The sequence below is a fragment of the Caretta caretta genome, chromosome 10 (genome assembly GCF_965140235.1).
Source record: "Caretta caretta isolate rCarCar2 chromosome 10, rCarCar1.hap1, whole genome shotgun sequence".
NCBI classification, from domain to species: domain Eukaryota; kingdom Metazoa; phylum Chordata; order Testudines; family Cheloniidae; genus Caretta; species Caretta caretta.
The window spans coordinates 69,799,984-69,921,879 of record NC_134215.1 but is presented as its reverse complement, the minus strand read 5'-3'; the positions used below and the strand labels follow the sequence as shown (position 1 = coordinate 69,921,879).

At 48.2% G+C, this 121,896-nt stretch overlaps 4 protein-coding genes across 4 annotated transcripts; 2 read left to right on the top strand and 2 right to left on the bottom strand.

Annotated features, from left to right (window-relative positions):
* Nucleotides 1-1,505: 1,505 nt before the first annotated feature.
* LOC125643655 (ras-related and estrogen-regulated growth inhibitor-like protein) lies at nt 1,506-6,354 on the top strand. The gene is made up of 4 exons (XM_048866661.2): nt 1,506-1,800; nt 2,433-2,486; nt 3,055-3,131; nt 4,347-6,354. The coding sequence occupies exons 1-4, from the start codon at nt 1,662-1,664 to the stop codon at nt 4,770-4,772; spliced, it is 696 nt and encodes a 231-aa protein (XP_048722618.1). The 5' UTR covers nt 1,506-1,661; the 3' UTR covers nt 4,773-6,354.
* A 1,655-nt stretch (nt 6,355-8,009) lies between these two features.
* Nucleotides 8,010-26,751, bottom strand: PLIN1 (perilipin 1). The gene is made up of 9 exons (XM_048866400.2): nt 24,277-26,751; nt 23,120-23,178; nt 21,078-21,276; nt 19,511-19,593; nt 18,646-18,898; nt 17,331-17,512; nt 15,057-15,212; nt 13,499-13,744; nt 8,010-10,025 (listed from the first exon to the last, which is right to left on the bottom strand). The coding sequence occupies exons 2-9, from the start codon at nt 23,165-23,167 to the stop codon at nt 9,621-9,623; spliced, it is 1,572 nt and encodes a 523-aa protein (XP_048722357.1). The 5' UTR covers nt 23,168-23,178; nt 24,277-26,751; the 3' UTR covers nt 8,010-9,620.
* A 149-nt stretch (nt 26,752-26,900) lies between these two features.
* On the bottom strand, nt 26,901-32,454 carry PEX11A (peroxisomal biogenesis factor 11 alpha). Its single transcript, XM_048866401.2, has 3 exons — nt 32,371-32,454; nt 30,549-30,664; nt 26,901-29,629 (listed from the first exon to the last, which is right to left on the bottom strand). Exons 1-3 carry the CDS (start codon nt 32,424-32,426, stop codon nt 29,058-29,060), a joined length of 744 nt encoding a protein of 247 aa, XP_048722358.2. The 5' UTR covers nt 32,427-32,454; the 3' UTR covers nt 26,901-29,057.
* Nucleotides 32,455-32,527: 73 nt separating this feature from the next.
* WDR93 (WD repeat domain 93) lies at nt 32,528-54,926 on the top strand. Its single transcript, XM_048866397.2, has 17 exons — nt 32,528-32,652; nt 34,569-34,920; nt 35,689-35,884; nt 37,210-37,274; nt 38,793-38,875; nt 39,735-39,858; nt 40,456-40,494; nt 41,524-41,611; nt 42,506-42,689; nt 42,942-43,012; nt 44,533-44,619; nt 45,466-45,597; nt 46,561-46,756; nt 47,455-47,515; nt 48,064-48,220; nt 49,417-49,600; nt 50,777-54,926. Exons 2-17 carry the CDS (start codon nt 34,654-34,656, stop codon nt 50,874-50,876), a joined length of 2,034 nt encoding a protein of 677 aa, XP_048722354.1. The 5' UTR covers nt 32,528-32,652; nt 34,569-34,653; the 3' UTR covers nt 50,877-54,926.
* The last annotated feature ends 66,970 nt before the right edge of the window (nt 54,927-121,896 follow it).

Here is a 121,896-nt window from a genome sequence, read left to right as displayed (position 1 = left end):
CCCCCCTGGGTCATCAAGGTTGTCACTCCCCCCAGCCCTGCCACCCCCAACCAGCATCATCAGACCCCCCCCCCAGTCCTGCCATCCCTCCAAAACCAGGGTTATCCCCCCCAGTCCTGCCACCCCCTACCACAGTCATCAGCCCCCTATCCCTGCCATGCCCTGCCAACCCCCACCAAGCCCTGCCACCATCCTGTTCCAGCCAGGGTTATCAGCTCCCCCAACCCAGCCACCCCCTTTCCCCAACCACCCCTTATCCCAGCCCGTTAAACACTGCCTGATCTGGTGTAGGCACTCTGGCTCTCAGGAGTGATGGGGAGGGCTTACATGGCGGTGGCTTAGTGCAGGGAGGGCTTTTATTGCATGAACCCCCTTGGGATGGGGTGTGCCAGGCTGAGGGTGGTATGAAGAGAGGTGCTCAGGAGGTGGAATGGCTGGGACAGAGGGGCCAGGGGCTGATGTGATGCCAACTGTGAAGGGCAGAGTTGTGAAGTGCTCTGAAGGGTTGGTGCAAGAAGCTTGAAGTTGGTGTGGTAGAGGACGGGGAGCCAGTGGAGGAAGTCAAGGAGGTGGAGGTGACATGGTGAGAGCGCTGGGCAAAGCAGGTAACCAGCCTTGTGGTCTGAGGAGGGGTGACGTGGGTGAGATTGGCACAAAGACACCTCCTTGATGTCATCCCTGACAGGGGCCTGGGACTCCGCTCAGCCAGTACAAATCCCCTCATTCAAAATACGGTGCAGTCTCGGCCCTGGTGAGAGGTCATGGACAGGAGTTACAGGCTGAGTGACCGCTCTGGACAACTGGGTTAATTGTGCTCATGTCACAAGTGAAATGAGCTTGGTGATCTCAACTAGTGAGTGTTTGTCCACATCACAGAGTCATTGCACATAACGGCACAATTAAAGTCCCTGCTTGTGCGACAGACTAGGTCTGGGAATGTTATAATCAGGAATGAAGTGTGTGTGTGTGGTGAGGGGAGTTGGTGGCAGACTGGAACAGGAGTGGGGAGCTGCATGTCATAACAGATGTATCAGCAGAGCGGCGGGGGGTGGGAAGGGAAACACTGGAATAGCAGGGGGTGCTGCAGGTCAAGAACAAGGTGTCTTCGCAGAGTTATGGGGGGTGTGTGTGTGTGAAATACCCACCTTCCTCACCAGAAGCCCCATAATACATCCAAGTATGTAAGAGCAAAGTGGGAGGAATGCAGCCCTGTGATGCCTGCGGGATGAGGTACCATGGATGGACTGTCCTTCCAAATGACATGCCAAAAGCATGGAAGGAGCTAGCGGCCTGCTCAGCTGAGGATCCACTATTGGACATGGTTTGGAGAACAGCTGCTGAGGTCAGACACTGCTTAGCCCCATCAGGATTCTCCCAGCCCTCTGCTACTGCAGGGTCAGGTTTGGGGTCTTTCTTTTAGGATGATTTGATTGGTATCAAAGTTGGGATTTTTTAATCTTGGGAATCTTACAATGAATGGTTAGGTCTGCTGCTCTTGGTGTGTGACCCCCTGCAAGTTTTGGGAATGGTATGGCCCATGCAGATTACTCCCTCAGTGAGGGCTAGAATAAGAAGAGACGGGAGTCATTCTACCTCAGTGGAGAGGACTGGCAGACAGACAGACAGACTCTGCTGAGAGAGAGTGAGAGATCGATCTACAAATGGTTCTCCGAATCCCTCTGCGCAGAAGTGCCAGCTTCACCCCAGACCACCAGCCCTTGATGGAGGTGTCCAGTCCCACCGCGCTGAAAATGGAAGCGAATATGCTAGTTATGGGAGCAAACAGCGTGGGGAAATCAGGTAAGAACTTTAATCACCAAAGGAAGAGCAGGAAGAACATGGAAAACTTCCTAGCTGGGAGATCCTTGGAGCTGGGGAAAGCTCCCCCAAGGGAAGGGATATGACTGTGAGCTAAATCTTAGGGACTTTTAAAATCGAACTGGACAAAGCTTGGAGAATAAGCTGTAGGGAACAACCCTGCCATAGCCAAAAGACAGTGGAGATGGGACCTATTTGGTCTATTCCATCTCAAAGAGCTGTGATTCAAAGTGGGAAAGCAGAGTGCATCCTCTGAGACAAGAGAATTTCGTGATGGGTATGTTCTGTAAGTGAAAATGCTTCCTAGTCAGTTTCAGTCCATTGAAATGCTGGTTCAGGAGAGTTCCTGATCTATTCATCCTCTCTTAGCAAACTTGCTGGTTCGGCAACGTGTGAAATAAAATACAGAGATTGTTCACACGCAGCTCAGTGAGAGTTTAGTGGATACAGAAATGGAGAGATGGCTTCATTGCAGAGCAGGCTGTCCATACCAGGCTGGTGGCTGGTGCTGAGCTGGGTTCAGGGTAGTAATCGCTCCACTCGGGTTTGCAAGGGAGCTAAAAAATGTCATCTAAAATCCTTAGGGTTTTTTTTTTCTGTTCTCTTCTTTGAAGCCTTGACGGTGCGTTTCCTTACCAGGCGATTCATTGGGGAATATGGAGACATGGGTGAGTGCCATGCTGGGGGCTTGCGTGTTAACTTCCCCTTGTCCTTGTGGGGTGTGAATTGACCAATTTGGAAAAGTCCTGATTTGTGTGACTGGGTCTATCTGTGGGCTTTGGCTGTTTCCTGAGCCATCTCTTTTCCTCTCCAGGGTTCTTGCCTGCTAACTGCAGGCTTAAGGGTTAAATCTACTCATCAGAACCAGTTTGTGCATTTAGAAGCGTTTCTTGTAGAGATGCGAGGAGCTCCTGCGTGACCCGCGTGGAGCAGCTAGTGGGGACGCAGGTGCAAGTGCACTGACTGAAGGACAAGAGGGAGATGGATACTCCGACAGGTTGGGTTATTGGATGGCAGACTCTCTGGCTGAATGCCAACATGCTAGGTGTGGCTGGTGCCTTACATACAGCACAAAGGCCGTGGTCCTTGCCCCCTGGAGTCTGATCTCCCACCTGGAGGAGAGGGGGTGTGTGCAGCAGGGAGGCAGTGAGTGCGTGGCAGGGTTGTCATTGAGAGGACACGGCTCTCTGGTTGTCTGTGATCTATACATGCAGTGATTTCTGTGCCTTTTGGCAGAATCCATCTACAGCCACAGCCTGGCAATGGAGGGCAGAGAGATCCTCGTCCACATATGGGACGTCCCCTGTTCACAGGTGAGGGGCCTCTGCTGCTGCTGTCTCACATTCTTGCCCCCAGGAAAAACTATTCTCCTAGCTAAGAAAACCCAAAGGCAAACCATGGACTTGAAGCATCAGCCAGACTGTAACCCCTACTTCCGACTCTCCCCAACATGACTAACCTTTGGGCCAATCAGGTGGCTAGTAGGCAGCTTGCAGGGATGGCGCCTCTCTCATGCTTCCAGCTGGAGGGTAAAGGCCTTGGGACAGCAAAGACTGTATTCCCAGGCTAGCACCAGTGCAGAACTTGCCACCCTGCTCCACTAGTCCTGGATGGGAAAGAAAGGGGATGAAGCAGCAGCTAGCTCAGTGCTGTACCTGATTGAATTCCCCCCCCCCCCCCATACTGGTTCAGTGGACGTGGCAGGGAGCGCCAAGCGAGGTCCTAAGCTGAGAACGCCAAACTCGTATAACCTGCAGCCAGAGCAAGCATGGCCAAAAGCCCTCTTTGCTCCACACGATGCGAGGTGAGGATAGCAAGCCTGACTCTTGTCTCTTCCCAAGTGTTCTGGCCTAGCCTTGGTGGGCTCTGCCAGGTATCGCTCCTCCCCTTCCTTTTACATTGAGGTTGTTGCTCTTCTCATTTCCCCCTCACCTTCCCTGTTTCTTTCTGCCCACTAGGGTGTTCCTCCCTGGGGAGGATGTGACTGTCACCCCCTTCCCTTGCCTGCCTGTCCAAAGACAGGGTGTGCTGCATCTCTGCCAGCATGGAGTCAGAAGCCTCCAGCTGCTCTTGAGCCTGGATGCTTTGCACAGAAGGGCAGTAAGTTGCTGCTAGTTGCAAGCACAGCCTCCTTGAACCAAACTGGTGGAAGGGCCCCTCCGCTCCCCTCCTGGGAGTCGAAGGTGGCTTGGTTTGGGTATAGGAGGTTAGGTGGTAAAAACTTTACCTTTGGGTTATGGGTACCAGTCTAGTTTATGGTCGGGGCTCAGCCCCTGTGCTGGCCAAGACCAGGATCAAAGTCTCTCTCCTCCTGCAGCTGGTGTTTCCAGATCAGGGTTGACGTGACCGGCAGAGGTCACTACCCAGCTGCAGTTGGCCTGTATGTTGTTCAGAGGGGAGTGTAGGAGCTTCAGTTTCCAGCCCAGCCGGATGATCGTGTGACCTTTGTCAACACTAACATCCTCCCCAGAGACTCACTCATTTATCAAACTCCACCCCATCTTCCTGTCCCATCTCTCCTCCCCCAGGACTGGGTGGATGAGAGCTCTGCCAAGGAAAAGCGAGTCCAGTGGGCAGATGGCTTCGTCCTGGTCTACAGCATCTGCGACCGTGCCAGCTTCAATGTGCTGCGCCCCAAAGTCCAGGTCCTCAAGGCAGCCAAGGAGGCTCTAAGCCAGGAGAAGGTGCCTATCGTCATCGTGGGCAACAAGCGGGACCTACACCACCAGCGGGCGGTCTCCAGTGAGGAGGGCCGTCTCCTGGCACTCTCCATGGACTGTGAATTCTATGAGGTCTCTGCAGCTGAGGCTTATCATGGGGCACTCATGGTCTTCCAGGGGCTGGCGGAGCGCATCTGCGAGGCCAAGCTGGCACTGAAGAAGGGCACTGGGATCCGCAGCATTGTCAAAAGCATGTCGGCTGTGTTTGCCCGGAAGAGGACGGACTCGCTCTGAGCTGGAGCCTGTTTGTTACTTCCCCATGTGCTGCCAGCTGGAAAGATCAGGGTGCCCAGCCTGCTTCACTAGACTAAGCCCTCCTACCCCTGTGAAAAGAGCCATGTACTCTATATGAGGAGTCAAATGGATTCCCCCAGCCTCACACCTGAGAGCCTCAGGAAAATGGCTGAGTCTGTCCTTGCCATCATATATATACCAGTGCAACCTGGGGTCTTTATAATTCAACACCTAGGAGTCCATACTGTCCATCCCCAGGGGGTTGGGACCTGTTATACAGTGACTAGCATGGTGTCCAATTTAGCTATAAATGCGCCACCCCTGAGCTCCCACCCTTTCCCTTGAGGACAGGATTCCTCAGCCAAGTAGTCTGAATATTATGTATATTACAATAGCATCCAGAGACTCCAGTCAGCACTGGTGCCCCGTTGTCAAGCTCACAGGCTCTCTTAGTTTTCACTCTGCTAAATAACTCCCTTCCCCTCCCCTCCCCTCCCTAATATTGGAAAATACCAGAGCATCTTTCTGCTGCTTCTGGGAGGATCTTACCTCCCCCAGTTCCTTTGGTGGGGAGCTGCCACTTCCTCTCAATACAAATGAGTGGGAAGGACCAGCTGTCTCCTAGTCCTCCGTTCCAATCTCAGCTCTCTCAACTGGGAATCTAGGAGCAATGACTTGGGCATGTGGCTGTTTGTATCTGTCTTAGGTACTTATTATGGTCTCTATCACCATAACATCTGAGCACCTCACAAGACTGCTGTGAGGTGGGGCAGTGCTATTAATCCTACTTTACAGAGGGGGAACTGAGACACAGACACATTAAGTCACTTGCCCAAGGTCACACACAGTCTGGTAGATAAGGGAATTGACCCCTGGTTTCCAGAGTCCCAAGCTATTGCCCTGACCCGTAGACCCTCCTTCCTTCCCCTTCACAGGGAGGTGGTACTGGGTAATGCTCCTTGTAAGCATGACTGATGCTGATGTGGTTCTGGAGTGGCTAGTGGGTGCACGCTGCATGTACAGAGGGTGGCATCTGTATCTGCCCATTGGTGTTTCTCAGCATCTCAAATGTCTGTATCTTCAGCCGACACCAAAGCCCCTGGGATTCAGGGAACGTTGTCAGCCTCTGGTTCTGTGCCTCTTCTCTGTGCAATCTCGACTAGTTACTGAGCTGTCACAGTGCCTGGTGTTGTCTGTGCCGACCAGCTCCTTCCCCCAGTTCTTTTGCTGACAGCAGAGGTTTCTGTTGTTTAAACGATGCATTAGACATGCATGTAAGATTGGAGACTTGGCTGGTTTCCAGGGCTCTAGCGTGGGATCCAGTGTATGCTAACCCGGTCCCTGCTGGGAGCCACAGTTTGTCTGTCCCTAGATGGTCACCAGGCAGGGCCTGTGAGTTGAAGGAAGGGCTAGGTTCTCCCCACAGATGGGCTGAAAACCAGTAAAATTTCTCTATGAATGTGGAGCGGGGTCTCTGCTCCTTCTACCCCAGCCCCAGGGCTGTAAAGGTTGAGCGTAAATAAGAGGGTGCGTCTGTAAACACAGTGATTTCTACTGCAATAAACCCCCTTTTTATAGGAAGCTCCTGGCTCATCACAGCTGTGGTTTTTGTGCAGGGGAAGGGGGAACACGCCTATGGAGGAGGTGGGTGAGGATAACTGCCTTTTGGCTTAGCCTGCCCTAGAGTGTGACAGACCAAGGGCAGAAATCTGGGCACCTGCTGCAATTTGGCTAAATCTTCCTCTTGCTGTAGTCCCAGGCCCTTCACTATTAACCCAGCACAAGTCAGCTCAAACTGTCCTGGTGAACTTGTGCCTTTTGCTAGCAGCCCAGCTAATCCGGCCGGTTTGATAGCTGTGAGGAGCTGGACAAACAATTCTTTTCTCCCTTGGCTTCTGTACACAGCCCCTGGTTTGGATCAGAGTGCTATGGAGCAGCGTGTATACAATGAGCTGTGTGTGGTTATTGTTGGACTGGCATTGCAACGCGAGGAGCTCAGCACCTTTGCACCAGGCCCCCCAACCTTGTGCTGCTGCGTGGCACTAACTTGTCGGATTTTAAATAGTTTTGGGTTTCAGATCAAACCTGTGAGAGTGCTGATGGAAGGCAGAGCCTGGCTCAGACTGGTCCTTGCAGCGCTGGAGAATGAGTTGGACTGTCCCTGTGTCCACACTTACAGAGCGGGGCCCATTGCCAGAATCCCCAAATGTCTTGGCCCATTAGCCCTCTGGGGCCTGGCACTGTCTGGAGCACCTGGGAGCCAGGGCTCTGGAAAGCCAAGCTGTAGGAGCAGGTGCTGCCTGAGCCTTTCTCCATACAGAGTAAAGAAAAAACACTACAACAGCTGTGCTGTGTGACTGTGGAGTGCAGGCGAGGGCAGGAAAGGCAGGAATCTCCTGTCCCTGCTGTACAGCAGCTCAGCAGAGAGAGCTACGGTGGGTGCATGTTTCCCTGCCTATGGCTGGAAGGCGGCCTCAGCAGCTCCCAGCAACGAGTATGGGACAGGACAGCTCCGTCTGGCACTGCCCTCTTGTTCCAGGTCTGAGTAGGTTAGTCACATCCATCAGGGCAGCCCCAGCCCTCCTGAAAATAGTCACCCCCTCCGTAAAGACAGAGAGCTGGAGGGGAGGAGCATCTCCAGCTAGGCCTGTTCCCTCCCATCACCTAGTGCGTGGGGTGGGGAGACTGTTGAGGTGTGGGCGAGGGGCATCCCATCTGATAAATGAAAGGGCCCAGGCTCCAGGCCACTGGAGGTTCAGACCCTCTTCTCCCCTCACTGCTACCCTGGCACAAACTCCCCTTTGCCTAAGGCCAGGAAGTATAGGGCACTAGCCAGCCTGACACAAGGCACTGCCCGGTTGGGGGAGCTGGCGCCGAGTCAGGAGGAGGAGCTGGCATGGACTAGTCACAATATTGCACAACACGCAGCCCTTCCCCAGCCGCTGGAGGGAGCGGCTGGCCCCAAAGGCCCAGATGCTGCCTCCTCTGCCAGGACCATACACAGCACCACCCAGCCCTGTTTATAGGCCCGTGGAGAAGCTCTGCCCCAGCTTATGTCACGCTCTTTGGGCTGCAGCCACCCCCGGCCCCTGTCTGTGGCTGTGCCTTTGGGATCAGGTCTTTGGACCTGTGCCACCCAGGGATGCAGGGACCAAGACAGTTGCAGTTTGATCCAGTTCAGTGGGGACGGCCCCAGTGGCACAATCTCACTCACCCGGAGGAAACGAGTATACCAGGCACTAGACAAGTGGGGAATGTTTATTATTGCAGTAAATAGAAGAGCCGGTTGCCCTGAGTGGGGGATGGGGAAACACACAGCTGGGAGGGGGATACAGCTCACCGTCCTGCAGGGAACCTACCCGGATACTGAGCTGCTCCTACAGGATAGGAAGAAAGGGGCTCCAAGAGCTCCCCCATGCCATAGACTGCATAACACATGCCTTGTTACTGACTCCACAAAGCCCTAACACCACATGGAGGGCCAAGGAGATGGCCTGGCTTCTGGGGAGCTCCCACCCATGGATCCTGCCGTCCAGCACGGATTTCTTCCCTTGGGTCTCAAGTGACTTCTGCAGAGGAAGACTAGGCCAGAGGCAGGGTTGTCCTGCGCGGGATGAGGGTGGGAAGGAACGAGGATGGGAAGCCACGTTCCCCCCTCAGGCATTTATAAAACTGCTGTCTGATGGGAGGGGCTGGTCTGCAGCAGAACCCGGCTCCCCCAGCCTACAGTGCAAAGACAAGCCTCCGCCTCAGCTGCTGCCCACACAGGGTACATGCAAGATAAGCACTACTGAGCAAGGCCCAGCCCTAGGCAACATGGCCTCCCAGCTCCTGCCCTTTCCTGCAATCCTTTCCCTCTTCTCTGCTCCCTCTTCCCCCTCCTTCTCCTCTCCTCTGCTCCCTCACGGTAGAGCTGCTTCTTCCTTCATTTTCCTGCTTCCAGTCCTCACCTTCCCACTCAGGAAACTGCCTCTTACTGTGTCACTGCCATTCAACCCATCACACGCAAGAGGGGGCCAGCAATTGCCCCCCTATCCCCCGACCCACACTACTGTCGGCTTATTGCCTCTACCTCACAAGGCAGTTTGGGGGAATAAAAGAAACCCAGAATGACACACATGGCAAGCCATGTAACTACAAGGACCAGTGAACCTGGTGGAGAAAGGACATCTTTGCTAGGGATTCAGCACATTGTCCTTTCAACTGAGGGCTGAGAAGACTCCCAGGATAATGCAAAAGCCCCAGTGGCTTCACTGGTAAAACCAGCACAGACCAGCCCTGACATTCCTGATACAGCACCTGCTGTAAAATACCAGCAGCATTTGGGATTGAGGACCCTCTGACCTCTCTTCAGAAAGAAGCCAACAGGGCACAACCCCATTTCTTTCTCTGTGGGGTCACCTTGGAGGGATGGGCAGTGACACAAACTGCAACCCTGCCCTCGTTTTCCCCCCATGGCCATTGTGATACTGCACAGCAGGCCTCCCCACTAAGCAGGGCCTCAAGTCAGTCTCAGTCTCCAGGCCAGCTCCCTTCTGGGCAGACACACAGAAACAGGCCTGAATGCACCCGGCCTGCTGGGAAAGGGAATGAGCTGGGACTGTCAAACTCATTTCACTCCTGGCCTCAAGCTGCAATTGACCATGGTGCCAGAGGTGAAGGTAAGTCCCCGTCCCTGTCCCCTTATCTGTGCTGGGGCTGTACAGAGGGAACACTGCTTTGAGATTAACTCCTGAGGGTCCTAATACTGAAACCAACAGCATGATGCTCGACAAGGCACTAAGCGCAGCAGGTGCAGGCTGGCATGTGTGAAGCAGGGAGTGAACGAGCTCCAGCCCCCGCCCCGGTTCAGTCCTTCTTGAAGGCCATGGTGTAGAGGTTGCTATAGTTAGCCCTGGTGTACACAGGCTCTGGGCTGTAGCGGTATGAATTTTTGCTCACCCTCCTGGTGCTGAGCCCCTCCCTATAGGGGGAGAAGGCAGATTTGCGGGTCATGGGGTGGTCGGGCTCGAAGGTTGGGCTCCGCTGTAGAGCCTGGCGCTGGAAAGAGCTCGGCTGCAGGAAGAAGGGATCCTCCAGCCCCAGGAAGGAGAGGGGATGGTGAGCTCGGTTGGCTCGCCAGTTTCCTCTCAGCTGGGATTTCTCCGGGGATGGGGAAGCCACAGGCCTGGAGCCCTCCTGACTTCGGTGTTGCTCAGGAGTGGGATCATTCTCATGCGCCGTCTCCTCTTTCTTTGCCAGCAGCCTGGGGAGCTGAACAGCAAGAGAACACGTGTTAACACCCCGTCTGCCTATGGGTGGCCTGAAGCACCGCCCTGCCCCTTGGCCAATGGCTGCCAGAGGGACATCTGAGTACGGAGGAAACTGCATTTAGCTCCTGTCTGCTCTGCACCATAACTAAAGGGGTCCTGACACTTACCAAAAGAGTTGCGGTTTGCCCCCGGGTCTGGCCAGAAACCACTGCCGCACTGTCCCCACCCCAGAGGTGGCTGCATTTTAATGGCTCGGCATGTGCAGAAAGATGCTATGGAAATAACCAGAGGAAGGGCATGTCTGGCCCTCCATCCTCTGCCCTAGGTCCCCATTGGCATTTGGCTGAACCCCCCTGTTCATTCCCAGAGAGGGGGAGGAAACCCACCCTGCTCCAGACCTGCCCTGTGAGGCCCAGCCTCCCCATGCCCTCAGTGGGTGCAGAGTGTGAGGGGGCTGCATGAGCCTCAGCCCAAAGAGGCCTCCATCTGGACCATTCTGCTCAGAGGGAATTAATCCCTTTAGCTAAATCCCCACGCGCTGGGCAGGGATGAGCAGGCTTCACTGCAGCTCTTACACACCGAGTACAACCAAACCTGGCAGGAATAAAAGGGCTAGGAGGGGGCTGGAGAGCTAGCGCAGTGGCCTCGGGGGGTAAGGAATGCCAAGACTGCAAAGCATGGCCCCCGCAGATGCCCTCCCTGGCCTTCAGCATCCTCCCTGCTTCCCCTGCAGGAGACGGGGCAGCAGTACCAGCCGCACCAAACTCATTCTCTGCTCAGTGGGGGACCCTGTGGGGTTAGCTTCCCCCCCACCATCCCACACATTTCTGCTTCAGACTGGAGCCAAGAAGCCTCCCTGCCCCCTCCCCACAAGTGACTGCTCCCAGATCTAGGAGGTCACGCTGTTCATCCTGGGACAGCATACCAAAGGGACAGTGGCGCACTGGCCAAAGGGCCCAGGCTGGCCCTCAGGACCAACTCAGGTCTGGAGATACTGCAGCGCTAGTAGGCCCAGACCTGCTGTCAGGCTCCAGGGGACCTTCAGCTGACCCACCCCTCCCCCTCAGGCTCCAGGGGACTCTTCCCTCCTCGGGCCGGAGGCTCCAGAGGACCAGACCTACTCCCCTCCAGCCCTGCTCAATCACCAGGGGACAGGCTGCTGCAGAGGCTGGGAGATGCAGTGATCAGCTAGAGGAGCAGAGCTAGGTTCTCTAAACAGTTGATTCTGATTTGTCTCTCTAGCCATGTGGGCGCTGGACCCCGGGTTAGGGTCCCTTAGCTCGGGTTGTCTCTCACTGTTCAGATGAAGGATGTATTAGGTCAGGTTGTTCTGGTCTCGGCTGCTTCTGGGATTTTCACTGCAAGGCTTTTCCAAAGGCCTGCTGGCCTCAGGGGGCAGACCCCAGGGGGCTGAGGGTTCCCCACCTAGCTTGTGTGCTCAAAGACAGAGGGCCAACGCTGCCCGGGGATGGGGAGGTACACAAGTAAAGCCTCCCAAAGACAGGACCAGGTTGGCCCCTAGACCCAGCCCTACTCCATCCCCAGTCAGGATCCGCCCTGCATGTAACGTGCAAGGAGGGTGTCTGCTGCCTGGACTCCCAAGTGGAGTCTGGCCCAGGCACCAGACTGAGCCCCAGACAGAGCAGGGTGATTGGTTCAATGCTGGGGCTGGTCCCCTTCGCCATCTTGGCTTCTTTGCTCCAAGCCAGGCTGCCGAGCTGCCCAGAAGGTGACCAGTCCCAGGACAGCGAGTGCTGCAGCCGTGGGAGCAGGGACCCAGAGCCAGGTGCCTCAGTGTGACAGGAAGAGTCAGGGTCAGATGCCCTGGGGAGCAGTGCTCAGGGGGGTGACATCAAGGCACTGAGGCTTTTCCTGACTGCTGAGCCAGCCCAAGGGGTCTGTCGACAGGGAGGCAGTTCTGGCTGGATTCCTAGGAGCTACTGGGACCGACGTAAGGAGGAGCCAGTGATTTTGCTGGGCTGGTGTTTGAAAGAACCCACCTCCCCACCCCACCACTCTGCAAAGATGGCCCCTCCCTGCCAGGCACCTGCTCCCTTCACTCTGCAGAAAGAGCGCTAGGAGGAGACTGCAGAGCGTCCCTGCCACCAGGCAAGGGCCTCTCCCCAATCCTCATCCCTCCCACCCTTTGAGGCAGTGGCATTTTGTGTCGTAAGTATAGTGCACACTGGAGAATGATGGGACCCCAGGCCCACACGGGAATGCACCCCATTCCAGGGGACCCCTGCATGCAGGTGACTGCCTTGTCCATGGACTATTACTGACACAGTCACAAACACCGACCAGCTAAGTAGGTGCCAGACACCAGCCCTCCCAGTGGGGCTCTGCACCAGGAGCGGCTCGGGGGACCTTGAGTCTTTATTCACCACCACACTGATCTGACAATACTGCCTGCTCCTCAATGGGCCCCTCTCCCTGCCCCTCCCAATCTCTATCTTCTATCCCTCACAAAGCCCTGTATCCTCGAGGCTACTCAGACCTTACACCCACCACGGAGCTGGGGCTCCTGGCCATTCCTGCCACACAAAGCGGAAAAGCCTGCAGCTGAAGCCAGCAGCTGAGAACTCAACTCCAGACAGATCCCCAGGGGTTGGGCAGTGGAGCCCAGTGGGCAGTCTGCATCTCCATGGACACATGATTAATGGGCTGAGAGCCCTGGCTCAGGCAGGGGGAGGGAGGGAGAGAGGGAGGCAGGAATCAGCTGGAGGGGAGGTGGGTCACTCCCTGAACTTTCACCTTGCCAGGAATTTCTGGTCACAGACCCAAACTCTCTCAGCTGGGATTTCCTAGGACAGTCCACGTGAGCAGCGCTCCAGGGGCCTGGCTGCATCAGTCTGGTGAATGGAAGGACAGACCCCACATGCAGTATGGGGCTTTTGGGCCAGCCAATCTGAGAGGCCACGTTAGCTAAGGGCTGTGACTGAGCACTTGGCTGTGCATCTCACAGCTGACTGGCAGTAGCCCCTGCTTTGAGGCTCCAGACAACGGTCTCCAGGGACCCTCAATCATGACTTTGGCTTCACAGGAGGAAGGGGGCAAAGGACTGGACTGGCAGGGCGGCTGCAGGTCAGGACTGAAGGGCACTGGCACAGCTGGGTGTGAGGCGGCCAAGACTGGGGTACATCAACAGGGCACCCCTCTGCACCATGGCCCGTGTAAGCAAAGCCAAGAGTCCATTGCTTCCCCAAGCCCAGGAGGTACCCCTTAGCCCCTTCCCCCGGACTGCCCCATTCTGAGCTGAAGGAGGCATCTCTAACATGGCCCAAAGGAACCCCAGACTGGCAGTGAGTCTGGTGCTGTAGGAGCCCTTGATAGGATTCCCAGCAGGGAGGGGCTCCAGCCAGAGGTGGAGGAAGATACAGGCCCCAGGCCAGAAGAGGCTGATCCTGGCCAAGCGTGTCTTGCCTTCACACTGCAGCGCAGGAAGGGAGCTCTCAGAGGAAGGGATAAACTCACCTGCACGTAGTGGGACAGGGTCTCCACCATGCTCCCGGTAACAGTGCGTAGGGCATCCCCCAGAGCGCCCACCTTCTCTCTGGCTATGGAAGCTGCCTTGCGAGGGGTGAGTTGGAGCAGCTCCCCAGCTGTCCCCCAGGCAGCAGAGGGGACCCTCTTCACGTTGGAGATGGCGGAGAGATAGGCAGTTTGTAGGTTCTGGGCCATGCTGCCCAGGAGGCTTGGAGTCTTGGCAACCTCAGCCATCTGCAAAGAGAAATATGCCCAGCCCTTCTGGTAAGTGCCAGGCATGGCCCATGCTGGGGGGCAGCAGGCCCCACCTCTGTCCTGCAGCCCTGTCCTTCCCTTTGAGTGCCCCAGCTCCCAGAAGCCCAAAGACTGAACAGATGATTCAGAGCCAGAGCCATTGGCCTTAGGCTGAGCAGCTTGCACTGGGGCGTCATCCTGTCCTCCCTCGCCCAACCCCCCAGGCCTCCAGAGACAAGACAAGCCTGCGCCCCCCCCAGCTATTTGGTTCAAGGCTGTATTTCCGGCGGAAGTTTGTCCAACTCCCCTAGTTGTACTGAGAGTGGGGAGGGCAAAGGTGCAGGGCCCTCACTTCCCTTCTTCCTTGTCCCAGCAGACCTCCTACTAGAGGAAAGTTTCCACTCAGCCATTTCCAGCGCTTAATCTCTGGGCCAGGTTCTCGGTCCCGGTCCGGCAGCACAAAGCAGCTGTGAAGCCAGTGATTCTAGCCTCCCAAGGATTCCCCTGCAGAGTGACCTCATCCCTAGGTGTCAGAGCTTCACTAGTAGTGGCTCTATGCCACCCTCTGTGCCCAGTGCAAGGCCCTGGGCCCCCTTGGGCAAAGAGCGGCGTAGCAGGGCACCCCTACTCACCAGCTAGCCCTGGCTGCTGGAACTGCCCCCTAGGGCTGTGGGCCGAAAACTGGAAGTTTGTTGCAGTGAGGGGTGTGGAGCAGGGGAAGCTGCTCAAACACGGCTCAGCCAGGCCAGAGACTCCAGGCCTCTGCATCTGACAGGCCTGGAGGCTGCCAACTCCCTTTTCAAGGGTAGTGGCTGTAGGACAGGGGCCTCTTCAGAGTCTCGACCAAGTGAGGGAGGCTAAAGACCATCACTTCCTGCCCCTCCGCCAGGGCTTCCAAACCCTCAGCTTGCAACAGCCGTCTCCACACCTCCACCTGGGAGGGGACCCTCGAGAGCTGCCCAAGCCTGTTTCTTGGGAATAAAGACCAAGTGGCTGAGGGGCACGGGGAGCATGGCCCATTGGATCAGTGGCTTCTAAATAAAACTGTTTCCCTTCATGTGGCAGTGTTGTCTAGCAGTTATTGCAGGGGCCTGGAAGCCAGGACTCTGAGCTCTGCTACTGATTCCCTCTACAGCCTTGGGAGAATCACGCCCTTCCCTCCCTCACCTCCTCCTCTATACCTGATCCCTGACCGTAGTAAGGGCCACAACTGCTGCCTTGGCCACTGGACAGGACCTGCAGGGGGCTTTGTAAAGATTCCCTCGCTGACCCATCAGAGCAGGTGTGCTCGCTGCTCTGCCCCTCTCTGTACCTCACTTCCTTTGGTTTCTTCTTTCTCCAGCTCTTCCTTCTCTTGCTCCTGTTCTGGCTCCTTACTTTGCTCCTTGCTCAGCCAACCAGCTGCTGCATTCTGCACATCACACAGGACCTGCTGGGCCTTGGCCGTGCTCTGCCTGGCCACGGCACCCTGCAGTGAGAGAGAGAGCAGAGAGTCCCTGCTCACAGGTGGGACCTCACCAGGGCCACCATGGAGCAGGGTGGCGGCTGCATTGTGGCTGCACTCGGGATTTCTTGACTGCATCCCTTGTGCTTGTCACTGGCTCCTGAATCCAGGTATTTCTGCAGCCCACCATGGCAATGCATGATGGCCAGCACAAGGCTGATAAGTCAGAGTTCACTGCCCCTTGCCAGGGCTCCAGATTCCCACAGCAAAGCAGAGTGTACACGGGGAGCCTGCAGGCCAGCATAAAGGGAGGGGGAGCTGCACTAACACACAGCACAGCACAGGACCTTTCCATGCGAGGGCCTAACTGTGCTTCATGCTGGGCAAGCCAGCCCCGATCCACACCTGTTCCAACCTGCGCACGGGGGACAGTGCTGCTGACCCAGCGCTGATGGAGCTGCGAGGCTAGGCCCGTTGATGCTTTGCAGGCTCAGGTACTACAGTGAGGAGATGAACGCTAAGGGGAAAGCCAAGCAATAAATCTGTTAAAATGCCAACATTTCCCCTGTCAGCCTCCCGCCCCCTAGAGCTGAGGGACACACAGGGAACCCTCACCCACCACTGACATGCTGCCTCATCTAGGTGCAAAGCAGCAGCTGTTTAACTGATCCATAACAAAGGTGCACACCAGTTTAGGACAGAAAGTAAAGAGAATTCCAGAGCCGTTAAAAACCACAGGGGGGATTTGGCGAGCCGAGATGCAATTACCCTGGATAGAATTTGGCCAGAACACAGGGGTCAAAACCCTAACTCTTTCCAAAAGTGACTTCAGATCTTTAATCACCACAAGTGGCCCAGACCTTGGAGTTAGGTACCCTCCGATTCTCTCCCCTCACACCACTCTGCGCAGCACAGCACCCCTCGTGTCACACTGGAGCACTGTGGTCAAGAGAGTCCTCTAACGAGTCACTCACACCCCATCCCTTGCAGCAGCTCCACGGTCCTTGGTGGTCTCCCAGCCAACCAGGCCAGCTCTGTTTAGCTTGGGAGCTCTAATCGGAATGAGTGGTTCGCAGGATCCATTCTGCGTCAGTGCTGTAATTGTAATGGGATGTCCAAGGGTCAGAAAACAGAGACACACATGGGAAGAAATCCCAAAGGCAGCAGGGGACTGTGGGTTCTGGCGGGGCTGCGGGTGGTTTCCAACCCCAGGGGAGCAGAGTGGCGAGACGGTGGGTTGGAGGCGGGCTTTTTACTCCTGATTTTATCTGTGCCTCCACTGGGGCCTTTTGCTTTGGGAAGGATGTTATGTCAAAATCATTAATTAACCGTCTAAATTTAGAGCCAGTTAAAAATAATCCAGCCTGCTAACTTGGTGGGGGCCTTGTGTGCGCTGATGCCACAGAGATTATAAGGGGCCAGGACCCTGCCTGCCTTGGAGGGAGAGTGAGCAGCTAGCAGCAAAGCATGAGCCAAAGAGCCACTTGGTTCTTCCCATGGAGCAAATGAAGAGAAATATATTCACAACAGCAATACCCAATGTCCTGATCTCCACCAAGCGTGAGGCCCTGAAATGTACTGGCTTAGCTCCTAGACGGGGCAGTGGTGGATGGGCCTAAACAGTTAGAATAGGACGTTGGGTGGCAGGACGCCTGGGTTCTGTTCCTGACATGAACTTGCTGTGACCTTGGTGACTTGGGCAACTGTGTCTCAGTTTCTCCTCAGTGAAATGAGGATAAAACCCCGTTCTACCCTGCTGAGAGGCTTAACTGAGTAGGGTGTGTAAACCACTCGGAGAGCCTTAGAGACAGAAATAGACAGATGCCAAGATGAGAAGAGCATAGGATAATTTAGTATTACTACTTATGTTTACTTCCCTGTCTCTGTGCTAGCATCCTTCAGTACGGTTCAGGAGATGGGGATTGTGCAGTAACTGCTGCTACACCAGCAGGCGGCCCCAAAGCACTGATTCTGTCTAGGTCCTCCATTAAACATTGGCTGTCGTTCGTGTGGCTTGGGATCCAGACTTTCATAGGTCCAAGGGGCTATCAGCCCACGTTTTATGGCAGATCAGTCCCGGCACTAAGCTGCTGCCAGGGTCCCCAGGAGTTCCCCTTAGCTGTGCTGTGCAGGGGCACTCACCAAGCCTGGAATCCATGTGGTCAGCTCCTGCCCTCCGGCTTTAGTGCGCTGGATGGTTCTGGCTGACTGCTGGTAGGCGCGGTGGGAGATGGTGCTGGCCAAAGCACCGATCCTGGTGAAGATGCCAGGCTGTGGCTGGGAGGGCGTCACTTCAGATCCACGCACCCTTGTGGGCTCATGAGCTACAGGCAAAGAGGCAGAGCCAACTGGGAACGGGCATGAAACTAGTATGGGGAGAGGTGGGAACAGGACATGTGGCCTGGGATTCACCTGACTAGCTCTGCACCCTCTTTCCATGGGAGACTTGGCATGGAACTGCTCTCCTGGGATCTCTGGGGGTGGAATTCTAGTGGTGCACAGAAGCAGGTCTCTGCATTGGGACTGCCCCGCTACCCAGCTGTACAGCAAAGCCCCATACAGCCCTGTTCAGCACCTGGCACCCTAGGGCTTTCATTTCAGAAGCCTCTTTTTCAGCCCTCCATGCCTCCCCCTCAGCTCCAACGACCAGCCAAGAGATGCACCTTGCTGAGGAATAATCAGCCCCCTTCTCTCTTCTTTCAGGCTCCATCTGCAGGAGGCATCTGACCAGGGTGACAGCGCCACCTTGTGGAAAGCTCAGCAGCTGGCTCCCTGAGAACTGGTTGGTTGCAGGAGGCAGATCATACCTGTGTTTAAAGGGCCCATCATGTAGGGCCCCTCGCATAGGCAGAATTGCTGGGCCATTTACTGTGTCCGAGGACATAACAAGGAAGAAGGAACAATAACCTGAGAAGAAGGGTATTCACAGGGCCACCCCACCCTCCCTATTGCTACTCAGTACACGGCCAGGGGATCTCCCGAGCAGGCTAGGTGAGAGAGAGGAGGCTCTACCCAACCCCATAAATCCTCACACGTTCCCATGGAGGCATTCACCAGGCGTGCGGGGAAGACAGCACAAAAGAGACATTCTCCCTTGGTCCTGGCCAGAACCAGCCGTAGTGTACACAGAGGCTGGAAACATTGCCGGTGCACCTCAGTCCTGAATGGCAGCAAACTCTGCTAACCTGGTGCTGGAGCCCTCACACTGACCTGCCCAAGCTCCGGACCTCAAACTCCCGCCCCACCCCAGTCCTGCGCGTCTGAGCAGAGGCCTGACAAACTCACTGAACTGGGCAGTCTTCACTGTGCTGTGTCCCAGTCAAAGGCCACCAGAGCCATTTTCGTGTGAATCAGATTTAAGACCAGGTCTCCCCAAAGGAAAGGCTTCTGGATTAGCACCAAGTGCCCCCCTCCCACTCGCGACGCCATTCATTGATGATTGAGGAGGCAGGATTACCTGGCTCATGCTCCTCTTCTGGCAGGAGAAACTCCACCAGCTTCTCTAGCTGTCCCAGGGCTCCATCTACCCTGGCAGCTGCCATCTGGCTAACCTGGCTGCTCCAGATATATTCTGCTGTGCTCCTGGTCAGCTCATAACCCTCAACAGTCAGCCCCAAGACCCTGTCCAAGGTGCCAGCTATGGAGTTGCCAATGGTGCTCCTGGCAGTTTGAATGGGGATGGAGATGGAGTCCTTCAGTTCGGATGCAATCTGCAGGAGAAGAGATAGAGAAGAGACATGCAACATGATTCAGTCACCCAGGTCTCACTGCATGAAGATACAGTGACCAATGGAACGCAAAGCATGGCTGTGTGTGGAGATGGCTCAGAGGCAACCCCACAGGAGAGGAGCATCAGCACCTAGATGGTCTCACTCTGGGTTGAAGGATGCTGAAGGGGATGGAGCACAGGGAGCAGCATGAGCAGGTGTGACATGACCCCACTGGTCTGCATGTGTTTAGGAATGACCCTTGGGGGCCCCCCCAAACCCTCACCCCTAACAGTGGATGACTCTCTGGGGCCCCAGGGGAGACCAGTGGCTCCTAGCATGTTACCCTATTAGCCTCAGAAGAGCCCATCACCACCCAGTTATCACACACACGGAATCTGGGAATGAAGTCAATGCCCCCACTGTCCCATGAAAACAGAGCTCTCCCCCGGGAGATTCATGGGGTGGGCAACATCCAGGAATGGATGGGTCCCACGGGGGGGGGGGAGGGGGAGAAGGGCAGGAATGGATGGGTCCCACATGGGTGTGGGTGGTGCCCAGGAATAGATGGGTCCCATAGGCTGATGGGGGAGAGGGGTTGGGTCCATTACTTACTTTCTCCACTGGGTACTGGAGGGCAGGGATCTTCTCCTCCAGGTGATCCAAGCCCCTACAGGCCAGGATGTTGGCAGCTGTGACTGAACCAGACAAAGCCTGGATATTAGCATGGTGGTAGAGGGCTCTGTGCTGCATGGAGGGGAGGTGGATGACTCAGTAGGGGGTTCCCTCTTCTTTGTCAGTGCAGATCCTGATACCCCACCACAAAGCTAGCAAGCACTGTGCTGCAGGGAGGGGTGTAGGTGGCACCGTAGAGGGCACCTTTGCTCTCTAGGGCGTTGTGTTTAGTACTGACTCAGAGCGGTGCTGAGGCTGGGGGGGGGGGCGGGGGGTGGTGGGAAGGGGGAGGTACAACGCTTCAGAAGACGACTTAAGTGCAATGCCCGGAGCCCTCCTCCCTGACACAGGCTGAATGAGTTCGTACTGTTTGTACAGCACTTGGAGGTGCTTGGATGGCGCAGGCAGGCAATATAGTAGAGCTAGTACTGATGGATTCTACCCTCCCTCTGCCGCATCCCCTGGCGGCTGCATTAGCACCCTTCTGCTCCGCACCTAACCTGATGTGTCCTGGGGAAGTGCAGGAAACACATGGGTCAGAGGGGACAATCAAAGGGGTGTGGCCAGGTCCCCAGACAGACAGACTACAGCTCCTGCCGGCCTGTGTCATGTTCCCCACCTAGCGCCGCGAGGGTGGGCATTGGGAAAGGTGCCTGGCTGTGTAGCTGAGCTCTGGCTGCAGATTGGATGCATCCAGGGATTTGCTGCACCCTGGCCCCGGCTTGGGCAGTTAGCATTGGGAAAGAGCTGGGAAGGAGCCAGCTGGATGGAGGACTCGGGCCTCGTGCTGAGCTGCTGACTTTGCACTTTCTTTTCCTCCCCTCCCCTGCAAGACTCTCCCCCTCCCCACCGTGGGATGGAATCATGGTGATCTGGGAACTGCAGACAGACCTGGGCTTGACCCTTCACTGATTTTCCCACAATTCCTTTCTGGAGATGCTGCAGGGGCTTTTTCTTTGGGGGAGGGAGGCTGGGCTAGAGGGGTGGCCAGGCCCTACTAGCAGGTCTGCCAGGGGGAATCCACAGCTGCCAGGCCCAGACACACTGCTCTGAGGGCCAGGGTGGGTCCTGATGTTCCAGCTGTGTCCTAGAGAGAGGAGGGACTCTGACTCTGTTGCTGTGTTATAGACACAGGTCTCCAACAGCTTAAACCAGCCCAGGCAAAGCTTGAAGCCCAGCCACCTACCTAAGTCTATGTGGGAAATGTTTAGCACATGTACGGGCACTGTTCTCCCTTCATTAACTCAGCACAGGGAGGGCTGACAGAGTCACAATTGCAAACTGAGGCAGGGTAGTTACGAAACTTGCCCCAGGCCATGGAGTGAGTTGGTGGCAGGGCCAGGCCTAGAACAAGGTGTTCTCAACTCCCAGGCCTGTGCTTTGGCTGCTAGTCAGAATCTCTCCGCTGCAGCCTTCTTTTCTGGCCGCTCCCATGTGCTGACAGTCCCTGGTTCCCACATTCTCCCCGTGCCCCACTCCCCCACAGCTGGGAAGAATCCAGACTCACACTGAGGCTCCAGTCTGCGCACCACAGGCTCCATGCTCCACACAGCCAACGAGCTGGCCCCCTTGACTCCTCTCTCATAGGCCTCACACACCGATGCCACGAGTGGGTGCACCTCTTTGGTGCTGGTGTATGTCCTCTGAAGGCTTTCGCAGGTTGCATTCACCACCGGCAGCTGCAAGACCCTCTGCAGCAGATTCTCCTGTGCTCAGCAAGAAGGGGACAAATTGGGGGACTGTGTACAAGAGAGAGAGCCCTGTAGGAAACACTTGCTAATACAGGAGCAGGAATCTCAGTGACACCATTTACGTAACAACGGCCACACAGGTCTCCCCCGTCAACTACAACAGTCAGTCTCTCAGCTCCTGCTGCAGCTGTAAGAGGGGACCTGGGGGCTTGTCTTTTGTTTCTTTGCAGCAATCAGGGGTTGGGGGAGGGGAGGAAGATAGGAGAGACGTGTTTATTTAACCTTCCTCTCCTTGCACCCACTGACACTTAACCTTGGGCTCTAGCACATCCTGTCACCATAGAGGTGGGTGAGGTATAAGACCCCGAATAGAACAGAATGGAGGTGAGTGGGACAATCTGTAAAGACACAGTACAGCCCCCTTTAAGGGGCAGCGCTCTCTGCAGAAGAGCCCTTCCACAGGCAGCATGTTGGAAGGCTGGGCACTGCATGCCTCTGTCCATGACCTTGTTTGCACGGGCTCTGCAGTGTGGGGGGTAATAATGCTAATTCCCAGACAAGAGTCAGTAAGACATTACAGCTGGACAGAGCACTCTGAACTGAAAGCACTGTTAGAACATTGTGTTCATACAAAGCAAGCACTAAAAATCAAGACCTTCCTAGTTAAGTGACAGATTTCAGAGGAACAGCCGTGTTAGTCTGTATTTGCAAAAAGAAAAGGAGTACTTGTGGCACCTTAGAGACTAACCAATTTATCTGAGCATGAGCTTTCGTGAGCTACAGCTCACTTCATCGGATGCATCCGATGAAGTGAGCTGTAGCTCACGAAAGCTCATGCTCAAATAAATTGGTTAGTCTCTAAGGTGCCACAAGTACTCCTTTTCTAGTTAAGTGAAAACACCTTGGCTCTGCCCCTTTATCCCTGGTCCCCATCACCCAGTGCAGTACATGAGTCTGATCAGGACATTAGGAAGTGGAGAGGTTCTCCAATACGACCTCAGTGTGGGAGGAGGAATGGGGTAGAGATTGGGCTAATCAAGGCTTGGCAAATGGTGGCTATGAGGCAAGTGCTGCTTCTGGAATGTATGTTGCAGAGTAAGAGGAGATGTTGGAGTTTCCAGTGATCTCCAGGTGGGTGTGGGGGAGGTGAGGAGAGTTTCTGTATTTGGATTGGTGCCCACATATGTCCTGAGCTGACTATAGGTCTGTTCATATAAGAAATATGGTAGTTGATGGCATTTCCAGGGCTAGCAATCACATAACTCTTACACTAAGGCCATCTGAATGGCTCTGGTTCTTTACATTTGTACTGTATTCTCAGCATGGTAGCAGGTTTGTGGTCCATACTGCAAAAGTGGGTAAGGTCAGTCACTGTGCACAGAGATTATTGATATATAGGCAGTTAAACTGTCAAAATTAAGGTTGCTTCTGGACTCTGAACTACTGAGTTTCTAGACTTTAATTTTTTGGGCTTCTTTGGTTTTTGGGGGGGGATGAGGAAGCTGGGGTTTTTAATAACTACAATTTTCTAACCATGTTTAATTTAAACTGATATTTACAATATTGATTGAATCAAAGATTTTGTCTGAGAATTTCTTAATTTTTTTTTAAGAGAAAGCATTTAAAAACACAGATCTTGCTAAAGATTATCATTGTTTTCTTCCAGCAGACACTGTATATTGCTCTAGTTACAGATCTGTTACACAGACAATGCAGCCTTGCTCAACGGAACACAATACAGCATAATATTTGAATTAAATACTCCGCTGGCAGCATTAGCAACCCCCTACTCCTCAAGCCAGTCTGATGTTGCTCATACACAGCAGTCTTTGCCTCTCTACCTCTTGCCCACACTCACCTTTGTGCTTCCATTCTGCATTTTCTGGCTCCTGTTTGCTGCCATCATGATACATCAGTCTGCAAAGCAAAGTTCAGAGCCTAGTCAAGGAGCTCCCTGGGAAAACAATGCTGGAAATGGTCTGAGCACTGGTCTGTAGTCAACCCAGTGGCTCTGATGGAGTCTCAAGCTATATGGTACATTATGACCTTTTGCATCCTAGACTGGCAAGGGCAGAGAGCTATGCTGAGGCAGCAAGTGCCTTGGGTGGGTGAGACCTGGTATTGCTTAACAGCAAGCCATCTATCCAATTAAGCAGCAGAATTGGGGATCCCAAGAAGAGTCCCAAATGACCTTCCTCAGCTAAAGAAAGCATCTGCAACACAGGGACTCAAAGATGAGGTTGAGACGCATCAGCAAAGCTGCGGAGTCCAAAATTGCAGTTACGGTCCTGTGAGCCAGGGCTCGTGCATTGAAGAGCTTGGGGGGGACGACGACGACGACGACGGACGACTCAGGATATGAATAGCGGGGGTGCTGAGTCATGACTGAGGTGCAGCAGTACAGCTGTGCAGGGTTGAGGTAGAGGACTGGGGTGGGGACTGCAGCAGCATTAGCAGAACTGCGCAAAGAGCCCAGGATAAGAGTAGCAAGAGGTGCAGCAGGTCAGGATTGAGGCACACTGGCAAAGCTGAGGATAATGGTCAGGGCTAGATTAGATGGTGCCATGGTGGGTCAGGATGAAGGAGCATTGGCAGAGCTCAAGAATGAAAGAGCACAATCCACTCACGCTGTGCCAGCTCTGGAGAACACAGAAAGCAGACACACTCCACCTACTCAGCACAGCCCAGTGCTAGTTCAGATACAGATTCCAAGACACCTCAATGCCACGTCCAATGCATTGCAACAGCACAATGCATGCTCCACCCACTGTGGCCAATGCATCCCAAAGCCATCTCAGGAAGGAGCCTATTTCAATCTCCAAAACCCTAATGCCACCTCAGGGGCATCCCTTCGGACACCCCTTATTGCCACTTCCAGCACAGATTCCTTCTTTCCCAGCCCAATTAAATGCAGAACCATTAAGCAGAACTGCTTCACTAGCTGTCCCCTGCCCCTTCCCTCCCCAGCATTAGAGAGACTGTACACTAGGCATATGCCTGCTGTTGGGTACTCACGGAGCAGCAGTCAGATGCTGTCCTCAGCAGGGTGCCAGGAGCTGAGAGCGTCTGGTCGTGCTATCCCCAGAGCAGATCCTCTGACTAAGATGCAGCTTACCCCAGACGGTACCACCTCAAAGCCCCACCTCCTAGCCGCACAGGCCAAGGAGTCTGCAAGTTGCTGTGGTAACATGACAAATGGCTCCCTCGGCCATACCAAATTCAAAACAGATGATTGCATGACCAGTCTGGAAAACGCCCCTGCCCAGTCTCATTGCAGATCCTAGGAACTGAGACACAGGACCTGTATCTAACCCGACTCTATCAAAATAATGTAACAAACGGGGAGAGAAAAATCCCTTGACATTAACACTCAATGGAACCATGAGCAATAGGTAGCCTCGGGGCAGTCAGGAAGAATAAGTCTTGTTTGCCAGCCCAGGTGGCTCTCACTGGCAGAGTGACAATGTTGGTGGATGGATGGAGTGCAATAGGGCTCGCATATTTAGGACTGAGACTGTAGCTCACAAAAATCTTACTTGAAAACTTAGTTCATTGGACAAAGACACTGCTGTGTGGACTGAAAACAGGCTGTAAAGGAGAAAGGTAAAAGGGATGTATTAAGTTGGGAGAGGGGTATAGTGGGGAGTACAGAGATTGCAGTTATGATTGGATTTATTTAACTTCGGTTGGACGTGTCACATCAGCACCATTCAGAGAGACCGAGATGGAAGGAGTGGTGAATGCCAGAGGACAGAGAAATAATGCAAAGGGCCCTAGTGAGGTGAGAAGCCCAGAGGTACTTAACGGGAGGGAGGAATCCAGGGGTCGGTAATGGCTGAAAGACACTGGTTGTTTGCAGACATGATACTAGGGTGTCTTGAAACAGCCAGCAGCAGATGGGCAGGGGAAGCACCTTGCCACCATAGTAGAAAGCCCACTACTTGCTGAGTGGCTGCTTCATGCTTCCGGCTCCCCCAGCCCAGCAGATGGGGAATGACAGTGCAGGTCCTTGAATATCCAGAGCTTCACAGCCTCCCTCAAAATGGATAATGAGGGAGGTTTGAATCAGACACACACAGAAACCCTGCTGACCCACTCACCCTCCCACCTTGCTTTGGTGGTATGGGGAGCAAGTTCCTAGCAAAAATATTCCCAGGCAGACAGGGGCATGGGGGACTCAGAGGTTGAGCCTTGAGGAAGACATATTCCCCATACCAAAGAAGGTAGAGAGCACAGGGAGCAACCTGCCCCCCAGCCCCACACGCACACCTCAAGCTGCATGAGGCTGGCACTTCTACCTTCCTGGTTAAGCTCCTCATGCCATGGAGGTGAAAAGGGAAAGGCAGCATAACCCTGTATAAACTTTCCAGGCCATCCCTGTGATGAGTCACTGCTCTCCAGACAGCAGGGCAAAGGACAGCAGCTGCTCCAGAGCTGCAGAGCATGTATTTGGCAATGGGCTTCCTGCTGGATCTTGCTAGCCTTAAGTAAAAGAATAACTGACCTGAACAGGAAGGGGGAAGCGTGTGGCTGAGTCTCCCTCCCTATTGGCCTTAGCTGGGAATTAAGACACAACACAACCTCTGCCCTGCTAAATGTCTTCATTTCATATCCCTCTCTGTCCTAGTGCAGGGAAAAGGCCACTCCAGCACTGTCCTGGCCCTCTGTCCATCCCAGCCCTGCTGCAGCACAAAGGCCTCATCAAAACTTCCCCACTACTATCTGTTCTCAGACCACTGCCTCTCTCCAGCTAGCCAGGCATGCTCTGTCCATGGCACAGGAAACATCTCTACTTCTGTAGACAATGGCTAAAGCTCACATAACTGACTAGGATCAGCAACCTGGAGCCTTTAGGAGCTTAGCGTCTCCAAGTCTGCTACACACCCACTAATAGTGCAGGGGGAAAGGGTTGAGCCAGATCTCAGGGGACACTGGGATTACGGATATTGTAAAATTTCTCAAGGATCACCTGGCTGCTGGTGATTCAGTAGTGGAGGAAACTCTCTTTCTAAATCAGCGCTGAACTCAATTCCTTGCATTTTGTTCAAGGGCACCATGCTGCTGGAAGTGCCATTTTCAAGCTGTGTGTGACTCCTTGTGTTAGCAGCCAGGGCTCACTTAAGGCCCACTTATTACACTGTGCCCCATCTCCCATTGCAATTGGCAAAGTTATTCTTCATTCCTGGTCCTAAACGGTTGTGTGTTATTAAACAGCTGCTGCAGTTCCCCCTAGAACTCTGGGACCCTTCTGGGTGAAGGGCAGCATATACACAGAAGATACTAAGCACCTACTGATGACAGTAGAGCTGCCTGTGTTGGACAGAAGGCCTCCAGCCCTCAGGACCTGCTCAGTGGCAGTAGGTCAGATCTATTTCAATTTCACATAGACCATCTCACAGAATTTGCCTTGGTGCATTTCGTTATCCAAGATGTCAAGCACCTGGAGCATATTTGCTCCCCCAACTCCTTTCCAAATGAAATCATGCTCATTTCAATCCTGAGGAGTGTGGCTGACCTTCCCCCTTCCCAGTGCTCCGAAGAGGAAAGGTCTGTAATCCAGCTGCACGCATAGGCAGCACATCTCTGCTGATTCAACCTTCAGCCACCTCCTTTGCACATAACCCTGAAACAGACACAGATTCAAACTCGCTTCAGTTTATTAGTTGTGTTTCCCTAGACAATGTACAGCAGCAGCAGCCCTTATTCCAGAAGCCTGGAGGAGGCTGACCTAAAGAATTCTCTCCTTTTGGTTAATTCTCCAGCTTTCGTTATATTAAGCTAAATTAAATACATTAAACCCATAGATTCCTGCTTGCAGGGGGAACCACAAGTATTAGCTTCTAAAATCCACTGACCTGCTTAAGGAAAGGACTAACACAAGCCTGTTGGAATCCCACAGCAGTGAGCCTGGAAGCCCGAGCATCCTTGTCAGAACCAGGTGGTGGTGTTACAGGTCAGCCCCTGGTGGGGAAAGGCTTTGAGGAGGCAAGCCAGCCTGAAAACCTTTCCTCACTTATCCCCCTTCTCTGCGCAGGAGAGTTTTTTCACTCTTAGACTGTCTCACCTGGAGTCAGTGTGACTAGGCTGGCCCTTCGACAGTCCCTCTGTACCAGAAAACTGCTGGGAAAGGTCGTAAACTCGCCACCCTGCCCTCCCAGCTGCAGGGAGGAGTGAAGTCTCTGCATTGGTGGGAAGCAGAGATCACAGAACAGGCTCAGACACAGAGAAGGGATCATTTTAGCTCTTGCATCACAAGTAGATTCTACAGGAGCTGAGCCACAGATGCTAATGAAACGGGGATTTCTGTAAAGTCAGTCCCCCTCACCCAAAAGGATGTCAAACAACGTACATCATACACTTTAGAAAACTAGACAGTATTTTCTCCCGGAACCTGTGTAATAATTCAAAGCAACATTCCACCTAGATGACTGGGAGAATGAAAGGGACATAAGAGTGGTAGAACCCACACAAACAGAGAGGTGACATATGAGAAAAATCACTTGTCCTTATCCAAGCAGGTGGCCATGATGGGGTAGACTCTAGAGAGGGTCAGATAAAAGGATTCTCTTCTTGCAGGTGCTTATCAAAGGATTTTGGCATCAGCAAGCCCATCCCAGTCCAAGAGTGTAAGTTCCCTTTTCTGACAACATCCCCTGGCAGCGTCATTCCAGCTCACTCACCAGCAGCCCTGGGGCAGGTTTCTCTCAATAGCATAAGAATTTAAAATTGATATTTGAAAACTTTCAGCAAAACTAAAGCGATATCAGTTCAAAAGCTGCTTCAGAGAGTACAGAAATCATCACCTTCCTGGGATTACAAGGGTTTGGTGTGTGTATCTGGCGGAAGGCTAGTGCTGGTGAATGGTGCCAGATCAGCACCATGGATTTCATGGAGACTGAAATCCTTTGCTTATCCCAGCATGAGCAGCACTGAAGTAAGCTACCTACATACACTGGAAAAAGAGTGTACCTAACCATGACCTGGAAGAACCCTTCTAGAGAGGAATTCAGATTCCATGGCCCAAGCAATCCTTGGCCTTGTATTCTCAACAAGGAGGGCAGATGGAGTGGTGGTTTCTGGGATATAGACATCTATTCACTAGCAACTGGATCCAGTCCCACCAATACATATTCAATGGTGACCACTATATCACCAAACAGGAGCACTCTTCAGTTACTATAAGCCTGGGCTGGATTTGAACCACTGCCTAGAGATGAAAAGCTCCATATATCCAATTAACAGTCCCCGGGCATCATCCAGTTCCCTCACAGAATTCATGTTTTAATCCAGGCCATTTGAACTACAGTTCCCAAAGCCTTTCTGGTACCAACATGCTTGAATGTATTCAAAAAAGACGAATGATTGTATGAACCCCCGTTGGTGAATTCTGCCTTTCCAGTGTCAGCACCACTCCTTATGGCTTTTTATACAATTGTAGTTGCCTATGCAGCTATTCCACATCTCTATTCAAATACAGGAGATAGCAACATGTCCTTAACTAGCAGCAATTTGTAAAAAGTCTTGATTTCCATGGTTCACAATATTCTTCAGGAATGTTTTGCTCAGTCCTTACACAGCCTCTTCACCATTCTCCTTCATCATGTAGGATGTCACAGCACAGGGCAGCTCCTCACCTGAGAGGATATCAGGAAGTAGGAAGAAGTAAAGCTGACTCCTCCAGAAAAAAACACATATGAAGAGCGATTATCAAATGTGTTCATTTTTAAAATACCATCCTGGAATGAAAATGGTCAGAGAAGCAAATCTGCCAGCTCACCGTATGTGATGCTCTCAGATCAGTGTTTCAACTTCATATGTGGACTTGCCACTGTGAGGATCCCCACCAGGGATGAGAGGAGGCCACAGAGCCCAATAACTCCTGGGTTGGTTTTGTAGATTCCCAGCTGGTTCAAAGGACTAGAGAGATCGCAAAGGTTCTTCACTGTGTCTAGCAACAAGGGAGGGTGTTTCCTCAGTGTGCAGTATAGCAGGAGGAGAAAGGGCTGCAACCCATCTGCATGGAAACTGAACAGGTCCTGATCTTTTTTGTCACATTGAGAAGAGTTCTCCTTCCTTGCCTTCTTCCTTTGAGCCTCCTGTTCCATCTGCCAGGAGATCTCATACAAATCCCTGGACAAATTCATCAGCAGTGAATAGTAATAGCATTTGGTAGCCCAATTCCGCCACTTCTGCTTGTCAATGTCAGGGACGAGTCCAACACTCTTCACCCACAGGACTGTGTCACAGATGAAATACAGGACACGGCTGAAGTTGGAGGCTGTCAGGCAGAGACGGGGCACCAGGTCTGGTAGCTGAGTAGTTCTCCTGGCTGCTACCATGGCATGCACCATGTTCCCCAGTCTGAACACTGCAAGAGAACCCAGAGAAGTTAGCGTGGCTCACTCCCTGTAGGCTGCCATCCAGTTCTGCTTTTCAACAACTAATTGGTCTTCTGGGCCTCGTATATTTAAATATTGTCTTTTCATTTAAGGGTAACTTTGTATTTGCAGAAGCAAGAGGCTGGCAATAGTAGAGCCATGTATAGTAGACAGATACAATACAAGCTTCCCCCATATAGTTTGGTTGATGCACCTCAATACTCACTGGCAGCATCCCCTGCCATTCCAGTCTGGGACATCCACACAGCTCTGCCAATGCCCGCCTGTCTGTCGTGACCTAGAACACCCTCCACTACTCCAGTCCCATTCTGAGGTCTCTTCTGAACGGGTACTACCGATCATGCTAAGTTCTACGGTGTAAGTGAAAGAGCGATACAGACAGACACTCTGCTGTAAGCTGAAGAGGATGTAACCCAGCTTCTTGGAAGGAAGGTGCCAGTGTACCAATCCCATTGCACCCCTGAGCTACACCCTTTCTAAATTAGTCTTGAGGGCTAATGATTCACAGTCTGACCAACTTAGAACAACACCTTTCCTCAGGCGCACATTTTTAGGGGAATAATGCTACAGCTAGTTCCCAGCCCACAGGTATCATATATTTCAGTTCACAGCATGGATTACAACAAGCTGGCTTTCACTTACTCCACAGCATTGGCTCTGCCATGTGTATTTTGAGCAGTGCTAACCATACAACACAGCAGGTAATAAAGTGAGTGCAAATGTGGTGGGGGAAGGGTGTATCTACTATTCCATGAGTATGCAAAATGAGGTCCTATGATCCGAGGCTGCATGGTAAGTTAACTACTTAAGAGCCGGCACAACTGGCATCTGCTTAGCTGGAATAAGCAATACGAAGAGGGACCATCCGTCCGGATATGGGGTACTTACATTTGCGGCCAGAGCGCATGCTAGATTCCAACTCCTTGAGCTTCATTATCACCGTCTCTTTGTCAGCCTTATGCTTTAATAAATAGCTAAGCAACATGCATGTGTGTTGAATGGCTCTGGAATGGAAAAAATGAGGAAAATGGTTCACAGGACACAAGGACCAATCATGGGGCTGGGGGGGGGGGGAAGAAGAGAAAGGAACAATTTCTTCCCAAGTTAGGGACTCCCCATGGACCATACCCATGCGACAGCACCGCGAGGTATAAAAATCACATGATATTACTTGTTAGGGTCAGCACTCTACAGCATGCAATGTGAGAAGCAACGCAAATACAGTGTGAACATGACAACGGGAGACCATGCAGCTGAGCAGCAAGCAGCCAATAAAGGGTTTTGTTGGGCACATTCAGTGGCAAGGTAAACGAATACTGCCTGAAATATCCACAGGCAAATAGTGCAAAAATGCTAGCTTGCAGCAAGGCTCTGGGTCTATGAAGGGGCGAAGCCAGTGTCCCTGATGGAACAAGATGCAGATCAGTAGAATTTTTTTTTCCAGAGTCTGTTATTTGTATTGTGGCCCCAGCAATCATTAAGCAGCAATAGATATCCACTGCAGTAGGTAGAATATGGAGAGATCCCATGGAAGGGGTAAGCTTCATAAATCACCTAACCCACTGCTGAAACCCAGCCAACTCTGGAGTGGAACGCAGGAGCTGTATGAGCACACACTAACATTGCACAATTTGGAATTGGAAGTAAAAATCAATGCCTCCAACTGAATCTGGTAGCTTACAAAGGAGAAAGACACAACTGAGTAAAGGAACTGAATTGAAACTGGGGGAAGTTTACAGAAGAACAATCAAGTAACTGGAGATGGATGGTGGCAGGCCGTTGGGGCAAACACCCCTTCACCTGGGGAAAGTACCCAGAGATCAGTAATAGCCACAGGCAGCAAGGACCTGACTTTTACTTTTCATCCAAAGGCTGGTAGCTCCTTGCAGTACAGCACCCCAGCACCGCACTGGGGTTTTGGGTCAGCACTGACTGGGGGAGCTTGCCTCCTACTGAGCCCCTACACAGCACCCCAGCACCGCGTGGGGTCAGCACTGAGTGGGGAGCAGGCCCCATACTGAGCCCCGCAGCAAGCACCCCCTGGCACTGCGCTGGGGTCAGCACTGAGTGGGGGGGAGTGTGCCCCATACTGAATCTGCACCCCACAGCACCCCCTGGCACTGCGCTGGGGTCAGCACTGAGTGGGGAGCAGGCCCCATACTGAGCCCCGCAGCAAGCACCCCCTGGCACTGCGCTGGGGTCAGCACTGAGTGGGGGGGAGTGTGCCCCATACTGAATCTGCACCCCACAGCACCCCCTGGCACTGCGCTGGGGTCAGCACTGAGTGGGGGGAGCGTGCCCCATAGCGAGCCCCGCACCCCACAGCACCCCCTGGCACCGCACTGGGGTCAGCACTGAGTGGGGGGAGCGTGCCCCATAGCGAGCCCCGCACCCCACAGCACCCCCTGGCACCGCGTGGGGTCAGCACTGAGTGGGGGGGAGCGTGCCCCATAGCGAGCCCCGCACCCCACAGCACCCCCTAGCACCGCGCTGGGGTACTGAGGTCAGGCGCCGGGTCAGGGCTGGCTGCGCGGAGGCCCCGGCAGTGGCTCCCAGCACCGTAGAGCAATCCCCCCTCCCAGCGCTGTCAAGGGAGGCTCGGGTAAACCGCCCGCCCGGCTCGGCGCTGCAGGCGGGACCAGTCAGAGCTGCCGACACACCCCAGCCGCGGCAAGGGCCAAGTTCAGCCCGAGCCCCCGGCCCCGCTCACCGGAAGAGCCGGTCCCGGCCCTGGGTCTGGTTGGTGAAGTTCACAAACGCCTCCATGCTGCCGCGGGGCGGAAGAGAAGCGAAGCCCCCGCAGCCTCCGGCCGTACTCGGGATACCGGGGCCGCTTCTTACCCCGCCCGCCGCCCGGGACACACAGACAGGCTCCACCCCATGGAGCTGGGCCCGGAACCCTCCGCCGTGGGGCCTTGTCTCCACCCGGACCTAGCTCCGACTGGACCTAGCGCAGCAGTTACCACAGCAACCGATCAACGGTCGATTACAGGTGAGTGAGGAGGAGGGGACTAATCACGGGGATGTGTCCTCAGCAAGCCTCCCTCCCTTCCCAGGAATGGGGACCCCCCCTCAGCAGCACCTCCCAGGGAATGGTTATCCCTAACATGGGAATGGGGATCCCCTCAGCAACACCCTCCCCAGAAGTGGGGATCTCCTCAGCAATAGTCCATCCCCATGAACAGGGTGAATAAATTCCAGGAGACCCCCTGAAAATCCAGTGGCTGGGTCTCCCAGCTTTGAAAATTAAACCTTGCAGTAAGACTCAGCACTTACCCCAGAATCACCTGGTCTTCAGGGTCACATCAAAGCCTGCCTCTCATTTATCTGTCTCCCCCACTCTCTATCCCTTGACATGCCCTTCATTGTAGAAGACATCATGGATCCTGATTTGTACCTAAGCAGTTCTAGTTGTTTTGTCTAGGGCCTACTATCTGCTCCCAGGCTTGTTTGTGGGGTGGTAAATGGCAACCCTGCAGTTGCCAGCTCACACACACTGGCCGCTCACCCCACTTTCTCTGTATGAGTGGTTGAGTCAAGAAGGCCTGCAGCCCTGAGCCAAATAAACCTACACAGCACTCGTTTATCTGTGGACATTTTAGAGCTCCTCCAGCATCATCACTGCCTGCGGCAGAGTGGAAAAAGCTTGCATAACTTAGGGCGTGGTCTCTCAGCCTGTAGGTGTTTGGCTAAGGTAGCAGCAAAGCACATGCAAGCTCAACGGGGTCTGTGCTCATTTATTAAAAACAAACAGCTCTTAGGCCTTGTCTTCATTGCTAAAAAGGTGCATTTTTTACCATAAAAATGGGGTACTAACATCCGTGAACTGTCCTGAGGTAAAAACACAGTGAAGATCAGGCACTTCAGTTTTGCTGTGAGGTAGACTCACTGAGGTCAGCACTACATCTCATCTAGTGTGCCTTGTGTTAAAACTAAAGTGCCTTGTCTTCACTGTGTTTTTACCTTGCAATAGATAGATCATGCACATTAATTACCCTGAAGGAAAAACATCTGCTTTAGCAGTGAAGACAAGGCCATAGAAGAAAACACGAGCATGCCCAAGGTGTTTGGGTTTGATTAAAGTCCATGTATCATGATCCCATAGTACTGTGCTAGCAGCCTTCAGTTTACAGGGGAGGAAACTCTTCCATTTGCAACATCTGTGTACAGCTCTCTGTAACTTTGCAGGACAATGACTCTTTTGTGCTGGATTTTTTTACGCTTTTTTTTCAGCCCAAAGGGGAAATTTTGGTACAGTTCCATTTGGCCCTTTCTGGGTTGTGTCAGTAGGAAATGTTTTGTTTTCCAAGTGTCATCTTAGACGATATTTCTGTGCTCTGATCATTGTGGTAAAGTCCCAAAGCCACCCATCAGGGCTGGAGCTTCATTGTACTAGGCACTGTACAAACATCTAGGAAGTCACAGGCCCTGTCGGTTAATTTAAGAGCTTCTAACTTGCCATAAGCTTAGTTCACATTGACACAGGCCTTTGACTAGTGCGAAGAAACATGGTTTAGAAATAAATAAAGTTTTAAGCAGTTTGAAAAGTTTTCCTTTGAAACAAATCATATCTTTGACTTTCTCCAGGCTGGGTCAGCAGGGAGACAGGCAAAAACCAGTCTACCTGTATCCTAACTGATCTGTAACACCACACCTAAAACTTGTATAACTAGCTGTGCATTTTAGATGTCTAATCACCTGTGTACTTAACCTGCATATATCCACGTGGATGGTATTCACATGGCACAGCACTGAGCTGTAGAGGAGACCATGGGAAGACAATGAGGAAAGCAGAAGTGAGTCCTACAAAATAGGTATAGTCATTTCTCCATATAAAGATAGGAAGCTTCTTTCTTTGTTATAGCTAGTTCCTAAGTATTATCATCCGTTTCCTCCCATTATCTCAAGGATCTATTTACTGTAGGATTTCCTGGGTCTCTCCATCTACTGTGACGGGCACCTGTGTTGTCATCACACCAGGGAAGACAGAAAGATGCCAGTATATATCCGGAAACATCCCCTGGAGATCCCTCCACCTTCTGAAAAGGACTGGATTAAGAAGGATGAGGAAGAAAATTTCTTCCTGCAGGATCCCGATCAAATCTTTGATTCATTGCCTCAGCCTTTCCGGATGATCAATAAATTGGTGACCCTAGTATTCGAGCAGGCCTGGGAAATCATTGAGAAAAAGGAGGCACTTCGAGAGGCACAGACACTGAAGGTCCAGCCCAAGTTGTACCTGCCCACAGCTGAATTCCAGGTACTGAGACCCTTCATAGCACAGCTGCCACCTGTCATTGCAACAGTTTGTCGAGGCACTGTCAGTTCAGTTCCTTTTGCTTTCTTCTTCAATTGTCACCCCTCTGCCCATTTAAATTCCTGAGACGCCATTAGCATTTCCCTCGCTTTCAGTTTCATTCCACAAGGCTACAGCTCTAAGCTTGCTCATCTGAGAAGTACAGGACATGGCCCATTTCAAAGCCCATCTCACCCTCCTGAAAGAGGCGAGGTGGTATTAAATCATGTCAGGCTCACCCTCTGCTTTTCTACGCCAGACTGACCCTAGCCCCTGCTTATTCTGGAGAAGTTGATGAGTCTGTTGCTATCATATGGACAAACTCAACTGCGTTTTAAAAATAATACTTTAGAAATGGTGCAGAGCAACACTGAATGCAGCTGCATGGTGCCCAGGGACTGTGTGGGCTTTCTGAGGAGAATGTCTGCACTTGCTCTGCTTTCCCTGTGGGAGTAGTGGGGTGTGGGAAAGCTCTAGTGCTACTGAACAGTGCCTGGGGATTGAAGGCTTCTGTTTATCCCTAGCACTGGCGGTGACAGGGCAAGCTTCCCTTGAAGAAGTTCCTCATCCTTGATATTGGTGGGATCTTTCTGAAATTGGAGCTAGACTTCATGCCCTAGTGAAGGTCATAGGATTTCGCCGGCAAATGGCTGGTGTAGCTGATCAGTCCCCCTGTCATGGGGTGGCGGGGCAGGGTCATGTTCTCTTCTGCTTTGTTTTTCATCTCTGCAGGTGATGGGAAGAGCCAACTGCCTCGCAGCCTCTGGACAGCATGTCTTTGTTGGACTCTCCACAGGGCTTGCAGTTTTCAGCATGCCCAACTGTAAGCGGGTCTGTGCTTGGGAGTCAGCCAGGCTAGAGATTTGTGCCATCCGTACCTCCAACCTTGGCAATGAGACCCACCTTTTCGTTACCGTGGATGAGATGGGTAGGTGCCCCATGAGCTTCCTCAAGTCCCACATGGGGAGAACTTTGAGGACAAGTTTGCACCATGATGGAATGGAGGTGGTGGGGGAAGTGGCATCTACTCAGTAGAAAAGAGCTAAAGCAGGATGGAAGTAAGCATGAGTAACACATTTCTGAGAGGGTCCTGCAAATAATGGGGACTAGTCAACAGACTTCAGAGAGGGGGTGGCGCCATAGCTAGTGCCCTCCCTGTTGCGCAACAGAGGTTGGTTACATGGGGGAAGCAGCACACTCAGCGCCTCTCACATTCTGTAGCAATACCCTGAGCCAGTCAAGGAGTAATGATGCTGGGCTTCAAGGCGGAGGCTTTCATCCAGCCCTTCCACTTCAGGGACAGTCAGTGTACTGCAGTGTGGAGGTTAGGCTGAGGAGAAAAGATGTCAGCTCCATATTGAGTCCAGTGGCCTTACCATGATACTAGTGTATGCAGCAGTCCCAGAAGGGTCCATTGGCTTCTGGTTGAGTCCAACTCTAATGAAGTTGGTTTTAGTTCTCTTTCCATTAGAGAGAAGAAAGTTGGATCTGAGCAAATCCCCTTGGAGCACAGGCCATCTCCATGCTGGACTTGTGGCTAATGTGGCCACCCTAGGGTGTGCGTTGGGGGGAGGACATGTGAAATCCCATGTCCTGGCTGCTGGTGTAACACCCCTAGCAAGACAGATGCATAGATGCTTTCCAAGTTCTGAGCATTGCTGCACTGACTCCAATAGCTGAAAAGTGCATGAAAATGCCTGGGGCTCCCACCCACCTCCCCCTTTCCCATTTGAAGCTCTGTTTTCTTGGGGAGGAGGGCTGGATGCAGGTCTCTCTGCTTATGTCTACACTGCAGCTAGCAGCAAGCCTCCCAGTAAGCAGACAGACCTCACGCTAGTGGGGCTCAAGCTAGCACTGTAAAAATAGCAGTGTGGATGAGGCAGCAAGAGTAGCAGCTCAGACTAGCCACCCGAGCTTAGAGCCAGGGGGTCAGGCAGGCTTGGACTTGGCCAAGTTGCCAATTGCCATCTATGCCACAACGTCCACACTGCTATTTTTAGCATGGTAGCTGAAGTGGAGCTAGCATAAGTCTGTCTGCCCAGGCTGCAGCACTCCCACTGCAGCGTCTGTATTCCCTCTGGCTGGGGCCATCAGCACTGCTCTGTGTGTCACTAGACAGCAAGCTGTGGCTGAGTCTTCTGAGAGCCACAGAAGGCACCTAGTCCTAGTGCCATTACTGCACCCTCCAAAGGAGCTGAGCTGTGCCCCTCACTCTCTTCCCACCCACTTCTTGCCTCTGTTTTTCTCTTCCAGGACTTGCCCGTCTCTTTTATTTTTACAAAGACAGTCTGCTGCTCATTAAAGTCCTAAATGAAGTGGTAAGTCCTCTGTGTGTGTCATGGGCACTGAGGCGAAAGTCTCTGTGTAATAAATAATCGTGGTTACTAACAGCACTCAGGAAACATGTGGCTAAGGGCAGCAGCTGGAATGGAGATCAGAGGTCCTGGTAACTGGGTCAGTGGTGCATAACTCACCTGTAATCCCCTTTGAACCCGCATTATCCCTGGTACAGACCCCAGGTTATGCCCAGAATCTCCTCTGAGATGTCAAAATCCCAGAGGTGCATCAGCATTCAGCAACAAACTAACTCAACACTAAAGAAGCCTGTCTTCAAAAATGTGGAGTCTGACTCTGGCGGACTGGGCCAGAGCGACTCAGGCACGGGGGGGGGGGGGGGGTGGGCTCTGGGCTGAAGGGGCTCAGGCAGAGGGGCTCTGGGCTGGTGGGGCTTGGGCCAAGGGGTGGGGAAGCTGGGGGGCTCGGGCAGAGGGGTGGGGTGGGGGGCCTCTGGGCTGGGGGGGGTGCTGGGCTGGAGGGAGCTCTAGGTTGGGGCACAATTTGTACTTGTTTCCCCTCTTTAGCTTGTTGAAAAGCTTCTCGGCCCTCCCAAGCCACTCACAGGGGGCTGGGCCTCGGGCTATAGCTGCATGTCAAGACTTTGGGGACTCTGGCCACCTGGCAGGTTCCGGCCCCCCTCCCCTTCTGTGCATTGCACAACTCCTTTGTGACAAACCCCACAGGGCGGCAGGGTGTCCCATTGTTGCCATCCCTGGCTTCAGAGAATCCCTCAGGCTGGGCAACAGGCACACGGACCCTGCAGGCATGCTCTCTGCAAACACCCCCACTGCCCAAGGCCAGCCTTACATTGATCACAGACAACCTGGACGCCCCATGGCCAAAGGAACGAACCTTTGCTCAGGCTTTGGGAAGAGCCTCTCAGGGCTGAAGGCTCCCCACTGAGGGCCAAAACCATAGGTGGCTGTAGAGATTCCTGTCCCAGTCTTCAAGGCCCTGCCCCGTCTACCCCCCGCCAGTCTGTGCTCTCAGCTCTCTCTGCCTTTATCACCTTTGCTTTGCCCATGCCACTGCTTCCTTCTTGCCTTTCTCCCACACTCCTCCCCCTGCGGAAGATACATTCTGCACCTGCTGGTGCTCGTGAGTGGCTTTCAAGGGTAGCCCAATGCAGAGCCCGCTGCACTAAGCCAGTGGAGGCCTGACTCTGATGAGGTGTGGAGCTGAAGAAAATGGACACAACAGTTTAGCCCAATGCGCACAGAAAAAGGCACCTCTGGCCTCCAGCCCTACCTGAGAATCCTGGAGCACTGTGAGGTGCAGGAGCAAACCCCCAAGAACAAGGGCATCTTCTCCTCCCCTCCTGCTCCTACACCAACCCTCTGCGCATGGAACGTTCTTCCCAGACCTGTTCCCGGGGCGCCTGCCTCTTTTCAGTCAAATTCCCCGGGTCCATTAGCAATAAGGGCACACCACAGCAAGCATCACTGTCCCTTTTCAGCAGCCCCAGCCTTTTCTGATGCTTGCATGCCTTTCTTTGGCAGGAAGAGATCAGCAAGAGAAACACCTGTGTGGAGGCGGAGCTCTCCCAGAGGGGCGATTATGCAGGCATCCTGCTGCAAGGCAAGTCCTGTTGGGACCCAGGAAGTGTATCAGATGCTGGCTGTCCTGCTTCAATGGGTGGGGCCTGCAGCTCATGGAGCTTTGTAAAACTTACTCACCAGTCTAGGGAGCATCCTCTGGGATTCCCCAGTGCCCTCCTCAGTCACCCCAACGTGTCCCTCCAGCCAAGGAGGGCTGACACTTCTCCCTTTCATCTGCCAAAGGCCCAGCAGGGACCCAGCCCGTGCGGCCAGCTAATCCTGGAAGGCAGCTCGCTCTGGGGCTGGTCAGTGGTGCCTCTGGGTCTGCCAGACAGGCCATTCAAAGCAAAGCAGACTCCCTCCTCCTGCTCTGATCACCAACCCCAGCTCCTCAACCCTGTCCCCAGGCCCCACATTTACACTGGGAGCATATGGGCCTGTATACTGAGAGGCTCTCTGCTCTGACACAGGCTGGAGAACTGCACAGAGAGGCTCTTCCTGAACCTGCTGCAGTAAACAACCCTCGCCAAATCACAGGGGTTTCCTCGTCACAATTCTTGTCTCAGAGCAGTGAGAGCCAAGTGAATGCCCTCTTCTGCCCCAGCAGGGTCTTTGTGCCCACAAAGGGGCTCTGGTGGAACCTTGAGGGCTAGAAAAGCAGATGTGACACCCCACAGGCAGCCAATAGGAGACCACTTTGCAACATGACCCAATGAGTATAGCTCCAGTCCCTAGATCAGCATCCCCGACACAGGGCTTTGTGGGGATATGAGCTCGGGGATCCTACATTTGAAAGGGAACCCTAATCCCATTCATGAGGGTACATAACAGCAGCGTCCTCTTGCCTGAGAGACCTTTTCTCCTCCTTTCCAATTGCTCAATGCAGTTTCCCAATGCAGGCAGCACAGAGGCTTGGCTGGAGATCTACCGATTGCCTAAGGATTCCTGGCTGAAGGAGACAGACCATGCCCAGGCAGCTGCAGTAGTGTCATCTTTCAGAGAGAGGAGGTTCAGCCAGGCGTCGACGGTGCAAAATGTTTTTCTTTCCTACCGAGATATCTTCTGTCTTGCCCTTTCACCTCCATCTCTTTCCATAGCCCTTGTTTTCACAGCTCCACCAGGCTGAGCGGGTTTGTCAGCACACTGATGGGGAAGAAAGTGGGGACATTGTCACCCAACCCACATTTCACAAACCCCTCGTATTGTTGGGCCACTATTGTCACCCACAGGTCAAGTTTTCCAAGGAGGTTCCTCGAGATCAGAGGCCAGAATCCAATGTGCTCCCCTCCCCATAAGTATTGCCCCCAACTGGGGAGGCATCCAGTGCAGGGTGGTTTCTCAGGCAGCCATTTCTACCCCCTGAAATGCCCTTCATACTGGCAGAATGGCCAAAAAGGGCCTTAGTGTAACTGAGAATTGGGTGAGGTATCTCCAAGTATGAGTCAGGGAAGCTGATCCTCCAGTCTGGGCTTCTTTGAATTGGCTTCATTTTTCAGTCCCATGCCAAAGAGAAGACCTGGCTGTGTGTCAGAGCCCCACTTGCTCAGGTGGAGAAGGGGATGCTCTGGATTACCATGGTCAGCTTGTATGAACTAACCACAGCCTCTTTCATTTTCCTTGGCAGAAAAGTCTGGAACTGCCAGGAGAGGGCTCTGCAGAAACGGTAACCAAGGCCTGAGTGAGAACTTACCAAGCTCTCCAGGAAGATTATGGATGTTGAGTTGGTGGCTGCATTTTGAACCCCCTGCATCCCACCTTTTGGGGAGGAGCACCAGGAATCTGGGTCACACTCTTTGTTCTAAGCATCCAGTAGATCCATTCCAGTGTTCACCTGGGCTAGTCCCCACCAGACCCGAGATCAGCAGAGGCTGGCCTTGCCATTTAACAGGAGTTGCTCTTCAGCACTGACAGGCCAGCTCCCCGCCCCCAATGACTCAGACCCAAGGCAAATGAACACCTAACATTCCCTTCTCTACTGCTCCAAGTACTCATGTCAAGAACTCCCCTTCGCCCTTGCATACACCTAGGTCCTCACTCTCACTAATCCCCATTCAGGTACCTAGCCACGTCTCTGTGCAAGGACTAGTGCTGAGGGCAGGAAGCTGATGCTGGCCTCCTGCTTGTGGCAAGTGTCCGATTCCCCATTCCCAACCAAGCAGAGGGGATTCTACCCCATCACAGGTCCCTTGAAGCCTACACTGGTTCTTGTACTCAGCAGCAATCTGAGTATCCCTCACCTCTGATCCACTCTCACTGGAGCCTGAAGACATCACATACTGTTCCCAGGACCATGCTGTATCTGGGGACCTTTGGGGAGGGATCTCTAATGGTAGTTAGGGTACCCTAAAGGGTAGGGTATTTGGAGCACTGGGTGATGGGGCATCTGGGGAAGAGCTGAGGGTGGAGCGCTAATGCAAGCAGGATCCCATGGGGCTGTGCATGTTTCCCTTCAGATGGAAGCTCTGGCTCCCTCAGGCCCATGGCCTACATAGTGGACACAGGGACAGTGGGAGCAGCATGCTGGGAGGGGAACTCTGCAAACCCTTCCTGGGAGGAGGGTTTGATTCCCAGGGGAACAATTCTGCAGGTGTTCAGCTGTGACAACTTCGTTGTTGGTAGCATGAGGCAGCATAGGCCACAGAGCAGCTCCTGGAAGTGCCCGTGCTCAAGGTGACTGTCTCTTCCGTTGCAGGAATCACCTATGTCTGCAAACAGAGTTGAAACTAAGCTGAGTCCCCCAGTGCTGCTGCTGAAGGTTAGGTCGCCCAAACCTCTGACAGGTCAGACCCCTTCTCTCGGGCCCTTTGTTTGTGGTGGGGAAGTGGGAATTTACTCAAGTCTGGTTAAATAATAATGGTTGTGTCTCTCTGCATATTTCTCTCTCTCTTTGGGTGCTTGTATGTGTCTGTCTTTTTGTGTTTCTCTCTATGTGAGTGGCTGGATAGCAACATAAAGATCAAAACTTACAGTACAATGCCCACTGGCTCCACCCTGCCCCTTGCCTGTGGCTCATCTCTGATCCTGGAGTGGGACTCGCTGCTTACTTAGCTGTTAGTATCCCAGCTGCATTAGTGATGCATCACCTCTATTAATGATTATTATGTATATTACAGTGGTGCCCAAAGGCCCCACCCGTGACCAAGGCTCTATGGTAGTGGGGTACGGCGCACACACATGCAGATATGATCCCTACCCCACGGAGCTTTGAATCTCGTCCTCTTGCTTACTGCCTGGTCTTCGTGGCCTTTCCTCTCCTCCACCCTTATTCTTACCAAAAGCAGTGCCAGGCCCAGCCTGGCTGTCTGAGCCCACATGATCCCTATCCAATACCAGCTATACAGGGGTAGAGCAGCTGATCAGAGAGTCGAGCACAGAGGGAGGCAGCCTGGGGTTTAGGCCCTTTCCCCAGGGAGAGGTGAGGCAGAAAGCAGCCACCATTGCTTTTGTAAAAGGAGCTGGCTCCTGGCCATGGACCTGGGCCTTATGCTAGGTCAAAGGCTTGTGAGAGGTGCTTCCACCCAAGGGAGGAGAATGGACTCAAGTCTCCCACCTCCATGATGGTATGACCCTACATGAAAGGGGAAGGGTTACCCCTCCCCCAAGAGCTTTCGTAGATCTCAATGGATTCTGCTTCTTCTGGATCTCTTTCTCCCCCCTTGGTGTTCACGATCCAGGAAGCACTTTTAAAAGTCCTTTGGAGGCTTTGATGAAGATTGATGATGGCAGTGTGATCGGCTTGGGACAGAATCACGTGATCAAAGACTACCAATGGGAACAGCAGGACGCAATCTTTCGCAGCACCTTCCAAAAGCATCTGGAGAGAGAAAGTGAGCCTGACAGCAAGGAGGAGAAACCCAGGTGAGAGGGATGCAGGAGTGCACCTCCAACCCTTGCATGCTGGCATTTCAGCCCAGGGATTCACAGGAGTTGCCATCACACACCGCCATCTCCAGGGCACTTCCCAACTGTTACTCTGAACCGGGGCCCAAGACGTTGGCTCCCTGGTCCCAAGCCATCAGGGTATGGCCACAGCCACTCCTGATCATGTTGAATTGCCCTGTTTATCAAGGTATTTCCATAGCATGTATTTATTATCCCTTCCTTTCTCAGCCATGCTGTGTTTCATTTTCTCCTGCCCGGCCGGATACTGCAGATCGGACCTGAAATCAAAGCACAGCCAGGTAATATAAAGCAGATAGACAGAATGCATCATTAACCTGTGGAACTTACTGCTGCAGGATATTGAGTTTCAAACTAGATCAGGCACTATTATGACAAAGAATAGCATCTGCAAAGACACAAGCCCGGATGAAAATGATAAGGGCTATCAATCCTCATGCACTAGGCACATGTAAAATGCTAGCTGGGTTCATAAGAACTTGCCCCATGGTCTGTTACTGCACAAGAGAAGATTTATATCCTCCTCTGCAGCATCTGACATTGGTCACCCTGGGAGGGAGGATGCGGGACTAGAGCGATGATTGGCTACTTTCTTGTGGCCCTAACCAAAGCAGGGTGAAGTGGGCACTGCCATAGGCCAGGAAGTGCTGTGAGTGGGCCAAAGGCAACAAGTGTCATTGCTTACTGCCTTCCTCTGGTTCATGATTCAGCGGTGAAGCTCTCTGTCCGTGTCCAGCCGTCTCTTTGTTTATAATTTAGCAGCCACAGAAACTGCTGCAACAGATGTTCCCAATCGGTGATGCATGGAGAACTGGCTCTCTTTCTTCTTCCCAGATGAGAGAAACAGGGCGGGAGGGAGGAAGAGAAGAGCAGAAGGTGCCCATGAGGTTAATTATCCCTTGTGAAGAAAAGTTCTTATTGCACTAAAGAAGCCCCAAATCCATAAATGCTTTCCCCCGGTACACTATCAGAGGGATGCTCTGGGTTTACGAATGACAGAGAGTCAGGGCCAGGCGACGGGGAATGGGAGGGGAGATCTCCTGAGACAATCTCCCTGTTAATATGTGGCTCCCACTGTGGACACATTTGAGCACGCCCCGTGCTCCTGACTGGCTGAGTCACTGTGGCAGCTTGGCTGCTGTGGATACAGTAAAAGAAACAGCCTTCCTCTTGCCGAACTAATTGGTGTCTCCAGCATTTTAACCAGCAGTTCCCATCCTCAGGCAGGCCAGCAAGTGGCACCAGTGCATTAGCCTGCCATCTTTGCGCCAACGTCTCATCACTCAAACCAGCTGTGTGGCCCAGACCCCAAGGAAGTTGTCATAGGTCAGGTGCCTGCTGCTCTCAATATATGCTGGCACTGGGGGCATGGCTATTGAAGGTAGAGGGGCATAGTTCTCACACCATTGCACAGCAAATCTCTTTCTCCAAACACGTCTATGTCCCCAGTGGGTTTGGGTTGATTGGGCTTCCTGCTGCCTGGACCACCTCTTGTAATGGGGACTGCCAGGTGTGGGGGAGAAGCTGGTGGGGGAGGGGGTGACATAGGCAGTTAGAACAGATAGGCAGGGAAAGAAATATCACCAGGAATAAGAACTTTTGTTCTGTTTCAGGCTCTGAATGAGCAACTCCAAGGGATGCGGAGCCCAGACAAGTTTCTCCAGTGTGCTGATGCAGCTGGCACAGGAGACTTCTCTGTGTAACTCAGATTCCCTCAACTCCTGGGACTGTTTTTAGGGGAAGCAACCCAGGCTTTCAAGCTGTCCACTCCCCTCTCCTCTCTCTGATCTCCCTCTTCCAGACGTGCCCACTGGAATCACTGTGCATTGGAATGGAAGCCACAATCTCTGCCTGTATTTACTCACCCGGCCATCAAAGGAGAAAATGGGTAAGAAGCGAAAGAATGGGGGGCAGGAGTGCAGGGTTCTTATTTTCAAACTTCTGCTGTAGATTTCAAAAGAAAGTGGTTTGTACAAAAAGGCTTTTCCCTTTAACCCTGCACTGGCAGGAGATCTTCTGACCTTTCCCAATAGGGCCCCCTTGAATCTTCCTGACCTGAAAAGGGCCCCAACGGTCAGGCTGACATTTCCCAGAGGGCACGGCCCCTGACTTTTTCCATACCTTTTGCCCTGGTAGGGCACCGTATGTTTGTCCCCATGGAGCTCAGTCTCCCACAGCCTCAGCATTTCTGATTCAGTCATTCATAGCAACCAGCAGTGAGCTCACAGCAGGGAGGGAAACTGGGTCTAACCTGAGAGTGCTTCCACCCTGCCCAGGTAGGAGGAAGAGGCTTAAGGGCTAAAAGTCTAATGACACTAGGAAGGGGATTGTTCTCCCAGACAAGCTGGGATGGGAACCCTGTAAAGGCAGCATCCTTAGCCCCATGGCTGGGGGGCAGGGAGTACTTCATTTCACTCTCGGTTGGCCAATGTTGAGAGGGGGTTGAGCCAGCTTTCATTAGCTAGAAGAAGTAAGACATAGGAGAGGAGAGGAACTGGCTCCATGGCTCACATTTCTCCATTAGGCCAGGGTGGCAGCTGGATGGTGAGGATTTCCAGATGGACAGTGTCCCAAGTGAGGCCACTGCAGCAGGCAGCTCCTGACCTGCACCCACTGTACTCAGCCCAAGAAGGCTGACACACACCAGGGGCTGATGTGGAGGGACGGGGACAGGGACTCCCCTTCTCCCTGAAGATGAGGCTCAGCTGTTCAGAGGCCATGCTTCTCCCTCCAGATGCTGAGCTAAAACCTGACACTGTCTGGCCATGTGCTGCTCCAATCACCTGCTCAGCTGTCACCTCCTGCTCCTCTTACATGGCTCTGGCATGTGAAGATGGGACGATAACGGTGTGGGACAGAAGTCTAGGTGAGCTCTCCCATTGCTGGAATTGTTGGGGACTTGGGGGTCTGGATGTGCAGGCTCTGGATCACAGAGGGGTTTTCAAGAACATTTTCCAAAAAAACCTGCAGGCTTGCTTGTTCCCTAGCCACAGGTGGCCAAACATCCCAGGTGGCCTTAGCTGAGTAGCAGAGTCTGTCATGTCACATGGCCCGAGTTTTCAGGGGCCAGGTCCAGTTCTGACAGAACTATCCCCTGTCCTGCAAGAGGACAGTGAAACCAAAATGCCTTTGGGGCTGGCCCACAGTTATGTTTGCAGCAGCTAAAGCTCCCAGTGCCCTGCTTGGATGGTTTCGGGACATTCCCCCATCTGGACGACGTAGCCTCACGCTATTTGTGGGGCTGAAGCAGTGTCACTACATCCTGACAGTCTGATTCCCGATGACAGGTTCACAGCATCACCGGGCTGTGATGCAATGACCCTCCCAGAGCAAAGTTCAAGAGCGTGCCCTGTTCTGTACTTGGGCTGGTCCTTTGACTGCACCAGAGCAGGCCACAGTCCCACCCAAATCCATTGGTGATGCAGTGTGAGCAGGCTGTGATACTGCACCGCTACATGGCAACGTAAAGTTTGGGTTCCTTGGGCCGAAGCTGAGAAAGTGGCAACCCTGCCATGCTGCACCATAGCCAGGAGGACTGCAGGCAAAATGAGCCCAAAACAGAACCTGGCCCAGTTCCTAGCTAAGCCAATAAGATTGAGTCATGCTCAACTTCCCTCCCATACAAGTCACTAGCTATCTATGGTACTAACAGAGGTGCCCATTAGTTCAGCATGGGTGGGGTGGAACCATGCTGAGCTTCCCTCACATGGAGGTCACCTCCTTGGAGCCAGGCTGTCTCTCTCTCAGGTGGAGGCCAGATTCAGTGCTGGCGCCTTTATCTCCAAACTGCTGTTTGTTCCTGATTGTTGGGTGCTTGTGCCTTTCCCAGGGTTTCCACTAGCTGTGACTGCCCTTCCAGAGGGATGTCTCAGCCGCACCATCCACTTCCTGCAGACATCTACAGCCCCAACGGACCAGCTGCCTAGGCCCAAAGTGCAGCTTCTGGTGCTGTGTACGGATGGGTCTCTCCACCTGGTTATAATATCAGGGCCCAGAGAGTCCAGGACCGTGCTCCTGGCAGACAGGTGAGGTGGGTTCTGCTAGGCCCCAGGGAGGTTGGTCACAGGCTAGATAAATTGTCTCAGTGGCGTGGTGGGGGTTCCCTTTGCTAGAAGAGAGTTGTAAACACTTTCCCTCCCCTTGGGAGACCTCACCACTGTCTTTGGCGAGGCAGGAAGCAACCCAGCAAACTCTCTCACCCCATTATCAGTACCAAACACTCAACCTTAGCAGCAACAGTCACTTTGTTTAGCAATACACAATCACAGTCCTTCAGGCATGGATCGGGGCATCTCCTTCCCTCTGAGCTCTGGCTGATGCTGATGCGCAGTGAGACATGAGCTCATGAGACCACAGGCTCGGGCTGCCCTTTGGCCTGTCCCTACAGCCCTGCCTGGAGCCATATCTCAGCAGGCATTGTCCCTGCAGGAGCCACCGTGAGGTGTTGCTGGTGCCTGCTTGGCCTTCTTCCAGGAGAGCTTGGAACAGAAGTTGGGGTGGAATTCCCTGACTTGTGCCTGCCTAACTCCCGTTTGCTCATGCTCCTGCCAATCTGACCTTTGATGGTAGGGCCAGCTCCCAGTTTGCTGCTCTCAGAAGGGCAGCATTTGGCCTAAATCCCCTGTGAACCCCTGAGTCATGCACTGCAGCTCTCGCTCTCCTGGCTCCTCAAAGTGCTGCATCTGCACCCAAGCAGCATCCTAAGAGTGGGTTTACTTTACAGGTCCGAGGACCCAGATCAGACCATCAGTGCAGTAGCACCGATTCCAGCCTTACCTGGTGCAGTGAGTGTTGCGAGTCTCCCCCTCTAGGGCCCGGTGTCCTCTGAAGTGCATGACTGTGCAGTAGGGCCTGGGGGCACAGCACTAGCAGCTGGCCTCAGTCACCAAGCACTGAGGTGAGGCCTGAGTGGCAGCACCCCCAGGAAATCCCAGAGGTGTGGAGAGGTCACAAGGCAAGTCCAGCCCAACCCAGTTATAAACTACAGGTGGAATGTGGAGCCCTGTGACCAGCAGAGATGGACAGCCATTTCCAAACAGGCACCAGGACCTTGTGGAAAATAAAGGGTTAAAAGCATCTGGCCGGAGCCAGCCCTAGTGCAGTAAGTGGTGCTCTGCTGTTGCACCTCAATCCTGACCCACAGCATTTTCGCTATTGCAGCCCTGGGTTCTCCACACAGCTCCGGCCCATGCTCCTCATTTCCGGTCTGCAGGGTTCCTGCATCCCGCTAAGGCTTTAAGGCTCTCTCTCCTGCCCCAGCCCCAGCCCAGGGAAACGGGAATGGCCCTGCAAGTGCTCTCCATGCAGCTTCTGTGCCCTGCTGCTATTTCAGGTGCTGGTGTTCTCCTGGGATGGCACAGTGTGCCTCACAGACACTGCCACGCCACGGCCTGTTTGCCACTTCATCACCCCACCCTCTCACACAGTAGCATCGCCCTGGCAACCGGTGTTTACCGTGGATACCACGAACCACGGCCTGCTCCTCCGAGGTAGGGAGTCTGGCACAGAAGGGAACGGGTGGAGGGAACTACCTGCTACCATGCACTCCTGTCACAGGTGGGAGGGGAAAGGGGGCCCTGAGTCTCCAGCTCCTGGAGTGGTTTGAAGCTAGCAAGTCCTAGGAGGCAGAAGGGTCAACTCACAATATGAAATGGGGGTGGGGTCTCCCCATGTGGCTGACAGATCTGCACAAGCTGCCCTGGACGCTAGGCCGATTAGCATTGTTGTGCAGCATCTGTGCACCGGTATCTGTCTGCACGCTGGCCCCCCTGAAAGCTGCTCACAAGTCGTACGCTGGCCTTTCGGTGCCTCCTACTGGTGAGAGGCAGCAGGACTTGCATGGAGCAGCAGGGTCTGAAAGCCTTGAACATCATTGCTGGGGCCATGGGGACTGCAGTGTGCGTCCCATGCTTCAATCGCTGTACAGGCTGAACTGGGCCAAGGTAACAGGCTGAGTAGACTGGCTGCCTCCCCTTTCCCTGAAGCTGGTCTCCTGGAAAAGAGGGTACTGGTGCTGCTAGGATGAAATTTTTGGTTGACTTTTAGTGCTTGTATCATTCCCCGTCAGCTGGTGCAGGAGTCGTCAGCCTTACTCATAGGGTGGGCAAGATGCTAGTTGAGGGAATGTTTTCTAGACATCTTCCGTCCTACTTGCCATCAGTTGGTTGCACCGCTCTTCCTGTTAGCCATCGCCTGGCTCCTCCTCCCTCCCATTTGTGATCTTAGCACATCCCTTCTGATAGTTTCTCAGGTAGCCCACTGCTGCAAGTAACACTGGGAAAGTATTGATGTATTAGTAGCTTCTCCAGGGTGATGTAGCAGCTGGGAACACTGGGGAGGAGGAGTGCATAGCCACGTACATAGCCATCTCTTTGCCAGCCCCATGTGCTGCACAGGCCATGATGCGAGAACATCCATGCTGGTGGATTTCTAGCAGAACCCACTCCAGACCTTGGCCTGTGTGGCCAGCTGGTGGCTCAGGACTATTTGGTCATTCGTGGTGATTGCTGCTCTAAATGAGGCCATTCGGGTCTTCCCCAGCTGAGTAGCTTGACATCAGAGCAGCCTTGAGAACAGTGTACGCAGATTGGTGCAGCCAGCTCCATGGTAGTCTTGGGTCACTCTTGGCCTCCTGTGATGGTTCTGCAGAATGTGCATCCTACATGTCCTCTCCTCTGGCACACAGGGGATGAGCAGCAGCAGCAGGCTGGTCCCCGGACACAGACCAAAGACAAGCAAAGCTCCATCTTCCTTTTTAATTTTGATTCCTACCTGTCCATGGAAGTTTTCCCAGCAGTACCGGAGCCTCCTCCTGAGTCCTTGCAGCACCTGCCATGGGTCGAGAGATGTGACATTTTCTTCCGTGACAGGTAAGCTTTTCCCACCAGGAAGTCTGCAGTGTTGGAAGCTGGGACTTGGCTCACACTCCTGGTAGGGCAGGTCCTGCCCTAGACCACAAAGGGCCCAGTGAGGTTCCAGAATGGCCTGAGGCGGGATTGTGTGGATTGGTATGATTTGTTCTTACGTATCACTGGGGTGAGACTGGAGTAAACTGTGGGCTATACAGGGGGAGCTGGGTCTGTGCCAAAGAGCAGACAGACACTCCACCTCAAGCATCCAGCTCTGCCCCTGGGGACGCTGCTCTGGGCATGCTCTGTGGATCTCTCCAGATGATTCTGTTTCCCCATGCACACAATTGCAGGGCAGACTCCTCCTTTACTGAACATACACAGTAGGTTTCTCTGCTTGAATAGGAGCTATTGCATCTTTGATTCAGGCTACATTAACTCCACCTGCTAGGCAGAGACTTTGCTATCTCATATTGTCACTAGATGGCAGTGTTACATCACTTACTGGATGACCTGTGTCTTGAGCTGTTACTTTTGGAAGACTGTCTGATCCAAGTCAATGGGAATCCTCCATTGACTTCAGTGGGTTTTGGATCAGGCCTTACGTTTGAGAGGCTGAAGCCTAGCGGTGGGGGTTGGGAGAAATGGCCTAGCAGGTTTCCGTTACCTAACACCTTTCTCTCTTCTCCTTCTAGGCCTGAGCCAGGGGAGTGGCAGGCTAGCTCAGGGCACAGAGAACCTTTCATCCCTAGCACCAGCTCAGTAATGCCTCCCCTTTCCATAGATCTGTCCCAAGGAAAAACCTTTCCAGCCTGCAGCTTTCTACTATTTAAATTGGCGACCCCCTTAGCCCATTGCTCTGACAGAGCTCAAATCACCAACCACAGAAGAACAAGTTTGTAGCAGACCTTAGTTTAGTCCATGGCAGGTACACATGCAGCACCCTGATTTGTGCTCACACAGGCTATTGGATGAGACCACAAATGGGGGGGGCAGCTTGGCTGCTGACATTCTAGCAGCCCATCTCAGTGTCCTGAATGGCACATGAAGAGGTGTCTGGCTGTTCTAGATCTCGATCTGCATTGGAGGTGGTGGTGGTCAATTCGCACGGATTTATTTGTAATTGGTTCGGTAGAGCCCAGAGAGCTCAGGGACAGGGAAAAAACAAAGTCTGAGCCCCTGCCTTCTCTTTCTTAGACTGCAGCGCCTGTCAGGACTCAGCCAGCAGGTACCCAAGTGCTGGAGCCAGCTGCGGAAGCATGCAGCCGCCCTGCAGAGGGAGAGCCGGAAGAAGTGATGGGGGCAGGAGGAGCTATAGTTAAGATCAACTTCACAGCCCTGGGTTGGCAGTAGGCCCACAAACCTGGCCTAGCATTGGCATTTTAACAGCAAACTATTTATTTTAACTGACTAATCTCCACCTCAAGGCAGCTCAGCCCACTGACTGACTTTCCCACCTCTTACCCAAGTCCACTGATCAGCCCATGCCAGCAAGGAGCAGAGCCTCCTCCCCTCATTCATCAAGGGTACTTGCACCATGTTGGGGGCATTCTGATAGCAGTGTCTGCTCATCACAGGGAGGGACCCAGCAGCCCAGACAGTTGAGCTAGAGAAGGTGCAGTGCAGCTTTGAGTCCCACATGGACGTGGAAAGTCCAAGCCTAAACAGCAGCTTCATGCATGCAGTTAGATCCGCATCCCTCCCTTTCAGTAAAGGCCTTCACACTGTCCGTCTGCTGTCTGTCTGTGGTGCTTCAGAGGCTTGGCCCTGAAGTGGGATTGCTCTTCTATCCCATCAGCTTTGGGGCTCCCCACATGCTCATCCCCTTGCATTTTAACCAGCCTGGTGCCTGGGGATGGGAGAGAATAGGACAGTGAATGTAGATGGACAAAGGCACCATTGTCCCACATGGTATTGGTGGCCTTTAGCAACAACAGGGAATCCAGATGTTCCCCTGAATCATAAGCTTTATTGACCAAGGATGGGCCAACACAGTGTTAGAGGCCTGTGCTGGCACTGGCCATGCCTCTAGATGCTTCTTCCAGCCAGTATCACTTCTCTACCCAAACCCCATGTGAGGAAAGTGTTGCTCTCCATCTGGATCTTCAGTCAGCCCAATGAGATCTACCCATTTATCTAGGTCCTTGGCACTGTGGTATCTGGACCCCTGCCATGGGGAAGGGATGAGGAAGAACAGAAGAGAGCGGGAAGGCCTGAGAGAGATGGGAGGGAGAAGCAGAACAGTGCTGTGGGTTGGTTTGATTTCTAGTCTCGCCTACTTGCAGCCAAACTAATCCTGCCATCTAAGCTGGGAGCTATACAGAGCAAAGTCATTATTCCCGGACAGGGAAAGGGGTGCCTGCAGCTCACAGAGCTGCCTCTGTGACACTCCTGGGTCTGAGAGGGTGTAGGAGTAAGACACTAGACTTGAGTCCCATGTGATAATGGAGAAATACTGACCACCTCTGGTCAGGAAATTCAGACTCCGTTCCCAGCAGTCCATGGAGGTGCTAGTTATTGGTAGGACATATGGGGTTGGGCACTGCCCTCAAAAGCTACCTCCGCTGTTACTTTCTCAGGATTGTAACTTCTACACTAAGCCTTGCTGGATACCCAGAGCCAGGCAAACCTGTGGTGCTCAGGATTTGTTCCTGTTTGATCACCAGTTCTGCCTGGGCCCAGCAGCTGTTCCTTGAGGAATCAATAAGAAGACTGGGTCATTCTGGAGTGGAGAGGCTGCTAAAGGATTCCTGGGGGCTGCATGGGTCGGGGAGAGCTAGAACTCACCCACCCTGCGGGTTGCTTAGAAGCAGATGTTAAGAGCAGCAGCATCAGGCTCAGTGTCTGTTAGATGACTCCACTGAGCAGCAGAGGGAGCTCAGAGAATGTGGTTTTGGTTTGAGCTGATCTATGGCCCAGGTCTGCATTCCTTGTGTACCTGCAACTCCAAATGACTTCAGCAGGCTTTGAATCAATCAGTCCTTAGTTCTGGGGGTACGTTTGCCAAAAGGCTGAGGCCCAGCCTACGTAAGCTGGAGGCACAATGCCATCACTGGGGCACAAGGAACAAGCACAAACTGCAGCCGCCAAGGAGAGCTTGCCCCTTGGGAAAGTCAGCCCTTAATAATTTAGCACTAGACAGTGCCACTGCTGCCTCCTTGTGGTCAGCTGTTGTCACTAGAACAGTGGGCTGCAGACTGCTGAATGCTTTGACTTTCAGTAAGCAATCTTCCCCTTTGGAGGCAGGTGGCAGATCTGGGGAGAAGAGACCAACATCCTCCAGGGATATGCGACAGCAGGCAGGGCAGCAGTCACTGGCTTGCCTCCCACAGGCTTTCCTCAAGTAGTTCGCCCTCTGACTTCAAACTGGGGTGTTTTGCCCAAGTGAGGACCAAGCCATTTTGCCATGAACGTTTGTGGCCTTTGTGACCTATGGGAGTACCATGCAATGGCTAGTAGGGCCCATATCATCTATGGGGAATTCCCCAGGAAGGTGGCAATAAAGCAGCACACTAATGGTTGACTTTTTAGGCCCAGCTTTGTCATAAATTACATCTGTGGCTGGTTCCCGGACTCTGCACAGAGATTGTGACTCAACAGCAGACATCCTTCTGCTCCTAGTGCTACTCAGCTTCCATATGCTTCTAGTTACAATGCATCTTAAGCGTATGTGTCTCTTTACCAAAGACTTGAGCTCAGACCCTCAAGGGTATTTAGGCACCCACCTCCAACTGAAACCAAAAGTTTGTGCCTAAAAGCCTTTAAAATGTGGCCCTTGGGTCTGATCTTTTAAACACCACCAAAATGTGATTCTCATGACCACGGTAGTCCTGTTGGCTTCCAGGAGTCAGCAGCAAAGGGTGGTGCCTCAGATCATTATACAGAAGCGAGGAGAGAAGCCCAGCCTCGACAGAACTGGCCAAGACAGCAGAATGCTCTTGCAAATGCAGGAATATAAACCCTAGCCCCGTATAGAACTCTTCCCTGTGAATCTCCCCTATATTAGCAGCTTGTAACTGTTCGCATGGTAGGCTGCCTCTACTGGCTAATTTAACACCCCCAGATATTAGTTTTCCAAACCTCAAAGGCTCAGCATAGAATAAGCGATGGTCACATAAACACCACCCTATACTGGAAACCTACTGACTGCTATGCCTATCTACATGCCTCCAGCTTTCATCCAGACCACACCACACAATCCATTGTTGACAGCCAAGCTCTACGATACAACCACATTTGCTCCAACCCCTCAGACAGAGACAAACACTTACAAGATCTCTATCAAGCATTCTTAAAACTACAATACCCACCTGCTGAAGTGAAGAAACAGATTGACAGAGCCAGAAGAGTACCCAGAAGTTACCTACTACAGGACAGGACCAACAAAGAAAATAACAGAACACCACTAGCCATCACCTTCAGCCCCCAACTAAAACCCCTCCAACGCATCATCAAGGATCTACAACCTATCCTGAAGGACGACCCATCACTCTCACAGATCTTGGGAGACAGGCCAGTCCTTGCTTACAGACAGCCCCCCAACCTGAAGCAAATGCTCACCAGCAACCACACACCACACAACAGAACCACTAACCCAGGAACCTATCCTTGCAACAAAGCCCCTTGCCAACTCTGTCCACATATCTATTCAGGGGACACCATCACAGGGCCTAATCACATCAGCCACACTATCAGAGGCTCGTTCACCTGCACATCTACCCATGTGATATATGCCATCATGTGCCAGCAATGCCCCTCTGCCATGTACATTGGTCAAACTGGACAGTCTCTACGTAAAAGAATACATGGACACAAATCAGACGTCAAGAATTATAAAAACCAGTCGGAGAACGCTTCAATCTCTTTGGTCACTCGATTACAGACCTAAAAGTGGCAATTCTTCAACAAAAAAACTTCAAAAACAGACTTCAACGAGAGACTGCTGAATTGGAATTAATTTGCAAACTGGATACAGTTAACTTAGGCTTGAATAAAGACTGGGAGTGGATGGGTCATTACACAAAGTAAAACTATTTCCCCATGTTTATTTCTCTCCCCCCCCCCCCCCCCCCGGCCTGTTCCTCAGATGGTCTTGTCAACTGCTGGAAATAGCCCACCTTGATTATCACTACAAAAGGTTCTCTCCCTCCTCCCCCCCCCGCTCCCCTGCTGGTAATAGTTCACCTTACCTGATCACTCTCCTTACAGTGTGTATGGTAACACCCATTGTTTCATGTTCTCTTTGTACATAAATCTCCCCACTGTATTTTCCACTGAATGCATCCGATGAAGTGAGCTGTAGCTCACGAAAGCTTACGCTCAAATAAATTTGTTAGTCTCTAAGGTGCCACAAGTCCTCCTTTTCTTTTTTCATAGAATTTTTGTGGCTCCCCAGTAACACCAGCCCACTTTGGGAGATGCCCATTTTCACTGCAAGGCCCCTGTCTCTCCCGTGTTCAGGCACTTATCACTTGCCCAACAGGACTCTGTTTTGGCCTAAGTTTTCATGGGTGGTTTCAGCAGTTTTTTTTTTTTTTTTTTGGGGGGGGGAGTGTAAAGAAAACCCATTCAGCTAGCAAAGCACAGGGCACGAGTAGGAAAGAAAACAATCCTTTTCACACTTAAAGAGAGGTTCAGATGTTTGTTTTGCCTTTCAAAACTCATTTAGCTTTAATCATTCAAAGCTGCCACCCTCGCTGAGAGGTGTGTGTTACTAAGTGTTGGAAATAATATTATTTGAAATTAATATTGTTATGGGAAACCAAAAACTAATTTAACTATAAATTCCTTTATTAAATCCAAAGGCCAAATGGTATTTATACAATTGCTGTAAATGTACCGACAAAGCCTAAATAATCCGCAATTTACTATACTCAATACAGTAACAAAAAGTATTCATAAGCATGTGATCAGTATACTTACAAATAGGCCAGACTTAGGGATGACAGTCGCACCCTGGCATACTCCAGCATGATAGTAGGGTCTGACAAAGAACCTTCAAATTCATAACTTTCATACCCTGCAACAAACAAACGTCAGAGCCAATTACCACATTCAAATCACTTGTAAGCTAGACAACTCATCCTAATTTTGATCCAAATAAGATTTACAAGCTCCTTCTACCCCCCCGCCCCCACTCCCTCCTGCACCAGGTCTCTCCTCCTTAATCTCTTCCCCTCCTTCCTGCTGGCCAACTTTTCATTGCAGCTGGGTTCACACAGGCTGGAGTTAACACTGGTCTGTGGGGTGGGAAGTTCCACATTGGCTCCGTTTAAGAGAAATTCTTATTGAAAACCATCTGTAGTCACTCCTATCAGTCAGAGGCCTTCTTAGAAGCTTCCCCTTATTCAATTAGTTGTGCTTTGAACCAGACATCCTCCCTACTGCATTCCCTTTGGGCCTTATAACTCATTTTCAAGGCCATCCTTCTACCTCCTAGTCAGGGCCTCTCTTTACAACACCCAGATATTTCCTTAATCAAAACTTAAGCAAACTCTCATTATTTTTTTTTTATCCTACACTAAGTTAGAGTAAGGGAGTGTGGGGGAAGGCAAGAAATAAAGAGCTTGACTCTGCAGCTGAGCATTGTGTTTCCTTTGTGCAAGATTCGCCATCCCCACTTTGCTTCCTGGGCTGCAGAATGGCAGCAGAGAGGATATGTGGCCACTACAACAGCATGAAGGCTAGATCGACCCTCCTGCCATACACACACTGACAAGGATCCGTGGCTGGGAAATCCACACACCCGGATGCTGTCCCCCAAAGAGCAACTGTGGCTTCACGGCAATCATCCCTGGAAGAGGAGGCATGATATGGGGGCAGATGTATTCACCTTTTCAATAGGTGGTCAGTTTGGTTGAATGTATTTATCCCCAGACATGCTTATTAACAAACAAAGAACTGTAATGGATAAAGCCCCACTAATGTATCTGACCAAGATAACTAGGGGTGGGGAGACACCATGCAGAACAGAAAGGAATAACCAATTGCAGGATGCTGATGAAGTGTCTTCATTTTTAGTCATGACTTTAATGCAGGCCAATTGTCTCCCCTTTCCCCGAAGGCCTACAGAATTGTTGGTATGATCAGCTATTTAAAATGTACATTGTGCTTTGGAGCGCAGTAAACAGCTCTATAAACATTCTGGAGAGGATCCTAGGCAGCTAATCTTCCACTATTGAGGGGCACTCCTTCCACTCCCACTGCCTCAAAGTACTTGAGCCAAGCAGCTAGGTTAACTGCAGAGCTGGGCACATGATCCTGCTGCCTCCACTGGGAGCTAATGAAAAGCCTTGTAAATATCACTATAAAGTAGAGAGAGAAATCCATCAGGGGTTTGATTGCTCTTTTTGGAGGGGCTGAAATCTGTCCTCAGTGAAGTCAAAGGAGCTTCATGGGTTTCACTGAGTGAGGAACTTAGCCGTCTATGATCTTTTAAAGAAAAAAAAAAAAACGTAGTGAACTCAAAGGATTATGCAAGCACAAGAACAATCCACATGGGGGAGCTCAAGCAGCACAATTTGGAGAGAGCGGATTGTTACAAGGAGTGATTCTATGGAGTGAATGCTTTTATGGGAGATAGTTTTCTGCTTTAATGTCACTAAATTGTCTGCTACACCTTTTGAGAAGCCAAACACACATCCTGCCCGTTTCCTCACTCAGCTTTTCTGCAGCGATGGGGAATCTGAGACTGATCCAGTTCGGATTATGTTCACTTCTGAACAAAGGGGCAGCCAAGGAAATATTTACCAGCCAAGGAAAAGGTGGGTTCCCCAATACCTCTGTGGTGAGTGTTGCAAACACAGGTGAGGAGGGAAAACTAATACAGACAGCTGGAAGGGGTGGCACTCCTCATATCGTGGGGGCCAGGAGGAGGCCAGGACCATTCAGCTGGAGGCTTCCACACCTCCGGCCCACAATGGTGCTCCTGTTGTCCCTGGCAGCATTTCTCCACTGGAAATATTCATGGATTCCAAGGCCAGAAGGGACCACTGTGATCATCTAGTCTTACCTCCTGTCTAACCTTGGCAACAGAACTTTAGAACATAACATCCCTACTGGGTCAGACCAATGGTCCATCTAGCTCAGTATCCTGTCTTTGGACGGCGGCCAATACCAGGTGCTTCAAAGGTAATTAACAGACCAGAGTAATCAAAGTTATGCCCCTGTCATCCAGTTCCAGCATCTGGCAGTCAGAACCTAGGGACACCAAGAGCATGGGGTTGCATCCCTGACCATCTTGCTACAAACCATTGATGGACCTAACTTCCATGAACTTATCTAATTCTTTTTTTAACCCAGTTATAGTTTTGACCTTCACAACAGCCCCTGGCAATGAGTTCCACAAGTTGACTGTGTTGTGTGAAGAAGTACTTCCTTTTGTTTCTTTTAAACCTGCTGCCTGTTAATTTCATTGGGTGACCCCTGGTTCTTGTGTTTTGGGAAGGGGTAAATAACACTTCCTTAGTCACTTTCTCCGCCCCAGTTATGATTTTGTAGACCTCTATCACATCCCCTCTTCGTCATCTCTTTTCCAAACTGAGCAGTCCCAGTCTTTTTAATCTCTCCTCATAGGGAAGCTCTTCCATTCCATTAATCATTTTTGGTGCCTTTCTCTGTATCTTTTCCAGTGCTAATATAGCTTCACATTAGCTATCCGCCAGTCATCTGGTACAGAAACTGATTTACGTGATAGGTACATACCATGGTTTCTAGTTCTGCAATTTCATATTTGAGTTCCTTCAGAACTCTTGGGTGAAAACCATCTGGTCCTGGTGACTTATTACTGTTTAATTTATCAGTTTGTTCTAAAACCTCCTCTACTGACACCTCAGTCTGGACAGCTCCTCCGATCTGTCACCTAAAAAGAATGGCTCAGGTGTGGGAATCTCCCTCACACCTTCTGCAGTGAAGACTGATGCAAAGAATTCATTTAGCGTCTCTGCAATGGCCTTATCTTCCTTGAGTGCTCCTTTAGAGCCTCGATCGTTCAGTGGCCCCACTGATTGTTTGGCAGGTTTCTTGCTTCTGATGTACTTACATTTTTTGCTGTTAGTTTGAGTCTTTTGCTAGTTGCTCTTCAAAATTCTTTGCTCCCCCCAAAAATTCCCTTTGAACTACCCCATATCCTTTAGAAAGAGCCATCTCATCTTGATTTAAAGATTTCCAGTGATGGAGAATCCACCACCATCCCTCTTCACTTGTTCCAATGCTTAATTGCCCTCACTGTGAATATGCTATCAGAGCATCCCCTGGCCACAACTGCCTCAGAAAACGCCCCCTTCAAAGGCGCTCCACAGCTGAGGAGGTATAGCAGAAAGGGTAATACAGCCCCAGGCTTTGCTATCTTTCCCTTGAGGTACACAAGGGGGCTGAGGAAGAAATCACTCTGTAGGCAGGAGGGGAAATGAGAGCCAACATGGAAAATTACATGAAGCTCTTTGGGGGCAGGGACGCTCTTGGTTCTGTGTTTGTATAGCGCCTGGCACAAAAGGGGCCTAGTTCATGTGGTAATATAGATAATAATTAAGCCAGATCATCTAAGACAAAGCCAGTCAATGGGGAAGCAGACTGGGGAATAGTGAAGGACAGATCGGTTTTGCTTTAGCGATGCAGTGCAATGCAGCAGCAAAAAAGCCCAGACCAGATTTGGGCCGCACATAGAGAGCATCCAGATCTCATCATGGAGCAGAGAGGTGAGAGCTCCTCCCTATGGGCCCAGTTCTACTCCCCTCACTCACCACATGTAGCCCCACTGCTATGACAGAATCACAGGAGATGGAAGAGGCCTGAGTTCATGTAGCCCATCACATTCCCCGTGGCTTTGTACCAAAGGTCCATCCAGCCCAGCATCCTGTCTGCTGACAGTGGCCAATGCCAGATGCCCCAGAGGGAGTGAACCGAACAGGTAATGATCAAGTGATCTCTCTCCTGCCATCCTTCTCCACCCTCTGACAACCAGAGGCTAGGGACACCATTCCTTACCCATCCTGGCTAATAGCCATTAATAGACTTAACCTCCATGAATTTATCCAGTTCTCTTTTAAACCCTGTTATAGTCCTAACCTTCACAACCTCCTCAAGCAAGGAGTTCCATAGGTTGACTGTGCACTGTGTGAAGAAGAACTTCCTTTTATTTGTTTTAAACCTGCTGCCCATATGTGCAAAAAAGCACCCCTGAAAATCATCAGTGAAAAGGGCAGTTTAAAATTTTAGATGTCTTTCCAAAACAGACCTACTCCTGACCTGAAGATAGATCAATTTCAGAGTCCTCCATACAGATTTTAAATGTACCATCCAGCCTAAACTATGGATTCAGGAAGCACTCCAGCTATTGTTTTCCTAAGGGTGAACGGTTCTTGAATAAAGTTTCCAAAGCATTACTCAGGCAGGTTCTCTTAACACCAGGCATTTGCCTTTCATATCATCCACCTGTTTTAAAATAATTGTTTCAGCAAGTCTACTTATTTATTAGCATACAAGAGTGTCTAGCAATATCTGGAGTTTCAAGTTAACATGAGCCTTTAGTTAATACATGTGGGTACAGCGGGTGGAAAATGGTTAAGTATTCTTCACTGAATGTTTTGAAAAGGTTTATTTTAAAAAACAAAACAAAACAATTCCTTCTAAGTTTTCCCAGGTTTTCAAAGAACCCCTCCAAATTTTTCATTCCCCATTCTTTTTTGCCACTGAGATAAAGTTTGGGAAAAAGCATCTCTTTCCCCACTCCTTCCCCCTACCCCTAGTTTTGGGGTTTTCCCATTAAAAAACCTGGAAAATTTTACCAAAACATGAAAATTTTCAGCAAGATTTTTATTTTAAAAATGCTTCCCCCCCTTGAAATAGATTTTTTAGACAAAAAAGTCAAACCAGCTCTAGGCATAGGGGTATTATTAAAGGCAAAGAACTAGGGTCATGATTTTCAGAAGTTACTAGTGATTTTTGGGCGCCCAACTTGGGACACATTCAAAGGGACTGAGTTTTCAGGAAGTGCTGAGTTTCCTTCCCAACTTCTTAAAACCAGGAACCCTTAAGGTGTTTTGGATTGGATATGTAAAATATTGGCCTTGATGTTTTGAGTACATAAAGCTTAGCTAGCAATGTGCCTGGTAACAACTAACACTCTAATGGAGTGTGGCAAGGGCATGTTCCACTCCTGCCTCTTTCCAGACAAACTATTCAGAGACCTTCTTCAGCTAGAACACCCAGTGATTGATATACAAAGTTCATTCCCACCATCGTTACAGATCGTGTACCAGCCCTAACAGTATTCTGGGACTCGAAGGCTCCTGAGCCCAGCAGGGGAGACTCTACCAGCCTACAGTTCTCTCACTTTCTCTCTTCCCCCTTTTGCACTTCCTTCTTATGCCTTTGTACCTTCTGAGTTCATGAGATGGTTAGGCTGGAGAGAGAGTTACAAGCTATAATCAGTCTACCAATATGGCACAGTTCCCATTTTCAGGCGTGCACAGGTAACTAATTGAAGTTGCAGTGATCAGAATGCTAGATCAGCTGCCTAGTCTAGTTTACTCCCAGCATGCTCTACATTTGCACTGAGAGGATTCTTTAAGGGCTACTTTGGCTTAGGTTATTCCAAAGTCCTGTTTGGGAACAAAGAATAGGCTTTCCCATGGCATTACAAAAGGGAAAACACTGTCACAGGTTGCTGCATTGTTGCCAGTCATGAGATATAGGGCCATCTTTTCAAAACAGCGTCTAAAAATGTACACGCAGTCCAATTGATCATTTAGATATTCATATGCACATGCAGTTACATATTCTTATTCTACAAAATGTGTGGTTTTGCACATTCCAATGTGTGAGCTTACAAAGTTTGTGAATGCATTTTTCAGCACCTGCATTCAAAGTTTGGCTAAAGTCTTCAGTTGGAGGGAAGTTTGCATGGGTTACTACATATTATGGGCTAGATCCTCAGCCGGTGTAAATTGGCAGAGCTCCATTGAAATCAATGGAATATATATCTATTTCAGTGAAGAATGCCTTTTCCCACACTAGAGACCTTCTGAACACACAACGGGTCAGTGCATGGAGAGGCATTTCAGAATGCTCCACAGCAATCAGGAGTCATCTTTAAGACAGTTGTCTAAGACAATTACTTTTAAAACCTCCAAGATTTGGCAAGTTAAATATTTTGAAAATAGGGATATTGTAGGTACATTTGGAAGGTGTTTTGTTGACATAGGTACAACACAGAGAGCATTATGGTGCACTTCAGGCAATTCTGCTCTGTTGTTCTCACAACCTCAATACAAATAATAGCTTTGAAAGCACTGGCTCTTAGATCCTACTGTGCTAGTGAATACATAAATGGGCCAAGGTAAAATGAGCAAAGATAAAGATACTAAGCGGAAATCATTCTTGATGTGACTGCACTGACTTCACGGCAGTGGCACCATGGATAATTATGTCTCATTCAACCCCCTGGACTGCCTTCACTTATCTCCAGCCATAGTGTGGGTTTGTAAGAGAAGGCAAAGTTTATTGAAAAAGCACTGTGCTCCTAGCTGTTATGGATGGTTGTCACTAATACAGCTGCTAAAAGATTCTTCAGCCATTGTGGTCCATCAGTGTAGTAAGCTGCTTAGCCATAACGGCAAATTTTGCTTCATATAATGCCACAGAGCTCATTAGTAACGGTGGGACCTAATGAATGGCCAGTAAAGTGGGTTTTTTAGTAGCGCAGTCAAGCTACGCCCCATATCAAAGCAGATCAGAGCAAGCAGTGTGACTGTGCTCCCAAACCTCCACAGGGGACACTCCAGCAAAGTTAAAATTTGAGGGCCCAAATATTTGCTGCAGATACATTGAATGGAGTCTGGGGCCAGAGATCAGAAGATTTTGCCATAACTTTGGCTGACCACACAGGCAGCTCCTCCTGCAGTTGCTCCCCCTGCAAACTCATCTGAGAGGTGTGTGAGAGAGACAGACAGAAAGACAGGTCTATGTCACAACTGGCCCCTGTTAAACAGACTCGGCAGAAGCCAAGGATTGACTGGATCATGCAGACTGAACACACACTCACACTTAGTAGGGGCAAGCCAGCCAGACAAGGCAGTGACTGATCAGCTGGGGAGGATGGAAGGCCTGCTTAGGGCCCATGGCTATAAGCTAAAGCTGCCCTCCCCTTATGGAGCCCTTAGGGGAGGGGTCTGGTGGGAAGGCTGCCTGCCCTCTCAGGAGCGAATGCCTTCGCCCAGGATTTCTTTCCCCATGGCCTTTTAGTGATCATTTGAATCCTCTTCTTGGTTGAAGATCCCACCCTGTCTAGGCTAGGCTGGGCTGATTATTTGCGTTAGCGTCCTAATCTCCGGTGAACAATATTGCTACTATATTTAATGGGAGATAGGGTTATTACAAGATGATCTGGAATGGGCACTGCACCATTATGGTTTGCTCTGTACCTCAGAGCTAACATTTAATTAAAACTGCCAATAACTTTCCAGGCCTTTGACATCCTGGGCTAAACAAAGGCATGGGGGCACCCAGGCGGTTTGGTTTTTATTTTAATAACTGTCCGTCAACAGCAGGGGGTGGGGAATCAGGTAACAGAGATGGACTCCCCAGCATCCCTACCACATGGGGATTGCTAGATGACCCCCTGTACACGCAGGCATGCAGATAGGGCCGTGGCTTTGCTCTGCAGCCTGCAGCAGGAGGAGATGTTAAGCTATGCTATTGGTGAGGCTGCTTCCTTCCAGAGCCATCCGTTGGGAGTTTGGTTTGTACCAACCCTTCTGCAAGATTGTGTCTTGCCTGTCATCTCCTGTGGGCAAACAGGCAGGCAGGTGCAGTGAGCCCATTGTACCATAAACAAGCAAACAAACAACAGCTGGCCCTTGAACCCTGAATCACCATAGGCCAAGTTCTGATATTCATCTTGAATAACTAACACGTTGAGCAGTCCACTGACTTCAAGGGGACCCATTCAGTGGATCCAGTATTATTCAACTCGAGGAAGATTATCCAAAAGCTTTATCCCCTTGGGTCTTCTCTTCAGCTTCAATAGACCGGAGCTTCAGGTCTCCAACCCGTTATACTAGACTACAGTTGCATGTTTCCCTTTATTCATAGGATCTGCTCATGTCTCTGAAGAGCCACACAGGTGCAATAGTGAATGACTGAAATGAGCACGCACTTTAGAAACAGAAAAATGTTTCGAACAGGAAAGTGCTTTGAGACACCAATTCGCCCACCCACCCTGACTCCTCCTCTGCACCTGCCTATGCACTACGAAGCAGCACTACACATATCCGGTTTTGAGAGTCATACAATAGATCGGGCTAATCTATTTTTATCCAGTACCTGAAAGTTGGTGTAAGCTCCATGATCTTCTTTACTTGTACCTGTGCCTATGACCTAAGCAATCAATACACGCACCTTGCAGAGGTGATCTCAGGAGTGCTACTGCCATTCAGTGTGGTTTTCAGTATAATATCGATCAAGTTCTTGGCTCTAGGTGACCCCCATTTACCATGCTGCTTCTGAAGCAACCTCCTTTGTAAGAAAGGTTATTCTAGAGATTATGAAAACAGAGCAGTGTGTGATCTATGGGAAGCTGATAAGAGAGGCTCACATGTAACATGACTCATAGGAACATTTGCCCAAGGAGAGTACCTTATTGAATGGTCCAAGCTGTCAGCTTTATTCTTCCCAAGATGAAAACCAAGTCACATAAGGAAACAAGAAATGCTGAATTAGTTTTTCTTCCCAGAGGCCACGCCAGGCACTGCACTGTGCTGCCAAACAAAAAAATAAATCATTCTTTGAGCCCTGATTTTGGTCCTTCACTCTTGTGAGCAGTGGGGCCTAGACACAGTGGACAGGGAATGCCTTGTATCAGTCACACCACCCTGCTCCGGCTGACTCACTAGCAATCTTGACTTGCTCAGGAGTGGGGTGTGGGGGTGGGGTGTATCAAGCCCAGACTAAATTCCTACCTCTCCTGCCTCCTGGGAGTTTTGAGAGGGCAGTGACTGAGTCCCAAGTCACCGTGCACACAGATCTCTTCCCTCTGAGTAGACATTTCACAGGAATCTGATGACAGACTTGCACACAGAAAGGGCTCAGTCCATAGTGTCTGCGGCTCTCAGGCCCATACACACCCTACCAACCCCACAAAGCATATGCACACTGCAAGAAGCTCCTACTAGCTGCCACAGCAGTGACCATTGCTAACTCGTGTGAGCCTGGGGGACAATGCAATGCTGTCCTTCCATCGGTGTGGGAGATTCTGCAAGACGGGCCAGTCCCGTCAATGCCCGCAGCCGAGGCTCAAGTCAGCCAGAGCAAGCAAAGAATCACGTCCGAGACCTCCCCTGTGAATACAGTCTTCACAAACTGGCCTTCGAGCACGGCATTACTCAGCCAGTTGTATTTGTTCCCCCATCCTCCCCAATCGGAGACACGTTAATCTAGGTTCCTGTGGCGCAGCATGGTAGCATTTCGTAAGATGAGATCCTGGAACTCATGCAGAACCTGTAATAAAATCATTCCATTTTGCTCATGAATGCAGGGGGGAAAAAAACAAACAGTTTTCAAGAAAACTAGCTGCTGGGCTCATTCTATCCCTATTCCCACAGCAGGTGGATGGAAATGCTCACCGTCAGCTCACACAGATGTCTTTTTCCTAGTGCATTAATACCTAAAGCTCGTACACAGACACAAGCCCTCTAACTGGATCAGAAATACCAGCGGAGTTACGTCACAGATTAAATTTGACGCACTGGGAAGGACTCTCCCTCCTCCTAAGCCATAGAGGGGCTATAAAAGCTTTTTAATTAGCTGGGGAATCTCCCGTGGGGATGCATGGCATAGGACAGGCATAGGCTGCCTTGGGCAGGCCCCTTACAAGCCCCATTATAGGGGCGGGACAGGGATGTAGTGCAAAGTGCTAGAGAGATTCTGGGGAACCTCTGGCTTGGGCAGCCACCTGGAGGCAGCCCTGGGGAAGCTGCGGTAACTCAAAGCAGTGCCCAAGTTAGGCACAGGAATCATTTTGGCCATTCACCAGCTCAGAAAGGGAGGTGGTAAAGGTGGATTAAAGTCATTTTTGCCCCTCACCCTATGTGCACTCACCTCTTGGAGACACGTTACACAGTGCCACTCATTACATGTAAGGATTTTAGACCATCAGATGATCTGCAGTGCTATTCCTCCCTCCCCTGCCCCAGGAGGGATCAACGGGAGGACCGAATCCCTGCTTCCTAGAGATAATCGATATAAAATTATATCCTTCCCACACCCACACCTACCTAGAATCACAGAAGCATTGGAATGGAAGGGACTTGGAGAAACCATCTAGTCCAACGCCCTGTGCTGAGGCAGGACCACGTGTTTGTCTAATGTGTTCTTAAAAACCCTCCAATGACAAGGATTCCATAACTTCTCTTGGAAGCTTAATTAATCACAGGACTATCTTTACAGTTAGGAAAAACTTTCTAATATCTAACCTAATTTCCTGCTACCTGATTAATGCTCTGACCATTACCGTCTCTGAACGGAACAATCAGTGCACATATGCATATGCACTAGCTTTGTATGTAGTTTCCGAGTGATCCCTTTCACGCACAGAATTCAGGAGAGTAACATCCAGTTTTAATGATCTGGAACTCTACCAACTCACTCCATTGCTGCAATGATGCGATTACAAGCCTTTGTAAATGCCCATGTGTACTTTGGCTTTATTGTGCCATCTACAACGATTTTAACTGGATAGACGTTAATCCTGCCTCAGCGCAGGGGGATGGAGTAGGTGACCTCTTGAAGTCCTTTTCAGCCCTACGTTTCCAAGTTAGCACAATAATAGAAGGAAACAGACAGCATATATTGTTTGCTACCTGCCCCCATCCCCCCCGAAAGTATTTGAGTGAAGACCATTTACAACTGTCACAGAACCATTTATACGCACTGCAAAACTTTACCCTTGATTTTGATTGCTGACCCATTTTGTTCTCTGTTTTCCCCCCTTAAAAATCATTTCCAAGCTCTTTCAAAAGCAGGTGATTTTGACTCCTGTTGGGAGGCTCCACTGGTTGATTTGTGTTGTTCGATTCGTTAAACCCCTCCTCTGACCCAAAGTCACTGCCAGCGCAGATTGAAATTAAAAAAAGGTGGCAGAATATGCCCCAGTCTCTCCTCAATCAATACTAGGCTAAATCACTGCAAACCTGGACCCATGGTGCATGTAATACATCATTTGATAACCCCATAAATTGCTTTCAGCCACTCGTTATCTAAGATCAAGAGTACCACCATGCTCTGCCTGGGATTGTCGCGGACCCTGATATTGGGTGACCTCAGCTGAGCCTCTTTTCTTTCTCTAACTACTAGATCCTAGCAGTTTATAAATTGCTTTGAGTTGCCTCCCTTTTGCAAGTTACTATTACATCAAAAGGCCTAGCACTTTCTGGCCATGGATCTCAAAGTGGTGCATAAGAATTAATGCCTAGCAACATCCCTGGAAGTATGGATGTATTATTATTCGTCTTTTAAAGAGGAGGGAAGTGAAGCAGAGAGAAATGAAGTAACTTACACAAACATCACACAGTAAAGCAGTGTCAGAGCCCTCCCAGGTTACACAACTCCCAGTCCCCTGCCCTAACCCTTAGGGAACACGGCCCCCAGTTACCATTCATTCACATGGAGCTAGCTTAGCTTTGAAGCAGGTGCAACAGCCCAACCTCTTACCTGGATATTTGACTAACCTGTGCCATGATGGATGACTATTACCATGCGCTGGCCTAGCTAAAGCAAGCGGAGCACTTGTGTCTGTTCCCACTAGTGAGGCGTCTACATTGCAAAAGCCATTAACACTGCTGCCATTAACTAGCACCGTTGACAATCTCAGCTGAGAGTCCAAAATCTGAATGGGCACAAAAGCTGGAGTTCCTTCTAAACCCTCCTTAAACCTCGCTCCTTCCATCAACTCTTCCCATAATAATCCACCCAGATAGGTTAAAATCAGGCATATTTTTAGACAGAAGCTATTCCAGCGTACTAGAGAACAGGCCATGATCTCCTCTCTGCAGTGAAACCACACTTCTGGGAACAGGAGCCCTTTACTGTGGTATCTTCTCTCCCACTCCCCACATTGGTTGGGAGAGCTCCCCTCCCCCCAGATCTCAGAGGTTACTGATGAGTCACAGAAGGAAATTAAATAGGAAGGGTGAAGGTGACTAGGCATGATTAAACCCCATCTCTTCAGGGCTACTCCCAACAGATGGAGTGCAACTCTTGGAACAGGTTCACTTATTAAATGCAGACCCACAAGACGCAGTGGAATTGCCCTAAGGGCTAGAGGTTGATATGGCAAGGCAGTATTAGAACAAGTATAGCGTGGTCACTGGGAGACTCAGGCCCCCCGACTTGCTAAGGGGATCACAGTGAGTCACAGAAGGAAATTGCAGCCTAAATCCCTGCTGTGGAGGGAGAGGCACAAGAGTTCCTGCCCCAAGAGGAGTGAAGGCTGGAGCCCTGAGAGGGGATGCCATGAAGGGATCAGAGAGGCACTTATGCCAGAACTGAGACAATCATGTCTGTTCTCTTTGCAAATGGGTGACATTTGTAGACTGACTTGTTATAAGTTAGCTGCTCAACTTCATCTTTTACATACAGCCTAATAGTGGAAAGCACCGCATTGAAGCAGTGTGGTTTCTATCAGCTTCCCCAGAGAGGCCAGCTTCCCTTTAATGTGCTCCTCCTCATTCTGGAGCCACAGCTCCACCACGGCATGAACCATTTAACTACCAGCAGCTTGTATTTCCCCCAAGTTAAGAAGCCACTGAAAAGAAAGCTATAGAATAATGTACTCTCTGGATACAAGGCTCTAAGGTATGTATGGACAATGCTGCACCTTCGGCATCTACCTCTTCTCCCTTCTCCAGAAGGAGAAGGCTTCTGACACATGCAGGCCAGATCTGGTGTAAACTGGCATAGCTCTAATGGAAGCATTGGAGCTACACTGATTTCCATCCACTAGCAATCCATCCCCTAATCCAGATGCACCCCAGAAGGATCACAGCAGTTAGCTGAATGTAAGTACTGTAGCTCTCTTGTTCGCTATTTCTAAGCACATGTCTGTCTCCCCCCTTCAGTGGCTTTTCCTACAATTAGAGATTCAGCCTCAACATGCGGCAGCTGTTCTGAACACAAATGAAGCAAGAGTGGTTACCCTAGTGACCTACATCTAAGCACCTCGAACAGCTGTTCTCCTTGCAGCCACCGAAAACAGAAGCATCTGATTGGAGCCAGAAATTCAGCTGTCCCTGTCACCCTAAATAGGGGAGCCCTGAACCCTATGGGGATCAGGAGCTAATGCCTCAGGTCCATGTTTCTCCCTGGAATACTCTGCCCCTGATGGGCTCCCAGCAGATGAGGCACAAGACCTTTTCTAACTTGGATTACAGCTAATTAGCTTCACCAGCCTGAGTCCACAGAATAGTGGACACAGAATAGTCCACAGAATAGTCCTGTTTCTCCATGCAAGGGCTAAACCCCCACAGATGGGCACTTGGCGGAGAAGAGAAATGGACATTTGAGGATAAGTTTGAGTGGGGGCAGGTATAAGAAACAATTAAAACAAACCCAATGCTTTTATCAAACTGTCCTCATAAGGCTTGAACCTGTAAGATGCCCCAGTCCCTCGAAGTCAAGGGCATTGTGGTTGCTCAACTGCACCTCACAAAATTAGTCAACACCTGGCAGGATCACACCCATAGGTGCCACAAGCACACAACCTTTCCATTTCAAAGCCCCATATACAAGAAAACTAAGGCAATCTCAGACATCACATTGCCATGACCACTGTCCTAGAAACACAGGGATTGCCATCTCACGTGAGGATACAGCTATCCAGGAGCCTGTCTTCCACGGTGGTTTTAAATGAAGGGACTAAATTCTTGAAGTGGCAAATGTCCTTATAGGAGGTTCTCCCTAACCCCTGTGAGATGGCAGCAACAGCAGCTAGCTCTTATGCAGTACTTTTCATCAGTACATCTCAAAGCACGTTACAAAAGGAAGCCTCTCTCATTATCCTCATTTAACAGATGGAGGAACTGGGAATGGCTTATGCCCTGAAATAGGAGGGTTTGGAGAAAATTTTTCCTTCAAATCTGGTGATGTCCCCTCCCTAGTGAGCACTATCCACTAGGCTTTGAGTTATCCATAAGTCCCCAGTGCAGGAGCGGGTATGGCTGCTCTCTGCCACCTCAAGCTCCCTCCCTGGCACACTCTCCACCTTGGGGCCTCTGCACCTCCATTTATTCTGTGCCCAAAGTCCTTTTAAAGAGAAGAGACCCAATCCCTTCTCGTAGGTGCCATTTTGCAAACATTTCTGCACCTGCTTAACTTTACTACTGTCAGCAGTCCTACTTAAATCAATGGGGCATTGACCATCATGGTAGCAAAGTTACACACACACACACACACACACACACACACAAGTTTAAGGCCTTGCCTATATTACAGGATAAGGTTGACAGAAGCTGCCTTACGTCAACCTAGCTGTGGAATTTGGTTCCCACCAATGAAGTGCCTATCTGCGCTGATCTAGTAACACTACCTTCCTGAGTGGCGTGGAGTCATGGTTGATGTAATTAGGTCAATGTAGTGTCAGTGAAGACACTGCATTGTTTAAGTAGACTATTACTGGCTTTCAGGAGCCATCCCACAATGTCCCACCCTGACAATACAATTGAAACAAGCACTCCTGGTGAGGCCGCACACCACCGACACAAGGAGCCCAAGGTGAACACACACAAGCAATTTAATAACTGTGGTGGTTGTATGCCGACAAGTTAGGTCAACATAATTTTGTAGTGTAGACATGGCTTAAGTGTTCGTAGGATTGGTGCCCTAAATGAACCCCAGGGCAGGCTGTGGATGTGACCAGAGTGCACTCTGCTACAATTATTCTCTGCTTCCCAAAACCCATATGTGGCAGTGAGGCAGAAGGCTGCTCTACCTTTCAAAAAGGGTAGCCAGGTGGGCACCTGGATGCCCCAGTTCATGGGGAGTGCAGAAGGGGCATAAAGCCATCATCTTCTCTATCCCAAGCGCATGAACAGAGGAACTGTGAATTGGGACACTTTTAAAAATTAAGTCAAAGTCATCATTCACTCTATAAGTCTCTGCTAAGAGTGCTCCAGGGGCTAAAAAGACAGTTTTGCCAAAGCTATGTATACAAATACGGTGCTTTAGTGATAGTACAGATTTGGAATGGAACTCAGATCTCTCTATATACACACTATAGCTATGACCTGAATTTTAAAGTCTAACAAAAAACCCACCTCAATTATTTTAACCACTTACCCATTGTGTTCCAGTATTGATTTTGAAGCATACCAATTATTTAAATCAATTGCCTATTAAAATTCATTTTCAGTTAAAGGTCAGACCTACAGATTGAAACCAGATGCAGTACATAATTCCTATCAGTATTGTGATTTGCACACAGGTTCATTGCTATGTTTCTGCAGAAGTAATTTCTCTTGCCAAATCTGGCTCCATTTGCTAGCATAGCTATTACACTCTCGATCAATTAAGGGAGCTTTTTATTACCATTATCAGAAAGTTTAAAATACTACAATCTTAGTTAAAAAGGCACTGCAGCTTAACTAACTATAGTACCTAATTCTTGTCATTGGAAGAGGAAGCGGAAAGGAATGGCGTTTAGAGCTGTGTGGGCATTTCATTTAATAATGAGTGGACCTGAGAAGCTTTGAAGTTGTGAAAAACAGTCTATATCCTTCAATATGGAGACGTTTTTATGAACTTCTTTGTTCTACATCTCTCATAAGGTGAAGCTACTTTTCTGGGCAATTTTGAATTTTGAATACTGCCTGGTATTGACTAGGATGGACTGGCCACAAGGACAGCATCTTGTGTGATAACTTGGAACTTCTGCTGCCAGCTGGTGCAGGGTACCATGGAAGTATAGGAACGCTGAAAACTGAAGGAGACAAACCGACATTGCTGACTCCCACACAATGTTGGAGTTTCTGCAAATTATTTCTTCTCTGGTGCCACAGAGAAAGAATGCCAGCAAAAGCCCAGCCTAGTCAGCCAGTTAGAAAGGCCAGGTTTGAAGATTAAGATGTGGGTTTGCTGAGACTGCTGCCTATCATCCTCTTATTGCTTGCTTGTGCTCCCCCATCTGCCTGCATCCACCTGTTGCCTGATCTTATACTTGGATTGTAAGCAACCTGGGGCAAGGACAGTCTGTTCTGTATTTGTACAGCACCTAGCACAATGGGATCCTGGGCCATGACTGGGGCTACTAGGTGCTACAGTAAGATAATATTACTACTACTAAGATGCCTAAGCAGCAGTGTGGGTATCTGATATTTCTAATGACAGAGGATACCTAGAATACTAATCCAAGAATGACTTTTGAAGATTATATCACTGGCACGTAGGTCTTTCTAGCCAGCTAAATGCATTAGGGGGACTGGTGTAGAGGGTTGGAGCAGAGATAAGAAAGATAATCTGCACTATTCCCCTTACAAGATAGATGTGCTTTTAGGCAGAGTCCAAAGTAAGGGGTAGCGAGTAGGCATGTTATGCTGAAGGGGAGCTGGACATTGTGCCTCAGACAAAGCCTCCCAGGGCTCTTCTCTTGCACTGGGACGGGCAGTAGTTTCCTACACCCTTTTAGGGCATGCACCATATCACTCTCCTCCACCCCATGCATCCCACCAGCTCTGCTCACCAGTTCCTAGAAGGGCACAGCCACAGCTCTGTCTACTTCCAAACCCTCCACACTCGTGTGCTCCCCAGGGAAGTATCTACACTCCTCTGAACGTTGGGCATCAGAGTGTGGGTCACCCAAGCCTGTGTCATATAAGGGGAGAGAACCCATCCTCCCACCCTCTCCTCCCCAAAGCAGGCACATTAGGGAGAGGGACAGTCTAGCCCATGGCAGATACATCACTGTGGTATGATTAGAATAAATGACATCCTTTATTGGAGCATCCTGCCTGGCTCCGCAATCCAGCGGGTCTTTCCCATCTCCTGCTGCAACAGCAGTCCCCACACTTTTCAGGGTCATGCTCTCCTTACTCCTGTCTACACACAGCCCTGGAGCTGGGGTTGGGCGCAAGGCTGTGGCTCCTAGGGCAGGGGGAGTGCAGACAGGGGCAAGGGGACTGAGGCTGGGGCCAGAAAGCACAGGTGCAGAGCCGTGGCTAGGCCCAGGGCTGGGCCAGGAGGTGGGAACGGAGCAGGGCTGGGTGGCGCTCCCTCCACACCCCCCGTGGGGGCTGACCTGGGCCCCACCATGCCCCCCTGAATGTTCCTCCATGCCCTCCTAGGCGGGGCACGCCCCACAGTTTGGGGATTTCTGTGCTACCACAATGCCAACTACATTAACTAAGGGGAGCACTTATAAAGGGGGCCCAACTCTGCCACCCTTTATGGTGACCTGTACCTTACTCCAGGCTAGACTTGTTTACCCCTATTTCCCTGCTTCTCCCTCCCTGCCCCTCAAGACGTGGAGTGAAATTCTTCATCCCTCTGGTGGGGCCTTTGTGTGCCCAGCCAGATACTCTGGCCAGAAAGCGGGGAGGAGGAAGGAAGCTAGGACCCCTCACCCTGGTCACCCTTGCCTGGGCCTTCCCAACCACTTGTTTGCTGTTAGACATATTGGCTGACTAGCCCCTACTTTCCTACCCCTTACTCTCCCCTCCTCCAGCCAAAGGGACAAGGGAGCTTTACCCGACAATCTAGCCTTTGTGAGCAACTCAATTAGCTTCAATCCAACACCTGTGAGTAAGATGCTACCTAGCCTATGGATGGCAGCATTGAGGCCATTAGAAGGGTGCAATTTTTTCTTTAAAGTTTAAGGAGACCAAGGGCCAGATTGTGATACCCGCTACTCATGCTAGGCAGCACCTTACTCCACCAGTAATCACACTCACATCAGTGGAATTATTTATGGAGCCAGGGGCTATTCAGCTCAGAATCCAGTCCCAAAGAAAGGAGATTTGCTTGGAGGCCTGCATGTCTCCTTTGGCCCGCAGTGAAGGGTTGATTAACAGGGTCACAACCTGGATTATTTCCATTGTATACACTCATGTACTTCCATTTCCTAGTTTAATTGTGTGCCACTGATGTGCCAAATGTAAAGAGCTTTAAAACAATGACAGGTCCCTTAATAAAAATGTTTGTTCAAGTCCTTTCTTTGAACATCTGTGAACTCTTGAGTATAACTGGCTGCAGGTGGTGCTTATAGTTTATGAAGAGACCGGGGAGTTACTAATTGGCTGCCTTACCACTGCCCAGGTGTCTTCTCCCCCCCTTTACAGCTTTATTTTATGCTAAGGGTACAAGGGATTTAGCTCCGTGGATGAACAATCTGCAGCAGAAAGGACTTGAACAAACATTTTTATTAAGGGACCTGTCATTGTTTTAAAGCTCTTTACATTTGGCACATCAGTGGCACACAATTAAACTAGGAAATGGAAGTACATGAGTGTATACAATGGAAATAATCCAGGTTGTGACCCTGTTAATCAACCCTTCACTGCGGGCCAAAGGAGACATGCAGGCCTCCAAGCAAATCTCCTTTCTTTGGGACTGGATTCTGAGCTGAATAGCCCCTGGCTCCATAAATAATTCCACTGATGTGAGTGTGATTACTGGTGGAGTAAGGTGCTGCCTAGCATGAGTAGCGGGTATCACAATCTGGCCCTTGGTCTCCTTAAACTTTAAAGAAAAAATTGCACCTTTCTAATGGCCTCAATGCTGCCATCCATAGGCTAGGTAGCATCTTACTCACAGGTGTTGGATTGAAGCTAATTGAGTTGCTCACAAAGGCTAGATTGTCGGGTAAAGCTCCCTTGTCCCTTTGGCTGGAGGAGGGGAGAGTAAGGGGTAGGAAAGTAGGGGCTAGTCAGCCAATATGTCTAACAGCAAACAAGTGGTTGGGAAGGCCCAGGCAAGGGTGAGCATGTACATTGGTCAAACTGGACAGTCTCTACGTAAAAGAATAAATGGACACAAATCAGATGTCAAGAATTATAATATTCATAAACCAGTCGGAGAACACTTCAATCTCTCTGGTCATGCGATTACAGACATGAAAGTTGTGATATTACAACAAAAAAAAACTTCAAATCCAGACTCCAGCGAGAGACTGTTGAATTGGAATTCATTTGCAAATTGGATACAATTAAATTAGGCTTGAATAGAGACTGGGAGTGGCTAAGTCATTATGCAAGGTAACCTATTTCCCCTTGTTTTTTCCTACCCACCTCCCCCTCAGACGTTCTTGTTAAACCCTGGATTTGTGCTGGAAATGGCCCAACTTGATTATCATACACATTGTAAGAAGAGTGATCACTTTAGATAAGCTATTACCAGCAGGAGAGTGGGGTGGGAGGAGGTATTTTTTTATGCTTTGTGTGTATATAAAAAGATCTTCTACACTTTCCACAGTATGCATCCGATGAAGTGAGCTGTAGCTCACGAAAGCTTATGCTCAAATAAATTGGTTAGTCTCTAAAGTGCCACAAGTACTCCTTTTCTTTTTGCGAATACAGACTAACACAGCTGTTACTCTGAAATCTGCAGCAGTGACATTTCCTGGAATACAGGAGCAAATATGGGGTTTCCATGCAGATATCATATGGAAATATAATGTATGCATGGGGTTGGTTGTTCTTTGAACAATAATAGAGCTGGTTGAAATTTTTACTCCAAAAGTTTTCCCATCAGAATAATTCAGTTTCACCCTAACTGAAATTTTTCCATGAGGAAGTATCAATTTTGATGAAAAAGTTTTGGGTTTTCTCCACAGACGAATTTTGAACAGATTCCAAATGGAAATTTTCATTTTGAAACACTTGAAGTTGAAGCTAAGTGAACATTTTCCTTCCAAGAGGTCAGTTGCAAACAAAATGCTTTCATTCTGAATTGGTTAGAGGTTTCCTGTGGGAAAACTAATATTTTTCCTGCCAAAGAGAGTTGAAAAAAGATTTTTTTCCCCCTCCAAAATTTCAGCTTTGACCAGCTCTGGGCAACACATTTGAGAATGTTTGAGCTGCTCATGCTTTAGAGCATAGACTTCTACAAGATGTTGAGCCAAAACAAACCAACCTTAAAAGGTGTCCCCCAAGGCATTAATGGGAAATTTCAGTCTAATAAGCGAACACCTGGCCCCATGTGTACCAGCCAAGAGAGGGAAGCACTCTCAAGACTGAGTGTTGCCCATCTGCTCACACCAAGGCTGAATTTTAGTTATAGCTTTGCCCCCATAATACATAGCAAATCTTGGAGGAACTAACAAACAAAACAGAAAACACTAAAGAAAACCAAGCCCACCATCAAGTGTAGTGCCCAAGCCATATTGTGCCTGTGCGTTAATATTAGTTCAGGGTTCATCAGGCACTCACAGACCTCACAATTTATCCAGGCTAATCCTTTCTCTTAAAAGCTCCTATTATTATGTCATAAAATGTTTTTTCTTCAGGGCTCTATAAAATATTTTAAAGCTCTTTAAAATTTATACACCAAAGAGAGCACCTTTCCAATTCATGGCAATTGTCTGCCTGGACCTTTAAAGAAAAGCAGATCCAAACAAAATATAATAGGTAATTTGTTTTGTGTGTGGGTAGCTATAATTTTAGAATGCTTTCCCACCTGAATGGCTTATTCTTTTTGCTAGTATCAATCTCTCCCTGCTGACCAGCACTTTTCATTTTCTAGTGGCATTTATAACAGCAATGAAGTGGCAAAGTTTACATACAGGCAAAACAAATTCCCCTTTTCTGGAGATGCAGTACAATACATCCCCAGCACTCACATGACTTACCAGAGCAAATATTTGGGAAGGTTTTCAGCTGCATTCATTTTCCAAAATGAGAATTTTTGTTAAAAACAATGTATGCTCCAGTTTGCATGCTATGGGCCAGATCCTGAACTGTGTGCATTTGGAGCAAGCTGGGGTGGTGGAAAAGGTGTCTTTTGGCCATCTTTATGGCCCCCCAGTCCTGGAACCAGCTGTACTCAAAGCTGGTGCTTGCATCAATTAGATATTTCATGCTGACTGCCCACAGCCCTCAAGGACTTTTCTGGTAGCCAGGAATTACTTGGATACAGGGAGGTTTCAGTTGCACTCCCTTTCCCTGACCATACCCTAGTGCTAGGACACAGAATGGTATAGGGCAAACGCAGCAGCTCCTAAGCAGTGGGACCTATATAGGTTGAATCTGGTTGGTTTATGGCTGCTATATAGCGGTGGTCCAGTGCAAAGCAAACAAGAACCCAGGTCTATAATTTCTACTGCAGCTTTAATGCAGGACCTGTGTTAGATGCAGATGCTGAGCTGTACCACACTGGCAAAGCGGTTGGAGGCTTTCTACCAGTGGAGGGAGGAGGCAGACAGAATGGAGCAATGTCACAATGGGATAAATGCAGTTCTGTGAAGTTACTCTAATCTAGACTGACACCAATGTAACTGAGAGAATCAAATCCAAGGTCTCCAGGGGTGCACGTGACGTATTTCCGTGTGGGTTGTCAGCAGTGGGGATGGAATACATGGCCTTCTGGATCAAAAAGCATAACCCCCTGCTACTGGGCTACCCACCTCTGTTAACGTAAAGCAGGTAGCCCATTCAGACAGCTATGTGGTCCAGGCACTAAGGGGGACAGAGAGCCCCGCTGTAAGTATGGGTTACACACATTTAGGGTAGATCTACACTGCACACTCCTTATAGAAAACACACTGCATGCCCCCCTAGCATGGGTATAAATAGCCATGTAGATGGCGAGGCACTGCTTAAGTGAGTAAAGACACACCTGAACCTTAGGGCACATGCTCTCCACCGCTTGCTACGCACCCAAGCAGTGCCTCCCACATGCCTATTTTTAGCAGTGTAGCATCCTGCTGCAGGGACAGGCTCCGGCAGCTTTGGCATCTCCCTGCAGTGGGGAAAGGCTCCAGTTGTGGAGCTTTTTCCTGCTGCCTTCCTACTGCCAGAGCCTTTCACTGCAGCATGTAGCTACACATCCCCTACGTGCTGCCACCGGCATAGGAATAGCAAGGCCTTAGAATGTCTCTCGCCTCCGTTTAAAAGGCTTTGAGCAAGGTCCTCAACCACCCACTGGTGTCTTGGTGCCACTGAAGTGGCACAAAGGAATGTTAAACCAGCTCCTGAAGATTCCCCTGGCTTTATGCCACCTACTTTCCCTTGTGGAAACCTGTTGGGGGCAGAAGGAAGCACTGCTGTGACATGGGAATGGCCCCCAGGCAGTTTAAGGCAGAGCAGCTGTGAGGCTGAATTCCCCTCCTCTCACTGCAGGGTTGAGAACCAGAAAGGTGTCTTGGTGCCACTTCTCTGCCTCCCCACTCAGCAGTGCTGAGCTGTTTTGGATCTCGTCTACACTGGTTTTACTCTCCTGACTGCAATGGGGTAATGCTCAATTGACACTAGTGCAAGTCTGTGAGGGGATCCACTCACGTCACGTGAGCGCCTCCTGTTGGGTGTGCATGCTTTTGTGGTGCTCTCTAGGGAGAGTTTCTCTTTTTCAGGTGCGTTTTCAGTGACTCAGCCCACCATTGAGTCACATACAGTCCACAGGCAAAACAAAATAGACCCCTTCTGGGGTATACAGTCTAACAGGGCCTATCCCAGTACCCTGGTTGGTCTTCTGCATCCCCTCTAGGGCTAGTTCTCAAATAGTCCTTGCTCTGGAAGGGAGCAGTGTCCCCGGGCTTGCTCCCTGGAGACTCTTCATTCAATAGCAAGCCTCAATCAGTCCCAGCTGAGTCACTGTTGCAGTTCAGTTCATCCCCTTTTTGGAGTATAAAGTTCAATACATACTAATTCCTTTGGGGTCTTCAGCCTTTTTCCTGAGCCAATGTAAACTCCCTTCTCGGGGCACTCAGCCACTCCCCACCAGCCACAGGTGGAGACCAGGGCTCACCCACTATACCAAGTCCCAACCCAGGGACCCTACAAATAACAGCCACCTGCTGCATCCCTTTAACTAACTCATTGCTGCTACTGTTCCCTGGGCCACTTACCCACAGCCCCAGCATGTTCAGCTTCACCATTACCTCAGGCTGAAGCCTTGCTTGAGTCCCAGTAGCCAGCCAGGAGCACTTTCCTTGCTCCCCTGGTCCCAGCTAGTGATGGCTCTGTCCAGATACTGGAACTGCTGCAGCCAGTCAGGAGCATCTTACTTACTCCTCTGACTCCAGCCAGCAACTGAATCTGCTCAGGCTCAGCAGCTCCGTTTATGAGCCTGCTGGGCTCTGACTGGCTGCTTCCCACACAGCCTCTCTAAGCAGCTTGGAGGACTCACTTCTTCTGCTCTTTTCTTAGGGCAGGGTTTGGTAGGCTCACAAGCCTTCCAGCAGGTAATGGTCAGGCCTGCTACACCCAGTCACAAAGTTGAAGTAGAATCATGCCTTAGAAGGGCACATATCAGCCTTTGCCCGGGAGCCAAGGGTAGAGAGGCATGACCCTGGCCACATCTCCAGCCCATCCAAACATGCCTCCTGAGATATGGACAGCACCACTGCCCAAGATAGCCCTCTGTCACCACCTGCACCTATACTCAGGGCACCCTATTCACTTCTGCCCTGCCGCCACTTTACCTGGCTAAAGCGGCACAAAGGGGCTAAAAGGCAGATAGCCAGGTACTGGGAACCCCTACACCCAGTTCCACCATCTCTGAACTGCCTCTCCAGGAGCCCCACACAGAGGTGGCACACTTGGGCAGGATGGAGGAGGAGGGCACAGGAGGGACATGGCTCAGGATGCACCTTCACTCTGCCAATTCTGAGCTCCATTATGGCCTTGAAGCAGGAGGGCAAGTTAGGGCAGCTCTAAGGGCTGCCTTAACCTGCACCAGGACCCACCTTGGCCACCAGCAGTATCTGAATAAGGGGGAGTACAAGCTGCCTCCTTTCTGTCTCCACTCGCCACAATAGGTGCTATTACAGGGAAGATTTCCCCAGAGATGGCAAATGTTGTTCTGGATTACATCAGCATTCCAGCATGGCCTCCCTACCTCCGACACTAAGCCAGACAGAGTTCAGTCCTATGCAAATCCCATGCTGGAAGCTATCATTTGAAATACAAATTGTTAAAATTGATTAAGATCCCTGGAATCAGATTCCATCTCAGTTAAACAAGTGTAAATCCAGAGCAACACCACTGGATTAGCAACAGCTAGCTGAGAAGAGAATCTAACTAAATAAATGCATGCATACATAAACTACTGACATGTTTCCCCCCTGTTTTCATATGCTCTTGGTCTTGGAGAGTTGGATTCCATGGATGGACTGTGCAACATCAAACCATTATTTTCTGTTTTGACAAACACTTTCGATTTTTGTGACTAATAAGGGAAAGAAATGACTTTAAAACAGGCCAGGCAGGAGCTGATGAAAAGTGGGGAAATGCACACCACAGTTAATTTTAAAAGTTGTAAATTCTACTGGACAAAAGCAAAATTGTTTAGCTATATTTGCTGTCAAAATGGGATGGCTGCCCACTCAAATATTTTGTGATGCTTCTGTAAATACATTTCACAGGTATGATTGATATATCAGTCTATCCTGATGCCAAACAGCTGGTCCACTCAGTGACTGTAATTTGATCCTGATGTAAAATAACTTCTCTAATATTGTTTGCCCAGGATCTTCCCCCTTTGCAAAGAAAAAGAATCAGAGTCATACAATGTGTAGCAATGCTCCTGGTTAATATATTGCCTAACAGACTCTTCTTTTGGGGTCACAGTTACAGAGTATGAGAAAAATTAAAGCAGCAGGAGGACCATGGATGGATCTGATGGCTTTGAAAGAGCCTAAGGGAAATAATGACAGGTTTCAGAGTAACAGCCGTGTTAGTCTGTATTCGCAAAAAGAAAAGGAGTACTTGTGGCACCTTAGAGACTAACCAATTTATTTGAGCATGAGCTTTCGTGAGCTACAGCTCACTTCATCAGATGCATACCGTGGAAACTGCAGAAGACATTATATACACAGAGACCATGAAACAATACCTCCTCCCACCCCAGTCTCCTGCTGGTAATAGCTTATCTAAAGTGATCGTCAAGTTGGGCCATTTCCAGCACAAATCCAGGTTTTCTCACCCTCCGCCCCCCCCCCCCCCGCCCCCCACAAACTCACTCTCCTGCTGGTAATAGCCCATCCAAACTGACCACTCTCCTTACAATGTGCATGATAATCAAGGTGGGCCATTTCCAGCATAAATCCAAGTTTAACCAGAACGTTGGGGGGGGGGGTAAGAAAAAAACAAGGGGAAATAGGCTACCTTGCATAATGACTTAGCCACTCCCAGTCTCTATTTAAGCCTAAATTAATAGTATCCAATTTGCAAATGAATTCCAATTCAGCAGTTTCTTGCTGGAGTCTGGATTTGAAGTTTTTTTGTTGTAAGATAGCGACCTTCATGTCTGTGATTGCGTGACCAGAGAGATTGAAGTGTTCTCCGACTGGTTTATGAATGTTAGAATTCTTGAAGTTTAGCATTTCCTATGCCAGAACCCAGCCAATCCTCCACAGTGTATCCATCTCAGGCTGCCTGGATAGGTCTGCCTTCCATGCCTGAAATCTGATAGGATTTAAGACTTACTGTGGAAAATGTCTCGGCATTTTTGAACAGGCTAGCAATGAAATCTCTCCCCAGGGGTGGAACTGATAGCCCGGTGAAAACTAATCATTATAGACCCCGGGACTGGTCTTGCAACCTTTTCTCACACCAACAGTCCTAATTCATGCAAGCAATCCCACTGATTTTAATGGGCCTACTCTTATTCATGCAACCAATTCTCACACTCAAAAGGGTTGCAGCTTTAGGCTCCCTCTCTCTTATCTTTACAATGGAAATACTTAGTTAAGTTACTGTATATGTGAGCTTAGGTTTGCATAGTGCTTTGTGGAGAATGCATTTAATTCTGTTATCTTTCTGAAAGTGCACCGGTGCCTTGACAAAATTCAGTTTTTATTAAAAATGATTAATGGCTACGAATTTAATCAACGCATATTCACACAGCAGCAGCTTTACCCTAAGTTTGATTTTAAACAGCTTGTGTCCTGACACATGAGGTATATTATATCATTTGACAGCAGTGACATTTATATTTGTAATTACTATACAGTGACAATCCATTGGTAAGCTTGCCCCACTTCAGGAAACACAACAGATATAAGGGTGCCGCACCAAACTGTGCTAAGTGTCACAATAAATCAATGGATTAAAAGATTAAAGAGCAACTACAGTGTGACAACAGTCTCCGGATAACAAAAGCCTATGCACAAGAATTAAAGCAATTTATTTTGGAGTCCATATGATTTTCTTTCCTCTACTAGTGGGATACAGTTGCTGTTTTAGTTCAGCAGCTTCAGAGCAGCGGAGGTGTTGCACAGAAGAAATCACTGTGCTCTGGGGAGTTGATTATAGAATACTGAAAAATTGGTCAGTTCAAGACGGAATATAGAAGCACAAAAATGGGATATAAATTTTGATAAACTGTGCAGGAAAAATAAGGTACAAAGCAGGTTTTTTAAAGACACAGTGCATCAAATTTAGCAAGCACCTTCTACATGTTATCAGCTTACAAAATGCTATGTTGAAAGCAGTTTTAGACCATTTAACATGTGGCAGATACAAACCCTTCCACCTGCAAGATCAGAAACAGCATTTCAAACAGTGTAAAAGCAATTAGTGTCGGGGGGGGGGGGGAAAGAAGGGATATCTTCAGGTCTGTTGGTAATTAATGGCACTTATTATCTGTTGTTGAAGGAAGCTGTCAGATGAGATTTGCTACCCAGATTGTCCAGATGTAGTAAGCACATGGAACTTTAAACACAATCCATAATTTAGCATCCTATTATATTGGTTAATGCTATTTCTTGAATGTATAGTGATACTGGGACCCATTCATCCCTAGCCTAGCTCTATTAGAATTTGGGGAGTTACACCAGAGAAGAGATTCCTCTGACCTTTCCCATTTGTGGGTCCTATTGAAGTTAGTAGGCGTGTGAGGGTGTGTTTAAGTAAGGGGGTAGAATTCAGCCTGGGGGAAAAGACTGCCTGTTTTGGGCTAATAAAAGAAAAGTGTAACTTGCTGGAAATCAGAGCGAATTTTTTCTGAGTTTGTTTTTGAGAGAAGGTTTTAAATCAACCTGAATACCCAGTTTCAAACTCTTGCTGCTATGTCGGTTCATTTAATCCTTGTAGGATTGGGCCCTGTCATAGGGTAAGGCTGAGACTCAGCTGCACTGACAGGCGTAGCTAGTCTCCCCAGATGAAAGAAATGAGTGGAGTCATATGACTGGCAGATCATGTGACTAAAGCCAAGGGTTCTCACCTTCATTGCACTGTGACCCCCTTCTGACAACAAAAATTACTACATGATCCCAGGAGGAGAAGCCGAAGCCCGAGCCCAGCCACCCAGGGGGCGGAGGGGAGAAGAGGCCCTAAGAAGGAGAGACAGCGTGGCTGAGGCTACTGGATGCAGACACTCAGCTGTGGTAGGGTTCCCAGGGCTGGGAAACCAATGGAAGAGCATGAGTATGGGTTCCTCTTATACTGTCACCTGGCTACTGGAAGCAGTGACCACAGACCAGAATGTTCTCCTTCTTACATCACACAAGGACAAGGGGCTCTTTAAGGGCTTCGTTTTACAGCAGGGTAGAGCTCATGTGCTTAGAAAACAGGCAAAACCACCTGCTGTTTCCCAAAACATCCATAATCACCTGCTTGCATGTGCAAAAAAGGTCACGGCACACAAAACAGTCTGTGCATTCAGATATCGATTCTGTGGAAACAAGGCTGAACTTCACCCTTGTGCTTGGGGCCCCTGGCAGATGCCTTATGAATAGGCTGAAGTTGATGGGCAAGATGGTTCCAAAGGAGTGATCATGCAGTTTTGGGCTCTTTTTCACAAGAGAGGGAGCCTCTAGTCCAGTGGCTCTCAACCTTTCCAGACTACTGCACCCCTTTCAAGAGTTTGATTTATCTTGTGTACCCCCAAGTTTCTCCTCACTTAAAAACTTTCAAAATCAGACATAAAAATACAAAAGTGTCCCACACGCTATTACTGAAAAATTGCTTACGTTCTCATTTTTGCCATATAAATTATAAATCAATTGGAATATAAATATACAATATCTAGGCGAGTTGATGTACCCCCGGAAGACTTCTGAGTACCCTCAGGGGTACATGGTTGAGGTCCACTGGTTGAGAACCACTGCTCTAGTCTGTAGCAGCCCTGCATAGGTTGGTGGGGTGGGCAGAGTTGAGGGAAGGGCTGGATCTGGGTCACAGGACTGGCCATTGAGTGGCCCTAACTCCACGTGCAGAGTCATTACATGGGCAGGAGCACTAGTGGCAACTGCCAGGCTCCACCTCTGGCCTTAGGTTGGAGAGTATGGATTCGCCTTGCACGTCACCTGAAAGACACCCAAGTCCTCCTCAGCTGCATATGGAAGTCTATACATGTTCCATGAGCGCATGCACATTTGAGGAGTGCATCCTTTTTGCCTTACTTTGAACATTCATGCACTGCACAAAACATTGTAAAGAGGAATTGCAGGTACACAGTATCTCTGGGGAAGAAGGAAAAAAATGCTAATTTTCTGTAAGTTCCTGTATGAAAATATTGCCCAAAAGCACTCCATTTTCAAGCCAATGAACTTATTGCAGCCGGGCACTGATATCAGGAAAAAATATACACAATGCATTGTATTGTGAAACTTGCGGGTATTTGAGATCAGGAATTTTACTCCAAGTGCAGACTGAAGTCATCTTTTCCACTTGATAGCTAGTAAATGAGAGTCCCTTTAGCGACAGTGCTGTAGCCACATTTTTATTATATACGTTATAGAAATAGCAACCAGACATCCGGGGTGCTGGAACAATTTTAGAGTGGGGATACTGATGATGGAAACCATGTATTTGGTGTTTGTTATTAGTACTTTAAGCCAGAGGGTGCCACAACACCTCTAGTTCCAGCACCACCGCCAGACATCAGCGTTCCTATCAAGAAGGTGTTTTCTGTAAATCTTTCTACTGTTATTGCACAAACAGGTCTCACTGAGACATCCCCAAAATGAACTGTAAATAAAAGAATCTCTGATTTTCACAAGATAGTTTTGCATCTGGGTTTGTAGGTGATTATAATAGATTCCCGTACACAAGGATAGAGGTGGTTTTATCTGTTACTAACACTGTAATTTATACTGATTGAAGCCCAGCAGTCATGCATCTTGTCTGCCTCAGGGTTTCTCATACTCCCCAGTCTTCTGAAGCAAATGTTTATTGACAACTATCTCAATGAATTACAAAATACACGCTGTACGTGGAGCACTAAAATTCTGCAGAACAGCTAATCTCACACATATTCAGTGACTGTGACTAACAGTTCTATCCCAAGCAAATGTTTTATTACATGAAGCCAACAACTGCAAAAGTAGCACAAGACTCATACGATAACACTTTTAGTCAAAATAAATGTTCTATCAAACTTATTTAAATGACTCATCTGACATTACATAGATTCTTCAGTAGGTGACAAAGTTGTTCATTAGTTAAGGCCTAAGTTTTCCCCGGTGTTTTTCATTTTCCTATCAAAATTATGCCATGCAGGAATGATTTATAAACTCTGATGCTATTTGTATAAAAAGAGGTTCATAATTCAAAGAAACGAAATGAAATATTTAGGGAAGATTAATCGTGAGTGCACCGCTACTCTAGCTGTCTAATCATTCATTTTATGACACAGCAATATTTGTTCGGCTAGTAACTCTTCCTTTGGGGAAAAATATCTAGTGGCTCATATGTTGCTTAATATATTCAATGGGAAAAAGCAAAGCAAATCTCATTAAGGGAACTGGAAAATAGTATGAGCCTTTAAACTGACAATGCTTTAAAAAGCTAGCAAAATTTACATATTTACTACACTTTTGCGTGTGTAGATACAAATAACTATTAATAATAACAATGAGGTATTATGCTAATATCTAGACCAGTGGTTCCCAAACTTGTTCTGCTGCTTGTGAAGGGAAAGCCACTGGTGGGCCGGGCCGGTTTGTTTACCTGCCACATCCTCAGGTTCGGCTGATTGTGGCTCCCAGTGGCTGCAGTTCGCTGCTCCAGGCCAATGGGAGCTGCTGGAAGCGGCGCGGGTCGAGGGACGTACGTGTTCATTGTGTTCATTGAGATTTAGTTTTCACAAGAATTAGCTAGTACCTAGATAACGTTCAGAGGGAACAACATTACAGAGTGTACAAAACTCACCATCCCAGAGTGCTCCTCATGGTATAACGTGCTGTTGCACCCCCTCCACCTCATTCTCTTTCTCCAGGCCCCTTGTGGCCTGGGGTGGTGACTTGGCCCTCTGGCCAGGTCTCATTTATATTCTCATCCCGTCTAGCACAATAGAGTCTTAATCCAAGTCCAAAAACAGCACCAAAAGACTCTTCAGCTGCGCCTTCAGTCCCCTTCCTTGCAGGTAGGCCCTAGAAGCAATGGCTCGTCTTATTGCCTAACTGCTAGCTCCAATCAACCTGACAATCCTGGTAGGTCTGTCCTCCTACCAAGGTCCTCTGCCAGGCTGTAACCTTCAGACAATTTTTATCCTGAGTCAGGTTTTTTGCCCCACATAGGAACAGCCTGTCTGCTCTCTTCCCCAGTCAGCCCCCACAAGTCTTCCTCTTAAGTCCAACACCTCCTACAGGTGTCAGGTGGTGGGGCTAACTGAACAGGGCTGACTAGCCCCAGGCCTCCTGGCCCTTAAAGTAACAGGGCAGCCTGCCCCACAGAGTTTATACACATTTGGATTTCCTCATCTCAGGCCATCCTAATTTTCCAAGATATAACATAAAAAGATAAAAAAAGGAATGCCTTATCAGTTCCATCAGGCAAGGCAGTAGATTATCCCTTTTGCTGCCAGGAATCAGATGCAATTCTAGGAAGTATCCAGAGATTTAAATATTGATAAAAATCAATCATTTGTATAGTTCAGACTTGAAAACAGGGAGAAGACCAATGACTAACTTGTGTTCTCATCAGTAATGTTTGATCATTTCAAGTTTGTTATAATTGAGAGAATAAGTATTTGCCAGCTATAGTTGTAATATGAATTCAAGAAAAATAAATGTGTTAAAATAGCATTAGGTGTCTGACAATTTACACAGAAGGAATATTTCATATTTCAGGCTAATGTGAAAGGACATTTTCAGTCTTGTCTTATGCCACTGTGCAATAAAAGAAATGAGGCAGACAGCCATGTGCATGAAGACTGCACAGTACTTATATCTTTAACTGAGCTGGTCGATTTTAATAGCCCCAAAAGGAATTTTATGGCTCATCAAGTTAATTCATGGGCTTCACTTTGACAGTAACGTATATATAGGTATGGGGGAGGGGCTGAGGCTTGACCTCCTTTGTGGGTATAATCTGTACCCTTAAAATTTAATGCACCATCTTTAGATCTGCCACAATGAACTGCAGGCACAAACTTAGATGCTTAGATTCTAACTACTTGACTTGTATGGCTCAGATACTCAGAGAGGCAAGCACTCAGATGTGTCTGCATGGAAGGCGTTTACTCACCGCAGGTACCGCCTAATTGTCAAGGAGGGGCATGGCAGGCACTCTTTTTTTCTTGGCACCCTCTGTTAATGGCCTATAACCCTGTAGTGGTCTGTCCGTTCTTTGACTCAGCCCTCCGGCCAGGACACTCATGTGTATCTGGTATATAAAGAGTCCAGCAATGGGGTAGTCCTCTGGGTCATGCAAGTGACTTCAGGCTTCCCCCCTTGGATCGGGATCTCCTGGTCCAGACTCTTGTGTCTGCAGAGCCTTCTTCCCTCAAGCAGATTCCTCACACCCAGAGTAGACATCTGTCTTCAACACTCCCTAGGTGTTGATAAGAGAACCTGGGCCCAGCCTCTCCACCAGGTTCCATTCCGGGGCCCAGTGGTAAGCAGCTAAGTCCTGCACCCCAAAGTGCTATTCTGCTGCCTCCCTGGATCACTTCCTACCAGTCCCCCTCTCTTCCCAACAGATAAAGTCAAGTAATTAAATAACTGAACTCAGACAAAGTCTCAAACCTTCAAGGAGTCGCAAGTCCTTCCTTTGTGGCCTTGACCAAGTAAGTCACTCTAATCAAACCTCAGGCTCAAAGAGGAAGTCCTTTCATCTCCATGACCTGTCTACCTCCTAGTGAGCTGCTCCCTTTTAAGCTCTTTCTCCAGCCCAGCATGCTTTGCTAGTCTGACAGGGTGGGGCTGCCTGGCTCCAAAGTAGCTCTTTAACTGCTTCCTTTCCAGTGTGGGGGCTGTGCACCTTGTCACATTGCACAATTCCTCGTCAGGAGCAAAGATGCATGCATAAGTTTTGTGGCATGCAAAAGGGAAAATATTCTGAAAATCTCCTGAAAACATTCCCCATCATCTCTATAATCTGGCTAGAACCAGTCATAGCATGGGTAGGCAAGGAACAAGCTTCCCTGCAAAGATCTGGTAGCATAGTACACAGCTCCTCCCTGTTCAGTGCTGGATCTTGATTAGTTCCAGAGTGAGTGTTGGTTCTGTGTTACTGACAAATGTTGTCTGTGAACTACTGCAAACTACCGTTTAAACACTAACTCCAGAGGGTGAAGTTAATGCAGTAATTTGCTTCACCACCTCCTTCAGAGCTAACTTTTCCTTACACAATGCTTGCTACTTGCCCAGGAAACAGACAGTTCTATTATAACTTTGAATTTAAATTCATTGCACTGTGATATGTAAATCATACCTTCATCATTGCAAATGGGCTAGGTTCATATAGCAATAACAACTACAGTCTCACATTTTGCTTGGTATAACATATAATCTTCTGTTAAATTCCATGGGCAATGGAGCCATGGCATATCAAGTGTAAAGCAGTGCATATGAAATGAAGGGCATCTGTTTCCTCAAAGTCTTTCAGTATTTTAGCCTTTGGGGATATTACTTTCAATGCAGTAGTTTTCATCTCAGCTGTCTTGGTATACATTTTTTTTCCTCAGGTCCCTTCCGACGTATCATAAAGTTTGCTTTGACAATTGCACTGTGCTTTCCGGAGTCACACCCAAAATATGCTACAATTCCCTGATCAGAAGGTAAATGGGAGGTGAAAGAGAGCCCCAAGTGTAGTGATTTTATTAGTGAGTGTTTTACTGTGCATGTAAAAAAATAGCCCACCTCTTATGGAGCTGTGAAAAACATAAGTATTGTCAAATAATAAAATACCAATAGGTAGCAGTGTGACATTGAGCTCGGATTCATTAGTGGGTAAGTGGCAGATCGACGGAGGAGGGTAAGTATAGCGATGAGGCCCTTAGACTTGTCTAGGAGGGGTTGGTTAATGGTGACCGTGGCAACAGCAGAACAGGAAACAGGTTGGAGAGGGATCTAAGAGGGAACTGGAAGAGAGGAATTTGAGGCAGCAGGGGTAGCCTGCACAGGAGGAGCCTGGAGACATAAGGAAGTAGAGAAACAAGACGATAATAGGAGAGGCAAGTGGGGCTGAAGGAAAGTTTCATCAGAAGGGGGATATCATGGAAGTCTTAATCACAGCAGGAAAGGTGCCAGAGGGAGTGGGGGGGAGGGGAAGGGAATGATCGGAAGGGATAGAGCAAGGCGTCCTGTCAAAAGATTTATATATAGAAAATAAGGGACATACCTGAGAGTGAGACACTAAAGGAAAGGAGGTTTTGGGAGAAGGGAGAGGAGGGGAAACTGCAGGGAGTTTGTGAAAACGATGAACTACATAAATATTCCTCTGGCTGTCACTCAGTGTGACTTTGGGCAGAGACGGAAGCTAATTAGAGAATTGTTCTCCTGATAAATTACCAGCGAGGGATTCTTCCTCCAGCCCAGCCCCATACACTGCTCAGGCTCTTTCCTGTCACCCTCGTACATCCTCCCAGCTTCCAGCCTGGCTTTGCCATTCTCAGAATGCCCTTATGCCTGGCGTTCTTCAGGCCTCTGTCTAGGGAGGATTCCCTTATGAGGGGAATTCATTGTTGCTGCCTTTAGGCAGCTTTAAGTCCCCTTTGTACCACTAGTTCAGTGAGAAAGGGACTTATAAGTGGCTGAAGCTCTGATGGACTGAGACTCTACCCTTTCCAAATTTGGTTGGAGGTCATTTTACACCCATCTGCACTGATGTGACAGCACAAGGTGCAAAGCAGGAGAATCGGTGAATTCATATGCACTGTGGTTCCTTCTTATGATTTATATGATCAGAAAGAACACTCCGATGCAAATACTTCTTGGGATGCAACTGCAGCCAGGAGGATGGAGGATAGGTCCATCAGTGGCTATTAGCCAAGAGGGTCAGGGATGCACCCCATGGTCTCAGTGTCCCTAGCCTCTGTTTGCCAGAAGCTGGTGGATCATTCAATGATTGCCTGTTCTATTCATTCTCTCTGAAGCACCTGGTACTGACCACTGGCGGAAGGCAGGATTCTGGGCTAGATGGACCATTGATCTGACCCAGTATGGCCATTCTTATGTACCACATTACTGCACTGTACTATTCAGCAAGCTTGTCCTATATCCTATGTCAAAATCCTTGGATGATGCAGGACTCCAGCATAGCAGATTAAAGATAAATTAAATATCTGAAGGTTTTATTGGATTAAACGTGAATCATAATCAGACTAGCACTGCTTGTGTTATGTGATTTAACATTAAATTTAATTTATTTTACTCTGCCCCTAAATTTTTGATTTTCAACATGCTGGAGATTTGGGTCCCCCTCTGCAGCAAATGCAGAAGTGTCTTGTGGAAATGTTCAAGGAGAAGAAACTAGTGGTTTTTTTGAGGCTGAGTATAGGGCAATTGGGGCTTTTGGCATCCTGAGGCAAGTGGGTGGCAATTTGTGATTGTGGGATAAATACAGTAGCTGGATGTTTCTGCAGAGAGCCCCAGTTCAGGGAAGAACTAGAGCACATGCTTGAATCCATCTCTATTCAGGACATCACTAAAGAATGTGCTTCACTGCAAGAATGTGCTTAAATACTGTCCTAATAAGGGATGCTTTCCTGAATCAGGACCAAATGCTCAGCACTGAAATAGTTAATGCTGACATTTAAATAGCCATCGTTAGGCTCTAGAGCTAACACTCAGTTGAAATGAAAGCTATTGTTTCAGTCTGCATGCAGACTCCTAGGGACATGACTGCACTAGTTACATTTGTTTGGAAGACAATCTTTGCAGCAGTGAGCACTAGGAATATAAGGCCAGATTCACTGGTACACACTGGCTGTTTTGTGCCTCTCCAGCCATCCAAAACAGCAGTGTTCAGATGGGTATATGGATGCATGCTTGGTCAGAGAGGTGCAGTGCAGCTGGAATGTACCTGTCAATTTTACCCTTTAATTAATGCTAAAAATTGGAAGCATGATTCCAGGGCAATGCTTAATTTCACAGCAAATGCCACAGCTACAGAATCACTGAGCGCATTTCCACTGAAGCCCTGAAGGCAGAATGTATCATTTGCTTAAATATCTCAAGGGGTCATTTGCTTAAATTCGATTCAGCTTCTTCTGCACCTGGTACTAGAAAGCAGCTGGGGTGGTTAGGCTACAAATGTATATAGTAATTAAATACATTAGTTTGAGTGTGACATCTACCACAATTAATTAGTCACTATGCACTGGATGCAGACCGTACCCTTAAAATGGTCTTCCTTCAGGGAATATATGTTACAACGTGTTCACATCCCTTTTCTGAACGGCTTGATCAAAAGTCCATTGGAGTCAATGGAAACCTTTCTGCTGACTTCACTGGAATATGGATCAGGCCCAAGTTGAGTAGCTCCATAATTCCCCCTCCTCCATATTGCCACACCATGGCTATTGTCACGCTTACAATGTCAAATGAAAAGCATTTCAACTGAATGTGTTGAATTGTCTTTTTTAAGTCTATTGCTAATTCCAGGTATCCTTCCAAACATTCTGGTCAGGTTAAAATTGCAACTCAAATGCCTAATTCTGGTTTGTGACAGCTATTCACTGTCAATTGCAAACATCACACACACACACACCGACCCACCCACCCACCCCCTCTAGGACAACATCATGCACAAGGCATTGTCTCATTAATCATCAGGTCTATTCTAGATAAAGAAAAATTGTGGGTGCGGCCAGGTCATCTTCAACTGATTTGATAGCAACTGCATATTAAGAGGTCACTTCAACCTTAATAAACCGCAAATTAAAAAAAGGCAACTGTGAATTTTTCAGATGGCTACATGGATTCTTAATTAAAGACAAATTCTGTGAAAATTTTGTCATTGAAGAGAACTTCCAATCAATCAAGTTGTGGTGAGTGTGTTTACAAAGTGCTGCAATAAAGAAGGAGGAGGAAGATTGTCAAGTCGATGTGTCAGCCATGTGTGGTAGGCAGTTTAAAAGTTGGCTATCAGATGAATTGTTAATACTTATTTAAGACTGAGCAATACAGATGTGTTGAAGTATTGAGTGTTACCAGTACAAGAGGGACCATGGAAGAAATCTCTAGTACTCAGCAGCAAGAAATGCTAATTGATTCAGCTAAGGCAGGCATTTTCTGTATCTAAAAAGTACCAGTTTTCCTTTTCTGGGGTTTATTGAGGGTTGTTTAGAAATCCTTAACCATTGTTTATGACCACACATATCTTATAATTCCTAGTTACAAAACAGATATTGTATATGACAGATGGAAATACACTAGCTTGCATTCTATAACCTTTGAAACGTTCCAAGGCCCAGAGTGTGCAATGACTTATGTGTATTCAGCTATATGCACTGTGAATAGTCTCATTTACTTTATTTGGGCTACTTGCAGTGTGTAAACTTTAAAGTTAAGGATGTGTGTAAGTCTTTGCTAGAGGGCAGGTCTATACGACCGTTTAAGTAGATCTAACTTACATTGCTCGAGGGGTGTGAAAAAGACCCCCCCTTGAGTGAAGCAAGTTACAGTGACCTAAGCGCTGTCCACCCCAGTGCTATGTCTCGCAGAGGTGGAGTAATTATGCCTATGAGAGAGCACTCTCCTGTTGGCATAGAGCAGGGTGGGCAAACTTTTTGGCCCAAGGGCCACATCAGGTTGCGAAACGGTATGGAGGGCCGGGGAGGGAAGACTGTGCCTCCCCAAACTGCCTGGGCCCCGCCCCCTGACTGCCCCCCTCAGAACCCCCAACTCATCCAACCCTCCCTGCTCCTTGTCCCCTGACCGCCCCCTCCCAGGACCCCCTGTCCCTAAACACCCCCCAGGACCCCACCCCCTATCCAACCCCCCCTGCTCCCTGTCCCCTGATTGCCCCAACCCCTATCCACAGCCCTGCCCCCTGACAGGCCCCCTGGGACCTCCGACCCATCCATCCATCCCTCCCTCCCCCACTCCTTGTTCCCTGACCACCCCCTTCCAGGACCCCCGTCCCTAACTGCCCCCTCAGAACCCCACCCCCTATCCAATCCCCCCTGCTCCTTGTCTCCTGATCGCCCGCCCCGAACCTCCGCCCCATCCGTCTGCCCCCTGTCCGCTGATTGCCGTCCAGGACCTCCTGCCCTCCCCCCGTCTCCTTATCAGGCCACTCAGAGTGGCAGGACAGGCTTATTTGAAAGCCTGGGAGGTGGGCGTAACTCCAGGGGAGAGGGGGCAGCGGGGAGGGGCCGGGGGCTAGCCTCCCCGGCCGGGAGCTCAGGGGTCGGGCAGGATGGTCCCATGGGCCAGATATGGCCTGCAGGCCGTAGTTTGCCCACCCCTGGCATAGAGAGTCTTCACCAGATGTGCTACAGCTTTTAGTGTAGACCTGCCATTAAGTGTGACTGGATGAACATTAGCTAGTAGAAGCGCCGATGGCCTAAGTTTATATCCAGTGCTTACTTTTCATCCAAGAGGTAGATTTGTTGGACTTGCTTTGCTTTTTCTTATTATTTGTCAATATAGGGATAATAGCTTAATATCTCCGAGATTGCCTCTCTCCTCATGTCCTACTCCAAGGAGGCAGGGTATTCTTGGTGGAGTATCTTCAACTAGTATTTGCTTCCCTAGTCAGTTCAAAAGAGACGGAATTCGTTGCTGTTCAGAACACAGTACATGGCTTATTTATTTCTGCAGGCTCTTGTCTCTGAATGGGAGCCTTTCCCTTCACTTCAATGGACTTTAGCTCAGGCCTTAAAGGAACAATTTATCCTAGAAGGAACTTAAACTTGACTCTTTCCCACTGTTTTCTTTTATGGAAGAGAGAGGTGAGTAGGAGGTGTTTGCAGGACCTTTTTCTCAGACACTACATACTTTCCACAGGCCTGGAGGGGAGTGCGTGTGTGTGGTGAGGGCTGGGATTTAAGAGAAGGAGGTGGTATTTTAAAAACATCTATTCTTTTGACATGAGGCATCAATTTTCTGGTTGGCTAATGTCGGTTCTGGAGTTGAGGTGAGGCGGCTGGTTTTCAGGATATTTGTAAGCACAGTGTTTTCTATATTTATCAAAGCCATTTACAACACTGGCTAGGAGGAATTCTTATTATTTGACATGTCAATCAAAATAACAAAATGAATGATGTGATTTTCTTTGGGTGTACACAGTGAGAGGTTTCCAACAGAGTTATTCTCTGAAACAGAAAATAAATGAGAAAAGATTGCAGACTGAATGCAGTGTGGCTGATTGGTCACTGAGAATATTATATTTGAAATTTCTATTAAAAATAGAAATTAGGCTAAAGGTATCTTTCTATCTCCTTTTCCTGCCAGGGTCCAATCCAAAGCTACTGGAACCAGTGGTCCATTGACCTCAATGCACTTCAGATCAGTCCTTTAATCTACATGGAAATGATTTCTGTGCTGTGAAATATAATCAGGGTGTTTAAAACCTAATTTGAGTATTGCTGACTAGCAATCACTTGCACTCCACAGAAACTACCTACCAGTGAATATGGTTAGAGCAGAGGTGGGCAAACTACAGCCCGCAGGACTGTCCTGCCCAGCCCTTGAGCTCCCAGCCAGGGAGGCTAGCCCCTGGCCCCTCCCCTGCTGTCCTCCCTCCCCTGCAGCCTCAGCTCGCTGTGCCGCCAGAGCTCTGGGTGGCGGGGCTGCAAGCTCCTGCTGGGCAGCAGGGCTGTGAGAGCTACTGGCCTGCCCCGGTGCTCTAGACAGCGCGGTGGCGTGGCTGGCTCTGGCCGGGCAGCACGGCTGCCAGTCCTGGTGCTCTGAGAGGCATGGTAAGGGGGCGGGGTCCCAGGGTGGGGGCAGTCAGGGGACAGGGAGCAGGGGAGGTTAGATAGGGGGTGGGGTCCCGGGGGGGCAGGGGGTCCCGGGTGGGGGCAGGCAGGGGACAAGAAGCAGGGGGAGTTGGATGGGTCGGAGGTTCTGAGGGGGGGCAGTCAGGGGGTGGGAAGTGGGAGGGGGCGGGGGCCAGGCTGTTTGGGGAGGCACACCCTTCCCTACCCAGCCCTCCATACAGTTTCGGAACCCCGATGTGCCCTCAGGCCAAAAAGTGTCTACCCCTGGGTTAGAGGGATAATCACTCAAGGTAGCTAGCAGTCTCATCTTCACTGATGACTGTTGGAGTTCAATGCTCTGGTTAGGACTTTGGGGAAAGTTTCATGCTATATGGGTTCTTATACAGCAGTCATCACTGTTGTACCTGAGCGCCTTCCAGGAGTTAGTCATGTTTCTTAATGCACATCTGTCAAACCGGGGAAATTCAGCCTTCACTGGCTTGGGGGAAAACATTTTCAAAGATTTTTCCTCCTCCCACACTTCTGTTCCTGTAGCTGTTAGCTGAACGCAGTTTTCCAGGTGTGAGAACCGATTTCCATTAGAGGAAATGGAACTTGTCCATCATCGTGAATAGGGAAGCTGAAGTCACTGGTGCACAGCCACATTGACTCATTCACTCAGACATGGAAGTGGAAGAATTCAGACTTCTGCTGCATTCTTTGTAATATGGATTTTTTTTTAAACTGGAGGACAGTAGACCAAAACCCCAGATCTGAAGAACTCCAAACTTTTGATCTAGATGTGAATTTTATGGCTTAACTTTAAGCACAGAAATGAGGCTCTCTCAGAATGCAGTACACGAAATAGACAAGAAAAAGAGAAAAAGTTATCTTGGCTTGCATGTGACTTTACAGAGTCTGATACTCTTACTCACACTGAAGGCAGTGCCTTCTCTCTCAGGTAATCAAAGAGTTGCCAACTCTTACAACTTTATTGCAGGTCCTACTATATTTACTGTATTTCTTAAAGCCCCAGCTCCTGGAGTTATGAGACTATTTGAGAATCTGAGTTTTAAAAAACTAATAGTACATTTCTAGCCCTCATGCTGGCAGAGAAAAGCCTGAACACATGAACTGAGTGCATCCTAAAGGCCCCCAAACCAGACGGCAAATGAAAATAACTCCAAATATCCCAAGATTTTTTAAAATCTGACTGGTTTGGGCCTTACTCATGATTTTTGAGCATTTGGGATTGGCAATACTAGGACTCCTCATAGAGCCGGGAAAGGGATAGCAGAGATGGCCCATTAAAACATTTTGGTTTCCTTAGTTTCTCTCAGTAAGTGATAGGGTACATTCAGTGCTGACTGCAGGTGAGCCAAAGTTTCCTAGGCCAGTCAGCAAATGCTGCTAGCTGGGCTCTGGTTAGATGGCAAGCTCATGACTGAAATGCTCAGCAGCTCATTCCAAGTACGGTGGCAGGCTGTGATCTTAGAGTTCTACAAATGCTAAGGGAAACGGCTATCACACCGATGTATGTTTTCAAAGGAAGGTGGATATCAGACTGACATCGAGGTTCTTCAAGGTCACATCTGCACAGACTCTGGTTCTACATTGTAATGGAGACGTATGGTCCCTGTTACTGCTCAAGAAGGTTCGTATCAGAAACCTCACCCCAGTGCCCAGAAACCTTCATTCCATTTTTAAGAGGGCTGTATGAGTGATACATGAGAGTCAAATTTCTGGCACTGTGCAGTTAATGATGGGGACTGCTGCTGCACACCAATTCATTTTGCTATGGGAAAAACTTAAAACGATAGGTCCTAGCTGTCAGGAGAGGACTAGGTAAGGGAGAAGGTACTATCAATGGGGTAGGAAGCTGTTCCTTTCTAGCAATCAGTATATACTTACTCTTTTTCAAGAACCTCTGAATAATAAATAATAACCACAACTGTTTAGCAGGCAAGTCAGCTTCCGTGTAGTCCGATAAATAAGCTCTGCAAGCTCTGTTGCCTCACTTCCTCAACTGGAATGCTGCTAGCCATTTGCCAGCTGTTTTCTCTGACCTAGAGTAACTGATGTATTTCAGAGCAACAACTCGGGATCGAGCAACAACCATGTAGTCAAAAGCATCACTCAAAGATCTATTAGACAAACCAAGCAAGGCAATGACTGCGGCTGAAAACAGCCTTACATTTCTAATCTTAACAGCGAGAGAGATGTTGAAGTCTAAATCTTAAAATTACATGAGAAACAAGAATCATAAGCCATCATGCATAGACATAGGATTAAAAAGAGAGTCTGTTGTACTGGTGTTGACTGGAATTATATGAACATTTAGCAAAGAAAACAAACCACAACTGGCCTTTTAAGTGCATTACTAATAGGAATAGCTGGACTCTGTGCATCTCGCAAGCCAAAATTTAAATATTGCCTCATTCCAATTTGTTTGATTACGGTTCCCAGCAGCCACTGCACACAAGAGCATGCAGCATTTTAATTCAGACAAGCACTGGCTCAGCAGAAAGGTGCTGACAACTGCTTGGCCCTGCCGTTTTAGTAGCAGTCATTGGGAAGCTGTGGGAGAGCCTTAAAGGGGAAATAAAATGATGGTTATGGGAAGGTTGAGGCTGGGTGAAATTTTTCACGTCAAACTTTTTTTTTTTTGTGGCAAAACAGGGCAGATTCCACGACTCCAGAAAATTTTGCAAATTTTTATCAATTTCACTTAGTTGGTCACTTAGAGGAAAAAACTAAAAAAGTTGTGTTTTTTTTAAAGAAATGAAAACTTTGTTTTGATATTTTGAAAATGAAATCTTTTGAGTTTGTTGTTTGAGACAATTTCAGTTCAAAATTTCCTTGAATTTTATTCCATTTTTAAAGTTTTAAAGTAAAATGAAAAGGAGTACTTGTGGCACCTTAGAGACTAACCAATTTATTTGAGCATGAGCTTTCGTGAGCTACAGCTCACTTCATCGGAAAGCTCATGCTCAAATAAATTGGTTAGTCTCTAAGGTGCCACAAGTACTCCTTTTCTTTTTGCGAATACAGACTAAGACGGCTGTTACTCTGAAACCTAAAGTAAAATGGTGTGCAGTACTGTGTAGTTGCCTTTTCCCTATGCTGCCTGGGCCACACCAGCCAGGATTCAGAACCGGGAGGCCAAGAGCTGAGGTCAGGATACCAAGGGGAGTCAGATACCGAGAATCAGGAAACCGGGAGGTCAGGAGACAGTAGCGCTGGATGAGCAGTCCAAAGCAGGGTGGAGCCCGGTTATACAAACAACTTCCTGTTTCTCCTTCTGGCTTAAGAAGGGGGAGCAAGGCAGTCAGGAACTCCAGTATTCACCAATTGGGGCCCCTGGGTGGAGCAATCTATGTGAGCTGGGTTTCAGCTAGCCCGATCCTAACACATGCCAATGAGGATCACGTGGAGGTTGGATCGAGATGATGCCCAGGAACCCTGCAGATCCGGGTTTGAGATCTAGGAGTCATGACATATCCACTGTCCCAACGCAGTGTACACATGATGATCATGTTTATTCCACACTGGCTATTAGAGCCTATGGAATAATTCGACACAAGCTGCCTAAATATCCTATAGTTAACAGCAAAGGCTACAGAAAGAACTCCCCCAAGATTTTACCTTGTTGTTGAAACCGTTACAGTAACAATTGTATTCTCTTTGATCAGGTGCTTCACCAAACCACCAGCAATTTTTATTGTTGCCTCCAGTAGAAATGTTCTTCGAAGCAAAATTACATTCCCGAAATGAAAAATAATTTTAGACCAGTGTTCACTAAAGGGAGAGATATTTTTGGGCAGAGATTCAGGTTCTCTCATTTTTACAATGGCTGCTCACTCCCTTTGACCAGCTGCTAAATCCACCCATGTGTTGTCACCATACATTCTCTAACTTGCCTGAATACCACTTACATTGGATATAGTGAATAAAAACTAATACCATGGGTGGAGTAGTCCATTGTGAGCATCATTTAACAGTCAGATACTGCACAGTTCTGAGTCCCCTCTGCATCCACTTGCTTGAGGCCACAGGGCCCAATTCAGTTGTTCTACATGTTGGTTAGAAGAAAAACGATCCAGTGGGTAGAACAGGAGATAGAGCCTATTCCCCACCCTGCTACTAACCTCCTGGGTATTCTTGAGCAAGCCAATTTGTGTCTCTGAGCCTCCACTCCCTCCCACCTCTTGTCTGTCCTGTCTATTTAGATTGTAAAGTGTTTGGGGCAAGGATTGTCTATCACTATGCATTTGAATAGTAGCTAGCACAATGGGGCCTGATATCAGATGGGCCGTCTGGAAATTACCATAATCCAAACAATATACCAATGCAAAGTGAGTGCCCAAGAGTACCAAAACAGTAGTGTTGCACCTGTTTTGCACTAGTGTAAATGATGGCACAAAGTACAGAACAATGGTGAATCAGGCCCGATGTGTTTCCAGAGTGTGCAGTGCCCCCACACTATTCTGCCCTTCATTACTACCACTCATTATTGCCCTTCATCACTACCATGTTTAAACTGGTACTTTAAATGGGGCTGCTAAAGAGCAGGTTTTGTGGCTGTCCATTGTCAAGATGGCAGTGACCCTTTTTGGGTGGACTGGGCTGGAAGCTTGAGAATTGCTTGCTGCTGAGTGTAAGACAACTTGCTTACCATATCCTGATTTGGGACTTAATCCTGCCAGGTACTGAGTGCCTCCTGCACTGTGTCCAGCATCCTCAGTTCCCATGGGACTCAAGGCTGCACAGCACCCTGCAGGAGGCACCCTTTATGCCTTGGGTATGGCAATGACTTCAGACGGGATTCCTGTTCATTTTCAACATCTCTAGTGATATTGGGAAAAAAAATCCTAGGGAAACTGATCCATCAAGAATACAGGGAGGGATGAAAGATTCAAAATGTTCTTTCCAAAAGAGTCAGGTGCATGGACAGATCAAGGAGAAGCAGCACTTCTAACCATTTTAAAACTGATAAAAATTTAAACTATGTTCCAAAATTAACAGCATGCACAAATTGACTTAGCAATCAGGAAAGAGTGAAGACAAATGAAGGATGTAATTGCTTGGGAAGAAACCTAAATTACAGCAAAAACTGTCTAAGAAGCCTGATGATCTGGATGATGTAGTCTAGTAAGCGTTGGCCTAAGAGAGCACTATGCTCATGGGGAACCCAACAGGATTCTCAGTAAAGAGAATGAATTGCTACAAATATTGACTTAGCATCAGAAAGAAAGCTAGATAAATACTACAAAATAATTACACACAACTGGTACTCTCCAATTTCAACTGAATTCACTTCAGCCTTGCTCAGAGCCCTCTGCTTTCTATGAATATTGGAGAAATCAATTTTTCCTGGCATGAGTATTAACAAATTTTAAACATGCACACTCAAGTATTTGTGCTGGAACTGCTTGTACATACATCAGATCAGGGAATAGAAATGATACCATGTAATTTACCTGACCAATCCCAGCTAAGCAACACTGTTTGATTTTCAAAGATTTACTGAACATTCACAGAAAACGTTGCCATGAATCTAAAGATGGATAAAGATAAATCAGTCATTCACTTAACAGTACCCAAATTACTCCCCACCAGATGGAGAGGGTCCATAGCAAACAGTAAGCTGCAAATTTCTCTTTCACTGACAGCATCAGCCATGCTCACACCTGCACCAAAGTACGCTATTTTTAGTGGTAGCAAAATTCCCCACCCATGATCAGGGTCCCAATTGTGCGAGGCACTTTACAAATGCCTAGTAAGAGACAATTTCTGTCCCAAAGAGCTTAGAACCAAATCCAGATTTCCTGAGTCCCAGTCCTGTGCCTTAGCCACAAAAATGTCCTTTCTCTCACTCGGCGTTCAGCTCTGGCCCAAGCCACCACCGCTGCTTCCTGTCTGGCTGGCGGTGAGAGGGAGGTGGGGCTGACAATGTGCTACAGTTTAGAGCCCTGGCCTGTACAAAGATTGCATAGTAGCCCTGAGATGCTGCAGAGCTACATGGATCTCTCTTCTGGTTGCTGCAAACTTGAGACAGGCAGTGGTTTATTACTGCACATGCTGTCATTATGCTCTTTGGTAAACTTTCTGATATTCCTTTTTTTGCTTTTGCTGTCCTCCTCCAATTGATTTTCAGGGAAAACTGATTATCTTTCACATCTCTGTTTCCCAGTTGTGTGCGCTTCTTTGATGGAAAAGTGATTATCCCCCAACACAGGACAACGAGATGCATAAAATTAAAAACTGCAATGAACCTTAAGAGCTAATTTATTACTATCTATTTAGATCAAACATTTCTGAGGTCATTTGGTCTTCCTTTGCTAGGCCCTTAATGATCTCAAGTTCAGTTACCTCCCTGTTTAAAGGAATAAACAACTGGGTCAGATATAATTATGTAGTTTGTATCTCGAACACAATCACCTTTGTTTTCTCTCATATGTCTCTTTACTCATTTGGTCAGATGCCTTTAGCACCACTGCACTTTGTTATGCTGCCCTGGACTTTTTCCAGGGACCAAGTTTAAGGGTTAGATCCTCAACTGGGATAAATTGGCATAGTCCTTTAGATCTCAGTGGAGATCCATCAGTTTACACCAGCTGAGATTGTGGTGCCAATTACAGGTCTCCTTCTACATCTGTTACTTTGTTGAGCTCAGTGGAGTTACACCATGGGGGGGAAAAGAAGTAAGTGAGAATAGGCCCAGACCCATTCACACAGGGTGGAATCCTTGAAGGGACGTAGGACATCGCAATGCTGAGCATCACTGCACCTAACTTTTAGGCACCTAGATAAGTCACAGGAACAACACTGGGATCCACAAAGCCTGAGTTCCCCCTAAGGTTTCCTGTACAATGAATGGGGAGAGACAGGCACCTGAGAATGTGATCCACAAAAAACACTGTGCTAGGGAGGGAGTTGCCTAAACTAGCCAATGGGACATGTGGTCAATAGGGGGTGTACTAAGCCCCTTCACTCTCTCAGAGATAGGCGCCTAAGTCCAGGCAACCGGCAGGCACCTATCTACAAATGAGAACCAACTGCCTGGAGTCACACAGGTTAGATGCCTAAGGTGTTCTTTGTGGGAATGAATTAGGTCCCTGCCTCTATACACACAAAATAACTGGAGGAGGAGGAACTTGCCTTATAACATTTAGCCCAGTGGTTAGAGCACTCACCTCGGATATGGGAGACCCAGGTTTGATTCCCCGTGCTCTGCCAGAGGGGGAGAAGGGGCATGGGAGACCTGAGTTCAAATCCTAAGTGAGTGTTCTGAACATTGGGATACAAGTTATAAACTGAGGGAAGCACCACCTCATCCTCATATCTTGCCATGGTCCCATTCAGACATAGTGAAGATCATGTTGTTTCATAGTCAGGCCTTCTCTCCTGTATCACTAACTCCTCCCTCTTCTCTCTTGCACTTGGGCTACTGAGTATCTCCTCTGCAGTCGCACTGACCTCTTGTGCTCGCACTCCAGTCTTACTCCAAGTCATCTTCACTTCTGCAGAAGCAGGCAAGGCATATTATTTTAATCTGCAATTGCTTGTGCACATAGCCCTCCAGAAAGAGGCCCTTGGGTAACTGGTGCCTTATATAGAATGGTACATTATCACTATTATGCTACATAGAAAGGGCTGAGTTCTTGCGTATGCCAGTAGGGTTGCTATGCCCAAAGTCAGATTTACACTGAATGGTGGGAAGCTGCCAGTGTGTGTGCCACGTCCCCTACTCGAGTGATTAGAGTGCAGCTGGGGTCCCACAAGAACCCTCCTGGCCATTGCTCAGGTGGCTTGGTCAGGCCCTTTCCCTGGGCAGAACTACGCCCTTTCTGCTCTGCCCCAGCAGGCTGTGGGCCTCCAGATGGAGCAGTGGTTGGTGATGCTATCTGCCACGGCCACCTGCACTCTGGGCACTTCTGCTCCTGGTAACCTGGCGTTTGGGTTACCCTGGCAGACCCTCAGCTTTAACTGTTGTTTGGCCAACAAAGGCAAACCTCTGCCCTCTGTGACGTTGCAGTAACCCCACTGAAGTCAACCGAATGACCCTCAGCTGACCCTCAGTTAGGGCTGGTTTAAGGTGCTTTTCCATTGCTCCAGGAGAGCAAAGGGACACTAGTGGGCGGCCAGGGTGTTACATCTCCACTAGTCGTGACTGACACTCTGCTAGCACAAGTCCTTCCCTCTGAAGCAAAGGGCAGCAGCACAGACTTTCTAGAGCACCTGCCACCCAAGGACCACAAAGCATTTCACCTTCACAAACAACCTTAACTGAGCCTGACATCACCCCTGAGAGGCAGGTAAATGTAGCATCCTTCTAGTCTCTTGTATCATTTTATGGGACAGAACCTCAATAATACCACATAATGGGGGAGTCACTGCCCCCATCTAAATGCACAGACAGATGAACCCGAGCTCCTTTGAGAGAATGCTTGCGGTTGTAGTGATGATTTTCCTTCTGCTGCTGTACTGATTTTCTCTTTTCTGTTCTGTTTGGTCCAGATTTGTAGCCCAAGGCAGTGAGTTAAGAAGAGAGCTTCTTTGAGATACCACCAGAGCCTGTGGAAAACACCACTAGTAGGATAAATGGAAATGGTAGGTGGTGTTTGTACCTTGCAGTGTGCTGCAATAAATCTACATCTACTGTGTCAGGTGCACTCTCAGCAGTACTGCTGTGCTTGGCTGCTGTCTTAATCAGGCATCATTGCCAGAGCCCTGAAATATACAATAGGACCTCTCTGATCTGCCGTTTTCAGTTTGCACTTAACAAAGGTTTAAAGCAGAATGCTGTAATGACATTGAAAAACAAGAAGCTGTAGTAAAATGCAAACTGTATTACGGCACACTTAATAGTACCTGATAAGCATTATACTAACTAACAACTACTAAGGGTCAGATTCCTCAGATTGACCAACCTTGTGTATCTTTATATTGTCACTAGCTGAAAAAGTCTATTCAATATGAGTGAGTGGATCCTCACTGAAGAAATGAGCACAAATTTTGGTATGGCAATAGTTGTCACTCCCAACCTAAATAAGAAAGCTCAGGAAAGCCCATAATTCAATGGAAAGCTTTGCCGTGGCTGTAAATACTGGAACTTCAGAATAAATTTGTATCTTGGGGAATTCAGTGGAACCTTCCAGGGAGGATAATCCCACCATCTTTTGATCTTCCTTTCAAGCAGTTAGCTATCCACACCTCAATTCTTTATAATCTCTCCTGATAGTACAGGTTAGCTATCTTATAGAGGCTTCCTAAAACAACAGTGAAAAAACGTTGTCTTCTTTCATAGCGGGAGTGCTCACATATCCCATTGAATTCAATGGAAGCTACACCTTCTCAGCTCTTGCAAAAGGCCACTTTTATTTGCATGCTTACATAAAGGATTTAGGGTCTTAATTTTAAGCAGCAAGGTATGAAACTTTTGGCCAAGGATTATTTGAATGTAAAACACTCTTAGTGATTAATGTAACATCCTTTACGCCTCTGCATGATTTACACAGCTTTTGTTCGTTCCAGAGGAGGTTGTTTAATTGATTGATTGATCTCAGATTAAGTCAAGCAGCTAGTATTCATTTAACAGGGGCCATCTATAATAGGGCAAGTGGCAGCTGAGGCCCAGTTCAGTATGAATTGGGGCCTTAATGAACGCATCATGATTGTCATAGTTTAATCAGGAAAGTAAATAATCAACTTAAAAAAGCAAGCAGAACCCTTGAATTCAAAGTGGGAATTTATTTTTCTTCTTTTATTAATCTTATTTTACTTGAAAGATCTTATTACTCTTCTTTGGGATACAAGTTTACTCAAGAGATATGTTTTTGCTTTTTGTCTAAAGGACACACTAGGAATGCTATTTCTCACCACAACAAATTTGAATGATAAGAAATGCCCATAGTTACTTTCAAACTATTAGAAGTGCTGTTGAGGTACAAAAAAGGAATGAACAGCAGAAAAATGTACTGATAAAGCTTTAATTATTTTAAGTCCACTAAATGTTCTATAGCTTATTTTCAAGAGAGACAGTTAAAAGAGGATCCAGACTCATTGAGCTACTTATCTGCTTGTTTCAACCCATTATTCACTGTAACCAGAGTTAAAAATTGGACAGAACATCTTTCTACTCAAGGAAAAAAGCAAACAGAAAATAGTTAGCTGTCTTTTCAAAGTTTCTCACAAACTGAAATCTTGGGAAGTCTCACAAGAGAGAGTCAGATATCACTGTGGAATATCTGCAGCCTGATCCAAAGCACTCGAAAGTCAATGGCACTCTTTCCATTGACTTCAGTGAGCTTTGGCTCAGTCCCTTTCTGCAGCAAGTGTCCATGGAGGCAGAGGCAGTTGTAATAGTCCCCAGAAGATGCGTTACTGGAAAATTTTATCTCAGTAAAAATATTTCACACAATGTGGAGAATTTGCATGAGTTCCAAAGCATTAAACTCATCAGGGTAAAAGACCATGTCTACTGGAGTGTTTGTACAGTACTTAGCACAATGTGTTTCCAACCCTGACTGGTGCCTCTGTGCGGCAATACAAAAAATAATTATAGGGGATTGTGACATCTCACTTGTCTTGGGCCTGAATCTGTGAAATCCACTGGACTCGAGGGCAATCGGCATTACACAAGAGGTGCTTAGTGGCCCCAAAACTCCGAGAAGGAGATTTTCAAAAGCACATAGTGGATTAAGGAGCATGAGAGCTTTGGAAAAAATCCCCCCTCCCCCCAGGCTCTGTTAGGATGTTTGGCTTTCCAAAACCATTTTTCATGCTGCCTTTAAAAAGGTGCTAATCATCAAAGAGACAAAACCCTTTTCACATTGTTAATTTTACTTTCAGCTGCTGTAGCAGGCTTCAAGATTTAGTAACTCATTCTTTAATGAGCCTTCTCCATAGCTATCAACCATCTTTAATTAATACCGGCTGGACATTTAGTTTTAGTGATCAACAATTAATATTCTTGTTGCTCACACTTAGCTGTTTTTAAATCAGTCTTTCAGCATTAATTAATTCCCTAGCTGTAGAGAATACTCTATTCCCAAGAATTTCAAAGAGCCATTTTTTGGTTTAAGCCCTATTCTCATTTATTTTACATTTTTTCTGAAGAAAATATCCATCTTCTCTTGAGTCCAAACCCTGCACTATGAATGATTTGCTGATTCTGTCATAATACTGCAACTCATCTAAACTATGCCACATAGTTATGGACAACCAGCCATTACCACTGTCACAGATTTGCTTCATAATTGAGTGTGATTCTCCACGAAACTTACTATAGCAAAACCCAAAAATTATGGTGACAACTGACCTACTCCTGCTGAAGAATCTTCATCCACTAGTTTCAAAACAAAATGGAGTCTGTCATAAATGTTTTGCCTGCCATCACAAGGCCCTTCATCAGCACTATGTGCTGAGTAAGAAAAATGCATTTCACCATATATGAGGAAGAATAAGCAATTATCCTTTGTCAATTAGATCTTCAATCAGTGCATTATAAACAGCTGGTGATGCACAACCATCATCTTCATTTAAAATTAGAGAACCTTTTCTGAGAGCTTGTTAATTTCCATATATTTATGAATTTTTCTTCACATAAAAATATCTTGTCTTCTTTAAAAATCTGTAACTTAATCCCCTCTTGGTATCCAGGGCAAGTGATGTATTTTTAGGAGAGAATAATTAGTGAACATGTGGAGGGTGATTTTTAAAAAAAAAAGAACGCTGCTCTGAAAAAGGGGCTGCCATTTGAAACATTAGGATGATAGTTATCGGTTGTAATACATCACCAGCTGTTTCAAACTCGGTGATTGACACTCCCCAGGGTCCCATGCTGCAAAGTGCTGAGTTCTCTCAGCTCCCTTTGATCTCAGTGGGAGTTGAGAGAGCACACCACCAACTGATTCAGGCCCCAAATGATGAGGGATATTTCCATCTCTACGTGTCAAGTGGAGAGGCCTATCGCTTTGTGAACATCACTAATAAAAAGCAATTATAGGGGGATGCATGAAATGCATGCTAGTTAATGTTGGTTTTAATTTTGTTTAATAGTTCATAACATTTAATTTCAATATTTAACCATCTGAAATGGAATGAACATCTTGTCCTAATTGGCCATATTTTGCTTTTCACCGCTGCTGTGAATTTGAGCCTTTTAAATCTCTTCTCTCACTTTAATGGACACTGTTCAGGTCTTGTGCACTAGTAGAGCCAAACCAACATGTTTTCTGGTACAGAGGGCTGGTTGGAAAGTGATATTTATTTGCTGTGGAAAATCCAGAAATCAATTTAAAAAAATTGTTTTTTTCCTCCCCAAAAATGTTCACAGAATGTTCTGGTACTCCAGGGAAAATGGGGTTGAGGGGTTACTTTTGTTTTTAATTCCAATAAAAAAAATAGAAAATTTCATAAAAAGGAAAGTATTCTGCAAAATTATTTTGTTGAGTGTCACAGGGTCCACTCATCTCCTGTGGCACCTCCTCCTGGCTGCTCTGGGGATTAGTGCTGGCCAGGCATTGCACCCTCCTCTAGCAGTCTCTCTCCCATTGTCCTCTCACCCTGTGGACCCCTCTCTCTCCAGAAACCACAGTCTCCTCTCCGTGACTTGGCTCTCTGGACAGGTCACCATACGTGTTCCCCAGTTCCAGGGTATCAAAGTCCCACGTGACAAAGGGACTCAGGCAGTGTTCCTGCACACTGCCCCGCTGGTGTCACTTCATCAGCAGCTGCTAAGGGTCCCAGGCCTGCCTTCTACTCTGGGTCCCAGCTCAGTGGCCCTCTCATCAGCAACCAAGGTTTGACCTACCCCATGCTTCCCTGTTTTTCTCCTGAGCCGTGCCTACCTCTCTGGCTCTCCCCCTTCTCTGGGCTTGCCAAACCACACACCTGCCTCCTAGGAAGTGACTGACGACTCCTTCTCTCTAGCCCCTATTCTGTTGCCAGTTTCCTTTCTTATACAGCTGCCGCTTCTTCCTGCCCAGCTGAGCCTGTTCTTAAATTCCTGCTCCCTGTCTCCTTCTCCACGTGCAGCCTGGGCAGTTAATTGGCCCACTTAGCCATCTTAACCCCTCCAGGCCTTGTGTGGGGTGAACAGCCCATCACACTGAGAACAAAGGCTCTTTTTAATTGTCTCTTGGGAGCTATCCCCTCATTTCCTTTTTCACCCCTGGCAGGATCTTGTAAACACTGTGGAGCGAATCCAGTTTTTTAGGGAACACACAATGGGGGAGAACAAGCATCACAGAGCATGGAGCTCTGGCCCTGATTTGAGGGGGACAAGAAGCTGGCTCTATAGATAAGGTGACCAGATGTCCCGATTTCATAGGGACAGTCCCAATATTTGGGGCTTTGTCTTATATAGAAGCCCATTACCCCCCACCCCCAGCCCGTTGTCCCAATTTTTCACACTTGCTATCTGGTCACCATATCTACAGCTGACCTCAGTACCTGCTGCCTCCATTCCCACAGCTTCCTTCATGGATTCATAGATCCCAAAGCCAGAAGGGACCACTGTGATCATCTAGTCTCACCTCCTGTACAACACAGGCCTCAGAACTTTCCACAACTAATTCTTGGAGCAGATCTTGTAGAACAGGGATTGGCAACCTTTGGCATGTGGCCCGCCAGGGTAAGCCCCCTGGAAGGCAGGGCCGGTTTGTTTACCTGCCGTGTCCGCAGGTTCGGCCGATCACAGCTCCCACGGGCCGCGGTTCGCCTCTCCAGGCCAATGGGGGCTGCGGGAAGCAGCGCGGGCCGAGAGATGTGCTGGCTGCCGCTTCCCACAGCCCCCACTGAATGCATCCGATGAAGTGAGCTGTAGCTCATGAAAGCTTATGCTCAAATAAATTTGTTAGTCTCTAAGGTGCCACAAGTCCTCCTTTTCTTTTTGCAGATACAGAAGAACATGGCTGCTACTCTGAAACTTATAAGGCATGTTTTCTAATCCTTTAATCATCCTCATGGCTCTTCTCTGAACCCTCTCCAATTTATCAACATCCTTCTTGAATTGTGGGCACCAGATATGGACACATTATTCTAGCAGTGGTCGCACCAGCGCCAAATTCAAAGATAAAATAACCTCTCTGCTCCGAATCCAGATTCCCCTATTTATGCATCCCAGGATCACATTAACTCTTTTGGCCCCAAGATCGCACTGGGAGCTCACGTTCAGCTGATTATCTGCCACAACCTGCAAATCTTTTTCAGAATCACTGCTTCCCAGGATAGAGTCCCCCCATCCTGTAAGTATGGCCGACATTCTTTGTTCCCAGATGTATACATTTACATTTAGCCAGATTAAAATGCATATTGCTTGCTTGTGCCCAGTTTACCAAGCGATCCAGATTGAATCAGTGACCTGTTCTCTTCATTATTTGCCATTCCCCCAATTTTCGTGTCATCCGCAAACTTTATCAATTAAGATTTTGTGTGTTTTCCTAGGTCATCGATAACAATGTTAAATGGCATAGGACCAAAAACCGATCTCTCACTGGAAACCCGCTTCATGATTATTCCCTATTACAAAATACATTTTGAGACATATCATTAATCAGTTTTTCATCCATGTAATGTGTACCATGCTAATTTTATATTGTTCTAGTTTTTTAATCAAAATGCCATGTGGTAACAACTCAGTGCCTTCGAGAGGAAAAGTTTATTACATCAACACTACTATCCTTAGCAACCAAACTTGTAATCTCATCAAAAATATATTAGGTTAGTCTGACAGGATCTATTTTCCATAAACCTATGTTGATTTGCATTAATTACATTGCCCTCTTTTAATTCTTTATTAATCCAGTCACACATCAGCTGCTCCTTTATCTTGCCCAGGATTGATGTCAGGCTGACAGGCCTCTAATTACGTGGGTCATCCCATTTACCCTTTTTAAAAATTGTCATAACATTAGCTTTCTTCCAGTACCAATGTCAGGATTCTTTTTGTTCCTAATATATTTAAAAAACTCCTCATTGTCATTAATTCTGCCCAGATTTCTCCTTGTTTCCCTTATCAATTTTCTACGATTCCTAATTTCTGATTTATATTCTTTGCTATCAACTTCCCTTTTCTTCCATTTGCTTGAGAGAGAGAGAGAGAGAGAGATTTCATTTTTATAGGTGCCTTCACTTCCCCTCTAAACCAGGTCACTCTTAACCAGCACAGCCTTCTTCCTCAATCCTGGGATTTTGGGGCATCTAGTAAGGTATTCTTAAATGATTCCCAATTATCATTCACATTTTTGGGATAAAATTCTTACTCCCATCTGAACTGGTTCATAGTTATTTTCAGCTTTGGGAAGCTGGTCCTATTAAAGTGCCAAATATATATATTACTGGGCTGGACTTTATTCTGCTTGCATATTATAAATGTGATCAAGTCATGATCACTTGCATCTAAGCTACCATTAGTTTTTAGTTCTGGGATAGATAAGACAGAAAATAGCATAATGCCTCTATATAAATCCATGGCACGCCCACATCTTGAATACTGCGGGCAGATGTGGTTGCACTGTTTAAAAAAAGATATATTAGAATTGGAAAAGGTACAGAGAAGGGCAACAAAAATGATTAGGGTATGGAACAGGTGAGATTTAAAAGACGGGAACTGTTCAGCTTGGAAAAGAGATGGCTAAGAGGGGATATGATAAAATTATATGCTGTGGAGAAAGTGAATAAGGAAATGTTATTTGCTCCTTCACATAACACAAGAACTAGAGGTCACCCAATGAAATTAATAGGCAGCAGGGTTAAAACAAACAAAAGGAAGTATTTCTTCACACAATACACAGTCAGCCTGTGGAACTCGTTGCCAGGGAATGTTGTGAAGGCCAAAACTATAACAGTGTTCAAAAAAAGAACTAGATAAGTTCATAGAGGATAGGTCCATCAATGGCTATTAGCCAGGATGGGCAGGGATGCAACCTCATGCTCTAGGTGTCCCTGGCCTCTTTTTGCCAGAAGCTGCGAGTGGGTCACAGGGGATGGATCACTGAAGTACCTGACATTGGCCACTGCTGGAAGAGAGGGTACTGGGCTAGATAGACCATTGGTAGTCTGTAGCAGACATCAACTAATACCCCATCTTGTGTTGTTGGGACATTGCTCCATAAATGTTCAAGATCATTTTCGGGTGAGTTATCAGTGACTCAGAAACAGGTAATGCTATTTCTGACAGAGTGCCACTCCCCCTTCCCTTTTGCCCACTCGATCCTTCCTAAATAGGTTACAGTCATTGATTTTAACATTTCAGTCACCCCATCAGCTTTCAGTAATACCAACTAGATAGACTTTATGCTCCTAACTGTACAGCAGCTAAACTGAATCAGCTAGTAGAAGTCTATGGGGAATATGCCCCCCAGAACTCTCTCCCAGCACCACAGTAAATTTTCTTAGCCTGACTGCCAGCTGAGATCATTATTTTTCTCTCTTGGAGCCTTTCCTAGTAAAAACCTTGTATTAATTGCCATCTGATTAGAAAATTAGCCAAAGAACTTTTATTCTGCCCATATCCACACTCACTTAACACCCATAAAATACATTAAGTACAGTAATTCACTGAGTCCCAGTATCCATCCTAATAGACTATAGCATATTAGAGGGTCTAATAGATACTGGCAGCTCTTCTACATAACTCATCAGTAGGCTCATGCAGGGTATATTACAATCACCTTTCTCCAGGGTGTCTATAAAAATATGGCTATGCAGTCTGTGCTCATCATTAGAATTGGAGGTAGCAGGTCTCATTGCTTCTCATGGGGATTGCAGGAGTACAGACTATGTAAACTCATTTGCACCAGAGATAGGTTATAGGATGTATCTAAAACTAATTCTATCACTAAGGTTAATATGTTGTGATAGATATTGATAGTAGAATGATTGACTGAGTGATTTTTCTCCTGATTGAAGAATGTAGATATTTTAAGCACTGGTAGATGTCAATGTTATGAATTACCTACATATATGTTCTATTTATATTCATTAGGAATGGCTAGTTCTTGATAATTTACTAGTGGGAGGAGAGCTTTGGGGCTAAGACAGGAACAAAACCACAACACCACTTTTTCCTTCCGTCATGCCAGGTCCTGGTCCTGGTCAGGTTGCACTCAGGATCATAGAATCATAGATTATCAGGGACCGCAGGAGGTCATCTAGTCCAACCCCCTTGCTCAAAGCAGGACCAATCCCCAATTTCTGCGCCAGATCCCCTAAATGGCCCCCTCAAGGATTGAACTCACAACCCTGGTTTAGCAGGCCAATGCTCAAACCACTGAGCTATCCCTCCCCTGGAATGGAACCTGAAGCGGAGGGGGACATACACGTGGTTTTACTTTCTCTCCCTACTCCCCCAGTTTCTGTGGCTCCCTGGGGATGGTTTAGCCTCCAGCATAACTTCGGGCACTGTTAGAGCTGCTTTAAGTTATGGTGGTTTATATTAGCCCACTTTATGCTGGCCAAGGATCGCAGAAGTACAATGTGCTCTAGCCATGCCAACTCCCTCCCCTAGCATGAATCCTCCCATGCTAGGGTCCAGGTTATGCTGGTTCTAGGCTAGCCCCATGCCAGGGAATCCTCAGCTGCCCTTTCAGGCATGATTTTGAAAACAGTTCCACTCTCACTTAGGTAAGATAGGCACCTGCTGAAGTGGCCAGATTTTCAAATGTGCTCAGCACTCACAGCTCCTATTGATCTCCATGGCAAGCTGCAGTGTGCTGAGAACTTCTGCAAGTCTGTCCATGCGAGCAGTTTGACAGCCCCTTTGCATCACTGGAACAGTGCAAAGTGGCTGAATCTGGGGCCAGGGGCCAGTATAGGGGAAGGGGATGTCTACATCGGATTTAGGAATAGACTAGCTTTTAAATAAGGTTTAGGTCTGTAAAGATTCATTATCACCTTAAAGTGAAGATAATCAGTCATCCTTTGAATCTTGACCTGCCCCTGGGCATATCAAGTGTTTAGTTTTTAGTGTATGAGTTTGTCTCCATAGTGTTAAACTAATATGATAAAGTGGGGGAATGCATCAAAAGAGAGAGAAAACAGATCATTCTTTTTGCTCTTCTCAAATTATGTAAAGTCCAGCCTAGCTCCAGTGCAAATTGATGTTAAGTCCTATATTGAGCAAGCAATGCATAGGTGAGGCAAGTTGTACAGGCTGGTGAGTGAGTGAATTTTCATTAAGTACGTTAATCCTAATTCTTGCATCATGTCATCACTGCTGTCTTTTACCAAACAGGCTCCTGCAAAATTAAAAACAAAACCACTTCTAAACGTTGAACACAATAAAAGGAATTAAAGTGTTACTTATCAATTAGGCCCTGGTTCTGCAAGGACTTCTGTATTCCACAACCCACTTAAGTATGTGCTTAATTCCCATTAACTTCAATGGGATGTAAGCACATGCTTAAAGTTAAGCTCACACACAAGTATTTTGCTGAATGGGAGCTCTATCTAGTACCTTATGTATTGGAAGCATTGTGCAGACATGAATCAATCTTCATAATATGCCCATGAAGTAGGTGGGTAAGAAGCATAATCCTCCCCACTTTACAGGTAGGAAACTGAGTCAGAAAGGTAAAGTGACTGTCATGAGGCCACATGGCAAGTGAGTAGCAGAACTGGGAACGGACCTCATTACTTCCTGATTCCTAACCTGTTCTTATTCCTCCAAACCACTCTGCCTACTCTATGTAAGTCTCTGGCTGCAAAGTATTGTCTTTAATAAACTTTTCTCCTCATCATTCTTCCATGGACCATAAGCAAACCCTACGGAAGCTGTACAAGAGTCTTTCATACTGGCAAATATATTATTAAACAGTTTAGCTGCAGTGATTTTAGTGTTTGGAGCTTCCCTGAAAACCAAATTGATACTGTGCTTAATTCTCACCCAGAGAATAGAAAGCATTTCAGATAAAAGAGAAGCTTGAAGCGTGCCATTTTAAGCCATTTGTTCTCTACAGGAAGCAGTGTTAACAGAAATTGAAGTTTATAAAACACCATTACAAAATTATTTAAATGTTGATTAGTGTTTTTCCATCTCCTCTTCTTTAAGGACTGACTGTTGATGTTCTGCTTGGATTCCGATTTGACCAGACGACCACTACCATAAGTAATAATAATTAACAATCACTAAACTGAAAATGTTTTTATGTTCCTCATTGAACTGTATTTATCTACCCAAGTAGGTGCAGAATAATAGAAAGATATAGATAATATGCATATTAAGCACTGAGTGAACCACAGCCGGAGGATACGTTTCTGGGCTAAGTTCTCTCATTTCCTACAAATGATAACTCAAAAGAAAATCTGTCAGTGATTTACAATGTTTTTTGTGTTTCCTTCAAAACTAAAGGATTTTAAAATGAATCTGACTCTATTTGAATTGCTTTAGAACGGGAGTTAGATGAAAATGGTTTACATTAGAATCTTGATACTCCATTTTTTCAATTCACACGAATACACAAAGCATTCAGGGGCAAGTCCTAGGAGTGTTTAATGATTCAGCAGACGTGAGATTTTGGACAATGGAAATATTTTCTACAAATGGGCCTTATTTGAGGGTTATTTTACACTAGAATGGTTATTAATGTTATCTGTGGGCCTGACGTTTTGAAACGTTTCACCAGATTTTGCACCTGGAAATAATTGTAGGGGGGAATTTTATGGATGCAAACAATTGTGGGCAGAACTTCCTGGAGCGGATCCCTCAGATATGCATGAGCTCTGTGTAGTGTACCTAGAGCAGGGGACAGCGCATTCCACTAGTGGGGAAAAAACTGCTCTGGTAGAATTGCCGCTGATTATTGGCTGCTTCAGTTTCATAGTGTTTGAAGGTGCGAGAGTTTCAAAAATTTGCTGACGTCCTGCTTGGCTTTCGTTAGAATGAATGGCAAATGTAAAGAAAAGAATGGGTCAGGTTTCCCATTAGAACCAAGAATTTGACAACTCTCACCATTAGCACTAATTACTTTACTGTACTCATCTCCCTGCTTAGAAGGACTCGTTCAAATGTCTGGCTGGCAATGGCATTAGACAATGACTCGTTCCACTGCTGTGCGTGGGTAAGAAAACTGAACCATAAAACCAGCAGGAAGAGAAAGAACTCAGGCTTTTAAATACATGGTACAGTGTCAATGACTACTAGGGGATTGTATTGCCCTAGATCTGTGTCTGGAGCCTTTATAAGTGCCAGTGGAAGTGCTAAGTGTGGAAGCAAGGGTGGAACATTCCTCATGCAATTTAAGAGATCTACTGAAACAAAGACACATTGAGTGGAAGCTAAATCATTCTGGAAAGAAACATTTGAAGTTGGGAGAAAGTATTTTGGATATTCCACAAAGTGCTGGAGATCAGCATAAGAAGATGGTTAAGGGATTATCTCAGCGATACAGAAAAAACAACCAAAGCCAAGTATAAGGTTGGTTAGAAGATAGCAAATAGCTGAGCAACTGGGTAGACAATAAAAAGCCTAATTTTCAGAGGTACTGAGCTGCTGAAGCTCATTGACTTCAGGTGGGGTTACCGATGCTCAGACGCTGAGGGTACAGGGTTAGCCAATCAGATCATAGATACTAAAGTGGGTATTCTGATTGGCTGCAGACATGCTGAGCAAAACTATTATTTATCTTTAAGCCAATCAGATGTCATTGAAACCTCTGCTTCCTGATTGCTTCATCAAAAGAAAATAGGTGTTTCTGACTGCCTAATTAAGTTCTACTTTAGAATGTTTGTTTCTGAGGAAACACTGTTGCAGTTTTAAAAAAAATTCATGGCTCCAATGGAAAGAATTCCAAGTATTTCTGATAAAGGAGACATTCATCATGTATGTGACAAATACATGTACTGACTTCTGGTTGTAATAAAATTAAGATTTATTGCCTTTTGACTAAAATGTTGATTATAATCAATATTTACCTCTCAGGATGATAAGTGTTGATATTCATCTCCACAAAAGTCAATATTGCATATTACGATCATGTTACACTATAAAATGTTTCTTTATATTGCCTAATTCTCAGTTTCCCCCCCATAAACAACTTGAAATATTAATATTTGCCTGTTTGAACCATAATTTGTAAAATCAAATGGTTGCTTTTATGAATTTCTATTCCTTTCTGTTGTGTGTAGCTGAGGATAATTTCTTACACCTTTACCAGTGACATTCAAAGGACCATTTTTCTGAAATACGTCTTTGTTTTTAAAGATTTTCTCTAAATACTATTGCAGAGCCAACCTCAATTCTGTCATTGTGTCCAACTTCATACTGCAATCACTTAAAAATCTATCACTGCATCTACCTTATCCTAAGTACGAGTGATATTTGTAATGGTGGAACATAAACTGTTTACCTACTGTTTGAATGTCATACTAGATTAAAAAGTGTAGATTTATGAAGTTCCTTCCTTAACGGTGTCTGAATATGATCTGTTGTACTCATGATTATATGAAATGGCTTTACTTTTCCTGTCAGAAATGATCATCAGTGTAGGTACAGGATTGCATATATTTTTTATCCATAAATTTGATTACTACTTTATTCCTTTTACAGAAGTTAAATGTATGTTCTTTAAAGATAGAATGTCTCAGGATCCAATTTAGACTTGGTCTAGCCAAGGCTTTTAGCAACCTTCCACAGGAAATGGCAGTTTCATCATTATTGTCATAATATACCGTATAGCTCTCGTTCAGAGACGCTGCATCTCATTCTAGAATGATTCAAACTTTTGTTTCAGCTAAGGCAAGGCTGTGAGTCAGCTAATGCATATTTATGAGCCTGCTTAAAACAGAGTTAATTCATTACAAAGTATGCTTGGGTTGAACTTCCTTGTGCTACAATTGGAAAGTTGACTCATAACTTTTGTAATCTGTATCTTTCCATTCATGTGTGCTTTCTAATTCAGTGAGTCCCCTCTCTGCCCCTCCCTGCTGACACACACACACACATACACACACACACACACTTCCCCGCCTTACTTTATGTCGAGAGCATATAGCTCATACTCGTATGGAAATCCTACGGAATAATGAGATTGAAAGTCACCCCTAGGCAGATGGCTAACCCAAGGCCTATGCACTGCTTAAGCCCTAGTTTGAGTGCCCAAGTAATGGCCCTCTGCAAAGAGATAATGTCACATTTAGTGTGTAATAAGAGAACACTGACTCAGAGTATAAAGATCCATGGCTGCTGTTTGCCTACTGAAAATTTCCACTCATTTCTGTAAGGATCATTTCAGATGAGTGTTAACATATTCATGGAAGAAATGTTATCTGGCACTTGAGAGGCCAAGGAAATGAGAGACCCACCAGAGATAATTACAACCAATAAAATGCCCTTCTAGTAGGGAAACCTGAGTCGCCTACTAACTGTGCCCAAACAGTGGCATTCTGGGATTGCATCAACTCATAGTTTTCTGTTCAGATTTAATATTAAACTAGATAGAATCATAGAATATCAGGGTTGGAAGGGACCTCAGGAGGTCATCCAGACCAATCCCCTGCTCAAAGCAGGACCGATCCCCAATTAAATCATCCCAGCCAGGGCTTTGTCAAGCATGACCTTAAAAATATCTAAGGAAGGAGAATCCACCACCTCCCTAGGTAACGCATTCCAGTGTTTCACCACCCTCCTAGTGAAAAAGTTTTTCCTAATATCCAACCTAAACCTCCCCCACTGCAACTTGAGACCATTACTCCTTGTTCTGTCATCAGCTACCACTGAGAACAGTCTAGATCCATCCTCTTTGAAACCCCCTTTCAGGTAGTTGAAAGCAGCTATCAAATCCCCCCTCATTCTTCTCTTCTGTAGACTAAACATCCCCAGTTCCCTCAGCCTCTCCTCATAACTCATGTGTTCCAGTCCCCTAATCATTTTTGTTGCCCTCCGCTGGACTCTTTCCAATTTTTTCACATCCTTCTTGTAGTGTGGGGCCCAAAACTGGACACAGTACTCCAGATGAGGCCTTACCAGTGTTGAATAGAGGAGAACAATCACGTCCCTCGATCTGCTGGCAATGCCCCTACATATACATCCCAAAATGCCATTGGCCTTCTTGGCAACAAGGGCACACTGTTGACTCATATCCAGCTTCTCGTCCACTGTAACCCCTAGATCCTTTTCTGCCACACTGCTGCCTAGCCATTCGGTCCCTAGTCTGTAGCGGTGCATGGGATTCTTCTGTCCTTAGTGCAGGACTCTGCCCTTGTCCTTGTTGAACCTCATCAGATTTCTTTTGGCCCAATCCTCTAATTTGTCTAGGGCCCTCTGTATCCTATCCCTACCCTCCAGCGTATCTACCTCTCCTCCCAGTTTCGTGTCATCTGCAAACTTGCTGAGGGTGCAATCCACACCATCCTCCAGATCATTTATGAAGATATTGAACAAAACCGGCCCGAGGACCGACCCTTGGGGCACTCCACTTGATACCGGCTGCCAACTAGACATGGAGCTATTGATCACTACCCGTTGAGCCCGACAAGCTAGCCAACTTTCTATCCACCTTATAGTCCATTCATCCAGCCCATACTTCTTTAACTTGCTGGCAAGAATACTGTGGGAGACCGTGTCAAAAGCTTTGCTAAAATCAAGGAACAACACGTCCACCACTTTCCCCTCATCCACAGAGCTAGTTATCTCATCATAAATAGATAGGTTCTTCAAAAGTAAGAAAAATGCATAAATTAAATTTAAACTAGACCAAGAGTTGCTAGATTCTGGCTTAAACCCATACCTAACTTCCCCTCCTCCCCCCCAGATTAAGGGAAGGGAAGGGGACAGAGAAAGGAGAGATGGAACCACACTGCATGAGCCCTCCCAACCTCTGCCCCATAGAATGCTTGGCTTGCTCAGGGTTGTTGTAGGCTAAAGTATCCTTCGTGGAGCACCACAGCAGATGCACCTGCCCAGCACCTAAACAACGACTCAGATTGGCTTGAAGGATTGGCACTGAATGTTTTACCTTAAGCTTAGTTACTCCAGCGTGCTTATAGAAATCAATGCAATCTGAAGGGAGATCAATCGGAAGATTCCGTCTAAAACCACATTCTCCCACAGGGCTGGCTAGTTCACTGTCTCCAGTAAATAGTACTCATCAACATAACTATATGTCCAGATTTGCCTTCTCTTTACGGGCCTGATTCTCCATCCCCAGGCACTAATGTTGTCATTTGACACTCTCCTATCAAGAATCAGGGAAATAGAGAATCAGCCCCAACATCTTTAAGTGAGTGACATCTTGTAAGGCCTGGCTTGATTGTGTTGCTAATGTCTTGTTTGTTGTATTTCATCTCCTCTGCCAGTGACGGGTTTGGATATTAGAACATATAAGACATTATGTTTCTGGTGACAGATCTAGTTAGTGCCTCTTAGCACAAAACTCAACCATGTTGTGTTATAATCTGCTCGCCTCACTTTTGTCACGGGTTACAAACAACAATTGAATCCAAGATCAGACTGATTTTGATCAGAATGTGCTGGGACTGGGGAGAGAATGTGCCTATTTCATTCTTCCAGAATAGGTAGCCTATTAGCACAGCCATTTTACAGCCTTGAGATGGGAAAATTATGCATTCTCTCTCTGGTATTTTCATATTGTTTTTCTCTACAGCGCTTGTGAATCACTTTCATTTAATAATGGTGCTATGGGGGGGAGGGGTGGATTTGTACCACACTCTGCAGCCCTATTTGAATTTTATAGTGGTTTAGTGTCACTTGGTGTGCAGCCTTGATTGATTTTACTTTTTAATAGCCACACAGTTGCTTTCAGGTTGCTGAAGTATTTGCTACTTTGCTATTAGGGGGACAAACTGTGCCTTTAAGGCACCAGTGTGGGCTTGTGGCATTGAACAGCCACATTGCCCAGGAGAAGCTCAGAGAGGGACTGTGCTCCTGAATGTGAAGGGTAGGATGGACCACTGAGAATGGTGCAGCCTTCTCTTTCCATGGATGGCTCATCTTGTGAGCCATTGGGCATGGCAATTGTCCTGCCTCTTCTGGTCTCTAGGGGTGCATGGAAGTGACCATCTCATCCTTGCATGCTTCTGAATGCAGGGACTACAGTTGATTCTGATATGTGCTTGCGGCATGCAAATAGCCCCTTGTACTCTCCTTCCACAGCACCTCTGCTCAAAAACTAAGGGCAATCTGGCCCATAGTGTTTTGCCTGGGAAATTGGTCCACACTAGCATCTTAGATTGTTTGCTAAGTAACAGTTAGTCCTAGTGTGGGGGTAGTACATATGTAGGGAAGGCACTGGAAGTCAAAACTCGTGGTTTCTATTTGTGGGTCTGCTGCTGATGCAAAGCTCATGCTCAAATAAATTGGTTAGTCTCTAAGGTGCCACAAGTACTCCTTTTCTTTGTGTGACAACAGAAAGTCACATAACCTATCAGTTCCTCAGTGTTCCAATCTGCAAAACAGGTACTGCCAGCCCATACTGATGATACTCAAACTGTTTATACTGGATTTACGGGAGGTTGGATGACTAAGGAGATTGGAACCAACAAGCTATCATGGGAAAGCCCAGTAGCTCATTACCACTCAAGCCCATATCCATAGGGATTCAAAACTTTTACTGTCTGATGGCTGATTAATAGTCTGAGCCCCGTTGACAGGTGTCAACATCACAAAAGCCTCCAATCAGAGCACAAATTAATGGGTTCCCCTGTAGACTGAGTGGACATCGAGATGACTGTCAAAGGCTCTTTCCGGTTAGGACTGAGACATCGGTGGAGGGAATTGGATATTATGGCTACTCATTCAATGGTTGTTGGGTCAGATTTTTACTGCCCATCCTCTCTTTTGGTGCCTGTAAGGCACACATCTATGCAGGTACAGTGCTGTGTGCCCTCTTTGCCAGCCCGGGTCATATCACAGTGCCCACCTGACTGAACTCACACAACTGCGGAAGGCAGAGGGGAAGAGAAAAGGGAAGCTGGGCTGAGGTCATATTAAAAAGCCAAGTCATGAGGCCTGTCAGGCCATCGCCTTTCGTGAGGATTAAAATTCACACAAAATCATTAAAAAAAACTTCACATCAACTTCACTTTAATCAATGTTCACCTTAAAGGACAATAAATCTTAATATTCTGTAAAACAAGAAGCCAGGCTGTGTGAAAGGCTTTTGTTAAACACCCAGAAAGCTAGGGTAAAAATTCATCCATCAGCAAAAACTGGTAGCACGCTTAATCCTTTCAAATTAATATTTAGACAGGAGCTTAAGTTAGAGGTCCAGAGAAAAAAATCTGGATGGCAATCAGCATCAGCCAGTTAGGATGCAGCAATTTGTGTACAAGTTCTGGTTGGTGAACAACGATTCTGACCTCAATATTGTCCTCTGAGGAGATAATCAAAATGTGCTGACTTGACACATTGCTGAAAATAACAGAGCATGAATCAGGATTTTCTTGTAACAATAATACCTACCTTATTAAGCATTGGTTGCAGTGTTGTATGTGTGTTGGACCCAGGATATTAGAGAGACAAAGTGGGTGAAGTAATATCTTCAGGACCTGAAGCAGAGCCCTGTGTAGCTCTAAAGCAGATATCGGCAACCTTTGGCATGCGGGCCGCCAGCGAAAGTCGCTGGTGGGCCGGGCCGGTTCGTTTCCCTGCAGCGTCCGCAGGTTCGGCCAATTGCAACTCCCACTGACCGTGGTTTGCTGTCCCAGGCCACTGGAGGCTGCGGGAAGCAGCATGGGCTGAGGGATGTGCTGGCTGCCCTTCCCACAGCCCCCATTGGCCTGGGACAGTGAACTGTGGCTAGTGGGAGCTGCGATCGGCCGAACCTGCGGACACTGCAGGTAAATGAACCGGCCCGGCCCGCCAGTGGCTTTCCCTGGTGGGCCGCGTGCCAAAGGTTGCCAATCCCTGCTCTAAAGCCTGTCTCTTTCACCAACAGATATTGGTCCAGTAAAAAGATATTACCTACCCACTTTTGTACCTCATTCAGGGGTTTTTAAACTGAACTAATGGATGCCTGCATTAGTCAAATCTTTTAAATTCCTCAGCTGACAGGTGTACTAGTTAGGTAATCAGGAATAGGAAGGTGGTAATGCCTTTGGATAAAGCACTGGTGAGGCTACTA

Excerpts from the sequence above, each read along its gene's own strand:
- PLIN1 (XM_048866400.2), bottom strand. The coding sequence starts at position 23,167 with ATGATGGCAGCAAACAGGAGCCAGAAAATGCAGAATGGAAGCACAAAG. Across the intron at positions 15,213-17,330 it reads CCACATGGATTCCAGGCTTG|GGTGCCGTGGCCAGGCAGAG; the intron begins GTGAGTGCCCCT and ends CTCTCACTGCAG. Across the intron at positions 13,745-15,056 it reads AAGAAACCAAAGGAAGTGAG|ATGGCTGAGGTTGCCAAGAC; the intron begins GTACAGAGAGGG and ends TTCTCTTTGCAG.
- PEX11A (XM_048866401.2), bottom strand. The coding sequence starts at position 32,426 with ATGGAGGCGTTTGTGAACTTCACCAACCAGACCCAGGGCCGGGACCGG. Across the intron at positions 30,665-32,370 it reads GGCCGGGACCGGCTCTTCCG|AGCCATTCAACACACATGCA; the intron begins GTGAGCGGGGCC and ends TTTCCATTCCAG. Across the intron at positions 29,630-30,548 it reads CATGCGCTCTGGCCGCAAAT|TGTTCAGACTGGGGAACATG; the intron begins GTAAGTACCCCA and ends GTTCTCTTGCAG.
- LOC125643655 (XM_048866661.2), top strand. The coding sequence starts at position 1,662 with ATGGTTCTCCGAATCCCTCTGCGCAGAAGTGCCAGCTTCACCCCAGAC. Across the intron at positions 1,801-2,432 it reads AAACAGCGTGGGGAAATCAG|CCTTGACGGTGCGTTTCCTT; the intron begins GTAAGAACTTTA and ends TCTTCTTTGAAG. Across the intron at positions 2,487-3,054 it reads TGGGGAATATGGAGACATGG|AATCCATCTACAGCCACAGC; the intron begins GTGAGTGCCATG and ends GCCTTTTGGCAG.
- WDR93 (XM_048866397.2), top strand. The coding sequence starts at position 34,654 with ATGCCAGTATATATCCGGAAACATCCCCTGGAGATCCCTCCACCTTCT. Across the intron at positions 38,876-39,734 it reads GGCATCCTGCTGCAAGGCAA|CACAGAGGCTTGGCTGGAGA; the intron begins GTCCTGTTGGGA and ends CAATGCAGGCAG. Across the intron at positions 47,516-48,063 it reads TTCCAGCCTTACCTGGTGCA|GTGCTGGTGTTCTCCTGGGA; the intron begins GTGAGTGTTGCG and ends CTGCTATTTCAG.